The sequence below is a fragment of the Cydia strobilella genome, chromosome 2, assembly GCF_947568885.1.
Source record: "Cydia strobilella chromosome 2, ilCydStro3.1, whole genome shotgun sequence".
Taxonomy (NCBI): Eukaryota; Metazoa; Arthropoda; class Insecta; order Lepidoptera; family Tortricidae; genus Cydia; species Cydia strobilella.
Genome location: NC_086042.1, coordinates 3,302,698 through 3,418,942, shown reverse-complemented (window position 1 = coordinate 3,418,942; position 116,245 = coordinate 3,302,698). Strand labels below are relative to the sequence as shown.

Genomic DNA, 116,245 nt, shown 5'->3' with positions numbered 1-116,245 from the left:
TATTTTTGTAGCAGAAGCCCTAAAAACCCATCTCACCCCCCTTTCAAACCTTCTCTCCCCATTCATAACCCAACTCTCCCCGCGAACCCTACTCACCCCATTTTACGGTAATCCTTTAGACGTGGGAGCTAGCTTACAGCTTAGCTGGTACATTTCAATTCATTCATTCATTTCAATTTTCATTGTATTTTCATTTAATGTTACGAGATACGAATTCATTATTATTGTAACATGCGGAAACAAAATTAAAGATTATCCCTAAAAGTATCAAAAAGACGGACATCAAAGGTGTCCCAATTATTTATTTGCAAACAGACTTATAAAATGATTGAGAATATTAAGTGAATGTAAAGAGCCCATGACCTTGAAAAATGGCTTGCTGATAAAGAGACGTAAAAAGGAAAGAAAAAGATATTTTTGAGAGGTTTCGGTTTTCTTTTCTTCTAGAAGAAGTACTACGTACGGTCTTGTTTTCTGTAATTAGGTGTGCAATAAAGAGTATTTCTATTGTATTCTATTGTACTGTACATATACATAAAAATATTGTCAAAAAGTAAAGGAGACTTATCTCCTTCACATTCGACAGCGAAGAAAGAAAATTAAATGAATAATTTTTAAGAAAAAAATACCGACTTCAATGGGAGATGCCGCTGAAAGTTCACTTATTGTTGATGGTGCACTCTTAGATTCCAGACAATGAAATGAAAAAGACAGCATCTTTTGCCTAATAATGTAGAAAAGGAGGTAAAACCACCCACTTTTCTAGTAGCATTTCGTTTCTGTAGGAGTCGCAGTTCTAACCTAACCTAACCTACTTTTCTGATAGCATTTCGTTTCTGTAAGGGTCACAGCTCTAACCTCACCTACTTTTCTGATAGCAGTTCTGTTCTGTGAGAATCGCCGTTCAAAACCCAACCACCCACCTAACCCACTTTTCTAGTAGCATTTCCGGGTCCGGATCAGAGTCCGGGTCCGTGTCCGGCTGTCCGGGTCCAAGATTGGGTCAGAGTTCGGTCCGGGTCCGGGTCCGAGTTGGGGTCCATGTTCAGACCCGGGTCCGGGTCCGAGTCCGGGTCCATGTTTAGGTCTGTCAAATCGCCAAACGTGAACTATGTGTCATTGAAGAGTTCCATTCTGATCATTATCAGTCATCAAATGTCACTTTTTAAAATGTAAATGCTGGATTTGTTGATAAAAAAACAAAAATCACTATAAGTATGCCTTTGACATTTGAGGAGTTCCCTCGGTTCCTCGTGGGTCTCATCATCAGAACTCGAGCTTGACAAAAATGTTTCTTGAAAACCTAACTTGCTTAACAAAGATAACAAAGAGGACAAATCGCCAAACGTGAACTATGCGTCATTGAAGAGTTCCGTTCTGATCATCATCAGCAGTTCCACTTCATCAAATGTCACTTTTTAAAATGGAAGTGCTGGATTTGTTTATAAAAATACAAAAATCACTATATGTATGCCTTTCACATTTGAGGAGTTCCCTGGATTCCTCATGGATCCCATCATCAGAACTCGAGCTTGACAAAAATGTTTCTTGAAAACCTAACTTGCTTAATATACATAACGAAGAGGACAAATCGCCAAACGTGAACTATGCGTCATTGAAGAGTTCCGTTCTGATCATCATCAGCAGTTCCACTTCATCAAATGTCACTTTTTTAAATGTAAGTGCTTGATTTGTTGATGAAAATACTAAAATCACTATATGTATGCCTTTAACATTTGAGGAGTTCCCTCGATTCCTTATGGATCCCATCATCAGAACTGCTTTTTGATGAAAACGGGACCAATATGTATGTATATACTTACAATCAAAAAAAGAATTTTTAAAATCGGTCCAGAAATGACGGAGTTATGGAGTAACAAACATAAAAAAAAAAAAAAAAATACACAACCGAATTGAGAACCTCCTCCTTTGAAATCTTGAAGTCGGTTAAAAAGATTAATTTATATTTAATTAATAAAGCGAAAATGACTTCGGTTCCTAATTGAAAGAAAACATCCCAGCTAATTGAATCCTTATTTATTCTATTTAAGAAAGCTTTTTTGCCCATTCTAAGAATATTTTTTGGGTATCTAGGAATAAAGCTCTTTTTGTAACAAATATTTACTCAATTATTCTTGTATAATGAAATTCAAATTTCAGCTGATATTGCGCATATTTTACTAACTACTAGAAGAACTAGTATCTGATTAGAAAATCAAAGTAGGTACCTATTTTTTGTTGTCATTGAATTCTCCAAATGGGTAAAACATACACGTAGGTACCTACTTAAATGAACTAGGTACTTTGAAATTTAATCTTCTTCTTCCTCGCGTTATCCTGACCTTCCAACCCAGAGGGGAAACTAGGCCTTATTGGGACTAGTCCGGTTTCCTCACGATGTTTTCCTTCACCGAAAAGCAACTGGTAAATGGGCATTTTCACTTAAAAGTGTACCATTTACTTTTTTTCGAAAATCCATCAACTTTTGGGTTATTTCTTCTCAAAATCACGAAACCTATCGATTTAAAAAGAGAAAAAATATGTCCCCAAAACAATGTCAGTTTACTAAACTGTTACTACGCATTTTTACATAAAATGTATGTATGGACCGTTACAAAACGAACGCCCAAAAATTTGTATTAAACACTGGGGACACTTCTTTTCTTGGTTTCATTCAATAGTACTCGTGATTCTGAGTCTAAATATCCCGAAAGGTTTTTCGAAAACAGAAATTGTACCATTTTGTTGAATGATATTTTGTACATAAGTTCCGAAAAACTCATTTGTACAAGTCGGGGGTTTAAACCCACGATCACGGATTGAAAGTCGCACGCTCTTACCGCTAGGCGACCAGCGCTTTGAAGTTTAATAAAGGACCAATAGAAGCAGTTTATACTTAAGAAATACTTAATGGTCAAGTAACACTTACCAGTATTCGTTAATGTCCACGCCCCATTTCATCAACTTAAGACATTCTCATAAATAATTAAAATAATATTATTTATGTGTCGGTAAAAATATTCCATTTCTACTACTATTATATGAAGATGAACCTTCCATTCAATAAGTGATCCATGGCCATTTACACAATTGTCAAACGAGGAACGTCCGACGAAAAGGCTTCGTTTTGACAATTTCATTTGCTCGAAGCAAAGAGTGGACATTTCATTAAAAACTCCACGTGAAACCTCCGGGTTTCATGTTTCATGGATTCTGTGAAAGCTTTTGCGGGCGATGCAGAGTTGACCGCGGTGAGCGGTTTGATTGTTTCAGCTGTTGTTTGTGTTAATAACCGAACACAAGTTATAATTGTATCAAAAATCTATAGGTTTTTTATCTTACTCTTGTCTATGATAGAAAACATTTGAATAGAAACAGTAGAAGAGATTTAGTTGTCAAGATGCAAAAATAATGTGTAAGCTGCAGCGAGTTATTTTAATGTGGAGACACGGTCAGGACCAGGGCCCCTTAATTTCATATTGTCTCGCACATAAAACTGTAGTTTATTTTTTTCAATTCAATTCATTTCAATATGTTTATTTCGAAATCTATATTATTGTTATTACCAGGCACAGCAAAACTTATAAATATATTTTAGTGATAAAAATTAAATAAAAACAAACAAAAATATAAACTAATTAAAAGCGGCGTGGTGCGTCCCAGCGCGCGAACAAAAGGCGAGTCCCAGCGCTGCGCCATGCGCCATGCAGCACATTTAGAATACTGTTTGGGCTGTGGCGAAGACGGTTGACTAATGACACACAGCGTTTTCGTTTTCGTTTTTATGGAGGTCGATTCCAATTAACAATTTGTTATGGTTTTCATCTTATTTTGATACGACCTTTAAGATCGCTCACGCTAATTGGTGCATATAAAATGAAATGAAAGTCGTGCGTGAGATGCGCTAATCACCAAGACGATCAAGGTCAAATCAAAACCATTCCAAAAGCATAACAAATTAAATTAGAATCGATCAAACGAGTCTCGATACCTTTGCGCTAATATTTGTCTTTAATCTACGTAGACGTAACTACTTTAACCTACGTACTTTTATCTACCGCCATTTTTAATTAAAAGTTAAGGCTATTTCAGGTTAGACTTTAGTGAGTGGAGTACTTCACTAGTGTTGTTTTAGAACCTCAAGTATTTAAACACTGGGCGGACGGCCGTGTGTGACCGGGATTGCAAATATCACTGTTATTGAATTTCAATATTTCGTTAGTTTTAATAAAAAAGTAATCTATGAGTTTGATTAAAATTAAAAATACGCATTTTTAGGAGCAGTTTTTATGTTAATAGCTTTTGTACAGAAATAATTTAAAATTTTAATTGTGCGTTTTAGAAAGTTGTTTAATTAGGTTTTCCTGTCGATTAGGTTACTAGAGATATTTTTCAAAAACTGCTGGCTGAATCATCGGCACCTTAATAATAATAAACAAGCCAAAGTAAATGTTTAATTTTCATGAATTAATATAACTAACATATTTTGTAATGGTTATAGTTTTTTATTTATCTGACAAATTTGATTAAGCACATTGTCATTTTTATGATGAGTAGTATCAATCAATCAATGAATCAATAATAATTTATTTCGAACAAACAAAGTATATACGTTGTCTTTCAGTATAATGTAAATATTACCGGTATTAATGTATTACGGTTAATACCGTTAAATATATTTTTTTAACATGGACGCAATTTTCTCATATGCCACAAATAGCACAATGAAGTAAAAATATATATTACCTGTCTTAAAAGGAGTCCAAATGAATCGAACCCTGAGCATTGAGTTCCGACCTAGATTTAACAACTTAAAATTCAGTTGTCAATCGCCGCTGAAGTCGCCAAACTCAATAAAATACATCATCACTTTGTTTTGCAAATGTCGTAAACTCCTCTTGATCAATTATTGATAGAACCTTTTCTACTTCAGATCGTCTTTAGTTAGGATAGGCTGATTGGCCCAATTCGGGTTTGTAAATTGACGGTCTAACGTCCCTTCTAACGAGTTGTGAATTCTTTTAACGAGCCACGGACATTCGTTTTTAAAAGCTTTTAACCATCGCAATTTGAACAACATTTCCACCTAACACAAATTCAAATTCAAAATTATTTATTTCATGTAATATACACCTAGAAAAACAAATAATAAACATTCAACATATAACACATGAACACATTAAAATTTGACAAATAGGTATAGGTACAATTGAGCCTATTCAATTTTAGCTACCACTGTATCGCATTTGTAGGGGAATGTACCTAGTCCCTCATAGCGGAGAATTATGGGACAGTCTGGTTTCTCCGTTATCATTCTCAGGATGGTGTTGGGACAGTCCTGCACCCGGTGCACCAGGGATGATTTACAAAGACCTATACGCACGATGTATGTATAGATCTTTGTAAATCTGTCATCTATTTTCAAATCGTTTTTACTACATAATTGGTTCTCACGTACTCTTAATTCAGTTGTTCATTCAGTTTTGTATTCTTCAGTCTCACGAACCTAGCCGCCGCCGCCGCCATTTAAAAAAAACATTCTATAATAACGTGATATTTGACATGAACATACAAGTAACGTAATATTATATCTATGTCTGATACTAGTTTTCGTTGCTAAACATTGTAATAAAAAGAAGACAGAGCGTGTAGAATTTCAACACACAAAACTTCAAACGATTTGTAAAATAAGAGCGTGACTTAAATTGTATGGAAGCGGCTTTTTGCGGAGGGTTTGTGTGACTCTTAAATGAATGTTTTAACCGATCGACCTCTCCATTATGACCTAATCCTCCAAGTCGAGTGTCTTATGTAGATTGTAAGTGACAGCACCCAAAGCACCCAACCCAACCCCTTCACTTAAACCCTAATTTGCTAAAATATTAATCACTCACATGTCTCAATGTTATACACTCATCTTGCGTAAGTGGCTGTTGTATCGTTAAGGGATCTTAAAAAACCGGCCAAGTGCGAGTCGGACTCCCGCACGAAGGGTTCCGTACCATTACGCAAAAAACGGCAAAAAAATCACGTTTGTTGTATGGGAGCCCCACTTAAATTTATCCTGTTTTAGTAGTAGTGTTTGCAATCCGGATCCGAAATGTATGAAATTATCCGGATCCGCAGATCTTCCCATACATTTCAGATCCGTCGTACAAACCCTAATCACGGTCCATGAGCTGCCTGGTGACAAACAGATGGACAGACAGACAGACGGACAGTGGAGTCTTAGTAATAGGGTCCCCTTTTTACCCTTTGGGTACGGAACCCTAATAAAAAAGGTCTGCGATATGCAGAGTTATTTATTCAGTGACTACGATCAAAGTTGCGAACATTAAATGGATACGTAGTCTTGATTGCCTGGCTACTTCGATATTCTTTATGCTTTCTTGGCACAGAACTATATCAAGATAGAAGTAAAGAGCTCGGCAAATTGTAGGGAGACCGAGCGTGTAACATTTTGCGTAGGTACTTTGACGTCACGAGCGTAATTGAGTGATGAGAGACATAAGCCGCGCGAAACGATTCAAAAGCATCGATTCACAGATCGATTAGAACACGGCATAGATTCTAAAATATCGTTTAGAACCGACAGAAGAAATGATAATTATTTTCGACAGAGGAAATGATAATTCACGTTGACGATTCAACGGAGCCACGACGTTCTATCGCCAAAATAGTGTTTAGTTTTTAAGTTTATGAAATTTATATGTATGTTAGTCTATAAGGTATATAGTTCTGTGTTTCTTGGAGATACTCTAAAACGTATTATATATGTATCTTACTGGTAATGTTAGAAGGTTAATTAAACTCAAATTTACCCTGTTACTACAACGGGTCGAGCATTTAAAAATCGACATTCTAAAATTCGGAATAAAATTTTTCGGAATTATGTAGTGTACCCATACACGTTGTGATAATGTGAGTAAAGGGAAGGGTCTCCTTCTTTTTCTAGCAACAGTAGGACATAACATAGGTATAAGCGTATGTGAACATATAAATAAATAAAAACATTGTATGTATTATGTGTTAATACTATAGATAAAAAAAAATGGTTTGACAACACTATTTACTTATCTATTTATCTAAACATAGGTAAGTTTATTAGATAAGGTATTTTTATAGTAACTACTTTTCCGGTTGAGATTACCAGTTTCCACTAACTTGACCTTTTTGCAGTGAGTGCCGCCCTAAATATACCAGCTTACCTCAAGCATTAACATGCCCTCCTGACACAGTACGAAAATACCCCTAAATTCACCGTCCTCGTTTATCTTTGTTTGCTAACCTATTCACATTCAAGGTCGTCTTTCGTTTGCTTTGCTACTTAATTTCCAACTAGCAGTACAAAAATGCGGCATAACCTAAAAACATCAGGCAAATACACCTTGTACAAGCGATTCTTAACTCTTTGCCTCGGTAATAAGGGTTCCATCGACCGTAGCAGGGTTTGTTTTGGTTGGAAGTAAGGTTAGGCTTGTCAGACGTGTTCAGGCATTAATCTGATGGTAAATCAGGCTGGCTGGCTGTTACTCACGACAGGTCGATGCGAAAGTCGGTAGTGATGAATGAGATGTATTAACTTCGTGAGCGCTATTCTTGTATAGGTAGGTACAATACTTGCGTAGGGCAATTTATAAAAGCGACAGGCGATTCACATTTCACACACTGATACCGTGAGCTGCCGTGTACACGATGCCATCCCCGCGAACTATTACGCAGCCATTCGTCAAATCCTTAATTCGTCAAGTTAGCCATTCGTCAAATCCTTGATTCGTCAAGTTAGACATTCGTCAAATCCTTTATTCGTCAAGTTAGACAGTCGTCAAAGCCTGGATTCGTCAAGCTAGACACCGCACCACAGGCCTATTTATAAGGGCCACCCCACACTAGCGTCTCCCGAGCGTCTGCGTCTAGTCAACTCTATGGCCGCTGCTCGACGCAACGTTAGCGCAACTGCGCAGCGACGCCATTTTCCATAGCGCTGACTAGACGCCGACGCTCAAAAGACGCCAGTGCCCACACTGGCTCTAAATCGCCTAATTTAATAATTAAATTGCGAATATATTAAACATATTAATAACGGGTCACTCACGTATTTTAAGTCGAAAAACGCTCGAGCACACACATATGGCCAGCGTTTTTCGACTTAAAATACGTGAGTGACTCGTTATAAATATGTTTACCTATAATATGTCTGTGTCTCACGGAAGTTTTGCTATTAAATTGCGGATGTTCTAAAGGAAAATATTGTGTGAGACACAATGTTGTAATTCATAGAAACTGATAAATATCACAATACATGAAACATCATATCTAAATTCCGAGAAACACATCTATTTGAAAGCCTCACGCCTGCCAGTTCTTATTTGTCTGTCATAGTTTAAGTACAATATTAAATGGTAATAATTTATCACCATTTGCCATGATGCGAAGATATCCGGTACAAATAGGATCAAGCAGATGAGGCCATTTGTCAAACCAACAGATGTTCCGGGATTATACAAATTTAACCTCGCGATTAGTGTTTGGAGAAATACGGGATCAACTAGGTTAGGGCTAGACTTTGAGCGATTTTGTAAGAATGGTTTTAATGGTGTCAGAGCAAGGTTAAGGGCCACCGCACACTAGCGTCTCCCGAGCGTCAGCGTCTAGTCAGCTCTATGGCCGCTGCTTGACTGCTGCTGACTTATGCTGCAGTGTGTGACAGACTTGACGAGGTCTGTCCATCGCGTTGGAGATCGCCCACGAGATCTTTTGCCCTCGACTTTCCCTTGCACCATCAGTCGTTCCATTCAGTCCTCATTGCGGGAGACGTGACCGAAGAACTTGAGGATTCGTATTTGCACAGTCTACGATAATCTCTCTTTAATATTAAGTTCTTTCAGGATCGAAACGTTAGTTCGGTACGCAGTCCATGGGATTCTGAGCATGCACATTTCCAGTGCGTCGATTTTGTGACGGTCTCGCATTTTCATCGTAGACTATCAAAACACGCCAAAACGTCTCAAATGAGTCGTCGGGCAGGCTACTGACCTACATCTCGAACTTTTTGCGACAAATTAGGTATACTTAGTCTGAGTCTACGTATTTGAGAGAAAATTTACTGTACAAAACAGGTTGTCTTGCGCATACAAATTACCCCTTATTGCTTAGCTATAGATTCATTTGTCTGTCCGACTCAGGAGTCACTGAAATAAATATTTAAACAATTATTCAAAACTAGTTTTCACCAAGGCACTTTGTGTAAACTAGTTTTCACCAATGCGTTTCGGAAAACTATAGTTATTAACTATTGAACACTCTTTTTCAGTAAGACGATACGGAAGACTATACCTAAATAGTGGTACAGTATTTACGCTAGTGGTTAAAAGTAACTGGTACTCGTCTTGATATGGGTGCTTTACCAGTGTTCTGAAAAAGCTAATAAGGATTGGATTAACTGATCATCAGAAAAGCGATTCCAGGTATTGAAAAAGAGTGGTGGATTAATTTTACGTAGCTTAAGGCCTTTTATCTAAGCACAGTATTGTCTCTCAGTCAATCAATCTGGAAACGGCCATCAGCAATCAGCGATCATCGCCTATTGATTCTCGATAATTGGGCATCGGACCAATCTGGCTTTCGGCTCTAAGCCATTGTAATTAGTCGAAGTGAGATTATTGAGGGTTTGCTGAGCAAAGGAGGTATTATAGGTGATTTGTCATTTCACAAACAACAATTGACAAACATTCATTTTACAAACGTTTGACCAAATGATTATTCCTACATACCTTTATTAAAAACACTGTTCAGTTAAGTAACTCATATGACAAAATGTCATATTATAAAATATTAATCAGAAAACAATTCATGTATTTTTTTTTTTTTTTTTTTCATTTTTTATTCATGTATTTACTCACATAAATTGTTAGAACAACGCATGTTAAAAGTTAAATTGCAACATGGCAAAGGCCAAATAAAATATTGTCAGGGACTCAGGGTATAGGAAGTTATCGAGATAGAACTATGTTATTATGTTATGTTAGTTTACGATGCCTGGTAATGATATATTACTCGTACTCTCTACTTAAGTAGTACAATGAAATTAGTATAAGACTATGTAATTCTGAATTTGATACAAAATTAACTTTTGTCACAGAATATATAATAGTACTATAGGTACAGAAGATTCACTCCCTGACAAAACGCGTCTTCTACGCGCAAGGCGGCGCAAGCGCGTGCAGGCGTCCGTTCCATAGCGGTGTGCGGCAATTACTATGGCAAAACCTCAAAATTAAGGCGGCCGCAGGTACTTGTAGCGACGCGACGAAATCGCAGTAAAACACGCCTGCTTTCGGCTTAAATGACTGAAATACAAAAGTAGAAGATTAGAAATTCCTACTGTTCAAAAATTCAATTTCCCACTTTTTGCATGCCCAAGTTTTCTTTTTTCTATTCAAGTTAGTACATTGTTAAGTTTCATCAGCTGTATAAAATGTTATGTTAAAAGTTATACGTAATTTTTTATGGAACATTTAATAGGCTTGTCTTGCTTTTATTTTCATTGTCCCACGGGACCACTTTTTTGGAGGATCGAATGTTTTTATGAGAGATATTACTTTAAATAAATACGAAAGGTGCGACGACGTCAAGGGCGTTACTAGCCGATGGACCAGGGGTCCAGGGAGGCAATTTGATATTGCCGAAGGTGTAATATTTAATCTCCAGGGGTGGCGGCAGGTATTATAATATTTATAATATCATTAAAAAACCGGCCAAGTGCGAGTCGATCAGAGTGTCGGGCCCTAAAGGTGACGGATGAAAAGAGATTGCATGTAGCGGAGATGAGAATGTTAAGGTGGATGTGTGGCGTGACGAGAATGGATAGGATAAGGAATGAGTATATAAGAGGAAGCCTGAAAGTTGCACCCATAACAGAAAAAGTAAGGGCAAATCGCCTAGCATGGTACGGGCATGTGATGCGGAGGGATGAAAGTCATGTGACGAGAAAGGTATTAAGAATGAATGTGGAGGGAGGTACGAGGAGAGGAAAACCGAGGAAAAGGTGGATGGACTGTGTGAAAGATGATATGAAACTAACGCAAGTGAATGATGAGATGACGGGTGACAGAAAGGTATGGAAGAAAAAGACATGCTGCGCCGACCCCAAGTGAATGGGACAACAGGGACAAGGGCAAGCGAATGATGAACGGCAACAAAAATACATCATCTGTGAAAATTTCAACTATCACGCTATCACGGTTCATGAGATACAGCCTGATGACAGACAGACAGACGGACAGACGGACAGCGGAGTCTTAGTAATGGGGTCCCGTTTTTACCCTTTGGGTACGGAACCCTAAAAAGAAAAAATTAAACGCGACTACACAATTAAGCAATGAAATATCGACTGAATCTTTCATTTCATGTGGTCACTGTTTACACTTGGTTTGTAGGTGGGTAGTTATAGTTTCAAGAGTGGCTTGTATGTGGAGCACAGGCAAAGAGAATCATACTGTTTCTAATACAAGTATTATAATCCCAAAAAAGACGGATGAGCACAGGTATACTTTCTATTCTTACTGACAAAATTGGTTCGCCAGAGAAAAGCACAAATATGTTTGTTAAAAAGTATTTTTTGTCATTATACCAGTATAATAACGATATACCTGTAAACCTTGCACCGGAAAATTATCCTGTAACAACTTCCGTCGGAAACGAGCGTCTTAATGGCGCGGGTGACAGCCCCTAATTTCCGATCCGATGCCGGAACAAAAAATTGCCACTTAGGGACATCGAAATGGGAAATTATTTTTATTTATAACCTACGTGATATTCGGTTTTTATGAGTTTGAGAAATGTCAAATAGTATTTTTAATCCCAGACGCAAAAAGAGGGGTGTTATAAGTTTGTCACCAATGTCTGTCCGTCTGTCTGTGTGTCTGTCTGTGGCATTTTAGCTCTTCAGCAGTGGACCGATTTCGATGCGTTTTTTTTTATGTGAACGCGAGTTTCCTTGCGGTAGTTCTGAGCTATGTTTGATAGAGATCGATCCAGCAGTTTGAAGAGCATTTTTGGCAAAAAATAATTTTTTGCCATTTAGTGTAGGAAGTTTTTAATTTTTTTAATTAAATAGTTATATTTTATCTGAACTTGGATTTCGAGGTGCTGCAGCCGTAGTCAAGATGATGATAATAGTTTTTAATCAATAAATAAACATTAAAGGACAATTTAACAGAGATCGCCCAAGAGTAGGCTTCTGTTGTGGGTACTAGATGACTATATGTAGGTATATCCTCGTAAGGCATAATGTGCATTACAATGTACACTGTTTCAATCTAATTTGAACCTTACACTAACTGAATTAAGTAGCATTTCTTTTGTTTCATTGTTTTCTAAAACAAACGAGTCACCCTAATCTTCTATACAACAAGGTTCAAATTAAAAATAGGGAAACTTTGTATGGTGGGCCTTAGGAGGTTAAATATAATATATATTGTTATATATAAATACTTATATATATAGAAAACATCCATATAAGAAACAAAATATTTCTAATATACATACAAATAAATGCCCTTTCCAGGATTTGAACCCGGGATTATACCACGAATCATAACATAATCATAACAAACTAACAAGTTACTTGCTAAAATCAAAGATAGATATAACTCCGTAATAGGTGGATACAGTCTAAGGAAAAAACGTGCCTCGAAAATCAAGAAAATTTGATTCACGTTCAGAGGGCGCTACTAGTTTTGGCCTACAGTCGTATAGATGGCGTTGACGGTTTCGTTTGTTATTTAACAATTTTAACGCATATCAGTGAAAGAACATGGGTCAAAATCATAAAAATAATTAATGCAAATTTTTTTTTTTTTATAAATCTTCATTTTTAGTTTTAAAGTGTGTCGACAGATGGCAGTGAATTTACTGGGGTTACAAAATTTACTATGACAGTACCGCTCTAGTATAAGTTACTCTATGCTAAAATAAACGTTTATTAGATACGTAGCTTATGATAAGGATTTAATCGTCTTTTTTAGACTATTACTTCCCGCAAGTTTCTTCTTATTATGAGTACCGTAGGAAAAATCATCTAACCTAACGACCTAATTAAATTTAACGAGAAAATGTCTCCGCGATCGTAAAAATAAATTTATTACTACAGATTTAAAACTCTACTGATTATAAATATTATTATTATTTTATATACTAAGACTCCGCTGTCCGTCTGTCTGTCTGTCACCAGGCTGTATCTCATGAACCGTGACAGCTAGACAGTTGAAATTTTCACAGATGATGTATTTCTGTTGCCGCTATAACAACAAATACTAAAAACAGAATAATATAAATATTTAAATCGGGCTCCCATACAACAAACGTGATTTTTTTGCTGTTCTTTTCCGTAATGGTACGGAACCCTTCGTGCGCGAGTCCGACTCGCACTTGGCCGGTTTTTATATCAATATAATGTATGTTCTAAAAGCTCTAACAAAATATCAACATAACAGACTAAGACAAAACGATTAATAACTAGTTGAGGCTTGGAGCGCGTTTATGAATAACGTCAGCAGTTAAATGGAAAAAAAAATATTCATGGTTCATATTTTTTATCTATTTAGGATAATTTAATTATAAAGATTACTAATTTTATTTCCAATTACCTAAGTATAAAACGAAATTCATCAAGCAGCCGCAACATTAGTATAAAATTAAAAATTAAGTATTTAAACAAGCCGAAACGTGCCCAAGATGCGAATGAAATGGCACAAATGGCATGAGATGTCCGCCAATGATCCTCGCTGGCAGAATGCTAACCGTCCGTAGTCTCACGTGCCAAATTTAAAAAGTGCTGCTCAGGTTGGAGTGGAGTTGTAAAATGTTTCAGATGAAATAAACATTGTAGTTGGTAAGAACAAAGTTTTTACAACATAGTAAAGGAAGTTTTCGAAAGATGTGGTTATAGTGTAACTACTGTAGCGTTATACGTTACACGTAACTATTATTATTAAATTAAACTACAAAAAGAAATAAAAATACCACTTAAAACTAATTTAACAAGCTATTATTTACGATTAAAACTATATATATATTTATGCATATATATTTAAAACTCTATATATATCATCATCATCATCATGTCAGCCGATAGACGTCCACTGCTGGACATAGGCCTCCCCCAAGGCTCGCCACTCCGACCGATCCTGTGCCGCTCGCAACCACCGAATTCCCGCGACCTTCACCAGGTCGTCGCTCCATCTCGTTGGAGGCCTACCGGCAGTTCGTCTTCCGGTACGCGGACGCCACTCCAGAACCTTCCGGCCCCACCGGCCATCAGTTCTGCGAGCAATGTGCCCCGCCCACTGCCACTTAAGGTTTGCAATTCTGCGAGCTATGTCGGTGACCCTAGTTCTACTGCGGATATCATCATTTCTGACTCTATCACGCAGAGAAACCCCGAGCATAGCTCTCTCCATTGCCCTTTGCGTGACCTTGAGCCTTCTTATAAGGCACATCGTTAGCGCCCACGTCTCAGATCCGTACGTCATCACTGGCAACACACACTGGTCAAAGACTTTTGACTTAAGACACTGCGGTAATTTGGACGAAAAGATACTGTGGAGCTTCCCGAACGCTGCCCAACCGAGTCGGATTCGACGAGTGACCTCTTTCTCGAAGTTGGACCTACCTAACTGGACTGTTTGTCCTAGGTATACATAATCGTCAACAACTTCGAGCGCAGAGCCTCCGATTAATACGGGAGTTGGCACAACATGGACGTTAGACATGATCTTCGTCTTGTCCATGTTCATTTTCAGACCAACTCGTTCAGATACTCTGCTGAGATCAGCGAGCATCGCACTGAGGTCCTCCATGGTCTCAGCCATGACTACGATATCATCGGCAAACCGAAGGTGAGTGATGTACTCGCCATTTACATTGATGCCTCGTCCTTTCCAGTCCAGAACCTTGAAGGCATCCTCCAATGCAGCGGTGAACAGCTTTGGGGAGATTACATCTCCTTGTCTGACTCCCCGCTGCAATGAAATAGGCTTCGAGCTCTGGCCCTGTAGTCGGACGGACATGGTGGCGTTTTCGTACAAACACTTCAGCACTTCGATATACCGGTAGTCAATTTGGCACCTTTGGAGAGACTGCAGCACAGCCCAAGTCTCGATCGAATCGAAGGCTTTCTCGTAGTCCACAAATATATATATATATATATAACTATAATGTATTATATCGCGTATATACATGACATTACAGTGTAAAAAAAAAAATGGAATTAAACAATAAACTACAAAACTAACTAAAATATTTTATTCAAAAAGACCTCCGCGAGCTGTACCGGGTGCAAAGGTGCCCATCACACTTGCCGCGTTACCACGTTGGATAGCGATGGCCAACCTTTGCACCAGGTACGAACCCGCGCGAGCATCAGAGTTCCTCTCCCTAATCCTATGTCCCACCTCCCTAATAAACGATATGGCGTCAGACCCCCAACACCCCGTTGTCTCGAAGGCGAGGGGTACAAAATAATAATTTGCCTCGAGGATGGAATATTTCGTTCTCTTTCTTGAAGCTGCCGACTCTGCCGCAGCGCCAGGTGTCTGCACCGTCCGGCTGAGATGTGACGCGGCGAAAGTGCTGACACACGTGGCGTCCCACAGTAGGCACTTCCCCTTCTGCCATGGCACCAACGTTAAACCGTCCGGCCTTTTGCCATCGGTGCGACAGAGACCCGGTGGTTCCAGAACACACGGTATGTTCGCGGATATTAGGGCTCTCCGGACGATGTCATTAAGCGCGTGGTGTCTGGGAAATCTTCCTGAGCAGCGACAGCAACTCAATGCGTGATGGCCATTAGCTTCCACCGTGGAGCCGCAGATGCATTTGTGAGATATGCAAACATCGCAGCCCAGGCGAAGAGCTACAGCCACACGCATTGAGTCACTGTCGAGGAGTGTTCCCAGGTGAGGGGAAGGTAATGCCTGTAACCACGCTCCCGCTTCTACCTTTGACACCGACCGGAGTCTTGCCAAATGTATTTATTAATAATGTATTTCAACAGATATAGACGTCCACTGCTGGACATAGGCCTCCACCTGACATGATGATGATGATGATGGTAATGTATTTTATAGTGGACTAAGAAATGGAATCGTAAAAGTAGTTTCAATTGTTGTACCACATTAGATATATAAATTCATTCTATCCATTTCGGCTTATATCCATCCAAGCTGGCCAAGCGTTTAACATAAGAAAATTACGTAACAAAAATCTTTGTTCATGTTTGTTTGATCCTCAAAAAGATATTTAAATTTAAAAATACGAAATTGATTTCATATTAGCTAGAGTCTACATAAAATGCTGAAATCTTGCTCATATATACATAATGTGAGAGAGATGCTCTGAAACTAATGCCAAATCTGTATCAATGAAATATTTTTAAATTGGAATGCGTTTCACGGTAGAAAGGGTAAGAATGGCACGATATGAACACTAATGATCGTCTCTGGCAAAATGCCAAACGTCATCTCACGTGCCAGATTAAAGCATCGTTGAGGTTAGAGAGCCGTCGCAAACTGCAAATTTCAAAAACTCACGTAAATAAACATTGTAGCTTAGAAATAAATTAAAAGTGGAAAAATTCACTGTCTTGGGTGGAATTTTTAATGGAATATTTAAATTTAGCAACATAAACCCATTAGCGGCTGCATTTTAATTCAGTTTTTAATAACCTAAAATGATCACGGAAACAAAAACACGTAGACAATTTTCTATTTCTAAGACCCAAAACAATTCAGCCCTTAAAAGCACATTGGATACTTTCACTATCGCTGGTTAAAATGTCTACCGTCTCTAAATGTGACGTTTTCAACCAAAAGGTACCACATTGTCGCTTGTCGATAAGGTTGATTTCTAATTGAAGCTATATGGAAATAGCGCCTTACTGACAAGCGACAATAAGTACCCTTTTGGTTGAAAATGGCACAAATAGCTCCTCACTTGGCCTTTTTAATGTCGCCGTGTGAGAAATGCAGCTTTAATGAGACTCGGCTGCTGCTAAGGTGAGCTTGCACGGAGATACGTATTACGGCTGACATTTACTAGCAGGTTTTAACCAAAGGATGAAGTTACAGCTAGTTAGTTTAATGTACGAAAAAAATCTACTTGGACCAAAACGACCAAAACCACAATCTACTTAACGATTTTTTTAACCCTCCTCTCCCTCCTCCCTTAAAAAAAATCTGTAGACGCTTTCCTGCTCGCTTGAAAAGAAAACTGTATAACCTTTTTTTTCTTATCTTCTAATCTTACGATTCCAACAACAGGTCTCTATAAAGCGAGATTTAGACTAGCAAGAACTTGCATGCAATTTACGTTACATTGGCGACTACTAAGGTAAACTGCATTCAAAAGTTTGATCAGATACCGCAATGTAACGTTCTTGCTAGTCTAAACCTCGCTTAACGCTCGAGTAACTACACATTTAGCATCGCCGACTTCTGACCTATAATATATTTAAAATACCTAAATAGTATGCTTACTTATATGACGTTCTAAAAAAATTAAAAGCTATAAAATCTGTGTCTTGATGCCTATTTTAATAGTCTAATAACTCAAAAATCTCACTTAAACTATCGTGAGACATATTTCAAAATATTTATCAGTACGGTTTTTACTTACTATTATTTTTAGTTGCTTTTGGCGAGATGTTTCGGATTCTTTGGGAATCCTTCCTCAGGCACGAGTGTCCGCGGCGGTTGTACGTCGTGCAGTCTAATGTCTACCGAACATTTTTATCTTAACGCAAGTAAACAAGACATCAAATTATATGTAGTAAACACTGTCAGAATTGTGTATGTGAACCGGAGATCAATTCTAATTCAACAATTTGTTATAGTTTTTGATACGATCTTGATTGATTTTATTGTTGAAAGTTTTGTTTTTATTTTTAATGTATTTACTAACACATAGCTATAACGATGGTACTAACAATATTGTATGGAATATTGAATGTTCTGAAATAAAGATATTTTTTTTTAATGATCGTCTTGGTGATTGGCACCTATCTCACGGCCGACTTTCACTACATTTCTCATGAACCAATCAGCGTGAGCTATCTTCAAGGTCGTATCGAAATAAAATCAAAACCGTAACAAGTCGGTAATCTGAATCGGCTTCCGGGATGTAAGTGTCACCGCAAGGATTGTACTTTGTTTTGCAGAAAACTGTTTCATAGAATCTAATGTTTTGCAGAATTTTCATTTCATAGAAAACATATTTTTTCAAAAAGAGTCGCAGTTCCAACCTAACCAAAAATAGATATAACTCCGTAATAGATGGCTACAGTCTAAGGAAAAACCGTGCCTCAAAAATCACGAAAATTTAAAAAAATGGAAAAGGATATGATAAGATAGAGCGGTACTGTCATAGTAAATTTTGTAACCGCTGTAAATTCACTGCCATCTATCGACATACTTTAAAACTAAAAATGAAGATTTATAAAAATACGTTAAAATGTATTTAAATATGGATAAATGATTTTTTTATTTGCATTAATTATTTTTATATCATTTTGACCCATGTTCTTTCACTGATATGCGTTAAAATTATAAATAACAAACGAAACCGTCAACGCCCTCTATACGAGAGTAGGCCAAAACTAGTGGCGCCATCTGATCGAGTATCAAATTTTCGTGATTTTCGAGGCACGTTTTTTCCTTAGACTGTATTACGGAGTTATATCTATCTTTGGCAACACTTACCACAAATAAGAAAAACTTTTTTTAATGATTTAAACACGCCCTCTAACATTTATTACGAGATACGTCACCTCTCCTCGCGTAGACCTAACACAAATTGCCACAGCTTCGTAGCAAGGTTACGTTCGTAGCGAGCTACTACATCGTAACCCCACAGCCAGATGGCGCGAACGTGTTGCTACGAACTGCGCTTAACTTTCGACTATATGAGGCAGGAAAAAAGGTTGCTGCTGGGCAGTTTTAGTTTTATGCGATAGATGGCGTGACTGGATTGCTTGGTATTTATCAGGAAGATCTCTCAAGTTCGGCTTTTTGCTTACTCTGTATACCTATACTAAAGAAAAATCTGGCCTCTGGGCTTGGTCACTTTTTCTTTAGTATTTGACCACTATTTCGGCAAAGTATACATATCTTAATTTAGGGCGTCAGGTTGATGACGATTTCACATAACAGTACTCTTTCCAAAATCTCTTCTTCTTTCTTTCCGCGATAGACCCGATTGTGAGTGTGATTATTTACTCTTTCCAAAGTTCAAGGACAGGCTGGAGACTGCTAGCAGACTCCCAATCGTAAAAAGTGATGATTAACGACTGATTAAACACTTGCGACGTTTTTAATGATCGGGCCATTTATTGAGCATACACCGTAGTTTATGAGGTGCGGGAGTAACGGCATTTGTGACAGCGGAAATGAGAATTAAAAATAAATTATTATTTGTATGTCTTTCCCATCACGGTACAATGGTATTCCGGCCTAGAGATGCACCGGATATTCGGTTACTATCCGGCCCTTATTTTAATATCCGGCCGGATATCGCATAGTAAATTTGCTTGATTTTGGAATAAACAAATTGGATTTAAGAAACAGTTACGGTCATAACCGTACACGTTTATTATTTTAAAACAATTTAAATATTCCACTCACTTGCACGCGCACTCACTTCACTACGAAACAAAAATGAAAAACCGTAATGTAGGTATAGTTCCGCCGGCCGAATATTCGGCGGCCGGATACCAAATATTTGGCCGATGGTCAGGCCGAACATCCGGTATCCGACCAAATAACTATCCGTTGCATCTCTATTCCGGACATTTCGGAGGCGTGCGAGGATCCGAAGCCTTTTGTAACACACGCGCCAAAAAAATCTGCCATCATGGAATGCTTTTCCAAACACTCGTATTATCTCTACAGATCGCGTTCAAAACTATCTGTCACAGTAAAATTGTTTTACATATTTATTAACGAGACATATCAAGAAATAAAACTATGAAAACGGATTATATCGCGTATATTGAATTTATAATACATCCCGACGTTTCGAACTCTTTACAGCGTTACAGCGTTACAGTTCGAAACGTCGGGATGTATTATAAATTCAATATACGCGATATAATCCGTTTTCATAGTTTTATTTCATGAGTAACTATCGCGGTAACCGAAGACGAGACATATCAAATCTCTATTTGTTAAGTTATTACCCCCTTATTTATAAAAAAATACGGGCCTGTTTTTGTTAAAGTTTTATTCCTCTCTTACCAATACAGAAGTCAAAATGACAAATAAAGACAAACGATTCATAGCTAATTCAGGCCAACGCGTTTATGAATAATGTCATTAAAAGAATATTAAATACTTTTGACGTGAAGTCTGATCAGCTTTTGATGTACAAGTACAAGTACTGTGATTTATAAGTTAAAATTGAGCATGATCCATAATCGCTGGAAGTGAGGACTCATCTCACGCGTGGACCCTAACGTGGGTTCGGGGCTTGATTGAACCGAAACTGTTCAAACTCACTCACTCCGTGCACTGATTGGTAATAAAACTTCATTCGTTGATCATTCACTTACTTTAAGTACTTTAGTTTTTTTATGGATTGAATGATTTTATTTCAGGTATTATAGATAGATAGATAGATTATTTGTGGATAAAAATATAAAAAAATACACCAATTAACCCATATATGTATGTAAGATTAGTCACAAATTTTCTTTAAAACTATGCCAGTAACTACAATTACATTAAATGGAAGTATAGAAATTATATGATATCACAATAGGTATATAAATTATTGTTAAATAATTAAATTTTCTAATAAACAAATTTAATTAAATTAAAATCACAAATAAAATCTGATTACAATCAAAACTAAGTTATTTTTCAGTTAATATCAAAATTAAGATCAATTTAAATACATCTTAACTAACTTAGCGGTTTCCAGCATCCGTCGTGACCCCTACTCATTCAGGCACTGTTAGTGCTTGAAAACGGAGACCTAGGCTCTCCGAAACATGTCGCGCGAGTGACTAAAAACACGTGAGTGAAACCGCTAAGTTAGTTAAGTTAATATGTCTCACAATAGTTTAAATTCGATTAATTTAAATACAAAATTAAAATGTCACCAGTAGCATAACACTGTCATAACTCCATATGAATGTCATTCCATTTTTGCTGAAAAGGACAGTCAGATTTGAAAGATTATGCATTCAGGAGCGCACCGTGGCCGCCTGACAACCTGCTCATGAGAGACGCCACTCTTGCGGATGATGGCGCGAAACCCGTCCGTGTTGCGTTATGTAAATAAAGAAGTTATTAGCATAAAAAAGAGTGTACCCCTCGCCATCAAACTTCACAGTTGGGCTAGTTTTATGTAAATTATAAAATGTATTTTTTTTTTACTAGCCTAATTTAGTGTCCCACTGCTGGGCAAAGGCCTCCCCTCGTTTCCTCCACTCGACCCTGTCATTTGTAGTGTCCCGCCAATCAGGATCAAATGCGTCTAAGTCGTCCCGCCATCTCCTTTTCGGCCTGCCTGCACCCCGGCCAGCACCATCTATGGTGTTCCGTGGGTCCCACTCGGTAACCATGTATAAAATGTAAAAAAAAAAAAATCAAGTGCTTTCTTATGTTGCCCTTTATTACAGCCCGTAGGAGCCCAATAGGATCCCAAAGGCCTTTATAAATAACAAATTAGAAGATATTAATAAGCTGGAATCCAGAAGCATCTCGGAATCCTTGTGGCATAAGTGACATCTCGCAGCGTTAAAGTGTTTGCATATTGTGACTTAAATCAGAAACTTAAAACTTGGCTCCCGGACTTTTAAAGATTATTATTGTCTAAATGATTGCATAAGTCCCACGGTAAGCCCAAGGAGGCTTGTGTACTCAGACAACGATATATGTAATATATAAATACTTAAATACATACAAAACACCCATGACTCAGGAGCAAATATCTGTGTTCATCACACAAATAAATGCCCTTACCGGGATTCGAACCCAGGACCAGCGGCTTTACAGGCAGGGTCAGGGTCAGTCAAACCGACTGACCGCACGGTCGCCTGGCGGCGGCTGACCGATATTGTTATATAAACAATTTAATAGAAATTATTAATAGCCAATAGAGAAATTTAAAGTGCTATAGGCGTAGGCAAGCGATTTTACCTACCTAAGTATCGTCGCCTTTTCATATTGAGGCATCATGACAAGAGTCATATAATTCGCAATTGGTCCCAAATCATAAAAGAAAAATGTTTTTTTTACCACACCAGCTGGTAAAGGGTTTTTTTATATCACGTCGGTGGCAAACAAACATACGGCCCTGATAGTAAGCAGTCACCGTAGCCTATGGACGCCTGCAACTCCAGAGATATTACATGCGCGATGCCGACGATTTAAAAAGCTTTGATTGTTCTCTCTTGATTGTGACAAGCTATCGTCAGCTATGCGCTCTCGTGACTTGCACCGAGTTTGTCATTTAAAAATGTTAAAAAGGCATACTATGGACATTTCAATGCTTTACTAATCCAAGGTGTCGATTTGTGGGCCACTGCGGCCGCTCGAGACAGGGTTTATAAGATGCAAAAACGAGCTGTTCGAATTATAATGAGAAAGGCAGACTATCAAGCCAAGGATCTATTTAAGGAGTCGAAGATCACCCTGCCTAGCGCATACATACTTAACGCCTGCAAATATGTGAGAGCAAACCTAAACACATACACCACTCATTGCAGTACCCGTCGAAGTAATCTTTGCCGTGTCGCGTTGCAGATTCGCAAAAACTCACTACCTATGGAGTTAAAACTAGTCATCAACATCTTCCTCGCGTTGTCCCGGCATTTTGCCACGGCTCGTGGGAGCCTGGGGTCCGCTTGGCAACTAATCCCAAGAATTAGCGTAGGCACTAGTTTTTACGAAAGCGACTGCCATCTGACCTTCCAACCCCGAGGGGAAACTAGGCCTTGTTGGGATTAATCCGGTTTCCTCACGATGGTTTCCTTCACCGAAAAGCGACTGGTAAATATCAACTGATATGGAGTTAAAACTAGTAAAAAACGATATCGCTTTTGCAAAACGTCTACGTACTAACAAACCTCGCTTGCTATACCATTGACGAATTTGTCGAAACGTGTAGTGACTAAATTAGAAATCTAAACCTGTCGTTCGACCTTGTACGATATTAATTATAACTATGTTAGTACCTATTATATACCTTCCCAATTTTGTGAATGAATTGTAGGCTAAGGAGTTTGTGTGGCAATTGGGTCGGCGACTAAGTTTCGAAGGTTGCGATCCTCGCTCCGAATCGTATCGGGCCACGCTGCCAGTGTCATGGGGACTTTTGGGCCGGCTACGGTCCGAAGTGGGGACTTGGCCTAGTTTAATTTAGTGTTTAAGATTGAAAAAGCCTGTTGCGGATTATATCATTTGTTAGCAGGTGACAAAGCTGATTTATTGTTGTAAGCACTTGACGAAGCCTGCGTTGCTGATCATGAACTATGTATATTTGCTTTAATAAATTAATCAAATTTTATTGTTTATTTACAGCTCTTTAATATGGTATTATAAATTTAAGAAATTTGACATGTAAAATACTATGTTTTATGAATTTTTTTATGAATAAAAACTTGAATCTTGTTCAAAAACTGATAAGAAAATTGTATTTTATTAACATGTGAGGCAAAGTATTCAAATGTAAATTTTGAGTGGTTTTCCTATGTTTACTGGTAGAATTTACTTTTAAATAAATATTAATGATGAATTTGAATGATAAATATTTAATAACATTCATTTCGAATCGATTTACTTTGATTTTTTTGATATTTTACAGTTAGTATTTTCCTTGTGTCCGCGTAGTGAAAAATGTTGTGTTTCACTTGGTGGCAAAATTTGTGTAACCCTCGTGCCTTGAAACCCTCGCGACGCTCAAGATTCCATTTTTCGAACCACTCGCTAGGCTCGTGGTTCAATTTTGGAATGTTTCGCTTGCTCGGGTATAAATATTAGCACGAGAGGTTAAACAACAACTTTGCCCCCTTGTAAAATAAATAACTATTTATCTACCCTCAGCATTTTTGACAGGGTAAACGACAAGAGCGAAGCTTTTAGCTTGGACAATAGGTAAGTATGAGATGTAACATCTATAACAATTACTTAAGATATTTTAGAGGAATCAATGGGCCATGCAATGCAATAATAAATGAATAATTACAGTTTTTTTGATTTTCATACTCCGGAAAATTATTAAATGTAACTTATTATTTGAGACAAACCGAGACAAACTCAAACGTTTTTAGTTATTTTCTTTTGCTGGCTACGAAATAAACAGACAGGATAAGTACTCGTTAATTAAACCCTTCCCGCCTACGTATCCGTCGACGGCGACGCCCTGACAAGCGTTTTATTTTATTTTATTTATATTATTATTTTTAAAAGGATTTTTTATTGACTATCACGCGCATGGCCGCGAGCGTGACTTGCAAATCCAGGTTTTGAAAGTCCAGCAGCACGAAACCCAATAGAGCTGTCCAGATGAGTTTTTCGAAGCTGACGTTTGGCGTCCAGATCTTCAAGTTATCAAGACCCGTATTGACAGCAGCTCGCCATTCCGATCTCCGAGTTACAAGCTCCTTCCACGACTCGCATGATATGCCGGTGGCCGACAGGTGGCGTTTTACCACATCATTGCAGCGCAGATACTGCCCGCCAGCGTTGCGTTTACCTGAGGCTAGCTCAGAGTAAAACACTGCTTTAGGCAGCCTCGATGGTGCCTTACGCACAAGGTGCCCACACCAACGCAATTGGCCTTTCATGAGCAGACACTCCATGGGCCCATTTCTCGAACGGTATTAGACTAATATTATTAGTCCACGAACTGTCAAATCGTATGGGTTGCCATGACAACACACTAATAATATTAGACTAATATCGTTCGAGGAATGAGGCCCATACCTCGCATGAGTGTTAAAAGGTTTTAAAGATTGGTTTTACAATATGTATCCATACTAATATACTATTATACTAATATACCAATATATGTATAATAATGCGAAACTGTGTCTGTCTGTCTGTCTGTCTGTCTGTTACCTCTTAACGCTTAAACGGCTGAACCGATTTAGTTGAAATTTGGTATAGAGATAGTTTGAGTCCCGGGGAAGGACATAGGGTAGTTTTTATCCCAGAAATCGTCCTTTAAGGTAGGAAAAGGGGGGGGAGTTTGTATGGGGAATCGATAAAAAGCAGATTGGGCAAAAAATAAGCTACGCAAATTACTAACTCCACGCAGACGAAGTCGCGGGCAAAAGCTAGTATCTATATAATTTGTCAATGACATAGCAACTAACGACCAAACTCCAGAGTTGACAACACACTTTGTAACAGTACGAGTAGTCAAAACTTGTACAAAAGATGCTATTCGAGATTGTTTTTAGTATCAATGTTATTCGTACTCTTTCTAAAATCTAACAAGCAATAAATTGTTCGTCCCTATTTGTCATATTGACATTGTTTATCAGAAAAAGACAGGACAACGATTTGCTAACTTTCATGAATAAAGGAATATATATCTAATGGGGGTATATAAGTAAAACCCGAGTCAGTGTTTGCATTTCTGCGACATTTAACCATTCCATTTTTGAATACACCTTTTATATAATTATAAACTCAGTATCAGTTTTTTGACGTTCACTAACCACCGGTAAATAGCACAATATCAAAAGATACAGATCACTTTCATGTAATGAATTACTTAACGTTCATCATTGTTATCGTCATTTTAGCCTCCTGTCGCCCAGTGCTGAGAATAGGCCTATCTGTGTGAATGCCACTTATCCCGGTCCTGGCTTAGACTCATCCAGAAAGTGCCCTACGATTGTCCTAATGTCGTTCACCTCACGAGCTAATGGACGCGAGGCGCTTCTTTCATCCGAAAGCGGCCACCAATACTTTAACACTTTGGTCCACCTGCTGTTACTCTGTCTTAACGTTGCGGACCTTCTTATAACAAAGTCAACTAGATCGGCAGCGGATCGAAAAGAGACCAAAGCATGGAGACTGTATAAAGGAGCCAAATCTCTATGTATGAAAAGTGTCCATCAAAAAACAGTAATTAGGCGGCGCCACCATACACCGAAATACTACCAAAAACAACCTACGTAATTTGGTCGGGTTATTTGTTGCCTTATATGGTTCATGTTATACTCATGTCCCAGAGCCTAACTAGCGCCACCGGAGAGATTAGGAACTATTATTTAAAGCTTAACGCGGTCACTTTTACAACAATTCTGCCAAATCTATACCATCCATAGACCAAAGGTTGCCATGTAATGAGCTAACAGTCAAACGTATCGAACCGAGTCACTCAACATTTGTCTTATCTGTATTTATTAATAGGGAAGGAAACACGTTGTCGCGCCGAAGTTAGAAGGTTGACAGTTTTGATTAGTTCAGCGCCATTTATAGATTCAAAGATTACAATGCTTAATTTGACGTAACATGAAAATAGCTAGTTTAATTTTTTACAAGTGGCAAGTTGTCCTTTAACCCTCATACTAATATTGGTACCCAAGCATGCGAAAGATTTCAAAATTCGCTCCGTTTATGGTTCTAAAAGTGGAATCTTAAGCGTTGTGAGTGTTTCAAGGTACGAAAGGTAAAGAAATTTTTCTCCCGAGTGAAACACATTTTTTTACCACACCAACCCGTGGAAAATACTAACTTAAAAATGTTACACAGATCAGTTGAAATTTAAATAAATAAAATAGCTTTTTATTTCCTCATTAAATAAAGTAGGTACATTTAAAAACATTTTTTTTAATTAATCAAATTTTTCCATTTATCGATATCTTGGGCTGTCTTTAACCAATCTGTGCCTGCTACTGAGATGATGTCTCCTTTCCATTTCTTTTTTGGTTTGCCCTTGCCTCTTCTCCTTGCTGGCCCTGTCCATTTTGTAGATTCTAGTGTCTATCTTCTGTCTTGGTACCCAGTTATATGGCTAATAATTTTTTTCACCACACCAACGTGATAACATTTAAGCAGGTAATATCATTAATTAAGGTAAAGCCGATACCTACGATCCCATCAAACTTCATACAACGAAACTTACTTCAACTTGCGTAACTTTGAAACTGATTCTGATAATGCATTTGTGAAATTCCCGGAATATTGTCCCGCACAGGCATATGTACCTATGTTCTGATTACTGGTAATATTCAACAAATAAAATTATTTTTATTATCCTTTCATATGTGGTGGTGGTAAAAACTCTTGAGTTATATTTTGGCGCGCAACTTACATGCACATAATTTCGTATGCACCAAACAGCGTGAGCGATGTTTAAAGGTTGTATCAAAATAAGATCACAATCTTAAGAAATTGGATTATTTTAAAACGGGTCACTCACATATTATTAAGTCGAATAGCTCGATATGTTTCGACCAGTGAAGACGTGTCGGTGCTCCGTGAAGATGGTCCTCGTAAAAAATCTTGAGTTCAAATGTTTGTTTTACTGTATAGAGTAGAAAAAAATATATAGAAGCTCAAACTTAGTTAAGTATTTGGAATATTACGAGTAGGTAATAAATTAGGCTTTGTGTTTTTTTAACAATTTTCCAGTAATACATAATTTTCCTTAAACCTATTCACTAGTATACTTACTTGAGGAATTCCAACAAGCATCGTCGATTTAATTCTTAATTGTAGGAAAGTATTTGTTAGAATTAGCGACCTTCAACGTGGACGAAGTCGCAGACTAAAGCTAGTAATTCTATTATCACTTAATAAAGCATTTATTTCCCAGTCATTATTAATAAACACTAACGGCAGAAGAGCATTTTCATTGCGTTTCATATAAAATTATGAATATGACGACGCTAAAACGCTATGGCGGGTCATTGCGTCTTTTAGCTTGCGATCGTAACCCGGTGTATGTACTGTAAGTGGTGGGATACGGCCTTATTAACTGGGGAGTGCTCTCAACTGTCCGCCCACAGTGATATTATTGTCCAGTTATTTGCCTTTTGACGCCTTATTTTATTATAAAACGTAAAAACACAATATTATAAAATAAGAAGTCATTTTCAAAGATTCATCCCGAAAGTTGGTAAAAAAGGATATGAAAGTTGGTTTTGGGAACATTTAGAAGAGGGACTTGACTCTGCGTACAAAACCACTCAAATATTAAATAATAAACGATTTCAGCGTTTCCGAAAATTCATCCGCAAATGTGGTTAAAAAAAGAAATATAAAGTTTGTATCGGAAACGCTTTAAACACAAAATTAGAAAATAAAAAGTTATTTTCGCATATTTTTTTAATTTGTTTTATAATAATTACTTATGTGATTTCACATTGAAATATATGAAAGCATAATTTCGCTTGTAGTTTATCTTTTATTACGACATGACTGTGCAACGCCTCACAAGATATGTATACTGCACGCACTGTCAGAGATATTCAGATTTGGTCGATTCTTTTATTATTTTTATTTAAAAAAAGGTGACATAAGAAAAAGTTCGAGATCGTGACGTTACAATAACGACCCGCATGGAAAACAAGACATTATTATATTTTCGTATTCATAATCCTCCATTGTAAATTAACCCAGCAAGGCCATTGTATATTGGGGAAAAATAATGCTTTTACTACTAAAAGCATTATTTTTCCCCAATATTACAATATGGATCACTTTATTGATAATAACAAATATCGTTTCCTATCATGGAATTCGTTTATTAGCATGTTCCGGGCTCAAACCCTTTTCCTAGGGTCAAATAATCGGTTTATTTTTAAATGAAACTTGGATGGTAATTGGGTTGACCAGAGCCTAAAATGGTCGCACTTTTACCGTCTCCTGTCGTGGTCCTAACTTCCTAATAATGTATATGGAATTGTGAGAGTGACTATAGTTCGTTTGCATTAACGCAGCGTTCTACGTAGGCGAACAACACGCGAACGCGACGCGAAGCGATGCGGTGCGGGGTGAATCAATCCTTTGATACCTATAGAAGTGTCCTACGTGGGCGATCTCGTTGCGAACGCGAACACCGTGGGCCCGCTGCACTGCGCCGCGCCGCTTCGTTTCGCGTTCGCGAGTGCTGCGTAAGAATGCAGTAAAATTATTATTGTCCGCCGGCCTAACCACACCCGTAACCAATGAAATAGTTCCTAACTAGAAAGTCAAGTTCACGGTGACTAGTTGAAGGCATGCTTTCTAGTTAGGAATGATTTGATTGGTGTAATGATATGATAGATGATAAAGGTGCAACCATCATATCTCTATAAAAGCTAATGGTGGTGTTAACCTCAATTGTGTTAATTTTAATGTAAATTTAACTTAGTACCTACATATTATACTCCCGTCTGGGTTCTGCGTTCTTCGAAATATGGTTAGTTACGGCGACCCCGCTGTTACCCTTCAGGTTGCGGAACCCTAAAAAGCCGGCTTTTATAAATGACATTAATAGAGAGCTAAATGGATTTCCGCCCTAGTTTATAACAATAAAACACACGTATTTAGGAATAGTCGCAAAATGTTTTCTAAACGCAGGCGATACCATTTTGCGACTATGTGTAGTGAGGCGAAAGATAATCGTTAAGGGAAAGTTTGCAAAAAGATTGAGAACAAACATTCGATAACATGCTTAACAAAGCTTCAGCGCGTCAATTGTTTTTAGGTGTCTACCGATTCCGATTTAATAACTTGTTACGGTTTGATCTGATTTCGACATGACCTTGACGGTCGTCTTATGGCGCGCAACTTACATGCACATAATTTCGTATGCACCAAACAGCGTGAGCGATGTTTAAAGGTTGTATCAAAATAAGATCACAATCTTAACAAATTGGATTATTTTAAAACGGGTCACTCACGTGTTATTAACGTCGCGTCACGTATTATTTGACGACCGGTCTGGCCTAGTGGGTAGTTACCCTGCCTGTGAAGCCGATGGTCCTGGGTTCGAATCCCGGTAAGGGCATTTATTTGTGTGATGAGCACAGATATTTGTTCCTGAGTCATGGGTGTTTTCTATGTATTTAAGTATTTATATATTATATATATCGTTGTCTGAGTACCCATAACACAAGCCTCCTTGGGCTTACCGTGGGACTTGGTCAATCTGTGTAAGAATGTCCTATAATATTTATTATTTATTTATTTATTTATTTATTAAGTCGAATAGCTCGACATGTTTCGACCAGTGAAGACGTGTCGGTGCTCCGTGAAGATGGTCCTCGTAAATTGGACCGAAACATGTCGAGCTATTCGACTTAATAATACGTGAGTGACCCGTTTAAAATAATCTAATATGTTTGAGTCTCACGAGAGTTTTATAGTTACAATCTTAACAAGTTGTTAAATCTGAATTAGGATCCTGGAAAGTTTGGTACCAAACGAATTCAACATCAAATCATCGTGCATACTATCATATAATAATATGTATAAAGCTAGATTCATATTTAGTTTTTTTGCTATTTTCTTCCTACGTTAGTATTTTAAAGACTGTGAACGTCAACACGTCATCAATTGTAGGTACCTATACGCACCGATGCTCTCTATTTTCAATGCCTAAATATTTCCTAAACTTGTAATATCTAAACGTTCATATACCATCATCATCATCTTCCTCGCGTTGTCCCGGCATTTTTGCCACGGCTCCATGGGAGCCTGGGGTCCGCTTGGCAACTAATCTCAAGAATTAGCGTAGGCATTAGTTTTTACGAAAGCGACTGCCATCTGACCGTCCAACCCAGAGGGGAAACTAAACGTAAACGTTCATATACCATATTCAAGCATATTTATTGTTTCTGTGTAAAATAACAAAAAGTGTTGATTAGTTAACTATCAAAACTATCGCCAGACAAATAAAGTATGTAGGTACATATTTGCGTAATACAAGTATGCATCTTTTTTAAATCGAACATCATGCAACATACTCGTATATATTTCAAAGAAATAACCACTGTATTTCCACCCATACAATTTACATTTATTAGAATAAAACCGTACTCTGATGTTTATTTCAAAGAATATCTTCTTTCTGAGCAGCATATCTTAGGATACACAGACAACCTTATACCGAACAAGACGCTGAATATAATGAATGTGAGTGAATCAACATTTTCTTGTCACTCGTTGCCATGGTTACGTTCTCCTGGGTCACTCTTAAAACCCCGATTTTATGGTAATTAAAATAACCAAACATGCATTTTTGTGGTAGATATAAATATAAGGCCTTTCCACTGAGCTACAGTTAATAAGCACGTTTGTGGACCGTTATACAACATTCCGTCTAACAAACTGTGCTAATATTGTCCCCTGGCTGACGGGACACAATAACAACAAGAAATATTTAATTCACCCTAAACAACTCATGGTCACCATACATAAAAGCTCACGTACATATGTTCTAATGGCGTAATATAAAAACGCGCGACAAGACGAATAAGGGAACATACTACCTACGTCCATACTAAGTGACCCATTTTTAGGGTTCCGTACCCAAAGGGTAAAAATGGGACCCTATTACTGAGACTCCGCTGTCCGTCTGTCCGTCTGTCCGTCTGTCACCAGGCTGTATCTCATGAACCGTGATAGCTAGACAGTTGAAATTTTCACAGATGATGTATTCATGTTGCCGCTATAACAACAAATACTAAAAACAGAATAATACAACAAACGTGAATTTTTTGATGTTTTCTTCCGTAATGGTACGGAACCCTTCGTGCGCGAGTCCGACTCGCACTTGGCCGGTTTTTCACCATTTTTTTACCCCCTCGGTGACCGCCCGTAGTACCTATATTTAATTAATTTCATTTTATTTATTCATAAACATTGTGTTTGATTGTTTACATTATTAAATAAAACATGCCTATTTACAAATTAAATAATTTCATTTACAATTTCTATATACAAAAACAATACCTATATATAATCACAAATAAAATAAAATAAAATATATGCCAATATATCCCCCCACCCCTATAGTTTTAACGTAGTAACTCAAACATATTTATAACTAAATATTTTTTGCAAATAAGTAAAAAAAAAAGCGTCAGTATTGTCACCTGTGACTTTCAAAAGCGCTAAACGCTGCGCGTTATATTTGAATAAATCTCGGAAAAACGCGAGATTTCCTTAGAGAATACGTGACAAAAGCCTTCCCTGAACTAAGCATGGTATTTTGAAAACGCCCTTCCCCCTAAACTGGTCACGTAGTATGTAAACGTTCCCTAAGCTTTTAATCGTATCTGAGATTCGGTCAGAAATATCTGTCATCGTTAAGACATTCGTAAAATTTTATTTACGGTAATATTCGTGATTATCTGCTGCTTACCGTTGATCAATCGGTCGTGTATGGTTGGTGGCACTTTCGCTTAATGTCATTATGACTTGCTTATTTATAAAAACGATATAATACATTATAGGACTTAGTGCAACGAGGGGGGTAAGTGAAATTTTGTAAACGAGGTCTTTAGATGCACAACAGCGGCAGACACACAATGTTTTTCATCACACTTGCGAAGAAAAAACTAAATTTTAAGCGAAGTGATTTTTACATACGGTAACATTACAAACATTCGTCCGCCATATTGTCATTCGTTGACAGGTTAGGTATCGAAGGCACATACCTATCCGGCATTCAGCCACGATTGAAAATAGTGTAAAAATATTTTAAACGGCTATTAAATTAATCAAATTAATTATTTTTAACATAATGAAAATAAATGATAATCGTCAGTATTTTAAAAGTAAAACTCAAATATACCGACTGAATTATGAATTCGGTTCGTATGAATTAATAACGGAATAAAAAAAAAAGTTATAGCTTTTATTTTTCACAATTCATAACTCCCGCGGGAACAATATATGCGTTTGTCCTTCAGTATACCTGCATGAAATAAGATCTTTTTCGAGCAAGTGTGATGAAAATTAATTAATTGAACTTTACCCTTACCTACATTTTTATGTATAAGAGGGTCATTGTTAATGGCACCGCCACCACTTATTTTAATTTCATACACGTTAACGACCCATACTCATATTAATTAAAATGCATACGAAAATTGAACTCTAGCTATGAAGAGGGGCTGTTATAGTATAAAATAGTAATAGGTAGAAGGTAACGTTCGTTGCCATATTACTGTCGCGATTGTAACGTTCAATTTGTCACTCGTTTTAATAAGGAAATTTACCGGCGTATCAAATGTTGTAACATAAATGAGCTTCCTGTGCTTTGTGTGTGTGTGTGTGTATGTGAATGATGATGCTTCTTGAGCTTACTGTAGGACTTAGTCAATCTGTGTAAGAATTTCCTTTAATATTTATTTATTTATAAATGCAGCTGCAGTAAACATCCAATTGTCACCTTATAAATAATTTTGCCATCGGCAGGGTGTTCATCCTCACAACCTAAATGGTCGCGTACTGTGCGGCTTAGGAAGAATTTCCCCGCGGACGCTCCGGCTGTGGAATGAACTCCCTTACGAGGTTTTCCCGAGGGTCTACAGTATGGGGTTCTCCAAAAAAGGAGTGTACAGGTTTTTAAAAGATCCACAACGCGTATGTAACACCTCTGGAGTTGCAGGCGTCCATAGGCTACGGTGACTGCTTACCATCAGGCGGGCCGTATGCTTATTTGCCGCCGATGTGGTATTAAAAAAATTGCATGTTGTGGTGACCTCACGCTCTTTATAAACGCTTACTGCGGTGTCTATGTTTATTTAGTCTGTCAGTATATTTCCTCGATTTTCAGCATGTTTACTTTATGTTGTATCTTTTAAAAAGTCTTAAAATTTTCATCGCCATATGCAACCTCTTAAGGTGCCCACAGACTATCAGTCCGCCGGACGATATCGGCCTGTCAGTTGTTCGGAACTGTCAAATTTTTGTTCTAACTGACAGGCCGATATTGTCCGGCGAACTGATAGTCAGTGGGCCCCTTTATGTAGGCCGGTTTTAAAAATAATAACAAGATTGACTAAACATTAACGTAATGAACTGAATAAATCAAGTGTTTTATACTTAATATAAAAGCTAGACAATCTTATGTTATGTATAGTAGTTCGAACGGCTAATCCTTTGTCTATAGTTAAAGTAAAACCGCATGTGCCACTACCTGCAAAAAAAAGGTCGTGTAATCCTAATTGGCACCTGAGCGCGGGCTAGTTCAACGCTCAAAAAACCAGTGTAGGTGCGCTGTCCGATAACGCGCCTTTGTTACGCATCTTGATGACACATTTCAGACTGGTTCTGCAGCGTTCGACTCGCCGGCACTCAGTAACCGTAGAGGGACCATACAAAGTCGCAAATTATTTTTCCATTCGTTCGTTTTGAATCTTATTGCAATTTCCATAGCAGTTGTAATTCAATAACCGGTTAAAGTGACTGAACCATTTTTTATGCAGGAAGTAGCACGTGCGGTTTTACTTAACAATAGACAAAGGATGAGCCGTCCGGGGCCAGCTACAAATCGAACGACTATACCAGCCAGAGGTCATGTTTTCCGGAAAAATCTTAACAGCGCGAACTAGAATTTTTCACGCATGGCACTGCGACATCTACCGGTTAATTCGTCAACTGAAATTAATTCCTTGTAAATAAAACTAGGAAATACACTCGGACAAAGTAATAACATCTATATTTATATTGTACAGTCGCCATCAGATATATCGCAATGGCCGAGATGTTCAAAATATCTGAACACATATTCTAACGCCTTGACAATAGAGGCGTGTTCAGATATTTGTGAGCACCTCGGCCGCTCCGATATATCTGATGGCAACTTTACTATAGATGATAACAATGATTATTATAATAATATTTTGAATACTATTAAATTCCTGTTAATTTTAGATTAAGTTAGTTTAACCCTACCATCTACAATAAATATAACAATAACAGCGTACAAAATTCAGTCCAAAATCTTTCACAAGATTGTAAATACTTCTACAAGCGTTTATTATTTAATAATTATTTTTTATCAAATCCAGGCAATCAAATCATTTTTATCAAAGAAAAATCGACCCTATTGCCATAGGCGCTTTTTTTTAAATCTTATAATTACGCATTGAAATAACGTTGAAAATAGCGTAAACGGCTACCGCAATAAGGTCCTTTTGGATAACAATGCTACATTTAGTCTTTTATGAAATGGAAAATGTTAATTCGCGGCAAATTTGACGAGCCAACGAAACAAAAACAGATAAACAATGAAATATGCTTTTCTTTTTTCAGTGCAATTAAATTTGGGAATTAGGATTTTGTCAAGGGCCTGACACTCTTTGATAGAGAAAGATAGTCTTATTGCGATTCCTATAGGAGGAAAGAGAAAATAGTGCCATGCTTTGTCCTTATTACAGACCGGGTGGCATCATAGGTAGGAGGCGATGGCGAAATACCGAAATTTATAAGAGTGAAAGAGAAAAAATCCTATGTTGCCCAAATTTTATATGAATATTCTTTCTCTTACCCCCGGTCGCTCGGTGGCGCGTCTATAACTAGTTGTATATACTATGTCTATGGATTTTGTACTGTCAGGTTTTTAAGACATAGATAAGCTATGCTACGGCACTCCCCCCATCGGTCCCCATCAACCCGGAACGGCAGCGGTGGGACCAGCTGGCGCGGCAGGGGAGTACCGTACCCTACCACGGAACCAGATAGGCTAAACTTTGAATTAACGGACTTTTACCACGGCCCTCGCTCGGCAACGTTTTCCTTATTTAAAATAAATATTTTATTTAAAAGCATCTGGGTGTTTTCGTTGACCACCCAGCCTTACCCGCTTCAGTGGCAGTAGGTCCAGAGGGCACCTAGTCTTAATATTGATTAAGGCCAGTTAAACTTACGCCGCAGCCTAGAATTGGCTTGCCTTTCGTAGCGCTACGCCGTAGCGCACTGTTAGAGGTTTCCCGCTTTTTTTAATGATATAGAATGGAGACATGGATACCTGCAATACCAGACAGCTCTTTTCTTGAACATTGGAAGGTCGTATCTGTCTGGAAATACCGCAGGCGACAGTTCATTCCATAGTTTAACTTTATCAAAACTCTTCCAACTTAGCGCTTGGCTGATTCAAATGGCGCACTAAGTTTTAAAATAAAATTATTTCATGTTATTATTAATTCATTCTCCTTGTACCAATTTATGAGTTGCACGGAGTTTAATATCAAATCAATACCTATTATGTTTCAAAACAAATTAAACAGTCCGATTGATACGAAATATTTTTTTCGCACAGCAACAATCATTGGTTATGATAATTATAGGTGTCGTTATGTTAATTTAGAATAGCACAATTTATTAAATAATTTCATGGTTTAGACTCACTTGTTTAATATTAGCATGTCTCACAACAGTTTAAATTCAGTTCAGTTCAGTTTATTTATTGGTAAAAAGAATTTTACAGGTCACACAGGTACATTTGAAATACGACAGTTATATACAATTAAATATGATTGATAAAATACATTGGTCAAAGTTTTCAGTTTCTTAAATAATCATCGTGCAATAGTTGTGAATACAATAATATTTTAAATAATCTCTTTCATAAAATCATCAATAGAGTAACATGCTTGGTCAAGGAGTAGATATTTAATTCGACAATTTATTAAGACAATTTTTTCGCAGTTGTTTAATTACATTTAATCGCAGTTTGTAATTGATCGAATTTGTTGTCATATGTATATTTCCTGGTGCCTTAAATTTTATATACGGATATTATTAAAATTCCAATTTTGTATAATTTCAATGTGTATAAACTCAAATTTAACCATAATCCAGCACATTCTTAATAAACCCCCAAATGGCCACTAAACGCTTTCTCCATATATCACAATTACGTCACATACCAACCTACGTGAAAACGTCACGCTCTAAACAAGTGTTTCATACAAATTTAACCCCATAAGCGAAACAGACCAAACGCCCCCGAGTATATAAGCCTTGGCGGCTATGGCGCGCCAAGTAGATACCTGTATTCCGCGCTCAGAGCTGGCTGGATAGGAGCGAACGGGTTGAAACGTAAGTTTTTGAATTTCGAATTTATTTTTCTTCAAGGATAAGCTGGTTAGAATTTATGGGTCTGGCTGACAAGGGTACTTAAAGTTTTTTACTGTGAATGATAAAGGTTGAACCTTTTGGTGTTCTATAAAAGTTTATTGAAGTTTGAATGTTTGAACTTTAAAAAATTATTTAAAAAATATCAGATTATGTAACTTATTAAATAAAGGAATAAATTATATTAAGTGTACATATAACATTTTTCAACGCCTTTGATCTCAATCTAATATAAAACACTAGTTTTAACTGTTTAAGTTCTTTCTATTTATTTATTTAATGTTCAACCAGTGAACCAAAATGTATTTTTTGTTTGACTGATCGGACAAAGTTTGCTACAAAAATCACATCTAGGTACTTATATAAATAAATATTTGATACAAAAAATAACAAAAAAATATTTATAGACATTCAGGGTCGGGAAACATCAGAATACAAATTAATAAAATAAAAATACTTATTCCTATTTTTAACAAATATATAATTAGATCCGTGTGTCATTAGGGACCATCCGCTACTAATTTGTTTTACCATATATAAGACTGAATATTTATTAAGAAATAATTATTATTAATGTGAGACGTATAAATAAAAAAGATTCCGATGTAATCTATCAAACTGGTCAAAACTTAGTTTGTATCGGGAATAAATAAAAAGCATATATCTTTACTTATTTTAGGATTCCGTTAAACCACCTATCAACAAAATCTCGAATATCTCCGTTCAGGCGTGACTATAGTTTGAACGTAGATCTAAGGCAAAGTATTGGTATAAATTGAACAAAAAACTTAGACAAAATCAAAAATACCATTGGTACTTATTTAAATATAAACTTATAAACTGAGATAGATAACATTCAATAAAGAAAAAGGAAAATATTGCATGAACAAGATGCATGTAGCATCTTGTTCATGTAACTGCGTCGAAATATCGTCCTGCCGACTAGCGTTGAAAAAACCGGGAAATTTTCAAAACGGCTCTTTTTTTTCAAGTTTCAAAAAAACAATGCAAATTTCAGTTACAATACTTCCAAAAAAAGGATAAAGCTGAAAAAACCAAGTTTTTTTCTAAACTTCTGTATTTTTCAATATACTTAATTAAGAATTTAAACAGGTAGGTTAAGGTTGCATGTCTAATGTATTTGTTTATGGCATTGACACTATCATTACTCATCAGTGGCATTGTGTGTGACGTATTTAATTTTTCTGAATCGAACTAGAAAAAAAAACCAAAAAGAACGAAATTTTGTAAAATTCCCGAAAAAAACATTTGATTTTTTCCGAAATTTTCGTCCCTACTGCCGACTCGAGCCTGCGACCTTCTGCCAACTGAACTGATTTGGAGTGCTCGCAGAAGTTTCTGCTTCATAAAAAATAGTTTGTTAAATCAATGTTTGTAGACAAATCTCTGGCCGGTAACAACTATTAACTAATTAAACATTGGACGGGTGTATTCCTCAGAGAACCAACTGTGCGAGACGTCAGTGTCGCGAGTTCAAGTGGGAAAGCACTAAGTTGTCTCGGTGACAAGTACATAGGTACAGAGTTAGAGTATAATGGCAACAGATTAGTTATAGCACAATTGGTAATTCAGATAGAGTTAGACCAAGAAAAGTCTGCAACGATTTTGATAGCATCCGCAGTGCAAGTGTTATTTTAAACGTCAAACTTCTATGAAATTATGACGTATAATTAACACTTGCACTGTGCGTTTCAATGAGGATAAAATGTCAATACTATACGAGTTAGTATACACAAAATAAATATTCAGCTGCACACGATTTGGCGCAATCAGAAAACTTTAATCTAAACAACAAAACTAAGTAGTGATTTAAATGTTTTTTTGCAAATAAAGTACTATTCATATTAAATAATATCACCGAAATTTAGGTTTCACTCCTAAAATAATATGTCATAATCATAATGTTAAACCTAATTAATTTTCACTGAAATGACTAAAATTATTTTAGGTTGCTAATAACACCTTTCTTGATAACTAAACGACATGTGATCCGTCATGTGGCATGTTTATATAATTTTAATGCAAATATGACTATATCATACACAAAATTCTATTATATTCTATTTTTAGGGTTCCGTACCCAAAGGGTAAAAACGGGACCCTATTTCTAAGACTCCGCTGTCCGTCTGTCTGTCTGTCTGTCACCAGGCTGTATCTCATGAACCGTGATAGCTAGACAGTTGAAATTTTCACAGATGATGTATTTCTGTTGCCGCCATAACAACAAATACTAAAAAGTACGGAGCCCTCGGTGCGCGAGTCCGACTCGCACTTGGCCGGTTTTTTATTAAATTAGGCTAAAACGGTTTTTGATATGAATTAAAAACTGCAAGTTACAAAGAGTGATTAAAGTGTAAACGAGATGTTTTAAACACGCATTGTTTTTAAGTTATTTTACGCAAAAAGTGTTAAGTTTATATTCTAATGGTGACAGTAGCAGTATTACTGCTGCAACGTTACTGCTCCACCGTTAACGCCCCAGCAGAATCTACAACAATGCCTTTATAAGATCGTTATTATTAGGAGATACCTACTAATAAAAAAAACTAGGATTACGTTACTAGTTGGGCAGCATTCAGATGGCAACTGCAGTTACATTACTGTTGCGGAAATACTGCTGCGGCGTTAACACGGGTTTAAGGGCCTACCGCAAACCACGTTCGACGTGTTGCCTTTCTTTTGCACTTGTAAATTCGTACGTAAGTGTGACAGGGAGGCAACACGTCGAACGTGGTTCGTAGTAGGCCCTCTGTTACTGACAATTTATTTGATCAAATGAATAACGGATTGAACGTTCTAATGGGGAAGGACAGTAATCTGGTAAGGAAAGTTAAACTGACAGTATTTAACAGTGCTCGTATCAACATCGCAGTAGTGCAGCTAAAGTTGCTTAGGCACCTCGATGCTGCAGTGAGTCGCTATCTCAACGTAACTTTTAAGGAGACTGAAAATTTCTAAGCATAAGATAGATTTTTCTATTTTTATTTTTCAATATAATCCCCCTTTAATTCAATGCATTTAAGACCGTTCAAAAAATATTTTTTATTTTGTCTATCAAAAAGTTCCTGTACTGTACAGCCCCCTTCATTTTATACTTAGCGTTGATTTGTTATTTTTGTGAGCAACTTAATTAGCCTCATGCATGAAGTTTATATTTGAACGAAATATGTTTTATTCGGATGTTTGTTACCATTATATCATGTTACAAATGCATTTCCGTTTTTAAATTACCATTTAATTACTTAAAATTATAAATAAAAAGTACAAAAATTTGCCCGCGAAAAGCTAGTGAGCGAAACGCTCGAAACGCCACGTGACGTCACGCGTTCGACAGATTAGTGTCATTAGTAGCAAACGAAAGTTGGGCCGCCCAACGTGTGACGTTATCACGCTCTGTCGAATTCGCGCCAAAAATTATGAGCGTTTCAACCGCTCAAAAATTTTCAACATTTTAAATATTTTTTAATAAAATAATGTTAAGGTTTACAAAAGTATTTTTATCATTTCCCGTGTTCCAACGATATAAATTATGAATCCAAAAATAAAAATAAATTCATGCATGGAGCTAATTACAGCACGGTGTTCAATTTTTGTAATATGCGTTGAAAACACACATGATAAACTATATCGTTGAATATCTCGAGGCATAATAAAATAAATATGTCATTTGTTTTGACATAATAAGTAAAAGAAATATGTCATTTGTTTTCTTAAACAATTTACTTTTTAAATGGTCCTTTAGTAGCCAGTGCTATTAACGCATTTATGCAACCTCGAAGTACGTTGAGCTTAGAACTTTTCAGTCGCCCCTCGTATGTGTGTTCTATCTACCGCTTGTATAAAATAAGTTGTGCTCAATTGTTTTATATCTATGATGCCCACGACTGCTTTCTACCACCGCAGCGGTGGCCGTCGGAGGGGCGTTTTATACTCACGCCCTGGGACCTATTCGCGCACTGTGCGATTTCAAACGAATTTCCTCCCGCATACAGCCGCTATCAGATAAAACGGAGCGGCCGAAGCGCTTAAAAATATCTGAACACGCCTCTATTGTCAAGAGTGCGTGTTCAGATGTGTGTGTGTGAATGTGAGCACCTTGGCCGCTCCGATATATCTGATGGCGACTGTACACTCTGACTGCAGAATGCCTTTGTCAAAGTTTTTTTGAGGGAATACAGTATGGGGTTCTACCAAAAATTGTGTACAGATTTCTAAATTGGCAACGTGTATCTGGGACTTCTGAATTAGCAGCATCGATAAGCTACGGTAACCGCTTATTATCAGGCGGTATACTTGTTTCCCTTCGACGTGATATATAAATTGATTAATGACCCGCTAATAAACGTATATTATATAGGGGTGAATATCATACTAAATAACTTAAGGCCAACCCCGGAATTGTAAAAAAAACTGCTGTATAATTATGAGTTCAAATTTGGTACGTAGATAACTCTTCATAATAGAATAAAGGGAGCCTTGTGGGTTGTGGAATTAAAATTTATTCAACATTTTTTCGCCATACGAAAATGGACCACCCCATTCTTCAATACTTTCAACTCATTTGGCTTGATTTACAAAAAAAAATGCTACTAACCACCGCCGTTCGCCGTAAAAAAGACGAATAACCTTTTTAGGGTTTCGTAATCACCTAGAAACCCTTATAGTTTCGCCATGTCTGTCTGTCTGTCTGTCCGAAGCTTTGCTCCGTGATCGTTAGTGCAAGAAAACCGCAATTTGGCATGGATACATTAATCATGCATTGCGACAGAACGGTAAAATAAAAACTATTAAAAAAAAAACTTTAAGATACTTCCCATGCTAAATATATTATGTTTGCTTTAGTAGTCCCAATAGTGTGGAGTATTGTTGGATAGGTTTTTCAGAAAGAATAAGGCTCTCCAAAAACCAACTTGTTTTTTTTTTAAGTAAAAGACGTACAAAGCGCTTCAAATGTACTACTCCCTTATGGATGTAATGAACATGATACTTACTAATAGGGGCTATGGGCTTTGGCCTATTTTGACAGAATGGTAACTAAGAAATCCTACACTAAGCATTTCCCGACATGCTCTTGGCCGATTATTTATAAATTTAATCAGAGATGGTTTTGTCTGTCTTCTAAACCGTTGCACTAACAATATGTCTCAGCTTTTTAAGACGCAAACCAACGAATACAAATGTTAACTTTAAAATCTCGTCGTTTCTGACGACCGGAACCGAAAATTTGGCTTTTTCTATTTTTGGCCCTTATTAGGGTTCCGTACCCAAAGGGTAAAAACGGGACCCTATTACTAAGACTCCGCTGTCCGCCTGTCCGTCTGTCTGTCCGTCTGTCACCAGGTTGTATCTTATGAACCGTGATAGCTAGACAGTTGAAGTTTTCACAGATGGTGTATTTCTGTTGCCGCTCTAACAACAAATACTAAAAACAGAATAAAATGAAAATTTGTATGGGAATACAACAAACGTGATTTTTTTGCCGTTTTTTGCGTAATGGTACGGAACCCTTCGTGCGCTAATCCGACTCGCACTTGGCCGGTTTTTCTGTAAAAGTACGAGTTCACCATTGTCATCAGTATATTTTCGCTTATCTTGTTTTGGGATTGTACTGTTTGACCAATATGGGTGAGCGGCCGACCGAATGTGGATCACGCTAACGAGGCCCGTTGGCGGAATGGAAATATTTTACAGCTATGAGACTACGAAATATTGAGGCGTGAATTTTCATAACTATTAAGGTACCTGATGGGATAGTTTATAGTTTTGAAAGTGTCCAATACAAGCATTATCATGGCATCTCAAGATTTCTTCATCATCTTCCTCGCGTTGTCCTGGCATTTATGCCACGGCTCATGGGAGCTCGGGCTCCGCTTGGCAACTAATCCCAAGAATTGGCGTAGGCACTAGTTTTTACGAAAGCGACTGCCATCTGACCTTCCAACCCAAAGGGAGGGGAAACTAGGCATTGTTGGGATTAGTCCGGTTTCCTCACGATGTTTCCCTTCACCGAAAAGCGACTGGTAAATATCACATGATATTTCGTACATAAGTTCCGAAAAACTCATTGGTACGAGCCGGGGTTCTAACCCGCAACATAGATAGATAGATAAATGATTTATTTGTGCAGCTGCAATTACACACTATATAAATTTACAGACACATCAGAAAAAAAATACTAATTACTATTTACACTAACAAGAAAATAAAATTATAACGAAAATACCCTAATAAAAATTAAACAGAAATGGTGTAAAATTATGTACGAACTGTGTGCGTTGCAGCAGGATAAAGGGGTCACGGCTCAGTGATACGCTTCGCTCTTTGGAGCAAAGCACTGATTTTCTGCCAGAACCCAGGTCAACATTTCTTCTAAACACATATCTCATTTCGTAGAATTTAGATAATGGGTGTCTATACAAACTTTCACATTCAATTTTGATTCATTAAATGAAATCAAAATGACAACGTCGCGACGTGATATAGAAAGTCGCCTGGACCAATGTAATAAAAAAATCACATATTTATACACAGTGTTACTTGAGCCACTGAAAACCTGAGACACCCCAACAGCTTTTTTTTTATTTTGAACTCATCTTGAGTATTTATTCTTTTATCCGATAGATATTTAAAAAAAATTTAGTTGTTTAGATTTATTAACAATTCTATTGGACTGGTCCATCACCATCACAGACCATTTCCATACCTTACTGAAACGAGATAAGGTTTACCAATGGCCAGTTAAGGGTGTTGCTCATTGACAAATAACGTGTCAAATGCTAGTTATTGATATTGTTGCATTACAAACCTGTAGAATGGGCATGTAAAAATAATAAAAAATTACCCCCATTAAAAGATTTCTTATCGATTCTGAACAAACTGTTTATAGGTTTTCAGTAGGTCAAGAAACACTGTGTATATGACAACCATTTATCATTTGACGTTTAACCTATTTTTTTTGTTACTGTTCAAATAAACACAACCTACGATTTACGAGTGGGTCTTGTTGCACAAGCATAAAAAGGAGATCACAACCTGTAATGTAGTTACATTGTAAACAAACCGGCCAACTGCGAGTCGGACTCGCGTTCCAAGAGTTCCGTACATTACACAATTTTTAACAATGCATTTTTTTATGTGAAAAGTGAGTGAATTGTCTTTATAAAACTAGTAGGGGTTTGATCAACAACTTAGTAATTAAGTCCGACTCACGCTTGTTATTATTATTGTTATTTTTTTTGTAGGGTTTCGTACCTCAAAAGGAAAAAACCGGCCAAGTGCGAGTCGGACTCGCCCACCGATTCCGTACGTTTTAGTATTTGTTGTTAATCTGCAACAGAAATACATCATCTGTGAAAATTTCAACTGTCTAGCTATCACGGTTCATGAGATACAGCCTGGCGCCAGACAGACGGACAGACGGACAGCGGAGTCACAGTAATAGGGTCCCGTTTTTACCCTTTGGGTACGGAACCCTAAGAACCGGCCAAGTGCGAGTCGGACTCGCCCACCGATTGTTCCGTACTTTTTAGTATTTGTTGTTATAGCTGCAACAGAAATACATCATCTGTGAAAATTTCAACTGTCTAGCTATCACGGTTCATGAGATACAACCTGGTGACAGACAGATGGACAGACAGACGGACAGACGGCCAGACAGACGGACAGCGGAGTCTTTAGTAATAAGGTCCCGTTTTTACCCTTTGGGTACGGAACCCTAAGAACGAACGGGTAAGAAATGTCATCGGATACGGATTACAGACGTGAACCAGTGAACTAGGTAATTGTCTCGCAACACGGGTCTTATAGTAAGCATTTCCAGTCAATTTAGTTATTTCAATTTTGTTTGTTTGTAAATTATAAAAATAAAAATAATCCACTCGAAAAAAAATTGTTCTTAGTCAGTTCTTAGTTACTAAAAAAAGATTTTGAAAGCCTAAAAGTTGCACCCATAGACGTAAAAATAGGGGCAAGTCGTCTTAGCATTGGTATGGGCATGTGATGTGGAGGGTGGAGGGATGAAATTCATGTGATGTGAAAGGTACTAGGAATTAAAATGGAGATGTAAGAGGAAAGGCAAACCAAGGAGAAGGTGGATGGACTGGGTGAGAGACTTTATTAAAATGAAGGATGAGAACGGTCATTTGGAGCGAAAAACAGATTTCATAAAATTTTTATGCAACAAATTATGTCAGGAAAATTAGGACTAGAAAAAGACGATTTTGCGCGTGTCCGCCACTTTTTGTCTTAAATGGCAAGAAATATTACATGTACCTACACTTGTACACTGTACCCATGTTTCCATTAATCAATGTCGCAAAGTATATATTTTTTACATATTTAAAAAGGAACTTCCAACACCGATTGTCAGAAAAAAAGCTAAACGCGCATATATTTGGAGTTCTCTAAATTATAGGCAAAAAGCTAAAAGATAATGTCTCGTACAGGTTTACTTTCCAGCTTTTTTCACATTTTTATAGCGTAACCCTCTCATTCAAAGCAAATTAAATAATTATTTAAATGGTCTTTTATGAACAATTTTAGTACAAAAAGTTATTATGAAAGTGCTTGTTCGTTTTATTCTATTTTATTACTGCATGTAGTAGCCTTCAGATCTTTTATAGGGAAAACAAAACAAATTAACTTTGGCGTACCTTTATATTCATTACTTTAATAAAAAAAACATCACATTACATATAAGTACATACTATATAATAATATGCGTCATAATTGGACGTACTACCGTAATTCAGGGAAAAGGATCCAACCCACAAAAATTTTAATAATTTTAACTTACTATCAAAAAGAAAAGTCATTCATTTAAATTACATACCTACCTATTTTATTTATTTACATACAAGATATATACAGTGGTACTACGTAAACGAAATTAATAACTAGCTTAAATCTAAAATAGGCCCTTGAGGCATTGTACCAAGGACGCTGGCGGCATTTCCCCGCTGTATCGCAATGCTGATACGTTGTGCGAGAAAGCCGCCAGCTCTTCGGTCACCAGTTACGTCAACCAGACGCTTCGCGATTTCTGCAAACAACTTATGCGCGCTGGGACTCCATGGACCTAGAGTTTCAACTCCAAATGGAATGAAATGATACTCTCTACCGAGGCTCTTATATTTATTACGTTTTAAAATTTCGGCGCTTTCCGCCGCTCCGCCCGCTTTTACATTAGTATTTTTGAAGATGTACCTATCCTTTTCACTAAACTATCAATGTACAATTGTAGCTGTGCTTTTTCATAAAAGGTAACATACTATAAATTTATTATTTAACGCTGATTAATGCATTTAGTAATTAAGTTAATTAAAAATGAGGAAGTATTAGATCGTAGGACAATAAGATCCTATAGTCTGTGTTTTTTAACTTAAGTTAAAAGTGTGTGTGAGAAATTAATAGGAAAAGTGTTTTTTCTTAACTTAAGTACTGCCCATAGGAAATAGTACCTACGGATCGCTCATTTGCTTCTTGCATAGTTAATTTGTGGCGTAGTACTTTATAGTAAAAAAACAGACTATATTCAATATAATAGTACAAAGTACAAACACAACTAGTTCAATATTTAAACTTAGTTCACTCTGTGTCAATTTAATTGAGTTGATTATGGAACGGGGGCAATCCTTTTAGCAATCACATTTCTTTCAGTGTGTGATGTCGTAGTTGATTATTATTTATTCACGGTGAATGATTAATATGGTGAATAATAACATCGCACGTACAGTCAGCATGAAAAGTAGCAGATTCGACTATGCGTCAAAAGTATATATTTTCTAATGGCTTAACAAAAGGAGATTCGTATACAGGGTATATATTCGTGTATACATTTGTATACAGGGTGTTATTTTAGTCACCTACAATAATTTACGGTGTGAATATACACCGTGGTCTGGTAAAACCCGACAGATTTTAAGGTGTATTCTTGACCTCGTTTAGAGACTAAAATGTCGTACAAAGTTTTCTGAAATCGGTCTTGTTTTAGAGATTCAGAGACAGAATTCTTGTAAAAATTTGTTTCTATAATAACTTAGTGAAAAACGCCTTTTTGGCAGCGGCACTGCCATACCTGGACATACTTACGGACAGACATTAAAGTTTGTTTAAAAACACATAATATAACATTTTCTGCTCCTTGTGACCTCAGGAATTCGTGGTTAAAATCTGTCGGGTTTTATCAGTCCACGGTGTATAGGACATACTGAACAACTTTCACTATGGGACCTACCCCGAAATCCGAATCGCGAAAAAAAAATCATTCTCATACAAAATATCAACATCAGACCAGCTAAAATGAATGAGCCGGTCTCACACTGCTCCGCACTTTGCAGCGACGTCCGGTGCTGTGGTTTTTAGTTTAGTACTGCAGAATCTATATTTGTATAAAAACCGCATGGTAAGTATAACACAGTGGCTCCGCGTCTCCGTGCGAAGGTGCGAGTCGCACGACCATTCGTGCTTTCGGATGGAGATGCGGTGCGCGCCGCAGGGTATGCCACACCGAGCTCCATAGTACCGTACGGATTTTTGTTCACAAACGCGGTTCATCGTGCATCGCAGCTCCGGACGAACATATGGAAAAAATCCGTAAGGTGGTGCGTCATCGCCGCACGCGAATTTGTCGTTTCGTACGCCGCAACGAAATGCGGCATCACGTCAGTGTGATATCCGCCTGAAACAGCAGCAAACGCAAACTGTAAAGTTGTATCACAAAGGAAAAGTACTTTTGACGTGTTGTTTCATACTATACTTTTAATGCTGATCCTACGGTATGAATATTAGTAAGCAATTATTGTAGACTAAGGATGCTTGCAAATGTCTACTTGAGCGACTCCTTTGAGCGGCTTGGTGTTTATTTGTTTTCTAATAAGACATAATTTAAGTAATATCAAAAATTCCTCTTTAATTCTGCTTTATTGTATTAACTGAGATTTCTTGATATTTGGTACATCTATACGAAGCTTAAAGTGAATTAATATTGTTGTTCCTTCCTTCAGTAAATAATTAGTACTTAATTTTATTTAAATACCTCGATGTGAAAGCCAAAGGAATCTGTAAATTATAAATTCTCTTGTTCGCTTTAGGCCCTTTAGGGCAACTAAAGCTACTTTTCACGTCCCAGACATTTCAGAATCAAAGATGTTTTTTCTGACACGCACATAAATATGGAAATACCACAATTTTGAAATAGCGACTTTGCCTAGGCCGCTAATCATCAAGGGGCCCACTGATTACCAGTCCGCCTGCAGTCTCTGGCCTTATCGGGCAGCCTGCCGTCCTTGGTCAATAACGTCCACACACATAACACATAAGTGATTATTGCCTGCCGGCAATGGCCTGCTGCCGCCTCTGCAACTACAAACTAGCAGTTGAGAGTCGTCAGTTTTCCGCCGTACGGCCGCGCGCCGGGAACGGTCTGATATAAGTTTGACCGGACTCTATAAATTGACAGATCGCCGGACGATATCAGCCTGTCAGTTAGTCGTAACAGGCCACCCAATAACAATTCTATTTCAGCCCACGGACTGTCCGGCCGATATCTGTCGGCTCTGACCGGAATAGTCAAGCGGCCACTCACTATCGGTTCGTGTTAGCCGTCAGGCCGAAACCACTGACAGGCTGATATCGTCCGGCGGACTGGTAATCAGTGGGCCCCTTCATTATCTGCCGACGTTAGAGAGGCTTGTTTAGTTTTATAAAAAATAGGAAGCCTAAAGACTTCATAATTTTTAAAAGTTATTGAACAAAAGTGTCACCGTTTGAGGAGTACAATTTATGTTTTAATTATTTGCTCGTGATACAGGCCACAACCGGTATACAACATAAAAAACTTGCATATAACATAAGAATTGTAACAAGTTGCAACATGTCCGAATGAAATAAGTAGCGAGATTAAAGTTATGGCATAAAATAAATCGCAGCGATACAGTCTTTTATCAGTGCACATCTCCGTGGAACAAAAAGAATAAAAGATCATAATAGGCAAAGAAGAACACGCTCAAGTCATGAGCGGTAGCGGGTTTTTTTTTTTTATGAAATAGGAGGCAAACGAGCAGACGGATCACCTGATGGTAAGCGATTACCGCCGCCCATGGACACCCGCAACACCAGAGGGGTTGTAAGTGCGTTGCCGGCCTTTAAGATGGGAATATAGGGATAGTGTATAACCTGTACTAATCCTGTTGTAAATTGTAATGGATACGACCACAGGCCAGTATGCGGTGTCACAAGACCGTAACATAAACACATATATGAAATAAATAAAGTGAAATGAAATGAAAATATTTAATTCAGGCAACTAGTTGCCCATAGATAAATACATAGAAACTAACATACATATTATAAAAAATATATCTTAAAACTAAAAGCTACAGAACTCATTATGGTTGCGATGTATTAAGAAACCCTCAGTCTAATTCGCAGAACCTTTAATATTCGAACAAACTGCTATATAACAGTAGTGGTTATTTTACCATCTTACCAGTTATGACACAATGGCACTTAATTCCAAATTATTTTAGTACGGTTTAAAAGTTAGCTACTTAGTCAAATTCATTTTATTTCGTCACTCGCCGTCATCGACACTGATGCACATTTTCCTAATAATTAGTGACCTACCTAACACTAACTAGTGCGGCTGTGAGAAATGGAGAGTGACTAAGGGGCTGACACACAAGCTACAAGTGTTCGTCAATAAGTCCCTCCGGTCGATCCTCCGCATTTTCTGGCCGACAATCATAAACCTACTGTTGTATCACCCAAGAAGTAGCGCTGCGGAAATGGAGATGGATCGGATATACCATTCGAAGAGGAGCTACGAACAACCCCAGTATCGCGTTTGAGCGGCGGCCTCAGGATGGAAAGCGAGCCCGCAAACGCCCCGTACACACTTGGAGGCGGAGCGGAGAGAACGAGCTGCGAGCCGTACTCAGCTGGAACGAGGCCAAAAAAGAAAGAGTAGTCCACAAAAGTTTAGATGGTCGAACAATTTAAGAAGAATCGGAGGAGGTAAAGGGATGCAAACAGCAAAGGAAAGAAATAAATGGAAAGCTATGGAGAAGGCCCACGTCAAAGGATGAGTTGAAGTTAAAGATGTTAAACTAAATTAATATATACTATGTACTGCAAAATTTCAATAATAAAGACTATTTACAGTGCACGGAATACAACCGCCGCGGACACTCGTGCATGAGGAAGGATTCCCGACGAATCCGAAACATGTCGCCAAAGGCGATTAAAAATAATAGTGTGTGAAACCGTACTGATCTAAATATTTAGAAGACTATTTACATTTACATTACTGTAATGTACCTATTGATAAATCGCTGTCGCCTGTGCCTCACAAGCCAGATGAAGCAGCGTTTATCTCGACAATACATTTGCATGTCCGCAGCCGTGACAAGGTGGATATGAATGGAAAGCCTCGCAAAGATACAGAAGCAGATGCTTTGCGGTTTCAATGGACGCTGAAATGCATTCTACGATTCCGGCAAATTGCCTTTTAAATGCTTTCTCTTGGGCTTTGGTTATTAGTCTTTGATCTTGCGCCGCTGTCAACTTGATTCTACTTAAATAAATAAACGAGACTGATTAAAAATGATAGTTTTTTTATTGATTTTTATACAGTAGAGTCACTGAATACTGTTAGAGTCTCTGTGTACTACAGTACCCCAGTACCGGTACACAGTGGCTCAATTCCCTTTTTTTTAAACCTTGACTAGCTACTTTACCTCTATTAATTGAAAAACTGATAATGCAGGGGAACAGATGAATAACCAAAGTATGTTAAGTGTTAATTTCAGCTCGGTACAACTAATTTTTCTTTATAATTTGGCTGTCCGAAAAAATCCTAGTCACTGTTGCCGACCCGACCCTACTAAAAGCAAGTACAGAACAACGCCATGCTCTATGAGCACACTTTTGAAGCCATTTTTTTTAAAGAAGAAGAAATTTTCAATGGCTTCTCCTTTTACGATTGTCAGATGGCTAGGAATCTGAAGGGAACAAGAGTAGCTAAACTTAAGAAATCTTGCTAATAGGCAAAGTTGCGACTCTACCTTAGTCTCGCGGGGCCTTGTCTATTTGAACTATTTAATTAGACTAAGTTAGTCCCCGCAAACAGTCTAGCTAGGATTTCCGATTGTAATTTTAAATGGAACTATAACCTGCAGGCTGCAGCGGTATCATGGTCGTGTTTTTATTACCTGTCATGTCATGACTTTCGCACTTACATACTTGTTAGAACGTGACAGGCATGGTGACAAATGATAAAGAGCCCGCCATCTTAGGCCTTCTGTATATTTTATACTTTTGTGAAGTTAAACATAAGAAAATATACTATGATCATTGCTTTATAAAGGACAATAGGTAATGCTGCTACAGTCGTCATCCGAATGTCATCTGGGCGCCGATTTTTGAATTTCGAGCGCTCGATTTCGTCACTCGAAAATCTGTGTAAAACGGCGAAATGCTATTTTTAAAATACGAGCGATATAAATAGGGAATCTAGTGGTACTGACCACTTGTTTTCAATTCTATTAGTAGAATTTAAATGCCTAGAGTATTGGAGATAGTATTGTAGGGAGCTACACGAAATCGAGCGCTCGAAATAAAAAAAATCGCCCCCCTGAATTAACAACACATTCAAATAGTGACGTACTCGTTACTTACATCATTTTCTTTCAGTGAGAGAGAATTAATTATTACTTCCCAATGAAGAATTGAGTTAATCTTGGGTTAATCGAATTAAATGAAAGCGACAGTTTAAATGTGAAATTATGTGTATACACAAATACTGTTTTTTGTTGACGGATTGAAATAAAAACCGGCCAAGTGCGAGTCGGACTGGTCCACCGAGAGTTCTGTACTTTTTAGTATTTGTTGTTATAGCGGCAACAGAAATACATCATCTGTGAAAATTTCAACTGCCTAGCTATCCCGGTTCATGAGATAAAGCCTGCTGAAAGACAGACGGACAGATAGACGGATGTGTTATTAAATAATGTACATTTGGCTGATAAAAGTTATGCTAAGTAAATTTCATATTTTAAACTCTAATATTGTTACAAAAATGTTACAAAACAATTGCGGATTTCACATTATGACATAAATTTTATGGTGTTGAATGTGTTTATTAAACAATCATAGTAAAATAGTGTGTCTTATTTGACTAAGTTACTTTAGCTTAATTTTGTTTCTAACGAAACTTTGCTAACTGTTTAATTGCTAGAATATTATTGTAAAAAGCTCCACTTGAAATTATTTTTCATAGGGCGTCGGCCAAACACATAATTACCTTTGTCAAAACTGACTGAACATTTCATGTTTTAAGTATTTTGATTACATATGAAACGACTCGTTTTCCCAATGTCATTGGGAAACCGTAGACTGAGGCTACAACTAAGTTATTTATCGTAAAATATGCCTACTCTACTCCCCAGACTCCCTACAGGAGAAATTGGCCTCCAAAGTACTGAAAAACCTTCTAACTTCTGTAAAGAGTTTTGTTCAAGCAAATTACTAGTTAATTGCTGGTTTGATTATATGTTGGAGAACATGAAAAAATAATGGTCACGCGTTTTGTTATTTTGGCTCAAACTCATATTTTACAACAAAAAAACACTTCAAAGTTTCATACTTCTCATCGTTTCACTCGAACTTCACTTTGGTTATTTTATTCGTTTTTTTATCATGAAAATTTAAAACTTCATGGTAGTGAAGAATGTTCACATGGTTGTCAACCGGTTTGGACATCAAGTAGCATATTTCATAACATCAAAGATCCTAAAAGTGTACATTTGAAATTTGAATACCCTGCTTGGCGGTATCGTGGTGAACGCCGAGCTGCAACAACGTGTGGGCAGCGCCGGGCGGGCGACGTGAATACGGTAGTGAAAAACCGGCCAAGTGCGAGTCGGACTCGCGCACCGAGGGTTCCGTACTTTTTAGTATTTGTTGTTATAGCGGCAACAGAAATACATCATCTGTAAAAATTTCAACTGTCTAGCTGCCTTTGCCTCCGGTGCATACGGAGGCATTAACCCGGCCCTTGGGCGGTTAGAGTCACCTTCTCTAACCTCCACAAGGGTAACTCCTGTCCGATGCGTCCTTGCCGCGGGGGTGGGCACCTCTCATTTTCAGTAGGCCGAAATGAGCAGGTGGCTAAGTTCGGATGGGGACCCAGCTCCACGGGGTATAACGTGGAACCCGTGCCCAGGGTTACGGGTGAAGACCTCAACGGCTGTGAAGGCGGAGATGAAATTCATCGGTACGGTGGAACAGGCGGAAGAGGCAATACGCTAGTGCATGGCTGCCTCTGAGTATTGGAGTACCAGGCGGCATTAGTGCTACACCTTCAGGCAGGAAAGTGTAGTAGGGATGGCGGCGGATGAGACTGAATATTAGTCCAACGGCGGCGCCCACAACTCTCCAGGAGAGCCACTGTCTTGGCGTCAGGCGGCAGCCGGCCATAAAAATCCATAGCCACTTTTTATCCTTGTCAGTCATGAAAAGTAAATCAAAGGAAGAGCGATTAAATGCTAGGGCGTACCCCTCAAGCGACGGTCGGAGCAACATATGCAATACATGCGCACTACGATTAGCCACGTGGAACGTGGGCTCAATGACGGGCAGAAGTGCCGAACTGAGTGACGTCCTGCGTCGACGTCGTATTGATGCATGCTGTGTGCAAGAGACCAAGTGGCGGGGGTCAAAATCGAAATCAATAGGTAACGGGTATAAACTGCTTTACCACGGGTCTGACGCTAGGAATGGCGTGGGGATCGTACTATCCGACACCTTAAACAATAGATTAGTAAACGTAGAGCGCATAAGTGACCGACTAATGTCGGTAAAGATCGCAATGGATAATCAACTTTGTTTTAATATAGTATCAGCATACGCACCTCAGACAAACTGCACGGAAAACGAAAAAGATGCTTTTTGGGACGATCTGCACAAACTCGTAACCGAAATCCCCCCAAACGAATCTGTACACATCGGGGGCGATCTAAATGGTCACATAGGTGCTAGTAACAACCGTTACGCCAGATGGCACGGTGGCTTTGGGTACGGGATAAGAAACACTGATGGTGACCGCATTCTCGAGTTTGCATCCGGTTGCGACCTCGCTATCATCAACACATTCTTCCAAAAGAGAGACACCCACCTTATAACCTATAAAAGTGGAGGACATACTACACAAATAGATTTCTGTTTAGCTAGGCGTACACATCTAGGAATGTATAGAGATTGCAAGGTTATACCTGGGGAACCTTTAACCACCCAACACAGACTCTTAGTAACCGTATATAAACTCCCAAAGGCACTGAAGTCCATTAAAAGAACTACACCGAAGATGAAGTGGAGATTGTTACGGGAGACAAATGGAAAGCAGCTCATTGAAAAAATCTCAGAAAAACTTACTTCCATGAGTACAGAATATAGCACCGCAAAAGATCTGTGGAGTGAGTTTGAACCCTTTTGTAAAGTCAGTGCTGAAAAGCATCTAGGTCGCACAAAACTAAGAAAAGGCCCCTTTAAGGAAACTCACTGGTGGCAGGAAGATGTCAAGCAGGCAGTAACAACCAAAAAAGAACACTTCAAGAGATGGCAAACCTCGGGAGATCAAACTGACCTAGATCTATACAAGGAAGCTAAGAAAATAGCTAAACGACAAGTAGCCATTGCTAAGTGTGAATCTGACCGTAATCTCTACGACCAGTTGGAAACTGCAGAATCTGAGGTAGACATCTATAAAATCGCTAGAACTAGATATAATAATTCAAAGGATTACAATACAGTAAAATACATTAAAGACAGAAACCATAAATTAATTACAGAAGACGCTCATATCAATGCTAGATGGGTGGAATATTACCAGCATTTACTGAATGTGTCCCACCCAAGAAAGCAAAAGATTCAGAAACCCATGGCAGTTCACGGACCTCTCCCCTCCATTACACTAAGCGAAATAAAAACGGCAATTAGACAAATGAAAAACAACAAGGCTGTAGGCCCAGATGAAATCCCAGCCGAAATGTGGAAGCAACTAGGAGACGTGGGAGAACTCTGGTTGTATAAGCTCTTCAACAAGCTAATTGTCGGCCAACATATCCCTGACACATGGCGGAAAAGCTTCCTCGTGCCTTTTTACAAGGGAAAGGGAGATGTCCGAGACTGTAATAATTACAGAGCGATCAAACTTATGTCTCATACATTTAAAATCTGGGAACGAATACTAAACAATCGGTTAGAATGTTTAATTCAATTAACTCCAAATCAATGCGGCTTCGTCGCTGGGAAAGGAACATCGGACGCAGTACAAACAATGCGAATCCTGCTCGAAAAGGCAAAGTCGAAGAAGTCAAATCTACATATGATCTTCATAGATTTAGAGAAGGCCTTTGACCACGTACCTCGAAATTTAATATGGGACGCTCTAAGAGCTCAAAAAGTTCCCGAGCAGTACATATCACTTATACGAGACATGTACAACAATGTCACCACCCAAGTAGTCAGCCCAGCCGGTACCAGTGATGGTTTCGCAATTGAGGTCGGAGTACATCAAGGTTCCGCACTCAGCCCTCTGTTGTTCAACGTTACCATGGACTATTTAACGAGAGACTGCCAAAAACCCGTACCCTGGAATATCTTGTACGCGGATGATGTCGTGCTAATATCTGACAATGTTGAGGACCTTCAATCTCAGTTTAATCTCTGGATAAAGTCACTGGAAGACAACGGTCTCAGAATTAGCCGCAAGAAAACCGAGCACATGTCCTGCATATTTGATGGTACAACGGATGGACAGCAAATTAAGTTCCTGATTGACAACGCACATATCCCAACCGTAAATCAATTTAAATACCTCGGGTCAATAATTAGTAACGATGGCAAAATTGACAGCGACGTAACCCATCGTGCTACATCTGGTTGGAATAAATGGAGACAGCTCACAGGCGTAATGTGCGACAAAAGAATGCCCCTGAAAACCAAAGGGAAACTCTACAAAACTGCGATTCGCCCCGCTATTTTGTATGGAACAGAGTGCTGGGCCTCTACCAAGAAACATCTCACAAAACTGCACACCACTGAGATGCGCATGTTACGCTGGTCAGCGGGCGTCACCAGGCTCGACAAAATCAGGAACGAATATATCAGAGGTAGCTTCAAAATCGCCCCCATAGTTAAAAAAGTCCAAGAAAAACGTTTACGCTGGTATGGACACATCCTCAGGCGTCCCGAAGACCACATGGTGCGAGTAGCCCTAGACATACCAACGACGAAGCGTGGGCGCGGAAAGCCCTCCGCCACTTGGCTAACGACGGTCCAAAAAGACCTGAAACAAGCAGACATGAACCCAGATATCGCCCAAAATCGCCCGGAATGGAGAAAACGGACAAGGAGAGCCGACCCCAGATGATGGGAAATGGCGCAGGCAGATGATGATGATGTCTAGCTATCACGGTTCATGAGATACAGCCTGGTGACAGACAGACAGACGGACAGCGGAGTCTTAGTTATACGGTCCCGTTTTTACCCTTTGGGTACGGAACCCTAATAAAAGGGAAGTAAGTGAAACGATGAGAAGTAACAAAACTTGATGAAGTGAATGTTACATGACAGAAATAATATTGGTAGTATTGAAAACTATGTATTTTTAAACCAGTGGCAATGAAGTTTTACTCCGGTTTCTTAAGATGGTTCGTATCCGGCCTCGTATTATTATACAATTTATACATTATTATAATTATCACAAACAAATTAGATATTTCGTTTACCAGTAAAAATAAACACTATATCTACTACCTATCCTACTATCATATTTAAAGGTAAATCATGAATAGGTAAATTTAAATAAGTTAATTCAAGAGCTATTCATAAATAATTCAATTTCGCGATTAATATTTTAGCGTCCTGATTTTGTGTGTTCTTTGATAAACAATATTGAAGCTTTCACGAAGATTGTTAATTGTGAAATGTAAATTGTCCCTCTACTTAATTGTTAAACAGAAAATTGGGCAGATTTTAAAAGTATGCTTTTTAAAATCAAAATTAATCATTTTGTGATTTTTTAGTCCATTAACTCTTTTCCCATACAATAAGGCGAACATTTCCGAGCATATTGGACAAAACATAATTATTATGTACCTAAAGTATTTGTTTTGTAATAGCAAAAGCCATTTTGCACGATCTTGTCAAATCTAATTGTACTTTAAAGAATGGACGTTAATAATAAAACAATTATGTTTGTCCACAGCATTCCATCACACTCCACAATGCATAGGATCGACAGTAGGCGAGTGCAGGGCGCGGCCAGCGCGGCGAGAATTCTCGCACTGCTCCTCATCATATGTCTCGCCGAGTGTGCGACAGGTACGCGCCATACACCAACCATAGTCTGCATCTTCGCAAATGATTTTTTCGCCAAAGACCCTAATCTGTTAAACAAAAGCCTTTGTTCCTTTTAAGCGTGCGCGTGCCCATAGTTGGTGAGCGCGTGACAATTTTATATCAGCGAGTGGTATCCGCTCACCAACAATGGGCACGCTCACGCACAAAAGTAACAAATTCTTTTGTTTAACAGATCAGGGTCTGGAGAAAAAATCATTTGAGAAGATGCAGACTATAACAATATATTAAGTCGTTCCTCATAATTTTTACACCACGAGATGCATCGCCGAAACCGCGACAGCTTTGTCATTTCAAACACCCTAAAGCATGACGCACGCTAGAAAGGCCCGGTTCCGGGCAGAGGCGTCTGACAACCCGTTTTCTATACCTACACCAATCATCCGTCATAGAAAACGAAGTGTGGGACGCCTCGGCCCAGATCCGGACTAGCAATATTGACGACTGGTTATGGCCTAGAGGGTACCTAGTGCCCCGCCAATGGTCCTGGCACGAATACAGGGTATTAATAGGGAATGTTTGTCAAGGTCATACTGAACAATCTCTTCCTACAGTTCCTACAATCATATCCGTTTTCGAGTCTTTGCCAACAAATACAAACAGATGCTGGAAATATGATACAAATACAATCAGGAAATCATATTATCATATTTGTTTAATATTACATTAAGCTAACGAAATTTGCCTTTAAGTTCAACACATTCAAATTGTGTTCCGGTAAAATTAACTGATTCTGACGTTGCTCAAAAATAACCACTATATTATAAATATTAAATAAATAAATGAATATTTATTGAACAATCTTACACAAATCGACCTAGTCCCACAGTAACGTAGCGTACTGCGTAGGAGAACAACACGTGAATCAATCCTTTGATACCTATAGAAGTGTCCTACGTGGGCGATCTCGTTGCGAACGCGAACGCCGTGGGCCCGCCGCGCCGCACCGCGCCGCACCGCTTCGCTTCACGTTCGCAAGTTGTTCGCTTACGTATTTAAGACGCAGCGTAAGCTCAAACTTCAAAATCCCACCCAAGACAGTGAATTTTCCCACTTATAATTTGTTTCTCTGCTATATTACAACTTTTTAAATTATAATGTTTGACGAAAGTATTTACATGTACATAAATAATATATGTACATCTAAGGTCTAGTTCAATTATAATCATAATTTTAATAATGTATTATATACATAAGTAAGAATATTGTCAAATGACAAATAATACGAAATACCTTATAATCCATTTCAGCAACAAACACCCTCTGCATCATAATGATCTTACACAATACTCGTGCTTACGTGACTTTTTATCCAACATACATTGATAAATCCATCTGATTTGTAATATATTTTAATTTTATAAGTAATAATTTTTGCATATTATTACTTAGAAGTTGAATTTAGGACTAGACTACAAGACTACAAGTGACAGAAGTGAAGTGGAGGATAATATCTATAATTATACTTTAAAATGACTTTTACCTGTCAAATAATTGGTCTTCATGAGCTTTAGGCACTACTTAACAAGAACCTATAACGAAATGAATTATATTAGCTCATTCTTGTACTTTAAAATGCATGACATCACCTACTTAAGTATTAACAGAGATTCGTCTTACACACGCTAATAGAATCTTACATATTTTATCTTGCTTAGGAGTCTAAAAATTAACTTTTGCGCAAATTCAAATCCCATCTAAAATAGTGCATTACAATACTCTATCACCTTTATTCAAGCCACTTTCTGAACTTCAATATTCAACATAAGCATAAAAATACGTTACCGAAAATAGCTATTAGGGAGGCTTAAACTACTTTAGCCGGCTCAGCCACTAAATCTCATCAGATCTTATTTACTACCTCAGAAAAATACCTGACACCATTACTTTTGACGCGAAATGACGAATGAAGTCAACTGTCTCATTTCACGCTTTGCTTATAAAAGGGATGACGAATGGACGAAATAAGGTGTTTTTGTTTTACGTCTTTATAAGCTGCGTAATATATTCGGTTATGTTAATGTATGTAGGGTAAACTCGCATTATTTGGTGACACGCCTAATTCGATGATACAAGTTTTGAAGCATGACACCCAGGAAAGCTAGTAAATTAGGGCCTTTTAAATGGGACCTCACGGCTTTACGGCTTTGGCGGCTTTGCCGTGAGGCACATTTAAAAGGTCCTAATACGCTAGCTTTCCTCGGTGTCATGCTTCAGAACTTGTATCACCGAATTAGGCGTGTCACCAAAGAATGCGAGTTTACCCTACATGGTGTTTTTGTTGCCAGTGATATAAGACTCGATATTCCTTTCTTCATTATTATTTGTTTGTCCCTGCCATAACTCGGGACCATGGCGTCCCGAACCTTTGGGAGGCATGCCAGGGGCCGAAGCCGAGTGCAGAGGCCCATTTAGACAATGTTTTATGTGATGTAATACACCAGCTAGAACCCATTCACGGGTACAAAGCCCATTAATTACATCACACAAAATTTAGATTTTTTTTATTTTTCATTTATTTAGAAAGTTTTTCTAAGAATCAGCAAGAACAGTAACAGATAGTTACTCATTCCTACTATCATCATCACAGGCTGCTCTATTGACCTACAATTTGCCGCGAGCATTGGCCCCACGTTGGGCGCCACTTTTTTACAAGCATACTTCATGTATAATCACTGAGTCTTAATACTTTAACGTTAAAGTCTAATTTCGATAAAACCGCTTTCGTGAAATTAATGGTATATGTGATACAAATTATTTTCCGGTTCATAATCAGATTTACGTTTTAATTTATCTTTCTTGATTCTAGTAGGGAAAAGGAAGCATTCAATTCTCTTAATTTTGGCACAGGTTAATTTGTTGGAAGCGCTGTATACGTGAGCTATGTTACTTCAAAGCAAAAAAAAATGTATTTAGCCACGTTAACGTTTTTTCAACATAAAATATTTTTTTTGAGAATATATTTGTTTTGTTTCTGAGAATTTACCTAATAGGTATCTACTAGTATAGGTCGTTTGTTTGAGCACCCTTGCGTCTAATATATTCACCACGATTTTAACCAGACGTAGTACTACTCTAAGAACAAGTTAAATTACTTTCGTAGGAAAATATTTTAATTTGTGTTTTTTTTTTGTTGGAGTTCTTGGTCATTTTTTCCTTTGTATATGATATTTATTTCGTTTTCAGACGTGCTTACTTCAAAACACAAAACATCATTTGTCACCTTGTCACCAAGTTGAAATTCTATTCTCTGCCCTGCAATCTAAATATGCTTTTAACTCAAAAGTATGCCTTACTCTGTTAAGAGCTGCATGCATACACACTCAGGACGGACTGCACTTCCTCTATTTATCCTTTTTACTTTTTTAGTGCTGAATGCGTACGTAAATATCTTCTCGGTGCCTTTTTGTCGGCGACTTGCTAGTGAATAAGGGGAAGATAATCGTGTCTTTAATTTTAAAATAATGTTTGACACAACGTTGTTAATTTAAGGGATTCTGTTTTGGTTAGCTGCATCCTAAAAACTTAAATTGCATATTACCTATTATCTTAATGGGATTGGCGTGACCTGAAACGCATTTTTAATATTTTTTTCAAATATTTATATGGTTTAATTAAATTCTAATTACTTATGGTATTAATTTTAATCTTATATGGAAATAAATGAGTTTTATAGATTCAATTAATTTCATTTCATTATTTACTGGTGCATTATCTCGTGTACGTTTTTATGAATGCTCCATTTTATTACCTTTGACCGAGAATAATGGATGTTTAAGAAACGTCAGGACTTAATCGCGTAAAATAAGTTTTAAATTTACCTCCGACGTTTCGAGGACGGCGTTGTCCCTGTGGTCGCCGTTGTGAAAGTTTAAATCGGTGTTTCTAGTCGTCAAGAGCACTAAATGCGTTATCAATGGTACGTTGATGCCTATATTTTTATACGTATGATTTAATACGGTTAATATCTTCAGCAAACATATCCCACTTAATGGCCAGACTTTTAGGCGCCGTCCGAATAGGAACGCCGTTAAAGATCGTTATAGTATGTTCGCAAAACTCCCGATTTGAATGAGATTTGATTAGAACATACGTTTAGATTATTATTTTTATATCTAAATACGTAGTTTTTCTTGATCGGATCTGTTTGCCATAATAATGAGAAGAAGTAAAAACCAGACGATTTTTTTTTATCCTTAAGTTCCGAAAGTGAGAAAATAATAAAATTACAACAGAGAACAACTAATGTCAAAGTATACTCCACTCGAGTAAAATACGTCGAAGCATTCGATTTATTCATTGAATGGAGGCATAAAAATGGAGATAAAACGTTCTCCGAAACGGTGTTATTGTCATATTTCCTCGAAATAGCCAATTTTAAAAAGCTAAGTACATTTGGTATATCTTGGAGTACATTTTCAATGCTGAAATCAACTCTTAAAGTACCTACCTATCTAAAAAAGAATGTTCATATTGTTGAGAAGTATCCAAAGCTAATGGCATTCCTGAAAAAACATCGGCCGGTCACAAACCAAAGAAATCAATGATTTTCACGGCTTTAGATGTTGAAAGATTTTTAAATGTAGCACCTGGCTGTACCTACACAAGATTTCCCGCCATTTTGTGTGCTAGTTAAAATAAAGGATCATTTTACATATTTTAGTTGTTTTTCTTTTACCTATGTAATTTGCCTCGCTTTAGTAAGGTTGAAAGATTTGTGTTACACACGGCTGCAAAGTTATTTTACGATTCGCTACGCTCAGGATTTTTTTATTTTTGAACCACTCGCTTCACTCAGGATTCTATTTTCGAACCATAGAATCCATTCGCTAGCTCGTAGTTCAACCCTAGAATACAATTCGCTAGCTTGTGTTTCAATTCCACACTCGAGTAAAATACAACTTTGCACCCTAAGTATAACAAATAACTATTACATCCTTGTTGCTACTACCAACCGAAGTCTCACATTTCATGTTAATTTATTACCAAAAAAACCGTTAAAAAGTCTTGTTATATTCAATTTGGGAGATATTTTATTTGTTTTCTTCATTTATTATAACAAACCATCACGATCCACAAATTGCTCATTTAGATAAAGATATTAATTTATATTTTGCACTGTATCCGATTACGATTGATGAAATCAAAAATGAATTCTGAATTTGATTGCCAATGAATAGTTTGTCTCAATCAGAGGCGAACAAAATATATATGTCATAAATAGTTATTTGTATATATCGAAAAGAAAGTAGACCACTACTTAGTGTAAAAGCTATATAATTAGATCGTGTTTTTGAAAAATAACGAAAGTAAATAGAAATATGTAATCTGAAAAGGATTATTTTTTAGATAAACAACATGCAATGCCCATACTTTGTACAGCAAATTACAGACATGAGACAAGGCGTCTCCGTTGGTTATAATATATCCTCCAAGGCATTTATAGTTCGCGTAGCGAAATAAGCTTTTGATTTCAGCCCATATTGACAAATTGCTTGCAGAATTAAAATTTTCTTTCCAAATTTTTCCATATTGATCGACTTATTTTTTGAACCCTTTTTATTTGCCGAGACTGTTATAATTTGAGTTTTGTAATCGAATTTACAATAAGTTTCGTCATCCATTATGATACACTGCACTTTTTTAGTAAGAACTCTGTCATAAAGTTTTCTGGTCTGTCTTTCATCACGTTTGGGCTGTTATTGTTTTTTGTACGTCTGCAGCGGGCTTAGCACGGTAGCATTTTTATCGCCTGTCACCATGCCTGTCACGTTCTAACAAGTATGTAAGTGCGAAAGTGACAGGCATAGTGACAGGTGATAAAAATGCAACCATGCTGACACCGCTGGTCGCATCTTTTAATGATACGCTGGATGATTTTTATAGAAGTTTTTGCTTTACGAGCAGCGTCCCGAATAGACAGAGTTGGTTTTCGATTGAACATTTGAACGACTCCTCTGCAATTCCGAGTCGGAAGGGCCTCTTTTTCATCCAGGCATTCCATCCAGGTAGATTCTAAGGTAACAGTAGTGCCAAACTTATTAATTAATTTATGTACACCTGCAGGGATAACATTATATTTTTTTAGCAAGCTTTCTTGTAGTTTTCGGTAACTTGATGACCAGTGATCCAAAAGTTAAAGCCAAGGGATGTTTCTTGTAGTTAACCCTGTATTTTTGCATCAGTCGTCCAAAATACTTTTTCTCACTTCTAACTTAATCCTCCCCATTTTGACAGATATGATAGAACGTCCAATTTATTTTTAATTGTAATAGATTTAAGAAATAGGTTTATATTTCATTAAAACCTTGTGTCTTTGACGTTCGTGAAAAAAAATATGCTGTCGAAAAGTTGTCTCCTTTCTTAGACTTATATTGACCGGGATATAGACCGTGATTACCTTTTGTATTATTTGTGAGCTCCCGATATTTCGACGCAGTTACATGCATCATGTTCACGGGTGACTGAAGATAGCGGGTGGGTGTCAAAGTTGTGTAGACAGCGCTCTGTCTACCCTCATTCTTGCGCGTCGGCTGCGTTCACTTTCAACGTTACCAACGTCTCCTTTCTTTTCGATACGGTCCTTGTTCTATACTCTCCATAAATGTTATGGTGTTGGGTGTGCCTAATAAGAATTGTTTCTTCTTTCTATATTTTAAAGACTAGTATTTTGTGGTTACTAAAAAAATACTAAAAAATGATTAAGTACTAAGTATCATCTGATCCTGTAACATTTTATCAGAAATGCCGTGTTTTTACACTAACCCGCAAAAAATATTGTAAGATGTGAGGATGTGACCCACAACTGTCGGCATTTGAGTTATTTACTTGACTGTGAAAGGTCTGTTGACCATTGTAATTACATATTTACTAAAAGGTTTGGACTTTAACCCAAAACGTTGTCTGAATATCCGAAGATATGTAAAAAGCCAAAATAGGTAGTATTAACAGTAATGAATATGGGTTACGTTTTTTTAATATCACGTCGGTGGCAAACAAGTATACGGCCCGCCTGATGGTAAGCAGTCAACGTAGCAAAAGGACGCCTGCATCTCAAGAGGTGTTACATGCGCGTTGCCGACCCTTTAAAAACCTGTACACCTTTTTTGAAGACACATTACACACACATACATATTATATGACATATTATATGTTACTTAACTCCAAAGATAGATATAACTTCGTAATAGATGGATACAGTCTAAGGAAAAAACGTGCCTCGAAAATCAAAAAAATTTGATTCTCGTTCAGAGGGCGCTACTAGTTTTGGCCAATTGTCGTATAGATGGCGTTGACGGTTTCGTTTGTTATTTAAAAAATTTAACGCATATCAGTGACAGAACATGGGTCAAAATCATAAAAATAATTAATGCAAATAAAAAAATCATTTATCTATATTTAAATACATTTTATAGTATTTTTATAAATAAAAAAATAAAATAAAATTCGTTTAGTTCAGACTTCATAATGGTCCATACATGTTAGTACTTAATACTATCTTAAGCAACTAAACTTAAATTATTTATATTATTATTATTATTTGTATCTCCGTTATAAACTCTCGGGTTTTCAGGCCCGGTCATTTATAAGGCGTGCGTGGGGATATAGATCCAACACGTAGAGGCCGTTTGGAGAGTTTTGATGTCATGTAGAACACCTCACCCATTCACGGGTACATAAATAGATACCCGTAAACCGGTTTCAGCAGGCATTGGGAGCTATTATAGAAAATTGGAAAGAGTCCTGGTCTATGGCTTAAATTTGGGTGGAATATAAGACTGGGCTATTGCTAAGAGTTTCGGACACCTGCCATAACATTGTGCTATACATTGCTATCGAGGCAGGCGGTGACTCGCCACTCGTTAGATGGGCACCTGATGCGCCATCGTAAAGACGGCCAGGCGCAACACCGGCGTGGGCGGCTCAGGGGTGTCGAGAGGTGTGCTGCGCTTTCTCCGAAGTTAGTCGCGGCGTTATGCCCTTTAACACTTCCACCCCTGGAGCATATAGCTCTTACGACTCCCCTCTGGACGGCCAATGAAGGCAAGCCAGAGCTGAGAGTCCTACGGGTCCCCTTGGGGTCTACTCCGACCGACGAAGACACACCGGAGACGGAGACCCTGACCGACTCTCTGGAGCACTCGGGTCCGTGGGGTCGTCACTCCCCAACAGCTCGCCACAAGCTGCCCTGCGGGCTTATTATTATTATTATTGTATTTCTATTTTGGCAGGAGCCAGGGTACACTCATCGGCTGCTACATACTCATGTGTACGCAGCTACCAATGAGTGCACCCTGGTCCAGTGCACGATAAGCTGACTGTCGAGCCTGTCAGCTATAACTTCTAGGAGACTGTTGCGGCTGTCCCGCAGGCGCCGTAGCGCGGCCGCGCAGCGCCCTCGCATGATGGCCGGAAACCCGTCCACGCGCGCATCCGCGAACATTCCGGACGCGCTGCACCAGCGAGGCAACCGCAACAGCGCCCTGAATGCATTGTTATATTGGATTGTTATAAATCTTCATTTTTAGTTTTAAACTATCTTTGCTAATAGGGAGCGTAGTTCTATTCTTGCATCAATTTAAAGTCGCGTGCGCTACGCGTGGGTTGATTGTATGAAAATATAGTGGGTTCTAAGAATTATGATGAAAAATGTGACTATTTCCTTGAAACTTCACTTGACTATAATTTCTCTTAAATATTTTAGGATTGGTGCCTAAATAATACATTTCCAATATATATTAAAAAAGTTACAAATAAAAAGAAACAAAACAATCACACTAATATGTATGCGATCAGAGTCCAAAATACGAGTAATAAGTTGTCCGAATTGAATAAAAAGAGTCCGAAAAGCGTCAGAGCTAATAAAAATAAATCGGACGATGGCGGGTGAGTTGTCCATGTCCACGTCCCCAGGCGACTCCCAGCTATGAGGTTGGAATTTATTATTACTTCCAAACTATTTGTTATTTTTACCACTTAATTGTTTAATCTTTTGTGGGTTCGGGACAGGAATGGCGGCATTTTTCTGACATTCCGTGATATCGTTTTGTGATATTTAGTTGATTTAACGAAAACCTTTACACTACCTAACCTACAAGATCTTCAAATAGTAAAAGTTTATTACATTACAGGATACCAGAGAGATGCAGAAAACATTATCGGTCGAGCATCGGTGTAATAATATATTTAAAAAATAGTTTTTTGCTGCTAAAGAGCAGCAAAAATTTAATTATCGCAGCACCCTCTAGGGAGCAAAAACTAAAACCTCCTATCTAAGATGATGTGTCTTTCGTATCATCAATTTTTTACATAAAACTGTAAACAGTTTCAAAGAAATTAAAATACGAATAAATTTTACCGATTTGCAAGACCGAAGTAATCACAAAATGACCTCTAAAAATAGTCTCCCTTCTGTCTTAGGTACATTATCCGAAATAAAATGTTAAAAATTTATATACCTAAATAAGTAGGTACTTTCAAGTAATTCTGGCCCACTACGCATAATAGTCGTAAAAGCTTTTACAAAACTATTTTTAATCAGACTCCGTTGTGCGAGAATATGAATGAGTTTTCCGATAGCTGTAGGGCGGTTCGTATGCTAACCCACTATCGTGTTTTGTAAGGCACTAAATATGCATATTTTAGGACAAAAAATAACCAATGGAACTCCTCAATTTCTATGTAAATTTTAATAACAATCGATTGGATAGTTTAGACGTGACGGTCTAAAAAATGAACAAAAATGTTTGCAAACGTTAGATAAAGTATTATTTCAGCATTGAAAAAGTAAACTTACGCGGGATTTTAATTGACTTAAAGGGATTCCAGTAGAGTTGCCGAGGTGGAAGAGTTTAATAATCTCCCCTTTAAATTAAACTTGCGCCGAAAAAACTGAGGATAATAAATAATCACTCAATACAAACTGATTTAGGTATATGCTATTGTTTTTTAGGAGTAAATTATTTATTAAAACACAGTCATTACATTTAACTCAATCACAATCAAATCCAAGTACAATTTAAACTTGCTATTGCTATTGTTCCATCAATTATAATCTTAATATCCAAATTTTGAATAAGATTTTGAAAACTGGTTTTATCTTTGCAATGTTTCAAGTTTGGACATTATCCACATGCATTCGTTACTACGAAAAAATACAAATAGTTCCATTCCGTATATAAATATCAGAAAATCGAAATTTTCAATTCAAGCTCAATATTAATCCTTTAATTTGACATAATTATAGCTTTTGGTTTTTCTATTAAGTAAAGAAACCACTCTTGTCTGATCCAAAACGATTAAAATCTGTTGTAAAGTATGTATTTTACCTGCTTAGTTTTCATTTAAATGTTAAACCCTGGATATTTGTGCAAGGATTCACAACCTATGATATTTAACACCCCACACAATGCAATCGACAAGAAAAATTAACTTAATTGTGATGTATGAAGCCAATTCACGCCATTTATGTGTTTCCACTCGGTACCTACTATTATTACGATTTTATGAAAAAAATTGCTTTGGCATATACGAGTATATAGCGAGATACTAAATATGTACCTACTAGATAATAGTTTACTTTAGCTTGTGCTATTGTATAGAATATTATGGTAGTCTAATAGTATTAATGTTAGGTATATGTATTTATATCCAAGCGGTGTTAAACGAGACAATATGCGACAATCAGACAAAGATAAAATACAGGCCTTCATAAACTGGGTATTTCGTAGAAAGACGTTTTTAAAATACCGTTTCGTAAGAAACAGAAACATTTTGCGATTGGGCATTGACTATACTAGTGTCTTTAGAAGCTGTAGACCTCGCAAACACCCATAGATTCGCCATTCTGAAAAAAATCCGAATTTTAAATGACAAAAGATTTTTTTTTTATTATTGATCCTGGTCACCAAATTTTACGAGAATTATTTGCGAAATGCGACCGGTAGAGGAGAACATCCGGACGTATACGAAAGCATTTTAATCCAAACTGAAACGGAGACCATCGCTTCACTCGGTCAATTAACTGCGCTAATCAGAAAGGAAAGGATAGTTTTCATCTTCCTTGCGCTTTCAATAGCAAACTGAGGATTGGCACCAGTCGAACTGAATGGGCGCATAAAATAGTAAACTTTAATGCGTTTAACTGTAATAACTTAACAAGCAATTTGCAAGAAGTTTGTTCGAGTGAGCTTGTTAGCCTAAAGGTGCATAGACCTAGCGAGTTCGTGTAATACATAATACATTATCGTTCAACTAGCAACTAGGAAATAGTAATGTTAGGGCAGGTCGGTGCATGCAATGCACAGAGTACCGAAACGAATGAGTATATACCAAACCAAAACAAAAACCTATACATTTGTGTGTGTACAAAATAGGCTTTTCTTTAATAATAGTCCACAGCCGACGCTCGTTTATAAAATAAACTGGCTGCAAGCACGGGTAGGCCAATCAATTTAAATCCAAAAATAGCGTTTTGAGGAATTAATTCCCAGCAAGCTGAAAATAGTTTTAATACTTTAATTTGGTCCTAAATCCGAGTTTTCGCAATACCAGGAGGTGTGAATAAATTTTAGGAGCCTTACGAAAAAAAAGTTCTTGGATTGCCAAACCACTCGACGTAGAAGGAACCCACCATCAATTACAATGGCACTACCAGTAAGGTTTGGTGGATCAGACACTAGTAAAAAGACGTTTTCGGATTTTAACACGATTTTACCAAAAAATAATAATAATAATGGAGGCCAATTTTTTACAACTACGAATTCGGATCCTAAGATATAAATTTTCATCATGATTAGAACAAATTTTCCGTCGGACGTACAGTTTTCGATCTAGTTACAAGCTAAAAAAAAAATGTTCACCCGTTCTGGGATTGAGCAAACTCAGATTGCACGCATTTAAACGATTTCTGAATTAATTGTTTAAAAAAATCTATTTTGATTGGCCTATGATTATTTTTATTTCATTTCTCGGGACTATAAAACGTTATTTCCTGTGTGTATTTTACGTAAATTTATTTACACAATCAATTTAATAGCTTAACTTATTTATGCCGCGCCTTTTATTACAATAATTATAACGGTCATGCCAGTTCAGGTATAAGAAACATCATAAAAACAGGAATAATCGTATGTAATATGCAAACCAATTAAAAAAAAAATATTACCCCACTTGCTCTTATAATTCGGGTGTTTAATGTGCACTATATTGAAAAATAAATAAAACTCACACGAAAGGATTGCACGTGTTTTAGGCGTCTTGTCAATATATTTTTAGCACAAAAGTACAAATTTTTGGCAAATTTCGATACAATAATTAATTATCTAATTTTGCCCTTTTCTTTAAGTCTGATAAAGTTAATTTTTAAACGAAACGGTAGGAGAGATCCAACCTTCTTAATTACTCCGTTTATTATTCTTAATTATCCATACTTCATACTAATATTATAAAGTGTGTCTGTCTGTCTGTTACCTCTTCACGCTTAAACCGCTAAACCGATTTAGTTGAAATTTGGTATAGAGATTGTTTGAGTCCCGTGGAAGGACATAGGGTAGTTTTTATCCCAGAAGTCATCCTTTAAGGGGTTGAAAAGGGGGGGTGGAGGGTTGTATGGGGAATCGATAAAAAGCAGATTGGGTAAAAATAAGCCACCCAAATTACTAACTCCACGCAGACGAAGTCGCGGGCAAAAGCTAGTAAATAATAACACTTTCTTGTGCAGCCCGACATCAGCTAATTAATGAAATATGGAAAGTAAGTAAAAAAATTAAAATTACTTTACCGTCACTTTAAATTATCCATTTTCATTTTAAAATTATTTCTGTGTTGCAAAGGTATACCATTATCTAATACGAGTAACTTAACAAAAAAAGATTATGTCTGTATATGTAGAGCAATTAGACTGTGACAAGTTCTTTAGACCGCGAATGCGAGTTAATACTCTTGCTTTCCTAGATATGGGATATATGGGAGAAATTTCCATCAATTCATGCCACATAATTCAGAATCAATTGCACAGCATGTGGTTTCGTATTACATTTTATCGACTTCTCTTGGACACAGTTCAAACGTCTTATAACACATATTGATAGAGCATTTTACATTTATTTCACACTTCTTCACATTTTGACTCTCTTATATTATATACTAGCTTTTGCCCGTGACTTCGTCTGCGTGGACTTAGTAACAGCAGCTAAAGTAAGTGTAGCGCCTGGAAAAATTCTCATAGCAAACATTCAAGTTGAGCATATTATGCACACAAAGTAGCAGGCCCTTCATTAATTATTTCAATTCCACCCCGCTTTTCACTTTCTTAAGGGATGATTTTCGGGATAAAAACGATCCTATGTCCTTCTCAGGGACTATGCCAAATTTCATCTAAATCGATTCAGCGGTTTAAGCGTGAAGAGGGAACACTCAGACAGACAGACAGACAGACTTTCGCATTTATAATATTAGTATGAATTATTAACCTTGAATATAACTTCGCCTAAAAATGAAAAAGTGATTCTCGATTGAGTTCAGTATAAGTTTGGTTTAACCCGTAATTTAGTTTTGTTATTTTCCTTGCTTTTACATACATACAAAACAACCAAAAATATGTGTTAGTTTCCTTGCTAAAACCTAAGTACTTGTTATTTTAGTTGTATATAATAGTGTACCTAGCCAAAAGAAATCGTTTGGATTCTACACTATTCATAGAAGTCATCTACTACCTATTAGTTAACTTCACACGTTAATAACTACATTTATAATAATTTTTAAGAAAAAAAAACCGACTTCAATGGGGGATGCCGTTGAAAGGTTACTTATTGTTGATGGTGCACTCCAGACAATGAAATGAAAAAGACAGCATCTTTTGCCTAACTAAAATGAAGTAAACCACCCACGTCTCTAGTAGCATTTCTTTTCTATAAGGGTCATAGTTCTAACCTAACCTAACCCAATGTTCTGATAGCATTTCGTTTCTGTAAGGGTCACAGTTTTAACCTAACCTAACTCACTTTTCTGATAGCAGTTCGGTTCTGTGAGGATCGCAGTTCAAAAAAAAGTCCAGGTCCAAGTTTGGGTCTGAGTCTATACCGAAGAAAAAAAATCGCCAAACGTGAACTATGTGTCGTTGAAGAGTTCCATTCTGATCATCATCAGCAGTTCCACTTCATCAAATTTCACTTTTCTATGTAAAAGCTGGATTTGTTGATGAAAATACGAAAATCACTATATGTATGCCTTTCTCATTTGAGGAGTTCCCTCGATTCCTCATGGATCCCATCATCAGAACTCGAGCTTGACAAAAATGTGTCTTGAAAACCTAACTTGCTTACCAATCATAACGAAGAGGACAAATCGCCAAACGTGAACTATGCGTCATTGAAGAGTTCCGTTCTGATCATCATCAGCAGTTCCACTTCATCAAATGTCACTTTTTTATATGTAAATGCTTGATTTGTGGATGAAAATACTAAAATCACTATATGTATGCCTTTCTCATTTGAGGAGTTCCCTCGATTCCTCATGGATCCCATCATCAGAACTCGAGCTTGACAAAAATGTGTCTTGAAAACCTAACTTGCTTACCAATCATAACGAAGAGGACAAATCGCCAAACGTGAACTATGCGTCATTGAAGAGTTCCGTTCTGATCATCATCAGCAGTTCCACTTCATCAAATGTCACTTTTTTATATGTAAATGCTTGATTTGTGGATGAAAATACTAAAATCACTATATGTATGCCTTTAACATTTGAGGAGTTCCCTCGATTCCTCATGGATCTCATCATCAGAACTGCGTTTTGACCAAAACGGGACCAATCTGTATGTATATACTTACAATCAAAAAAATAATTTTCAAAATCGATCCAGAAATGACGGAGTTATGGAGTAACAAACATTAAAAAAAAAAAAAAAAACAACCGAATTGATAACCTCCTCCTTTTGAAATCTTGAAGTCGGTTAAAAAAAGAGACTTTTAAGCAATCCTAAGTCTCCGACAATCTGACTCGGGCAATCTGCTTTCATATGTCCGGATGTTCTCCTTGTTTTGTGACCAGATTCAATGATGAAATGAAATTTTTTTGTCGATCCAGATTTGAAAATTTTTCAATATGCGAAAATTGGCATAAAGGACCTAACCGCCAATAGCGCCTATGGCTCAACGAACTAAGTGTTTTTCACTTTTACATTTTCTAAGCTTATCGCGCCACTAGTCTAATAGTTTCTAATAGGTATTGTACAGAGCTTAATAATTCTACCAGAGCTCAACGAGGGAGTGGAGTGTTAGGGTCGGCAACGCGCGTGTAATATCTCCGGTGTTGCAGGCGTCCATAGGCTACGGTAACTGCTTACCATCAGGCGGGCCGTATGCTTGATTGCCACCGACGGGGTATAATTTTTTTTTTGTAAAAACGACATGCACATGCACAAGAAAGTTAGTCTCTTTAAGTACTCAACTCCACGTCATATTTATCATTTAATCTCACTGCCTGACATTTTTTTATTGGGAATAAGAAAAAAATATCTAATACAGGTTTCACTATAAACCTAAGATTAAATGCTTATACATGAAAATCTTGCGTCAAAAATTAGTAATTTTCTATATATACCTATATTTGTATTAATATGATTGTGTCGTCCACAGAACAGAGAATTAACAGAATAGGTAGCAAGTCGGCGGGGCTCTATGAGAAAGTCAACGGGTGGCGAAGTCAGCGCGGAGGTATGTCAGAACGCATGCGCTTTCGCTGTCAAACATGCACGGCGCGTTCGACTGTCAAATGTCAATGTATTTACTATAGATGTATGCACAGCACGATTAATTTCTTATTCAGGTTTATCGCATCCGTAAAATGACAAAAATTGGACCCTATTTGTTTGAATAGAATATATTGCAAAAATTTAACTTAAAAGTTTGGTAGTATTATAACTTTAACCTAACTTTTTTTGAATCAATTTATATATTTAAAACACGTGCACCCCCTTAAATTAATCTGTATAGACTTATACATTAACATATTCAATGAAAAGTCATAAAGAATAATTATGTAAAAATGAATGCGTTGCTTTTACGTTTACTTTTTAGACAAAAATATATATATAAATACTGAGCAAGTGCAGTGTTGTACAGAACTTTGGATCTATAAAGTATTGAATAGCAATGTACGTAACTAGATACTTACATTATGGTAGTTCGAACACTATTACAAAGTAATAGTAGAGGCTTACTTTTTGTATAAGATGAAATGAACAACTGACATAACAAATGACATAATAGTTTGAGCATCGTAGTAGATTTTTGTATATACGCTTTTTATTGAATGTACTTTACATTAAAGCACGACTTATTCATACATAAACACAGAATATAATATGTTAAATGTATGCTTTCAATATAAAAATAGTAACACATGATTTGAACTACAGTTGGTATTTGACATATTTAATACTAACTGGCTGTCTTGCATGAGCATGACACTTTTATAATATATCAATGTCGATACAATGAAGTAAAACAAAAAAATGGATGTAAAGGTTTTTACTTTGTAGTTTAGTGGCTTTTACTACATGTAATAAAATAAGACGTGCACGATGAGTGTGTTCAAAATTCATGCATACTTGTAGGTTAATGTCGTAAGCGTCGTAAGTAAAACAATGAAAGCAAAAATATTACTTCAATATATGTTTTATAGTTTAACGTGAGATAATCTAAGGGAATAAGTTCGACTGAAAGTTATTACACAAGATACAACAACATACAAATAATCACGCCTATGTCGCCTATTTCCCGGAGGGGTAGGCAGAGATTACGGATTTCCACTTGCTACGATCTTGACATACCTCTTTCGCTTCCTTCACTTTCATAACATTCCTCATACACGCTCGCCGGTTTAGGGTGCTCTTTCTTCAGGCCCGATCTGATCAGAGAAAGTCCGCCGAGGTCTGCCCCTTCCCACTCCCGTTTCTACCTCTCCTTTATACACTCTCTTTGTTAGCCTTCTTTCACTCATTCTTTCCACGTGTCCAAACCATCTCAACATACCGTTCTCAATTTTTGTCACTACATCTTCGTTCAGTCCACACTTTTCCCTTATCACACTGTTCCTAATTCTATCTTGTAATCTTACACCACACACACTTCTCAACGCTCTCATTTCCACTGCATTCACTTGGCTCTGATGCCTCTTCTGCCATACCCAACTTTCGCTACCATACATAAGTGTAGGCACCATCACCCGTCTATGCACAGCCAACCGTGCTTTTTGCGACACCTTCTGGCTGCTCATAAAAGCATTAAGTGCCCCATTCACGCGATTTCCAGCATTCACTCTCCTTTCAATGTCTTTTTCATGCTTACCGTCCCCAGTGAACAAGGTTCCCAGATACACAAACTCTTTCACTTGTTCTACTCTTTCTTGACCAATCAAAATTTCACAATTTGTCATACATTTTTCCTTATCAAATACTATTACTTTCGTCTTGCTTACATTTTCATACCTTTCCTTTCAAAAGATCCATGCATTCTAGTTACCATCTCCTGCAACTCTTCACCCGAAAACAACATAAGATTTTGACAACGGAATTCATGAATAGAACTGACGTAAGTTATTGCTATAGAAAGGCATTTAAACAATACTTTTAATCGTCATTTCTCTAATTACACATAATAATGACATTAATTAATAGGTGCAATTCTTCTTCGACCTGCGTTTTCCCGGCCTAGCGCCAGGGTCCGCTTTCCTACACGATCTTCTCCACTTTGCCCGGTCTTCGGCATCCTCAGGTGTGAGATTGTTTTCTTGCATGTCCGCTATCACGACGTCCAGCCAGCCAGCCAGTGCAATCTGACGAAAAAAAAATCAATAATTAAGTACACTTATCACTGAGCGTACATTAAATTTATTACAATTGCATAGAAATATATTTTTCACATCACCAATCCGAAAAAGGACCTTTTCTTTCCTGCTAGGAGGGATCAAAGTGGCACTTTTCTTCCCTGCTAGGAGGGATCAAAGTAACACTTTTCTGTTCTAGGACACTATTTTTACATTTTTTCCGCATTATTTTTTTACCTTAAATGATAGTTTTAAACATTATAATTACCTCATACGGGATGTGAAAAGCAATAAATGTCACATGGTAGCAAAATTATTTCCATCTTGGGCGTAACACACTTGAATCCCTCGCTACTCTAGGGATTTTATTATAAAATCCTTCGCTTCGTTTAGGATTCAATTGTACGCCCTCGCCGTAAATATGTAATTTTGCTCCCTTGTGACACAATCTACTATTATTCAAGATAACGATAGACCGGTAGCCTCTGCGCTTCTCTTCTCTGCACCCGTTCCCAGAGCTAGTTAGCGTCAATGGAAAATTGTCACTTTCCACAAACATGCGATCGTTATTTATACAATTATTGCACATTTATTTACACACGGAAGGACAGGTTCTAAGAAGTTTAATTAGTAGTGAAATAGGTTTCGCGGGTAGTGTCAAGGTTTCGTTATCTGATTGTATGCAAAGCGTTTCGTTTAAAGTGTATTTTTCTGAGAAAAAAGTATTCTAGAAACAGTCAAAAGTTATTGTAAATTTAAGAATCGAGTAGATATATTCACATAAACAAAAAAACTCTTTGTTGACAATATAGGTATACCGGGTGTTTCTTGTAACAGGAGCATTAAATTAAGCTGTAGGCTGTACTCATCAAACTGACCAACATTTGTTCAGCAACTTTTAAAAATAACTTGTGTTTTGATTTTCATTACACTTTAAAGTTTATTATTCTAAGACGCAATGTATTGCAAAATTTGTTATGTTTAAAGGGTGACAAGCAACGTCAAACACAGATGGCAGCGTACATTGAAAATAATATTTAATTAGTATGAAAAAGATATAATCTAAAAATTTCATAATTTTAAAAAGCTGCTGAACAAATGTTGGTCAGTTTGAGGCGTACAACCTCCAGTTTAATTTTTTGCTCCTGCTACAGGAAACACCGTGTATATGATTTTTTTAATACTCACATAAGGACCACAGTATTTAATAATAATAAGTATGACTCGTAAGCACAAACCATTTTTTTATAAGATTGGGCTGTTAAAATTAGGTAATCAATTAGGTACGTACTATCATTTAATAAACAACATAATTATGAACTGTAATAGATGTCATATATTAAAGAAAAAGTGACGAAGCCCTCCAGTGGTGAAGGCCGGATTCGAACCGGCGTCTTTAGCTATCGCGGCTAACGCCATGAACCCCTAGGCCACCCCGCCACGGCGGTGCCCGTCCGAATTTCTCGACTATATGCCATCTTAGTAAGACTAGGCGTCTTTGACCAGCTCTAAGGGCAAGCAGTGCGCGCTTGCACCTCCTAAACGAACTCCTTACGGATTTACGTTGTAGCGAGAGAGACTGGTGCTGCCATCTATGAACATTTGAACAAGTTTTGAGAACAAATCAAATTATTTTATTAAATATCTTGATTTGTGTTTTTTAAGTAGTCACACTACTATATATAAATTAAAAACTGTAATAGATGTCATATATTAAAGAAAAAGTGACGAAGCCCTCCAGTGGTGAAGGCCGGATTCGAACCGGCGTCTTTAGCTATCGCGGCTAACGCCATGAACCCCTAGGCCACCCCGCCACGGCGGTGCCCGTCCGAATTTCTCGACTATATGCCATCTTAGTAAGACTAGGCGTCTTTGACCAGCTCTAAGGGCAAGCAGTGCGCGCTTGCACCTCCTAAACGAACTCCTTACGGATTTACGTTGTAGCGAGAGAGACTGGTGCTGCCATCTATGAACATTCACCACTGGAGGGCTTCGTCACTTTTTCTTTAATATATGACATCTATTACAGTTTTTAATTTATATATAGTAGTGTGACTACTTAAAAAACACAAATCAAGATATTTAATAAAATAATTTGATTTGTTCTCAAAACTTGTTCAAATGTTCATAGATGGCAGCACCAGTCTCTCTCGCTACAACGTAAATCCGTAAGGAGTTCGTTTAGGAGGTGCAAGCGCGCACTGCTTGCCCTTAGAGCTGGTCAAAGACGCCTAGTCTTACTAAGATGGCATATAGTCGAGAAATTCGGACGGGCACCGCCGTGGCGGGGTGGCCTAGGGGTTCATGGCGTTAGCCGCGATAGCTAAAGACGCCGGTTCGAATCCGGCCTTCACCACTGGAGGGCTTCGTCACTTTTTCTTTAATATATGACATCTATTACAGTTTTTAATTTATATATAGTAGTGTGACTACTTAAAAAACACAAATCAAGATATTTAATAAAATAATTTGATTTGTTCTCAAAACTTGTTCAAATGTTCATAGATGGCAGCACCAGTCTCTCTCGCTACAACGTAAATCCGTAAGGAGTTCGTTTAGGAGGTGCAAGCGCGCACTGCTTGCCCTTAGAGCTGGTCAAAGACGCCTAGTCTTACTAAGATGGCATATAGTCGAGAAATTCGGACGGGCACCGCCGTGGCGGGGTGGCCTAGGGGTTCATGGCGTTAGCCGCGATAGCTAAAGACGCCGGTTCGAATCCGGCCTTCACCACTGGAGGGCTTCGTCACTTTTTCTTTAATATATGACATCTATTACAGTTTTTAATTTATATATAGTAGTGTGACTACTTAAAAAACACAAATCAAGATATTTAATAAAATAATTTGATTTGTTCTCAAAACTTGTTCAAATGTTAACATAATTATGTATATCCAAGTAGGTAGCTACCGGGTAACAATAAGTTTAGAAGTAATAAAACGAAAAAAGTCAGATTACTACTACGGAGGTTAAAAACGTTGGTTTCTCCTAAAATGTTTTCGGCAATCCACATAGCCCTTTTGCAATCAATATACCTTAAATGAATAGGCTGTTACTGAACCGGTGAGCTCCATCTTAGGCCCTGTCTTCACTTTCCATCAGGTGTGACTAGGGCCAATCGCCGATCAGTTTATACTATAAAAAAAAAAAAAAAAAAAAATCTCAAACAATTTAAAAATATAAAACTCTAGGGAGCAGTCTCTACTGAACAAACGGGCGACAGTTTGGAGATCCTCAAAAACGGGTCGTAAGATTATCGTCTATTCGTCTTCTCTCTCGTTTATTCGTCTTAATAATACGCGAGTAACCCGTAAAAGAATTCGAAAATACATTAGTTTAACCAATAACCGCAAAATTCAAACAATGTTTTAAAATAACACGTCATATTTCGTTTAGAAACACGCTAAGCGTATGAGTCCTCAGGGAAATCATTCGGCTGGATTTATGTTCAATAAACAGGTTCGCACAATTTGATTGGATGTTTATGGATTTCCTACCCCACCTATGACTCGCTTTCTGAGAAATGAATTTAAAATTGCATTTACTTACCGATAAAAATGTGTATTTGAGATCCTTTGGGATCCTTGTAAGGTGCATTGGAGTAGGGGAGACCGAGGAGGTAGGTTAACACAAAGATAAGTTGACACAGCGTCCATATCTCGCAAACTATAGACGCTAAAAGTGAGATATTTGCCATTTTCAAATTTATCCCGCTTTCGAAGATAGGGGAGACCAAGGAGAGTTGAAACAAATTTTACTTTTTCGGTCATAACTATGTTGTATTAGAAGCTAGATTTAGGCTTTATCCCGCTTAAGAAATTTCCTTACTGCATCTTAGTACACAAGGGTATACATACATAATATGTTCACTAAAAGTACAATTTAACTGTCTCTGACAGTTAAAAAGATAAGTACCTTTTTTTAATGTACTACCTTCGAAAGCGCGGTAATTTTGAAAATCGCTAATGAAATTAAATTAAATGAAAAAAGAATGCATCTTGGCCCATAGATAAATACCTTAAAACTAGCATACATAATATTACCAAATATATCTTTTTTTTATTTTATTTTATTCATGTATTTATTTAGGGACTTTTAATCTTAAGATTACGCCAGTCCCATCGTACCTTAATCTAAATTACACTCATCTACGGCCTGTCAGTATACTGACTAATATAATTATACACAAATAAATATATCTCCTTTGCCTCTTCTGAGATTGGTGCCGCCAAGATGCTTTGAAAAGCGCCTATATCTTAAACCTATATCCTATATCTTAAAACTAAAAACACACAATTATGACTGCGATGCAGTTCGCAACCCCGCAGTGTCGGAGCCGGCCGCGGAACCGCCGAAACTTGACACTCTTCGGCCAAAACTCCTCCTTGGTGAAGGCACAGGGCGGACACGCTATACATCAAAAATCACTTGCGTTTCTATGTGTGAAAGGCACGTCTGTACACGCGTCATGCGTTATAGTGTGCGTCAATCTGCTGTCGCGGGGCGAGGTGATTTGAGTCGGGGCAGGGCGGTGCGTGGTTCTTCTGTATGATAATACTATTACTTATTCTGTGGTGAAGGTCGCTAGGTGTTCCGTCGGAACGCTTACCACAAAATAATTAAAATTCACACTGTGTCTAATACCTATTAAGATTTAAGCCTGATGCACTTCATATTTATTCACTTGCACTACTGCAACACTTATCAAGATACTGTTCAGTTGCTATTTACATGAAAAAGTTCTTCTAATTTTAATTGGTATCCTTAAAATTAAATTTATTAATCTCTTCTTTATTATACTTATTCGATTAAATAATACGTTACCGGAAAATGGGGTGAGTAGGGTTTGCGGGGAGAGTTGGGTTATGAATGGGGAGAGAAGGGATAAAAGGGGGATGAGATGGGATTTTAAGGCTACAGCTACAAAACTAATGTATTCCAATTTAAAATGGAGCTATATTAATACTCATAATAAAAAAAATCGATCCAACAATCTTCCAAAATCACCTTTGTATGAAATCCCATCTCACCCCACTTACGAGGGACTACGGGGTGAGGTGGGATTTCCTATTTATCGTCAAAGTTATGAAATGGAACTATCCAAAATAAAATAAAAACTAAAATACAAACGTCCGGAACATTATTATATACACCATTCAGTTTGCATATGTAAAAATAAAGTAAAATCGAGGTTTGAATGTCAGTTTTGTCCCTACTCATCCCATTTTACGGTACCTAATCATACTTTAAAATGTATACTTAAAAGACGTCGATGAAACAAATGGTCGAATTGTTATATAATACGCACTTAGCTATAGTGTTTTCTACAAAATGAAATGTGATCAGCCTATAGGGTCGTTTTCACTTAATCAACCACTTTAGTGGCCAGCATAGACATAACCTAGTGCATTTAAGGCCTAGGCCGATTGGATTACTCGACAAGTAACCAATCGGAGCACTCACGCTAATGCACCTTTGTCTTCAAGGTGATAGTAACACTAAATAAATAGATCAACCAAAGATTATAATATCAATTAAGACCAACAAGTATTCTAATTAACTTAAACATTAAGATACGAACTTAGCTGCCGCCATACAATCAAATTTACTGTCTTATTTTTAAACGACACTCTAAATAACATGAAATTTCAAGTAACAAATTTTAATAATCTAAATCTCATGTATCCCCATGAAAAACACAAATTAATCCATATCTCACCCATATATAATGAATGGTGATAAAGCTCCAAGTAATATTGAAATATCACTTTACGAATACATAGATGTCATTTTCCCTCTATAAGTGGATATGATAGTGAATTATAAACGCAACGGGCTGCAAATATGTAATATAGAAAAAATATGATTATTTACTTCAACTTAAAAAAAATCGATACTTCGAAGTTTTTTGCAACTAAAAGTATGTTCTCTCTTTTTAAACCAATAGTTAAATTAAAAAAAATACATACAGTACCGGCCAATAATATATCACCTCCATGTTTTTACGGTATAACTTTTTTTATATATTTGTGAGTGACTTCCACCTCACTGCTTTAGGTAGTCTAGTCTAGTATTCCTTTGTACGGGCGATGATGAAATTTGGTCTCATGTAATGGTTTTTTCATAGTTTTTTTATGTATTGTTAACTTCATTTTTTACTAGAGGTTCATTAGTAATATGCTGAGTATCCTATTGTAATTCACAGTATTTCATTGCAATATTCATCATATATTTGTATAAAATGACTAGTAAAATATCTACAAACTAACCTATATTGTTTACTCTATACAAGCTCATACAAAAACACTTGATATATTATTGGCCGGTACTATATTACTCGAAATTTATAAGAAGTCTTATCCATCTTCTGCTTTCGTCACTACATTGCATCGGCCGCCCTTCGTGGTGCCGCACAAGATGTTGGATACCATAGAATTTATATGTGGTATTTTCTATGAAAAGGGACCTTATTATCGATGGCGCTTACGCCGCACAGCGTCGCGCGGCATTGTATTTATATCGGAGCATCGTTTATAATGGCGTAAGCGCCATCGACAATAAGGTCCCTTTTTATTGAAAATACCACATATATAGTGGTTATTTTTACACCCCTTCCAAAATAGATATTTTGTCCGAGGACAATATGAAAACCTAATTATTGTTTATTAAATAAAGTAACGAGAAATAATTTAATGAAATACCAGCAGTAAAGCAAACTTAAATTTAATTAGTTATTCATTACTGTAAATACAATGTTCCGAAATAACCATGAATATTTTTGACAAGATTGATAAACAAAAGGTAAAATAATATGTACATCCTAATTTATTTACCTGCCCACCTCTTGATATGAAATATTCAGTATAATTTAATTAAAATATTCATGAATTATTTTAGATATAGGTGAACAGTGTTTATTTATTTAAATATAGTGTTTATAGACAAAATACAAACCATTTGGAGATTGCCGGTATCACGAAACCAACTTAACTTACTTTTTTTTTCAGGATCGTGTCTAAGTTACGGGCATTCGTGTTGGGGAGGTAAGTTATTTTATTTTTTTGTAAATGTATACTTCCATGCGATTTGAACTTTGAACTGTCGAGAGAGTTTTTGGTTATCGTAATTCGATCGATCATCTTCCAAAACCCTGTAGAGACTGTATGACAGTTAATTATTATATGGAGTAGCTGTCACGTTAGTAGCACCTTTTGGAGGTTACGTTTTAATTAGTAATGTTAAATGTAACATTTAAATAATAATAATAAAACGGACAAGTGCGAGTCGTACTTGCCTGCCGAGGGTTCCGTACTTTTTAGTATTTGTTGTTATAGCGGCAACGGAAATACATCATCTGTGAAAATTTCAACTGTCTAGCTATCACGGTTCATGAGATACAGCCTGGTGACACACGGACGATCCGTCTGTGGACAGAAACACGGACAGACAGACAGTGTACGGACTAAAATACTGTAAATGGTTTGGTGGTTGATAGGTTATTGAAAGGGCTTACTTACTACTAAGGGTATACTTAGATACAAAACAGTCACAGAAACAGCATCATTTTCTAGTACCTTAATATTTTCCGATTAACAACTCATCATCATCATCATCATCATGTCAGCCGATAGACGTCCACTGCTGGACATAGGCCTCCCCCAAGGCTCGCCACTCCGACCGATCCTGTGCCGCTCAACTCACTTGAATCAATTATGTTTTAGCGTATTTTTTATCACTCATCAGCTCTGCAGCTGTACCCCGGTTTACGGTTCTTATCAGCTATAGTATTCCAAGCTTTTATAACATATTGCGCAACAAAATGTATCAAAATGTTCTCAGTCTCACGCGGGGAGCGACTAACATTTAATTTCCAGTCTCCTGTTGACTAGGTAATCTAGAGCTTATAAATGCAAATTCGTCTGTCAGTCACAGCTTAAAGCGAAACAATATTACGACACCTTGTATATAGCTGTTCTCAGTATAAACTCTTTGATTAGAAGAAAATACGAATTCTGATTCTGAGTCGTTGATGCAGGTATCACTGTTAATCTACTAGATAAAATAAGTAACCTTATTTCCTTAAGGCTTATTTCCTCAAATTTCAAAAGTATATAGTCCCTTCATTAACCTAATAAAGTAAAACTAAAGAAGGCATAAAACTTCGCGTGAATATAAGCTTATATTTTTAAGAGGAATCAACTTGTCACGTGTATGCTTCAAAAGTACCTACCCCTAAGTTGCTTCCCTTCCATTTTTGTCTTACCTACACAAGCTACATGCGTCCTAAGTTGGATGCTTTCTTCCGGTTCGAACTACTTTCCGCTTACGAGTCGGATCATGAAGATTCTAATTATGAACTGTATAGAAAGGACGACAATCTCTTATGGCAGAACTATTGCAAAAGTGACCAGCTTTCAGCTGTAAATAATGGTTCCTAATCTCTCCGGTGGCGCTAGTTAGGCTCTGGGACATGAGTATAACATGAACCATATAAGGCAACAAATTCAATTTCAATTCAATTAATTCAATTATTTATTTGATTCGAATCATTTTGATCCATATAGTGTTAGTAAATACAACAAAACTTAGAATGAAATAAGGTTAGTGACATACAAATAACCCGACCAAATTACGTAGGTTGTTTTTGGTAGTATTTCGGTGTATGGTGGCGCTGCCTAATTACTGTTTTTTGATGGACACTTTTCATACATAGAGATTTGGCTCCTTTATATAGTCTCCATGATTCTAATTGGGATAGTAATACTGCAACGTCACTAATTTTATCAAGGAAATTGACACATACATCGCCTGCGTCAAGGCCACAGAATAAATAATAGTACTACCGTACAGAAAGGAAACTTCCTACAAAACCGAAGTTTGACAGCGATTCAGGGTCTAAACATGCTATCCCTTTCTAACATATGGCATTATCTTATCTGTGGTCGTGCACGCAAACGGACGTCAAGTTGTGCTAACCCTAATAATTGCTCGGAGCAATGCTGAGCCGAATGGAGCCGAATTTTCCCGAAGCGAGGAGTTTCGCATCCCTGTTAAGGCCACTAGCAGTGTAATCGCAACAGTAATCCTGCTGCATTCGTTGCCTAAATGTCACCTTAATTTTCGATTTCTTTGACTTTAATATACCGCTGGCAAAAAAAATTCACTAAAGATTCCCTCATATGATACAATGTCGCAAAATTTAAACCACCGCAAGCCGCGTCTTTTAAGGTCACCACACATAGATGCAATTTCACCTTTGAAATGCTACAGTAGGAGCAGCGCCACTGAGTTTAATTCAACACCGTTTTATACTACATACACGTACACCCCTAAAGCTTGGAGACTATATAAAGGAGCCAAATCTCTATGTATGAAAAGTGTCCATCAAAAAACAGTAATTAGGCGGCGCCACCATACACCGAAATGCTACCAAAAACAACCTACGTAATTTGGTCGGGTTATTTGTTTGTTCATGTTATACTCATGTCCCAGACCCTAACTAGCGCCACCGGAGAGATTAGGAACTATTATTTAAAGCTGAAAGCGGTCACTTTTGCAACAATTCTGCCATAAGAGATTGGCATCCTTTTCTATACCATCCATACCCTAAAGCTTAACCTTTCGTATGCTCCTGTCAAAAATTTGCCACATAAATAGCAATCATGACAACTTCATGTTTAAGTTGAATATATATGGAGCAGATCTGCTCTCTTAAGCATACGAAAGGTAAATTTTTGTAAATATTTTAAATTTATATGAGTAAGGTGACTGCTATAGTTACTGGCCACTACATAGTAATCGGCCTTTCTTAACATTGAGGCTTCAATTGGCTTGTTTCTTTCTGATTTGTTAGGAGTGGCCAATTACTATGGAGTGGCCAATAACTATGTAGTGGCCAATAACTATAGCAGTCGCCCTAGGTCGTTCACTACCAAAACAATTATTTATCAATTTGAGTGACCAAATAAGCACGATAACGTTCGATAAGGCGAAATATGAACTTAAGCGGCTATTGAGTCTTATCCAGATAGTATATCGATATCCAGTAAGCCTGGATTAAAGTTACTGATATTTATGATAATAGCTCGATCGTAAAAGTTCTGTAATATAATTTACAATTCGATGGTTAATGAAAGGGAAATATGTTTTTATGGGTGTTTGAGGTAAATAATATTTAGATTTTCATATCAGAATGGTGCCAAACAGAACCCTAATTAGTATCTCAGTATGTCTGTCTGTCAGCGGGCTGTGTTTTATGAATCCTAAATGGTATAATTGACGTAATTAGTATAATTATAAAACATCCTTCCTACACTTTGATATTTAGATCGTAATAAATGTACGATGATAGACTTCTAAGATTGCTAAGTTTGCACTAACTTCACAGTGACATTGCATACACTTAACGGCCCGGCCACGACATCACGCGGCGGCGGCAACGGCGAGCGGCGGCCATAGGTGGGAACGAAAGGTCCGATCGCTGTGTCTCGCTCCAAACTATGGCCGCCGCTCGCCGCTGCCGATGCCGCCGCCGCGCGATGTCGTGGCCGTAAGAGCCGCTCCCATACAAACGAAGATACGCTCTCATTTTAAAAAGATATGCTTAAAAGTTACATGAAACATGTCATGAACATTTACGTAACATACATATATATCTGGTACTAGTTTTCGTTGCTAAAAATTGTTATAGAAAAGAGCGAGTTTTGTATGTGAAACTTCAACTCGCATTAATTTCTTTGTATTACAATTTCTAGCAACAAAAATAAGTACAAGACATAGATATATGTTACTTGATTTTTCATGTCAACTATCATGTTATTTAAGAACGTCATTAAAAAAATTGATTTATATTTATACTTAGTAATAAGTTTTTATTAATATTTGTTTACATATTAGAAACAATGCTATGGGTCTATTACTAAAAAGATGTTATTTTATATACTCATCTGTTTTATAAGACTGTTTATTTCTTAATAAATAAAAAATTGAACGTAACTTCAATCACAAGTAAGTACTCATGATAACCCACAGAAGAGTAATAAACAATACAAAAGGTAATCACGCGTCTAGATATCCCGGTCAATATAAGTCTAGTGAACCCACAGAATCACCATATTTGACGTAACACTAGTGACAGTGATTCACTCTTGGCAATTTTCTCTAAATATGTTGAATTGCTGATGTCCTAATTGAAGAGAATATACAGAGTATCCTAGAGAAACTAAAACAATTTTTTTTTACAATAATTTACGTGTAAGAACTTAATAATTTCGAAATTAATGTTCGTATGCAAATAAAATCCCACACAAAAACAAGGAAGGACGTAAATGCGTGAACAATAATTATTGTCACCTGGCACGGCTAATGTCAGGTTTGGCTTTGAAAATTAAACACGCGGGCGATTATATGAGGAAAAGGATGAATTTTAATCAGTAACGCTGCGTCTTACGTAAGCGAACAACTCGTGAACGCGAAGCGAAGCGGCGCGGCACGGCGGGCCCACGGCGTTCGCGTTCGCAACGAGGACACCTATAGGTATCAAAGGATTGATTCACTCCGCGCCGCAACGCGAAAAACATAACTATACTTAACTGCCAAATAGTATGACCTATTATCAGGGTTCCTACTGTAATTAATCGAGGAAGTTTACACACCAGTCTCAACCGACTTATATCAATTAAAGGGCATGACGTTTGACGTTTACCCACATTTAACCTCCGCCAGTGAAAGGGTTATTATATACTTGTACAGTCAGCTACCGTAATATTTACGTGAACGAATGATCTTAAGAGTCCCCGGTGTGTAATAAATAGTTTTTCAGATAGTAATAAATAGTTTAAAAAAAACACCGAATTTATGTTTACGAAAATTCTGAAAAGATAACGGGTTCCGAATTATGACTAATGATGATCTGACAATCATTACATTATGACTTTCAATAATTATGTCAAACAAACTTTTTTTTCCTGTACTTATTTTTCTGTACTTAGTTCATCTCTTTTTTTATATCCGTCATTCGAGATCAAATCATAAAGCTACTTCCCACTCCAGCTTGTCACAAATGACATTTTTTACTGTCTTCTTACCGTTGTTTACAATTTCCTGTCATTACGTGATATATAATAATTTAATTATACCTTTTGATCGCAACTGTACCCTCATTAACCGGAATGATGTTTACAGTTTTGCTCAAACATTTTATAGGAAACAGCCTAACAGTTTCTGAATCTCATGAGATCAAGTATTTACATTACAAGTTTAGTTTTTCGTGCGCCGAAATTTTTGCAACCAAGTTTTATACGAGGCTGTATCGTCGTTAAGACAGTAAACTAACCAATTATAACTCTTAATGCAAAGGAATAAGGTATATCCATGATCAGTTAAGTTTGTTACTGATAGTACAAGATTTAAGCCTCATGTTTTTGGCAAGCGTAAAGATAAGTTTGTAGTATTAAGGATTTATGGATGTGAGCACTTGTTAACAAGCCACGCACGTTGTCCATCGTATATTGTATGATATTTCTTGTGATTGGGAAAGGTGGTTTCATTTGAAATGTTTGGCAGGTATTCGGTAGGTAACTATTGAGAAAATATTTATTTGGGATATACGAACTGACTTGAAATAAAACTATGTTAGTAAATAGAAAGATTATATCGTGAATTTGATTTCACCTCATATCTAGGTAATATCAGAATGTTATGTTTTATTCAAAAATTCTATATCAAGTGGGGTATCATTTGAACAAACATAAGTTGTACATTCCAAAATAGTTTATTTTGTTTAACAAAAAAAAATGATGAAGAAAAATCTAAAAATAAATACCATCCTCTCCCCCTTAAATCCGAAGTTATGAATTTATTACATAACATTAACTTCCGTGAGACATAGACATATTAAATATATTAATAACGGGTCACTTAAAACACGTGAGTGACCCGTTATTAATATATTTAACATTAACTTATCATAATTATTGCAGGAAAAATAGAATCACACCTCTATCTTGATTACCTTTTTTTTAATTACATAAAAGTTTAGCCGATTTAGATGGCGCTGTACACAATTATACTTGAGATAATTGAAAGTTTATACAGAACTCTCGGTGCGCGAGTTTAACGAACTCGCACTTGACCGGTTTATTTTTTATCATGTGAATTTATTCGATTTTCATAGTCAACCCTTGTAAGTGCACTTATAATAATGAAACGCCATCATTGATTAAAATAACGACTCGTAATTATTTAAATTATAGCCCTTTTCGTGACTTGCTACTCGTACTTTAATAACAACTACGTTTCCGCAGTGTCTAATGTTTTATAAGATTTCAATTTTATTTTCATATTATTTATTTCACACGAACGGTCAAAGCGCCGCTCCCATGTAATTAAAGTAACATTCTCATTTTCAAACGACATTCTTATTGCCGTTAAGGGGCCCACTGACTATAAGTCCGCCGGACGATATCGGCCTGTCTGTTGTTCGGAACTGTCAAATTTTTGTTCTGACAAGCCGATATCGTCCGGCGGACTTATAGTCAGTGGGCCCCTTTATGTATAAAAATGTGACATAATCATATCTAACACATTATCACAAGCATTTCGTTTCTTTATAGCACCAACTTTATTTAAAAAACCGGCCAAGTGCGAGTCGGACTCGCGCACCGAGGGTTCCGTACTTTTTAGTATTGGTTGTTATAGCGGCAACAGAAATACATCATCTGTGAAAATTTCAACTGTCTAGCTATCACGGTTCATGAGATACAGCTTGGTGACAGACGGACGGACAGACGGCGGAGTCTTAGTAATAGGGTACCGTTTTTACCCTTAGGGTACGGAACCCTGAAAAAGGCAATGAAAAAGCTATGGACATACGCCCTTTCACTCCAATCGGTTGATGTTGCGACACTTGCAACTATAGAGTGCAATAAAACAGCAGTACAAACGATATCAATTTTCATTATTGCAGTAAGGTGCACGGGGCCGCGCCTAGCCTTAGATCAGAGCTTATATTATGCAGTTGCAGACCCCGTTATCAATGTTGCCTTTATTGAAACCTACTTAACGGTTGGAAAAAAGACGTACGCTAAATTTGACTTTAGTACACAACTATGCCTTAACCAGCATTAAAATTTGACAATAAATTGTATCATAGTATTCATGGGTGTATTCAATATTTAACATTTAAAATAAAATTAATAATAAACAAGTTAATAGGTACTAAATTTAAAAGTGGAAAAATTACTGCCTTGGGTGAGACTTGAACTCACGGCCTCTGGATACAAGATTCAAGATTCAAGATTCTGGATTCAAGTCTCACCCAAGGCAGTAATTTTTCCACTTTTAAATTTATTCTAAGCTTAATAGCATCGATCGCAGACGTTTCTGCTTGTTAAAAATTAATTTAATAGGTACTGTCAAAAATTTTATTTTTTTGATACACATTATTATTGACGAGTGTACTTTCTCTCCTTTGCTTTACAGAATGTAGCTAACATATAATAAAACATATTGAAAACCGGGTCTATTGCGAATTTATTTTGTTAGCATTATTTCCGACGTTTCAACGCGCGATTCACTGGACGTGGCCGTGTAGCTAACATAGTTTAAAATTATCTCTAATAAGCTGTGGACATAAATGGTCTCGTAATAATAATTTATTAGCTAATAGCTACTATATTTAGTTCTAATTTAACTATCCAACAACGATTTCACTATCCACTTTGACATTTGGAAAGCCGTGCTTAGTAAAGCTTTGGTTTTAAATGACCTAATCAATTGCTATTAGCCATAGTGCTCTAAATTAGGCAGCGTTATTGCAAAACTTGATTTCGATACATGAAATTGATTCTTTGATGAAATGAGTGACGTTCGGTTGGCACATTACTGCCGCGATTGGAACGTTCAATCTGTCACTCATTTTATAAAGGAACTTGAACAGTGACAGCGCCCGCGTCAACACAGCAGCAAGAATGTCACCTAAAGTCAGTTGCCATTCGAATTACACCTTTAAAAGCTGCTACAGTCATCATCTGGATGTCACCTTATTTACTTATTATTATTACAAGCATATTAAAAAAATCTAATTTATAAAAAACACCTGGAAATCTCAAATTAAAGGTTTGCTATGCTATCGTAGTAACTCTCGTAAGGCCCACGGTCTTACCCGTATTACTAATTACTTCAAAGTAATTTAAACTATTTTCAATTGGAACAAACTTGCATTTCTTTTGTTTCGTTAGATTTCAAAACAAAAGAAATTCAGCCATATTTCCTTGACTAATGATTGCAAATACGACTGGTATTTTTTTTGTATCGAGCCTTAGGCTATGGCAAACGTCCAGAACTTTTAAAATAATAAGTTTTTCATAATTTTCAGCGCACGGCAAGCGGTCTGCCAAGCCCCCCACCGCTGCCCCCGACTGGTATCTCACCCGTCTGCTTAGGCACATGGCTGTTAACGCTGAAATGGTAAATAATTCATTATCTCTTAATTTAATAATAACTTTTATGATTTTGACTGTCAAAAGTCTAAAGAGGCCCACTGACTCGTCGATCGATATCGGCCTGTCAGCTGTTCGGAACTGTCAAATTTTTGTTCTAACTGACAGGCCGATATCGTCCGGTCAAGAGCCTGACACTCTTTGATAGAGAAATATAATCTTATTGCGATTCCTATAAGAGGAAAGAGAAAATAGTGCCATGCTTTGTCCTTATCACCGACCGGGTTTTTTTTCATGGTCGGGTTATGGCAGCATAGGTATAGAAGGCGATGGCGAAATACCGAAATTTATACGAGTGAAAGAGAAAAAGGATTATGCTGCCATACAAATACCTGTCAATACATGACTATGTCTTTCTCTAATGAATATGTTTTTCGCTCGGTTTCATGTCTATAACTACTATACTATGTCTATGCGTCCGGCGGACTGACAGTCAGTGGGCCTCTTTAAAGCCCTCATACGTAGCTCTGAAACTCTCAAATGTAAACGAAAACGCTGGGATCGGCTACGAGCGTAGCGCTACGAAAACGTTGGTAGTGAAAGTGTTAACTACTTAACAAGTGCAATCGTTAGCCCGACACAGATTAAACAATTTGTTACGATTTTGATATTACTCCGATACGACCTTGAAGATCGCTCGCGCTGATTAGTGCATGCGAAATTAAGTAAAAGTCTTGAAATCGTGAAGGTCGTATCAAAACCATTTCAACGCGACAACAAATTTTTAAATCTGAATGCGCTCCTTATTAAAAAAATACTTCTTGACTTGACATTTCTGTTTCACATTAGTTTGACCTGCTAGCATGAGTTGCGTTCTCGCGCACGACTCCATACATCTAGCGCGACTTCAAGTATGGACTCGCGCGCGAGAACGCAAGTCATGCTAGACCGTCTGATATACATAGTGCAGTCTAATATATACGAATATACTCTGACACAACCACTTTGTTAGTAGAAAAAAGGTGGAAATTTAAAAAATGTAGGCGCAAAGGGTTGATCTCCCATAGAAAATTTGAATTTCGCGCCTTTTTCTACTCACAAGTTGGGTGTGTTTTTGTATATAAGCGCATATATTTAACTATAATATATGAATGCTATAATGAACCTAATAACTCTCAAGCTCATTTGAGCTTACACGCCATGCTAGTCACACGCAAAGGAAAAACCGGCCAAGTGCGAGTCGGACTCGCGCACGAAGGGTTCCGTACCATTACGGAAAAAAACAGCAAAAAAATCACGTTTGTTGTATGGGAGCCCCATTTAAATATTTATATTATTCTGTTTTTAGTATTTGATGTTATAGCGGCAACAGAAATACATCATCTGTGAAAATTTCAACTGTCTAGCTATCACGGTTCATGAGATACAGCCTGGTGACAGACAGACAGACAGACCGACAGACGGACAGCGGAGTCTTAGTAATAGGGTCCCGTTTTTACCCTTTGGGTACGGAACCCTAAAAACTTTAGGATAATATTTTAACGCCATCTACCGTGTGGTTTCAGAACCACGCCCGACAGGAGCCAACGAACGACGGCATTAACGCCATCTTTCAGATGGACGTGCCAGACGACTCGCAACCCAACAGACTTATGTAAGTACAGTGAAATTTGTGAAATTCCTGTGAACTGCTTCGCTGTTGGAGCTACCATAGAGTAACTTATACTAGAGCGGTACTGTCATAGTAAATTTTGTAACCCCAGAAAATTCACTGCCATCTGTCGACACACTTTTAAACTAAAAATAAATATTTATAAAAATACGATAAAATGTATTTAAATATGGATAAATGATTTTTTTATTTGCATTAATTATTTTTATATGATTTTGACCCAAGTTCTTTCACTGGTATGCGTTAAAATTATAAATAACAAACGAAACAGTCAACGCCCTCTATACGAGTGTAGGCCAAAACTAGTGGCGCCATCTGATCAAGAATCAAATTTTCGTGATTTTCGAGGCACGTTTTTTCCTTAGACTGTATCCATCTATTACGGAGTTATATCTATCTTTGGAGCTACGACGGCACGATCTTACTACGAGTGCGAGTGAGGCTAAGTTCGCATAGTTTTAATGAAAATATTGTAGATGGCGCTGTTTGGTATTTGTTTTTGTTTACTGTGTTGATACGTGAAAGGGCAAATTCTGACCCTTTTAGAAAACAGGAGTCGTACCTAGTCTGAAATGGTTATTTAACAGATATGTATTAATCATTGGCAGTGCTTTTGACAATTTGTTCGAAAATGTGAGGCAATGATGACATTTGTCAAAAGTGTGACATGTGTCATAAATAAAAAAGATAATCAAAAAGGTCGAAGAAGGTATCAGACTATTTATTACCTCAGGAGCTACTACCACATACAGGCTGCTCCAAAGTAAAAAATCGTAATTTGTTAATTTCTTCGTAACCGCTACACCGGTTGTCATGATACTTTGTATATTAGTTATAAATACCTTAATGCATATGTACCTACATTTCGGCTTTGTCCAATGGCTAGGGACAACCTGTATATGTCTAGGACTAGTTTTCGTTGCTAGAAAATGAAATATGTACAAAGAAATTTGCAAGTAAAAATAGAACTATTTAGTAGAAGTTATTTATGTAAAACCCTGCTTGCTCAATCAATAGGTATGATTGCAGACGAATAGAATAGAATAGTTTATTACTCAAACAGGTAATGTGTGTGTTAATGTGTTTTTTTTTTCAGGAATGTAAACGAAGACCCCTCAGACGTGGGCCCCATGAAGCCAGAAGCTATTCCTATGTTGGACGACGACCTTCTCTCCAAGATGAAACTCTGGAAGCTCATGGTACGTGGGTTCGTAGTACAATCAAGTGTAAAAATACATCATACTTAAACATATGTCCCGTAGCCTCTTTATGTCAGCGAATTAAGAACTATGGGACATATTTTTGAGTTAGTTGTCTACACCCATAGGTTATAGGTTTTCGCGGGCTTGGTTTCCGCAACTCGACGTCATATATTGCGCCTATTTTGCGTGATGGGTTGACGGCACTACTCTTGCCAACCCATTGTCTACACCCATATTTTTACACTTAACACTAGTACTAGCACAAATTACATTCAATGAAAAAATCTGTATTAAATGGAACAGTTGCTTTTGTTTTTCTATCATTCGATTTTAAAACGACACAAATTCGATTATTTTTTTAACTGACTTCAAGATTTCAAAAGGAGGAGGTTCTCAATTCGGTTGTATGTCTTTCTAATACCAATTGTTCTTGTATGCTAGGCCACTAGAGATTAGTTGTGCCCCCAACTTCTGTTTTGAGGAGTTTTTCATCACGATACACACACTCACAAACACACACAAACTCACACTCACACACATACTTCACAAACTCTTTCCGCGATTACGAGAAACAAGCCTATTTTTGGATCTAGGTTACGTATTCGATACAACATGACTGTAACAAAATGGACAAACAAAAAATGTATGAAAGGGTTCGTGGTTGTGAATGGAAAAGGGTGGATCAACTTTTTGTTGTTGTTAGTCTGTCCCGTTGTCTAAGGATGGAATGTTGTCGACGCTGTTATTGAAATAAAGCATTACGCGTTTCCAATGTAGCTACGAAAAAAATGCAACTATTTCCGAGCATGTTTGATAAGTATCTCTAAACTTATATTGACCGGAATACAGACCGTGATTACCTTTTGTATTATTTGTGAGCTCCCGATATTTCGACGCAGTTACATGCATCATGTTCACGGGTGACTGAAGATAGCGGGTGGGTGTCAAAGTTGTGTAGACAGCGCTCTGTCTACCCTCATTCTATCGGGAGCTCACAAATAATACAAAAGGTAATCACGGTCTATATCCCGGTCAATATAAGTCTAGTGAAACCAACCGTGAATCATTCAAAACTCTAAGTATCTCTAAGTTATAAAGAACCGGAAATTCATTTGATTTGTCTAATTTAAAAGAAACATATTTATTTCCTGCCGGAAGACGAAGTTGCCACTTTCCAACTCCGTCTAACAGAAAATTGTACCTACGGCTAGTAAATAAAAAAGCCTTAGATCACATGTAATTGTCAGAAGAGTCGAAGCTCGTCTTCTTCGCCTCAGTCGACAATTACATGTGATTTGAGACATTTCTGTCTTACCTAGGTATGTAATTTACTATCGTGTTCAATTTGAAGGAATTGTCTGCATGGATAAACCGCCTATTTCATCATCATCATCATCACTTAAGAGCTTTGCTCTTGTCGGTGGAGTAATTGCCAGTCCTTTCTTTCCTGAGCCATCTTCATTATTTCATAGCATGCTTATATTCCGTATTAGCATAGAGTAACTTATACTAGAGCGGTACTGTCATAGTAAATTTTGTAACCACAGAAAATTCACTGCCATCTATCGACACACTTAAAAACTAAAAATGAAGATTTATAAAAATACGATAAAATGTATTTAAATATGGATAAATGATTTTTTTTATTTGCATTAATTATTTTTATGATTTTGTCCCATGTTCTTTCACTGATACGCGTTAAAATTGTTAAATAACAAACGAAACCGTCAACGCCATCTATACGACAGTAGGCCAAAGCTAGTAGCGCCCTCTAAACGAGAATCAAATTTTCTTGATTTTCGAGGCACGTTTTTTCCTTAGACTGTATCCATCTATTACGGAGTTATATCTATCTTTGGTATTAGTATATACAGTCGCAGTTCACAAATATTTGAAGACCTTGGCCGCTCCGATATATCTGATAGGGACCTAAACGTAACGGGGTGACGCCAATGACGTAATTCAGAATCACTCTGCCGTTGTGGTTAAATTAAAGGCGAACAATATATGTAAAGCATTAACTCAATGTTAACAATGTTAACATTTGACGAATGCGTCGTGTCAAATTAATGTTTACTCAGAAGTACCAGCTCAGCTGCGACAAAAGAAGTTTGTAACAAATTTAGCAAATTGGAGGAAGTGTTGAACATAATTGTTTGTCATTAACAAAGGCGGAAATGCTATTTTGGGATTTGATTTAGTACCAACTTTGGAAGTAATAAATGTAATAATACAAGATAATTACAATATCCCTACAGTGTTGTACGCCTCACATAAAAAAGAGACCTATACAAAAACACGTAGCTTATTTCTTCCTAGTAATTTTTCTAAATATTATTTGTGAAATATCTGCAATATAATTATTTTTAAGAATTAATAGAAATTAGAAAACTCAAATTTCTGTAAGGTCTTTTGAAATCAGATTATTTTCAATTTGAAACTTTTTCATTCGTTTGCACCATATTTATAATGTCTGGGATCACGGAAACGGCTCTAACGATTTCGATGACATTTGCTATATGGGGGTATTCGGGGGCGAAAAATCGATCTAGCTAGGTTTTATCTCTGGGAAAACGCGCATTTTTGAGTTTTTATATGTTGTCTCCCAGATATTTATTCATCATATCAGCCTTCTATCGCCCACTGCTGAGCATAGGCCTCTCCTCGAGTACGCCACTTATCCCGGTCCTGAGCCAATCTCATCCAGAAGTGACCCGCAGTCTTCCGAATGTCGTCCACCCAACGAGCCAACGGACGCCAGGCACTCCTTTCGTCTGAAAGCGGCCACCATTCCGTTAACATTTTGGCCCACCTGACATCACTGTCTGGCAACATGTCCCGCCCAGCTCCATTTAAGTTTGGTAATGACGTATCCGACGTCTTGCACTTTGGTGCGGCGTCTAATCTCGGCATTCCTCACTCGGTCTTGAAGTTTGATGCCGAGCATGGCGCGCTCCATATTTATTGGTTATAAGAAAGTATTTCCCCATATACGTCTGTCTTTATATGTGTCTGTCCATCTGCGGGTTAGCATCAACCCTATCGTGGGTCATTAGATATGTATTTCAAAACCATATATTGTTGGTGTTGGTCGGTGTTGGCCGATTGGCCGAACCAAATAGGTGTTGGCCGATTTTTATAAGTATTTTTTCCATCCCTCTTTTAGAAAATACATATTATTATTTTATTAAAAAAAATGGTTGGTTCATCTTTGCTTTTTCTGTTTCAGAGAAACGCGGCCGATGACAAATGAATAGAAAACTACAAAAAAACAAATGGACTGATGTTGTTTTCTAGCTTCATTTGATTGTTTCATATTGTTACTGTCTATAGCCCTACTCTGGTAATGGAACATTGTTGTACTGTAAAAATAAGAATAGCGTCAATTGTAAGGCTGGGTTGCAATTGACATTATGTACATAAATAAAGGTGATGTGCCATTCTGAATAAAGTAAATTTTAAAAAGGAAGCTAGTTTCAGTGATATTCACTCAGTATAAATAGCACAAGCCCCTCTCGACAATTAAAATACAAGTCGTCATACACATTTTGCCAGCACCAGCTACGCGCTACGGGCCGATAACACGGTCTGGCAGTGATTTTGGACTGGATTAGATATGACATTTAAGTGAAGTTTTGTTATATCTTCTTGAGAAATAAAGATTCTTAAACCTGATAAACAGAAACGATAACGAGATAATTAAGAAATTCATGTCAAGTTTAACATTTCCGCGATTCCGAATGTCCTCTTGAACGATCTCTTTAAGATCCAATGGATATCTAATAGATATCCCAAAACGTCACAATAATTGTAGTGTGAAATGACAATTGGTTTCTCAAATCGAACTGCAAAAGATAACTAGTTGAGAAGCAAAATATAACGTATCTATTAGATCTTGTATTGTTCTCGTATCTAGTAATTATCACGTTGTTCGAATTGACCGGTGTGTTAAATAATAGATTATTTTACCTGTTGTCTCGGGAAGAGCAACTTGTGGATCTTCGTCCGACAAAATCACTCATCCGTTTCTCGGCGTCTGCAATAGCTGACAGAAATACACAGAACTCTTTACGAGAAGAACTGCATTTTGTTCATTCACTAACACTGGTCATTCACTGGTACACCTACCCTACCTACTATTAATAAATTCCAATGCATCTTGCACTCAGATATTATGATTTGAAGTACCGTTGGTATTCAGAATATACCAGCATTACTATGTCAGTATTGCAACGCCACATTACTGCCGCTGCATTGCTTCCGTCAACAATCCGTGCACCAACATCGACTTTGACTTTTGAGGCAGCAGTGCAGTAAGAAATAATGTCGCGCTGCAATACTGGTGCAGTAATCCATCCGACTGCACTAGCCACTGTGAAGCTCAAAAGTGGTCACGTTTTTTTCATTTCGTCACTTCCCTATTGCACACTTCAATTACCCATCCGTAAGCGTAAGCGTCATTCTAGATCTGTGGCTGCTACAGTCGCATTCCGAAAACAACCTTTATGCAGCTTGCATTCATAACCCCTTAGGCCATAACCTATAATTTACTATACAAGTCTAATAAGAGACATCGGTAGGTACAACGAGAATAGCTCTCAAAGCGGGCTAGCCTTTGTATGGCGAACGGAGTGACAGTTGCATACTTACGCGCTAATGAAAAGCTCTTTGTTAATATATTATATTTAAACGCGGATCTAATATGCTTCCTCTACTGAAGTTGGTATCGTGATAATAGGTTATTTATTTAAAAATGTGATAGGATGCATTACTTCACCTTGAAAGCTTGGGGTTGAATGAAATTTGGTACACCGGGTTCTAGCCCAGATGATAATTATTGTTGGTAGAAAACGTCAATCACATTCAATCACAATACATTATTTAAATAAAAATAGTGTATGGAAATATTCACGCGAATTTTCGTAGCATCTGTCATCCCGATTTTTCGTTTGGCGTTTGTCGGCGTAAGATTGTCTTTTGTATAGTGTATATTCTGACTAACTCACTAGTCGCTGTTAATATTTAATCCGGGTTTTTTTAGAAATGTACAATTAGAAACAATACTGCGTGTAAAACAACAATGTACTTAAGTAGTGTGGATATTAAAGAGTAGGTGTGTCATTATCGACCCACACGGGTAAGTACATAAAACGTTCATAAAATTCTAATGCCCATAATGATTGCAAACCGAATGTGTCTTTTGTATCTGATAAACCCACATGTAGCTTATTTTTTTTTTTATATGAATGCCGATTCAGAATAATTTCACAAGTTTGCAAAAAAGAATAATCACTAACAAAATTATTACAAAATCTATTTTTAATTTGATACTTTTTCAGATGAAAGTTTATTTATGCTATTGTGAATAAAAAAAATCGTCAGCCGGTTGTATGGCGGTGGAAAGACCGCCAGCTGGTCGCACAAACATCTAAAAAATACGTGCCGAAGTATCAACCGTATCCGGGAAGAGATGACTGACGAAATTGTCGCCTGGCCCGCGGCCTATTGTAAATCCCCTGACATAATAATTGTATTATGCTTAAGTAAATCTAGTTCATCTGAAAGTGAAAATATTCTATAAATCATTAAAATATCTTTCTAAAAATATACGTTTAAAAGCAAATATCATAAGCACATTTGTGGACATTAATTACATCGAGGCACCCGTCGAGCGGCGGGTCGTCAGTGATAAAATATACAGGGGCTGAGGCTAGACTGTTGACTGGCGGCGTTATAATAAGTTTTTTTGTGACCATCGTAATTATTTTTAAAGTATATCTTAGCTAGTCTTATGTACCTAAGTATTGTAAAAAGAGAAAACACCGTACATCGTTAAATACAGGATTTAATACATAAAAACACGGAAAACAGGCATAGCTTAGGTAAATCACACTCGTCTGACAGTTCGGGACGCGCCAATCGTATATGTGACCATCGACACCAATCGTAGGGCTGCACTAGATCAAACCACATGAACTGTGAACTATAAAAGTGATATTCTCATGGGATTTTGGCGTTAATGGTGGCAATATCACACTCTGTCACTGCAAAAGCTTGGGCAGGGGTGCTCCTCGCTTCGGGCAAACTCGGCTTCATTCGGCTCAGCATTGCTCCGAGCAATTATTAGGGTTAGCACAACTTGACGTCCCTTTGCGTGCACGACCACAGATAAGATAATGACCTGAATTTTGAGAACCCTAAATAGCCGAAAGGGATAGTGTCAAACTTCGGTTTTGTAGGAAGTTTCCTTTCTGTACGGTAGTACTATTATTTATTCTGTGGCTTGGGTCGACTTTACCACTTTTGCTACTTTTACTTAATCTGTGGCAGAAAATAAGATGGAGAAAACTTTACTCATACCTACGTATCACTAACCTTATGTCTCTGTTATATATGTGGGTGCCGGAGGAGGACGGTAATTAATTAATACACATCCAAACACTTCCAAACACTTGGGTATATTTGATTTCTATTAAACTATAGCTACTACACGTTTATAGGTAAACCGATATGACGGAAGAGAGTGAGTTGGTGAATGAACCTGTTAACGCAAGTGCGAATATTGAATATCAAGAATATTGAATATACTACACTCTTCCCCGCATAGCAAATAAAATTATAAAGTTTTATATCTAATGAACAAATATTGTTTGAACCTAAAAGAAACACAACTACAACCTTAATCTTTTTGACTACATTCTAATATCTGGTTTACATGTCTTTTCCATCTCAATCCATCAACATCAATATAATAGGTTGTTCCCGGAATAGATTCTTCAATAATAGTACCTTTAGTCCAAGGTCTTTGACCCTTCCTGAAATCACGAGTCATAACTTTTTGACCAACTTGGAATATGGTTTTTCTAGAGCCACCCAATGAATCTACCACCTTGTTTTGTTTTAAAAGTAAGTCTTGAAATACTGGAGTTGGTCTCAACAGTGATAAACGACCCCTGATTTCTCTCCCCAACATAAGTTTGGCTGGTGACACACCAGTAGCTTTATGAGGTGTACACCGATAATCTGATAAAAATATGCTGATAGCATAATTGAGTGGTTTTCCACTATCCACAATTTTAGTAATATTGGACTTGAAGGTCTCAACAAATCGCTCAGCAGCCCCGTTCGTCGCGGGGTGGTGAGGGGGAGTAAATGTATGATTAATTCCCCGTTTATCACAAAAATCTTTAAAATCTTTACAAGTGAACGAAGTACCATTATCTGTCACAAGATGAATAGGATATCCAAATCTAAGGAAAACATCATTAAATTTTTGCATGGTTAGGGAACTCCCTATGTTTGCCATTTGAAATACCTCTGGCCACTTACTGAAACTATCCATCACAATTAGAAACATCTTGCCATAAAAAGGCCCTAGGTAATCAGCGTGAATACGATACCAAGCAGAAGGCGGAATAGGCCAAGGTTTTAAGTTTGTTTTTGGTGGGGTGTTTCGGTAAGATAGGCAGCTGACACAATTTTGGGTAAGATTTATAATATCTTCATTAAGCTTAGGCCACCAAAAATAGGATTTTGCCATGTCAATCATCCTGCTACTTCCAAAATGGCTCTTATGGAGTTCATTTAACACATAATTTCGGATAGACTGTGGTATTATAATCCTATGACCCCAAAAGAGACAATTTCTATCAATAGTGATCTCATTTCTTTTCATGAAGAATGGCTTTAGATCTTGTTCTATCAATTTAACATCAGGCCAGCCATCATAACTATATCTAATAATTTTGGTTAATAAACTATCTTTTATAGTCTCCCTTTGAATTACTTCCCAATTAACCTCAGAACTGTCAATGTAATTGACACAAACCCGAAACTTTTCATCAAACTCCGAACCTATATTATTTTTTTCTGATGGCATCCTCGATAAATAATCTGCTGGATTCTTGTTAGTAGGAATGTGCCTGATTGTATAAGAAAATGCGGACAAGAATATAGCATAATGTTGTAAGCGTTTAGCTGCCATTTTCGGAATACCCTTGTTCGGGCCAAATATTCTCACTAGGGCCGCATTATCAGTCTCCAGTTCAAATTGCCTGCCATACAGAAAATTATAAAACTTGGTTATTCCGAAAACAACTGCCATTGCTTCTTTATCCAAAGTACAATATTTTTTCTCTCTATCATTAAGCTTTTTGCTTGCAAATGCAATAGGTTTAATTACATTGTCAGACCCTCTGTTTGATAATACAGCAGAAATGCCCTCAGATGAAGCGTCACAGGTAAGTATTATTGGCAATGTTGGATCATAGTGGTTTACACCCTGTGCAGTTGCAAGTTTCTTTTTTATTACATCAAAGGAATGCTGACATTCTAATGACCATATAAATTTTGCCTTTTTTGTGCAGTCATATAATGGAGCCAGAATAGCTGCCATATCTTTCAAAAATCTGGAGTAATAATTAATTTTTCCAAGAAATGATCTGAGCATTGTCATACTATTAGGTGATGAAAGCTCCAATATAGGCTGTATGTTTTCCTTGATAATGGAGATTCCATCTTTATGTATTTTATATCCGAAAACCTCAATACTTTTTTGGAAAAATTTGCATTTTTGAGGTTTGAGTCTTAATCCTGAATCTTTTAAAACTGAAAGTACAGCCTCTAAGGTATTGTACATGTCCTTTAAATTTTTACCACACATATAAATGTTATCAATGAAAACAACAATGTTAGGTACATGACTTAATTTCATGCTCATCAGCCTCTGGAACGAGCCTGGCCCCGTACACACTCCAAACGGTAAGTACAGATATTTATAAATTCCAAATTCGGTGTTTATGACAGTCAGGGTCTGTGAAACTGGATCCAATGGTGCTTGTAAGTAAGCTTCTTTAAGGTCAAGCTCACAGTAATATTCCCCACCTTTAAGTGTCTGAAATATGCTGTCCATATGAGGGAGCGGGTAATGATCAGTTTCTAAGCATGGATTAATTGTCACCTTATAGTCACCGCACAATCTCACTGAACCGTCAGGTTTTAAAACAGGCACAACTGGTGTACCCCACTCACTATATTTAACAGGCTCGATCCTTTTATTTTCTAACAGTCTATTAATTTCATTTTTTACTTTTTCCTTAAGAGCAAACGGTACCTGCCTAACCGGCAAAAATTTTGGTTTCGCATTGTCTTTTAATTTTAATGTAATGCATTCTCCTTTGAAATCACCCCACCCTGGTGTGAATACTTCCATAAACTTATTTTTAATACCTTGCACTGGATCACAAGTTTCATTTACCCTCTGATCACAAATCTTGTTATCTAACTCAAGAGGCCACCGACCAAAAGCCTTTAACCAGCTCCTACCTAAAATTGTAGGTTTATCATTTCCCACAATGTATATATCAACTTGCTTTGTCATTTCATTCCAACAAACATTTACATTTTTAATCATACCGACTGGCTGTGATAAGCTTTGGTCAAAATTTTTGAATGTAACATTAGTTTTCTCAATATTTTTTTCTAGAAATAATTTATTATAATCCTCCAATGTTATTGTGCTAACCTCTGACCCTGTATCTAATTCTAGTTTGATTGGTTGTCCCTCAACAAATAAGCTAACTTGCTGCGGAGGCACTTTTTTTTCAAGAAAAGCATTAAAAGAATACATACAGTACATCTCCTTGTCATCCTCATTGTTAAACAAATTATGTATATCTTCCGCTATGTTGTCCTCACTAACCACATCCACAGTCTTTGTTTGCCGCACCCGACACACGCTAAAAATATGGCCCTGTTTGCCGCACTCAGAGCAGTACTTATTTTTTAACGAACACTCCGACTTCACATGATTGTCTTTACCACAAACGAAACATCTCACACCATTTTTCATAGCTGCTGCTGGTTGTATAGGTCTACTCCCACCCTGCCTTTGTTTCTTTGACTGAACTTTTGGTGCAGACGCATTCTGCCGGCTAGCATAAAACATATCTTTCTCTCCCTGTGATGATTCACCCAGTTCCTGCTCCACCTTTGACTGTTTTAAGGCAGCTTCAACTGTTCTAGCCATAACAATTAATTTGTCTAAGGAAACATCACCATTCTTCATTAGCTCGAATTTGATTAAGGGTTTGTTGACCCCATCAATAAACTTTTCTTTAACTTGGTCGTCTATGTCCTTGAACTCACAGCGTTTAGCTAATTTCTTTAACTCAATGACATAGTCTTCTATAGTTTCATCTTTCGTTTGGTTCCTTGAGCGAAATGCTGTTCTGTCTAAAACTTTGCATGTTGACTTGGCATATCTGTTCTCTAATAGGTTTATTAGATCCTTGTAAGTCTTTTTAATGGGCTTATCCGGCGCACATAAATGATTTAGGGTTTGTAAAACCTTTGGGGTTAAGTTTGTAATTAGTAATGGCGTCTGTTTTGACTCATCTATGTTATTTAATGTAATAATACATTCCAATTGTTGTTCAAACAATTCGAAGTTATCTCCATTGAATAATTCTATTCTTCCAATAAAATTATTCATTTTGACCGGGATTGGACTTTCTCGTGGCGATTCAAACTTCTCAATGTCTTCTTTCGAATCCAAAATTTTCCATAATTCACCACTTTTGGTCAACTCTCTCAGTGATTGTCTAAGAGATTCCACGTTTTGTTGGTCAATTTCCGATATTCCAATTTCCTGAAATATATTAATCAGCTCTTCCCTTTTTAATTGTTGTATCCAACTTGTTTTATTAACTTTAATTTCCTCTATAAATTGCTGAAACACCATTTGAAGTTTTTCGTAATATTCCTTGTACTTAATAAATACGTAAAGATGGCGTCAACAATGGCGATCAGACGAACAGAATGAATGAATGATATGTCCCCTGAATGAAGTAACGTCACGTTTTAGTACATTTATACTGAATTTGTCATCTAATCTGTGGTCCAACCAGAACAATCATCCGAAGAATTCAAAATGGCTGTAATTTTCTTCGCAATGACATTAACACGCACTTTTGGTAAACTATTTTCTCAACAGTCCGGTTTCCTCGTCGCCAAATTGTTATATATGTGGGTGCCGGAGGAGGACGGTAATTAATTAATACACATCCAAACACTTCCAAACACTTGGGTATATTTGATTTCTATTAAATTATAGCTACTACACGTTTATAGGTAAACCGATATGACGGAAGAGAGTGAGTTGGTGAATGAACCTGTTAACGCAAGTGCGAATATTGAATATCAAGAATATTGAATATACTACAGTCTCCATGGCGTATTTGAATATCATAATTTTTTGTCTATTGTATGGAAGGCAGGGGTCGGGGTATTTCCTTCGTACAATTAACCTGTTAATGATTGCGGTCAATCGTAAACCGTGACGTTTGTTCTTTAAATCATTGATTTAATAGATTCCAAAAAAATGTAAATACCGGTTACAACCTATAAGGGCGTACTTGGGACGCCAGGTGGGGCGGAGGCCGATCGGACGTCCCAGGTATCGCTGGGGCGATGCTGTTGGAGTAGATTTGAGCGCTCTCCATGCCGATAACTGGCGGGAGATGGCACAGGATCGAGACGACTGGCGTATACTCGTGTCGGAGGCCAAGACTCATTTTGGGTCGCTACGCCATTAAGTAAGTAAGTAAGTAAGTAAGGTTACAACCTATGCTAGAAATACGAGTAAAACCGCTGTTATCGATGAAGTTAATAATAGTGTACTGTTGTTTGGAAAACGCGGAATTTCCTGCAGACGGATTTGATCGCATCGATCTTATATAAAGTTTAGATATCTGTTTTTTGCAGGCATAACTTACCCGCTATCCCGAATTAATCTTAATATTTCGTGTAATGGCCTTACTTACGTAAATAGATTATCTTCTGTGGTCTGTTGTTACGAACGACGGATCTTTAGGATAACTGTCCAGATATTATAAAAACCGGCCAAGTGCAAGTCGGACTAGCATACGAAGGATTTCGTACCATTATCTATAAAAACGGTCACCCATCCAAGTACTGACCCCGCCCGACGTTGCTTAACTTCGGTCAAAAATCACGTTTGTTGTATGGGAGCCCCACTTAAATCTCTATTTTATTCTGTTTTTAGAATTTGTTGTTATAGAAGCAACCGAAATACATCTGTGAAAATTTCAGCTGTCTAGCAATCACAGATCACGAGATACAGCCTGGTGACAGACGGACAGACGGACAGCGAAGTCTTAGTAATAGGGTCCCGTTTTTACCCTTTGGGTACGGAACCCTAAAAAGCGATTGCCGTAAACAGATAGAACCTATTTTAAAATTGTAGACCAAGATTTGGATTTAAAGGTATAAACAAGATTTTTTTAAAGTATGATTTAAAAATAACATCACAAGGGTGTTTGACTGACAAAGGAAATTAGTATCTCTATCTATCTAACTGATTTAGTCACGCAATAAGATGATTACGGGGATCGTAATTCTAAAATCTTGCACTAATGGGGCCTCACTAGGGTTCCGTTTTTGCCAACTGAGATACAGAGCCCGACAAGCCACTGCTCAAATGCCTCACCAAAATAATATAGCTATACTGTAAAGTGTACGTATATATTAGGCTCTTTTGACTACTATCCATTATCCTAATCTCAGATCTCTACATCCCCTATTACCTAAATAGCCTCGGTAAGAGCTCGCAGTAAAATGAGCAACAGGCGAATCTGCACTGACTTACATTAAATACCCCAGTAACCTGTGTTTAAGCGGCTGTCCAAGAAGGTAGAGGATAGCGGATACGTCAGTTACTTATTTCAAACATACAGACAGAGTTTCATATATACGATATATCGATAAATATTATATGGTCAAAAAGCATGCTTTCTTTCTACGATAAAGAGCCAAGAGGACATTCGTATATCTACTAAGTAAACGCCAAACGAAATGAAATAAGTTTTTGGCAAACATTTCATATTTGGTCCAAGCTTTTATCGTACTTTTCTTTCCATAGGCAACTTATACTCATCGAGACAATTCCAATAACCCCAACCACAATTAGTTTGTGTTGTTTTATCACGGAATTCCCATGGCCACCTCCTGTCTCCATCATCAGATCAGTTTCGTATTATCATAATATTACATTGTCATCCAAATTACATATGTATGCAAAATTTCAGCTCAATCGGAAATCGGGAAGTGGATCAAATTTAGCTTCCAAGATTTGACCCACAACAACATACAAAATTGTATCGGGGTGACAGATGCCACGAAAAGTCATGTGACTATTTCCATACAATTTTTACGTTTCGATTGGCGTTTTCTATTAACGACAATCATCGCTGGGCCCCCTCTACCGTGTCATGACAAATTGATATAACTAGGTACTACACATAACAATAACAACGAGGTTCAACCAGGTTATATGGCATTAGTTTGGTCATATAACTTCTTCTTCTCGTGCCATATCCTATCGGATGTCAGCGATCATCATGCGAAAGTTTTCTCTACTCTTTGCCGTTCTAGAAAGAGTGGCGGCGTCTTTGGTACCGGTCCAATCCCTAATATTGTTACTCCATGTTGTTCTAGGTCTTCCTGTACCTCTTTTACCGTCTATTTTTCTTTCTATTATTCTTCTCAATATTTGGTATTTACTATTTCTGTAGATATGTCTTAAGTAAGCTGTTTTTCTTTTTTTTATTGTTAGTACTACTTCCATTTTCTTTTTCTATTTGTTTAATATCTCTTTATTGGATACTTTGGGTCATATCACCCACCCCTAAAAAAACAATGAAAATATTTCTTCTTTGTTTTATCACTCTTGGCGACCTGCGTCCATCATCAGAATAGCTCGATGGTACCATAATATTGCATTGTCACTATTTACATACGTGAAGTTGCAGCTTTATCGAATAATGGAAAGTGCGTCTAATTCAGCTTGCAAGATTTAACCCAAACATAATATACATACAAACATTGCAATTTAAATTAAAAGCTCAATGAGTTACTTCGCTTGTGCCTTGCGACGCGGAGTAGTTTTCACGTAAGTTGTTGCAATTAAAGCTGGAGGTTCGCAGCGGCAAAGCGGTTGTTACCAACCAACCTCTTTGCGAACTAACTTCTTTCGTTGCCCGTTAACTGCATCTTAGTGTAAGGCCTGAGTGGACGCTCGGGTTGGGCGTGCAGCGGGGCGGGGCGTGCGGCGTGCGTGTTAAACAAATGCAAACGTATAGGAGCGGCCTTAGTGCACGCTGCTCACATCACTTGTGAGCCCGACGCCACGCTGCACGCCCCGCCGAACGCTCCGCTTCGAGCGTCCACTCAGGCCTTACACTTATGCGCTAGCACTCTTTGTGGAAAGAATTTAACGCAAGTAACACTTTTGAAAACAGAAATTGGGACAAAGTTTTGCTAGTTGGTTTTGCTATATTTTTTTAGTCAAGTTTGTTTAATGTTGACTTGTCGTTATGATAACAAAACATTTGTGGTCGTAAATTCTGTTGTTATAATTTTTTCGTTGATCTCGATTATTTGGTTGGTTACTTACATAGTTAGATACATGTCAATTATTAGGCTTCCGTACTCAAAGCCCGTAAAACGGGACCCTATTACTAAGACTCCACTGTCCGTCTGTCTTTCCGTCTGACTGTCACCAGGCTGTATCTCATGAACCGTGATAGCTAAACAGTTGAAATTTTCACAGATGATGTATTTCTGTTGCCGCTATAACAACAAATACGTCCGGTTTTTTTTTAAGGGTCTGTTGATTAACTTTTCCGAAATTAGCTTATTCAACTTGTATTATTTAGTAAATCTGCTCCCTCTCAAGTCTACTTCTATTAGCCGTATCAATTTTAAACTTTGTCCTTATGTATACATATAAAAGACAACGGACTTTAGTATGTAGGTATTCGTTCTACATAAATACAATCTGTCGCGTCAATTAAAAATACACAATTGAAAATAAAATATTAACGACTTTAGCAAAAGTCGATTAGGCACCAAATAAAGAGAGTAAAGTTTGAAGTCTATTCCCCTTTTTCATAAATCTTTACGGGCCTGATTTAGTTTAATTGTGTTTTATCCCTTTTTTACAAATACATAAGTCAAATGACAGATAAAGACAAACGCCCAAACGATTAATAGATAATTCAGGCCAGTAACGCATTTATGAATAACGCCATAAATATTTAATCACAGTAATCCTGTACATTTAGCCGCACAGAGCGATACTCGGCTACATTTACATTGCAGAACATATCGCCACTCGTTAAAACTCATTCCGAATGTACACGGATGTAAAGTTTCTGGAGATTCAGTCAGAGGGCCTACCGCGAACCACGTTCGACGTGTTGCCTCCTGTCACACTTACGTACGAATTAAGAAGAGCGACAGAAAGGCAACACGTTAAACGTGGTTCGCGGTAGTTTCGTGGTTATTCAGGTGCTAATAGTAGTTTATGTAACTGCTACATAATAGAAGGCATTATAATACAAGACTGTTTTAATGCCTAATTCTATACAGTAACATATCTACATTGCTTTATCTGCACACATATTAAATATAAGCTGTATTCAGGAACCGCATGTTTCGGCGTTTAATCACACACTCAATAAAAAATCATCTCTACTGATACTAGAAATGAGGTCGAATAACATTCCTTTGTTTTTCAGAAATTCTCGATTTAAAATAATTCCCAGTAGTTGCCACTCATTTCTCCGTAAATATCAATAAAATGTTGTAATGTTCAATACTATTAAAAATACCTGCCTTAATAAATAAGTTAGTCCTATTTTCCTATACCTACCTGTTTAGGGTTCCGTGTGTAACTTACTGCCATAAGATCTCAGATCAAACGACTCCCACGTGACAGTATAATATTTGAATCATGTAATTAGTTATTAACCTATTTAGTGTCTCTTCCACGCCAATACAAGTTGTAAGAAAGAGCGAAATGCACGATAGGTAACTAAATAATATGATTCAATTACCATTCTAATGACAGTGTAGGTAGGTACGCTCGACTTGGCCCGTGTGTCACTTCCAGCGCACTACCTCATCGAACACTCGTACAAATTGAATTTTTCATCCACACCCGATCACCTGAATCTAGGCTCGTTCAAATGAATGCTAATACGCCGTTTCATCCTCTTGGACAGATTACGCGCATAGGAAATACGGTAATTACGGTATTCATAGGATAGACTTATCAGTTAGAACTTTAATACACTTTTTTACTGACTGCCCATTTATAAAGGAAGGGTTGTACCTTGTTTTGGAGAAAATTGTTTCATAGAATGTAACGTTTCGCAGAATTCTCATTTCATAGAAATCATATTTTTTCACATAGGGTCGCAGTTGCAACCTAACCTAACCTACTTTTCTGTTAGACCTAATAGACAATGACCTTTATCTGTATCTAAAAAGTTAACGGTTAAAAAAAATCTATGAAATGAAAACTGTGAAACATTACATTCTCTGAAACAATTTTCTGTGAAAAAAGCGGACACCATAAAGGGTTTTATGAATTCGATTGTGTCTTTAAGAGGGGGCGAACGGAAAGTTCTAGTTTTTATATTGGATTTTGTAATCGTTTGTACCAGGAACTACACAAAAACTAGACTACCTATATTTGCAAGGGCAGACTTCGACCAAACCTTTAAAATTTAAAGTTGGCTCGATAAAAAAATAATACGAAAACATGTCAAATTTTCATTTATTTTCAATTGTATTATCGTTAATTCGTTACCCTGCATACCATAGCAGGAAAATTTTAATAAGTATAAAAAAATATTGTCTTCGGTTACCGCGATAGTTACTCATGAAATAAAACTATGAAAACGGATTATATCGCGTATATTGAATTTATAATACATCCCGACGTTTCGAACCCTTTACAGCGTTCGTGGTCAACGGGTGACTGAGGAAAAATTACAAAGTGCAAAAATACCCACATACTAAAAATAATGAACAATCATAGACTATAAACTTTAAGGCTGGTTGTACATGCAAAATCGGTTCATAAGGCTAGTTATACACTACAATTATTTTCAAGTAAAGATATATATATATATATATATATATATATATATATATATATATATATACGCGATAAAAACTACGCCGGCTCCAACCCTACACCACGGACCTGAGAAGATTTAATTCCCTCCTAAATTGTAGATTGTGTAAAATAGCTAGCAAAGCCGAGCCAATTTCAGACATCTCAATATATAACCAAGTGGAATCGGCGGGCCGTCTGTCCATAACAGGTCGCAGTAATGGAGCGAGTATCGAGTTGCATTCGAGTCGCTGCATGTTCCGGTATTTGCTGCGGAATGAGGAAATGAGTGTGATAACGATCCGCTTTGCGACAGGACTGTTGCCGATATTTTCATACGATGACACAGGACGAACACACCATACACAGTACACACCATATTACACTACAAACACGTGACTAAAGGTGACGTTCGAATGCCAGCTGCAGCTGCATTACTGTTGATTAAAGCGGTCATTATCACTGTAAATTTCCATACCTATTATGTGCAGGCTTGAAAATTTCAGTTAGATCTCAATATACCCCACATCCGCCATACAAACCAACATACAAAAAGTACCTTAGGAAAATGGGCCGTGTACTTTTTAGGTACCTAGATCCCATCGTAAAGAAATAGTTATTTGTTATACAAGGGTGCAAAGTTGTATTTTACCCGCGAGTGTTTAAACACACGAGAAGTAAAATACATTTGCACCCGTGTGTAACACAAAACTTTTCCCCTCACTATAGCGAGGAAAGTGCAACATCCACAGGCGTTAGATCATCTTCATCACTGGAATCACTCATTTTTTTACGATATTATAACAGAAAACTCTGGAAGTTGTGTATTTTTACGCGAGTCGGTGAGAAAAGTTTTTAAGTAAAAAACTTGTTGACAATGTTGACATTTCTGACGTATATAAATGTCAACGATGCGTTTTGAAATTTCATCGACTCAACTTGTGCTTTCAGAATTATATTTAACATCATTATAAAAAAACAAACGTTTCTTATAGAATTTTAAGGTTTATGACTTAAAATCATTAAATAAAGCTAAATTTGGTATTTTTTATTAGATTCTCAAACCATTTAATGATATTTAATATCGAACAAACCATTATCATGAGCGTTTTACGTTTTGTTATCTGTCAAGCTACTTAAACACGCTCCGTCCAAGGTCAAATTACTTTCCTCACTAGTGGATAAAACGCCTTTTTCCCCGCTTGTTTTGAAGGATAAAAGACAACTTTCCGAGCTAGTGAGGGGAAAATATGTTTTCACATCACCAATTCGAAAAAGGGGTTTTTCTTCCCTGCTAGGATGGATCAAAGTGGCACTTTTCTTCCCTGCTAGGAGGGATCAAAGTAACACTTTTCTGTTATAGGACACTATTTAAAAAAAATTGCACATAATTTTTATAGCTTAAATAATATTTTTAAACATAGGTGATGTGAAAAGCAGTAATATTGATAAAAGTATTCCAGGGTGACATTATTTCGGTGCGTTGTTTCATCCGCTACTATAGATATTGACTGTACATTGCTACTGACTGTTTGTCCTCCAAATACGATAGCCATTTCTGACATGTAGGTAGATATATTATATATTACGTAATATAGACGATATAGAGACGGTGGCGGGCCAAGGGTGGCAAGGCCTGGCGAAGGACAGGGTAACCTGGATTGGGGTCCACACAGATTATTTAATATTAATAATGAATGTATTGCATGCTGTTGACATATTTAAATTATATAATTATTCAAATTTACTTTCTATCCATGATTTATCAATTGTACGTCTTATTAATTAGTATTATTTCTAAATTACTGTAATTGATATCTACTATAGCATGTAAGGTTATAAATAGATATATTTTTTTCACAACATTCAATCTGTATGGAAATTAAATAAAGCTTTATTCATTCATTCATTCAATGTATAAATAATATCCCATGAGCCGTGGCAAAACCGGGACAACGCGAGGAAGATGATGAATGTATAAATAATAAATTGAACCGTTTCTCACAGTATTTTTAGCGTAATTTTGTCAAATTCTTCAAGCCGAGACCCGGAATTAATTAGAACAATTCAAATGAGTAAGTAATTATTTTTGTGCTACCATTCGAATACTGCATTACTTAAAACCAACGAGCTGTAGCTTATGGACAAAAAATGAAAAATATTTAGGTAACTACTAAGGAACAAATCAAAAACAAAACAATTTGATTTATTCCCTAGCCGTATGGGCAGCACCCATAAGGTATTCGTATAGAAGGTGCAAAGCATGTACTACCCGCCCTTAGTTGATCAAAGTCTTTCAAATATTGCATAAATTTGGGATGGGCACCGCCGTAGCTCGGTGGTTTTGAAGTACAAGATGTTAGCCGCGTAAACTGAAGACGTTCGTTTCTGGCCTCAGCCACTGAAGGACTTGGTATTTTTATTATTTATTAATCATACATCTATTTAAATTTATGAACATTTAGATATTTAGCAAAAATCGGATGGTATTTATTTTTCACCTCAGCAGCTCGAACAAGCCTACTTTCGTTTTCCTCACTTCAGGGAGTGACGAAAACGTGACTTTCCTCACTCCAGGGAGTGAAACAAAGTAGCTTTTTAATTTAGTGAAGGCCATGAAATGCCACTTCATACTTCTATTACAATTTTTTGTTTCTCTGTATTATTCGGTGTAATTCGAAATACATTTTAACCTTTAATATGTTCTCACTACTGAGGTAAAAATTATATGTGCAACACCAGAGCAAAGTTATTTTACATCTAAACACTCGCAAGAAAAACCGATTTTCCTCTCTTGTTGCACAAATAACTATAAGGGTTCAATTAAATGTAATCAGGATTTAATGAATGTTAAAAATGTATTAAATTCATATTTTATTTTCTTCACACCTACCACTGTAATTACCAAGAAGTCTGTAAAAGAATTGAAACAGGACTTAAAATTATAAGTGAAAATCGTGTTAGTTGAAATGTAGGTAAGTCTGTATAAACTTGACTTATAAGTCTGTATAAACTCAGCAAACTAGTTTATGCTTGGTTAAAGGTAGTTTGGAACGTCCATTTTCTTCGCTAGTCTATGTCTAAAAATAGCAATTTGCAGTACACCCACGAAGGAAAAAGCTGTTTATAGAGTACTTGTCCCATTATTTAAAAATACGGTTTAGGTTTAATTAGTATATGAAATAAGAGCGAGGTTTTAAAGGCGTTTTATTTTGCTACAATCTATTGGAGTAGGTATCCGATACACAAGGAAAAAACTTTTTGTAGGCGCGTGAGCTCTTCCGAGAGCTTGGCAAGCGCCTCAGAGAGAAAGGGAGTTCTGAGTCATGGCTCGTCCAACAGGTCTCCATCGCCATACAGCGGGGTAACGCTGCTAGTGTGATGGGGACCTTTGGTCCCGGCATGGCTCAGAACGGATTTTAGTTTCTATTTTTTTTTTCTTTTGTATTTCTTTAATGCTTACCCTTTAAATCGTTGTACAATTGACTGTCAAGTCTAAACTATGTGGACATTTTAGTTTTTTTTTATCAGTTATATTAAGAAAGGACATTCCGGGGACGTATAGTCAGCACAGCTGTTAGCTTGGCATATCTTAACACATTTGCGGACACGTATGCTATAGCACTGCATTCGCGTAGTCTTTTGTTTCCTTTGACCTATGGCACATGACGTCACTTACCGTCCGCGACCAAAGCATAATGTTGGTAGGTACAAATATAACCAATAGTAGTGTATGAAGTTACATCTATATCTAGGTATCTATTTAGTTAGTTATCATTCTCTAAGTGCCAGTTGCACCAAACCGCCTGTCACCGTTAAAACGTTCATTAAATTTTATTGTATGGGAAGTTTCACAGTTCACTGTTGAGTGACGTTGATCAGTCTGTCAAATGTGGTTGGTGCAACTGGCCCTAATAGCTTTAAGCGACTTGTCAAATCTTCATCATCATCATCATGTCAGCCGATAGACGTCCACTGCTGGACATAGGCCTCCCCCAAGGCTCGCCACTCCGACCGACCGTCAAATCTTAACCAAGTAAAATATATAGGTATATTAGGTATAGTTATCTTTTTTTTTTCAATCACGACTAGGTATATATTAGGGTTCCGTACACAAAGGGTAAAAACGGGACCCTATTACTAAGACTCCGCTGTCCGTCTGTCCGTCTGTCTGTCACCAGGGTGTATCTCAAGAACCGTGATAGCTAGACAGTTGAAATTTTCACAGATGATGTATTTCTGTTGCCGCTATAACAACAAATACTGAAAACAGAATAAAATAAATATTTAAGTGGGGCTCCCATACAACAAACGTGATTTTTTGCTGTTTTCTGCGTAATGGTACGAAACCCTTCGTTTTTATTTGCCTGTATCTGTTTACTGCGAAGAGTATTTACGAGGTAAAGTAGTTACCAAAGCTGATGCGTCAAACACATCTCAACACGTTGGTATCTATTTGGTTCTCTTTTTATTCGATGATGGTATTAATACGCCCTAAAATAGGCAAGATAGAAATCATATTCCGTGGGCCTTAATAAATAATAATAAATAAATAAATAAATATTATAGCACATTCTTACACAGATTGACTAAGTCCCATGGTAAGCCTAAGGAGGCTGTACTCAGACAATGGTATATATAATATATAAATACTTAAATACATAGAAAACACCCATGACTCAGAAACAAGTATCTGTGCTCATCACACAAATAAAGGCTCTTACCGGGATTCGAACCCAGGACCATCGGCTTCACAGGCAGGGTCACTACCCACTAGGCCAAACCGGTCGTCAAAAATGTCACCAATCCCGTTTGTTCTAGGGAACAGTGGCGTCACACGATTATAGGTAACGAATATAAAAGAGGTAATGTCGTTTTATTTCCAACACTTGACGACCGGTCTGGACTAGTGGGTAGTGACCCTGCCTGTGAAGCCGATGGTCCTGGGTTCGAATCCCGGTAAGGGCATTTATTTGTGTAGCACGATATTTTTTCCTGAGTCATGGGTGTTTTCTATGTATTTAAGTATTTATATATTATATATACCGTTGTCTGAGTACCCATAACACAAGCCTCCGTAGGCTTACCGTGGGACTTAGTCAATCTGTGTACCTAAGAATGTCCTATAATATTTATTATTTTTCTTAGGTTAGGTTATTTTATAATATGGATATAAAAATAAAATACAAAAACACGTACAAAAACAATACAAAATACATATAAACATATTATAAAAAACCTAACCTAGGGTGCCGCCAGCAGCGGGGCAGGGCCCAAGCTGCCGGTGGTCAGGGCCGCAGAGAGAGGAACCGGCGGACTATCCGCGCCGTGTCCAAGATCACCGCTTTCTGCATCTGACCCTTGATCCAACCACCTAGCGAGAGTCTCTCAAGGTATTGGTCGAGACTCTTCGCTGTGAGACCGTAAGCTGAAACGAATATTTATTATTATTATTATTATAACACGTACATACATGCACGAACAGTTTTTCATGCACAATAAATGTGTTGGGGTGATTCGGATTTAGTTTTGGGAGAGTTGATGGTAATATTCGTAAACGCAATTGCCAGATTATGAAATTTTAATGA

At 37.2% G+C, this 116,245-nt stretch overlaps 1 protein-coding gene across 3 annotated transcripts; it reads left to right on the top strand.

The window, feature by feature from the left end:
* Positions 1-37,014: 37,014 nt before the first annotated feature.
* LOC134755378 (uncharacterized) lies at positions 37,015-97,139 on the top strand. 3 transcript variants are annotated; one of them, XM_063691928.1, is made up of 8 exons: positions 37,015-37,058; positions 57,382-57,497; positions 73,172-73,249; positions 82,367-82,402; positions 90,736-90,827; positions 92,365-92,453; positions 93,568-93,670; positions 96,903-97,139. In XM_063691928.1, exons 2-8 carry the CDS (start codon positions 57,401-57,403, stop codon positions 96,924-96,926), a joined length of 519 nt encoding a protein of 172 aa, XP_063547998.1. In that variant the 5' UTR covers positions 37,015-37,058; positions 57,382-57,400; the 3' UTR covers positions 96,927-97,139. The 3 variants fall into 3 exon arrangements, with proteins under 3 accessions (XP_063547998.1, XP_063547997.1, XP_063547999.1); XM_063691927.1 differs by lacking the exon at positions 37,015-37,058 and having other exon boundaries at positions 57,311-57,497; XM_063691929.1 differs by lacking the exons at positions 37,015-37,058; positions 73,172-73,249 and having other exon boundaries at positions 57,314-57,497.
* The last annotated feature ends 19,106 nt before the right edge of the window (positions 97,140-116,245 follow it).

What these genes read in the sequence shown, in the direction of transcription:
- LOC134755378 (XM_063691927.1), top strand. Translation starts at nt 57,344, where the DNA reads ATGGACGTTAATAATAAAACAATTATGTTTGTCCACAGCATTCCATCA. An exon ending in GTGGCGAAGTCAGCGCGGAG is followed by an intron (nt 73,250 to 82,366) that starts GTATGTCAGAAC and finishes TTTTTTTTTCAG; the next exon opens with GATCGTGTCTAAGTTACGGG. An exon ending in TGGCTGTTAACGCTGAAATG is followed by an intron (nt 90,828 to 92,364) that starts GTAAATAATTCA and finishes GTGTGGTTTCAG; the next exon opens with AACCACGCCCGACAGGAGCC.